The sequence below is a fragment of the Labrus mixtus genome, chromosome 11 (genome assembly GCF_963584025.1).
Source record: "Labrus mixtus chromosome 11, fLabMix1.1, whole genome shotgun sequence".
Taxonomy (NCBI): domain Eukaryota; kingdom Metazoa; phylum Chordata; class Actinopteri; order Labriformes; family Labridae; genus Labrus; species Labrus mixtus.
The window spans coordinates 21,242,596-21,384,274 of NC_083622.1; the positions used below are offsets into that span (position 1 = coordinate 21,242,596).

Below are 141,679 nucleotides of genomic sequence, written 5' to 3' on the forward strand. Positions count from 1 at the left end.
TCTCCAACAAAAGCAGGGTTCAGCATTCCACCCATGTTTGGATAGCAAGTGTCACCATCTTGAAGAGCCAAATCAAAGTAACGAATGCTGCGGGTGATGTTGGCCTTCTTCTTCATAAAACTCTGCTTTCTTTTTACTTTCCAGATGTCCTCGTCACATCGTGTCAGGACGTCCTCCAGCTTGACTTTGTCCTCTTTCTGGCGACCCCAGGAAAGTCTCCTGGGAGTGGTCGTAGTGAAGCCGGTGGATGCAGAGTTACCCATGATGGAAAATGTGCCTGAATTAGGATCTATCTGTTAGAAAAAAGGGGGAAGGTACCAAAAGAAGGACTGTTAGCAATCAGAAAATCACTGAAAAATCAAACTGTAGACAGCATGCAAAAAGTTTTTACCTGATAACTGTAGCAGTCAGAGAGTTTCTTCTGTTTGCTGGTAAGGTCCAACGTTGAATGAGACGTGAGCAGGATTCAAATTTTTAAAGATAGTTCTGGAGGTCTGACCTCATCTGTCATCAAAGGAACACGTACCTGATAATATCTTTGTTAAAGGGATTAAGGATCGCAGGAACAATCCAAGTTAATCACTTCTGTTTTTATCAATCAGTCTGTCAATCAAGCACTGTTCCTGCAATCACAAAGACAGTCATTACCCAAATTTACATTTCAACTTGTTAAAAGTTGTCATAGGTAGTGTAAAGTAGGCTGACTTATTAAGCATCAGTGTTTGATTTTGATGTCTTTGGTTTCAGGTGTCAATAGACACCTGAATAGAGAGGAGCTAACCTCAACATTTTGAGTAGCCACATTCAGCACAAAGACAACACAACCTCATTAATCATTTTCTTATCCATCTGTGTTCTTTTAATCTTATCAGCAATCCCAGCGCTAATACACCATTTTAGTTTGGTGTTCTCCTGATTACTTGAACTTCCCAGTTTGAAGATTGTTTTTGAATAGAATTATTCATTTTGTTAATTGTAAATAGCTATACTGAAATTGAATGTCTTTGCCACCTTTAAAGCTAAATCCTCATCTTTATCTATCCTTATACATTTTGTTTCATGTTACCTTTTTGGCTCCATCAGATGATACTGAGAAGTGATTGCTATTGAAAACTTAGTCATGCACCAACAACTGCTCAGACTTTTACATTTGGTCAGCTCCTTTTACAACCTGAGCCTTCAGCTATTTATTTGTTTTTGAAAACCAAGAGTTTCTTGAACTTTGTATAACCCTTCTCAATAAACTCAGTGTGTTTCCTCTCCTTGTTTCACTCACACTCAGCGAAGTCAAAAGGCACCACCATGTGGTGAACATAACCCACCAGCAATAAGTCTATATGGTCCAAACAAGGTTTCTGAAATATCATGTGTGAGAGGTCAACACAGACATTTTTAAGTGTTTCTGGTATGCTAGTCGATTCTCAAAGAATCCTCAATGATGAAGGTTTTTACTCATTAATCATTCAATGATCAATTAATCCAATCCTGTAGCAGAAAATCACCCACTGAGACTAAATCCATCCATTGAGAATAAAAAAGAAAATCATTTAATACTACATTTCTGAAATCAGTTGTTGTTGTTCTACAAACATAATAATGAACCCTTGCTCAGGTTAAAGGTCACTCAATACTTTTTATGTTGATATCCAAATTCATGTAGTGATGTGTAGATTATCCAAAACAGCAAAAAAAGGAGCACACTCAACAGTAAATAATATTACACACGCACTACCGCAACAAGACTAAAAAAGAGACCGAAAAGTAGGCACACTAACTGTTCTTCAAGTTTCCTTTATCTGGGTAAGAGCAGCGTACAAAACCACAATGGACATGTTTCAGCACTTCATCAGCGTCGCATGCAAGGGAACTTGAAGGATATTTTGTGCGCTGACTTTTCTGTCTCTAGGTATATATAACTGCCTAGCTGTTTCTTTTTGTGACTGTTTCCTTCTTTGTCTCCTTATTTTGTCCTTTAGGGGGTTTAGAGAAGATGAGATGGAAGCGGCGAACTAATATGATGCTTCAATTCTAACAAAAAAAGGTAAATATCAAGTGCCACTATCAGATACATGAAAGTTATTCTGTTTATTCAAGAAGCTGTATCATCTTCTGCTAAACAACAACTCTTGATAGAAATTGATGTTTAAAATGAAGGTAAAGAACCTAGTCATTTTTATTGATTCTTTACATAGACATCATTCTCATTCTATTTATTTTCTTGGTTCATGTATGATTATTATTGTCCAGAACGTATGAAATAATTGACAATAAAGATGACTTTGACTTGATAAATGATGTAAAGTGTTTTCCTTAATGAAAAAAACCCTGGATTTTCAGAAACTTTCACACTTGTTAATGATAGAGTTTTAGTAACATTGACAGATATTGATAGACACAATATGACTCTGTTTTACATGATAAGAAAACCATTTGAAAATACGATAAATGATAAACAACTAGTTTCCTTCAGACACACAATCTCAATATATTCACACAACCAGTCAGTTGATTACAATTATAGAAAATCTGACACATTTCCATCGACTGTCATTTTTGTAGAATTAACAGCACTGTGTTTCTTCAACAATTTATGTGTTGATTTCCAGGATGCTAAAAGTTGAGTTTTATTTTCTAATTTTTCATTTACAACTGAAAGTATCTGAAAGGAATTCTTTCAAATTTGGTTATAAATCTGCTTCTTATTGTCACAGATAGTAAAAAAAACAACAACTATATTTTAAAGAATACTAACACACACGTCTTGAAACTTCTTAAGATCAAACTTAAAAAATGAATCCTCAACACATTTTTTTTTCTGATCCCTTCTTTAAAATGTATTCAAAATCTAGATTGCAAAGCTATTTTATCACATTCTCACATTGGTGAAAAGGTTTTAAATAGTTCTGATTAAATCACACATGAACACAAAACAGAAAGTCGTGGCAATGAAGGCTTTATTGATAAAATGATTAAACCAAACACAATGTCTCTGACATCACAAGTCAGTACATTTGGAGTTAATGTAAAAAACAAACACTTTTGTGTTCTCAATAAAACAAGCAAGCAAACATGAAGGACTATTATTAGTGCAGTAACATACAAGCCCAAAGGGATATCTTTAGGCCTATTCATACACACCTCGTGTATATATAGTTTTGTCCCCCTTGTGGCCAAAGCAATGATGACTACAGTTTTACATTTACTTGAAAAGATGACATTTGGAGTTAATGATTGTTAAACGCAATAGTAAGACAACAGCTGTTGTGCTTAGATAGATAGATAGATAGATACTTTGTTGTTCCCGAGGGAAATTCAAAGCTTATTTCTGAGGTTCCTTTTTCTCACTTCCCATCGTCAGTCCTGACTCTAATTAGACCAAAGGAAGAACAAGGAGGGAGAAAAGGGAAAACTGATGAAAACACAATGAAAGTTTGAACATAAATACATGCCTGATTCTATCAAAAACACCAACAAAAATAACTGTCACGTCTGCATGGGTCACTTGAATATAACAAATTAAAATAAATCTATTTGTAAAATTCAATTCCCTTACAGCTTACAGTAATTACTACTGTTTGTTCTATGAATAAGTAATTCCTCACAGACTTTTTCTAAATATTCCAGACAGTTTAAGACCTTGAATAACAAGTATTTCTATGCTTTCTCATGCTACCAAACTACAAATAATTACAAGTTTCTCTCACCTGCGAGACAGTCTGGAGAGCCGGTTCCACATACTAAATTTGAGTAATAAACACATAAATATCATTATCATAAAACTAAAAGAATCTCAATTAAACATCAGCTTAGCACTACGGATCAATTGTGCATTGAAACACGTTTTCACTCACCTGCCTTCCTGAGATTGCAGCTCTACAATGCGGCTCCTCAAGAAGACAAAAAAAATATTGCGTTACTGATGTTCACCATCAAACTTAAAATAATACAGAATACAACCTAGTTAAACATTAAGAACTGTGTTCCTTACTGGATGTCCTTAATTAACTCACTTGTACTTTTTCACAATGAAAATGATGAACACCGCAAAGATCAGAGCTGTACCAATTGCAGCCACAGTGGGAATGATAACGTAGCTGTAGTTTTCTGTACCTGCAAGAAGACAGAATTTCTTGTGTCACAAATTAGAAAAGTTAAACATCTGGTTTGTATCCCTCAAAAAAGGACACCTTCAAATATATCTTAAGGTCATGGTGTACCACTCTAATTAATGCATCATGACTTTTACAAAAAGTTTGGTTGCAGCAGTAAGAAGAACTAAAAGTTCTTACGTTTTACATAGAGTTTCAGTGTTTCAGATGATGTTCTGCCTCCATTAAAAGTGGATGTGCAGATGACTTCACTGTGATCATCCTTGTCTTCAGGAATGAACGTTAGGATGGACTGCATCTCCCAGTTTCCTGCATGGATTTCTCTGTGGACCTCAATGATCCCGTCTGCAATGCCCTTGTTCCATGTGAGTTTAGGGGCCCGAGAGGGGCAGGTGTGAGGGACTGTACAGGTGAGAACGGAGGGGAGTCCTTGAACGGCAGATTTTAGTTGAGTCAGTTTGGGCTTTGGAGGATCAGCTGTGAATGAAAAAATGCAGATAAAGTTTGAGGCAGATCATTGTGACATAAAAAGTTGCTATTGGTTGGTTAAAATCTTGATAACGTACGGAGCATTTTCAGATCGACACATTCCTCGACAAAAGAGAACTTCTCCGGTGCAACAGTCTCTGTTTTTGTAAGTTCAATCCGGAAACAGAAAGGGCCGCTGTCATGATCTTTGATTTCAATTATTTCTAAGGTGCAGTTGCTCTGACCCAGATGTCCCAACAACTTTGTGCGTCCCTTAAAATTGTCTAAAACTAGCGTGTCATCGTAGTGATAGATGCACCGATCTCTTTGGTCTGAAATATGCCAGATCCCTCTGAGTCTGGAGGTAGGCAGGTTTCCTTCCGGATGGGTGAACGAACAGGGAATCACAACACAGGATGAAACCAGAGCATCGAGGCTTTTCACAACACTGGCCTTCCATTCTCCAGCAAACACAGGGCTGACGAAGGCTGAGAGAGAAATAATGGAAGAAGGAACAAAATCAGTGACCTTCAGGAGGTGTTTTCATTTATACTTGTGTGAGATGTATAATAGGATTTAGATTTAAAAGGGGTGACTTCTTTATGGTACCTGCCAAAAGCAGACCAAACATAATCATCTTTCTGTCTTTGTCCATAGTGCTCTGAGGTTTCCTTGGTGTGATACACTGTGGAGTTTATTGAAAGGAAAAACAAAAGAAGTGGTGAGAAATGACACACAAGACCACTCAAAAAATACAATATTTCACTTAAAAGTTAATCTACATTTACTTGTACTTATATGAAAAACACTTTCTCATACACAATATATTCCGAATCAGGAAGATACATTGTTCATTGTAAAGGCCGACAACTCATTTTTTTGGTCAATTCTAATTAAAAGCAAGACAAATAAACACATTTAAAAAATGAATAAAGTCAGCTTGAAATCAATAAAGGTACAATAAGTAATAAAAACACAGTATTTACCCAAAGTATCCAAAACTCCAAACCACTTCAAAAACAAAATGTTAAAAAACAAATGTATACAAAGTGTAAAAAGTGTAATCAGACTCATACCTGATCCGGCGGCTGATCACAACTGTGGGTCTTTGAGTTTAGTTTGTTAAGAAGTGAACTGTGGGGGCAACAGAAGGCAGTGAAGCAAAAAAAACAAAAAAGGAAACAAAGTCACACTTAGTATTTCTTAGTATTGTGTGAAGGTGACATGTGTTGAGGCAGTGACAGGACATTTAAGCGTGGGTCAGACCGCGCCCTAATGGTGTGAAAAGCATTGGGTGGTCTCTCTCTCTTTCTGCATGAGAATACAGTAATTTCTGTTCACAATAAATGTGTTAAAAGAATGTGTTAAAAGCCTCAAGCCTGTTATCTATCACAACTGCAACATGCAATAAAATGAAATTTGTATTAAAGAGGTTTTTTTTATTATAAAAGGTGAAAAGTAAGGATCAGGGGGATGGGGGGGTAGGGTTACAGTCATTGAAGTATTCTTACACGACAAAAAATATCATTTAAAACATTTCAGGCAGGTTAGCTAAACACTTATCAGTTGATTTGGCATTTTTGTGCCCTACTCCTCTATTGTCTTTTTATATTGATTACTTTTTTACACTGTGTGTGAGGCTATGTGGCTGATAAATCTGCAGCCAACGTTTGCAGTTTTGAATATAACCCTGGTTATCAACTGTCAACATCAACATCCCTGGCTGGAACCAGTAAACTCCATACTTTTTTTCTTTTTGCATTGTTGGTTTAAGGGTTAAGAACAGAGAAGCAGCAAAGCGTTTTTTGATCAGAGAAATGTGAAAGTGAACGTGAATATGAATATGAACATGAACAGACAGGCTCCTGCTGACAGGACAATTTGCCGTTTGCGGCTCTTTTCAGCGCTTTGCACTTCAAGTCTGAACATGCTATCACGATAGCAGAGTCTGAGATGTAACCTTGAGGTAGCTCATACTGAAACTTTTTTCTTTTGACATAACCAACACACAAAACCAAGTAAAAGATTGCATCTTAAGAAATAGGAATAATGAGTAATGTGTGTAGACTGTTTTTTTTCTGGTTATAATAATATAGAGGATGTCTTGCTCTGTAGCTAGGTAGCATGCTTCTGCAAAAGGTCTTCAAAAAGCTGCTAGAGGCAGTTGCTCATTAAGAGGCTGGATCTATCCTCCTAACATGACTAAGCTGCTAAATACACACAGCTAATCTTGCTCAGGAACATAATAACATTTGTTAAAAAAATGGTTCAATAGTTCCAATGCACTATTTCACGGCAAAACATTGGTGCTGTTACCGTATGGCAAACAGACAGTGCCCTATTGATTTTTCTCACCCCTGACCTTTACATGTTCAGTTCACTGCACATTTGAGGTCTCCTCTCTCAAATGTAAGCTGAAAGTCAGCACTCTATCCACCAAAGTCCTAGTTTCATTTAAAATCCAATTTGCTAGAGCAGAACAAATGCAAAAAAATATGCACCAATAGTTTCTGGCGTCACTGTAAAATGAATGATACAATGAACAATGCATTTACATTATCTCATTTTTTCAAGTTATCTTCAAACCACCCTCCTCTTGATGGACCCAGCACATAAAGACGTACTCATGCACGCGAACTGCGAACACACGTAGCCCTTCAAACCCTTAAAATACAGTGTAACAATGTTTCAATATGTCATTAGTTCCTTGCTTCTGTTCTCTCGTGTTTGTGCTGTCTTAAATGTTAACACATCTTGTGACATCCCCGCAAAGTACTGCTCTTGTCAGGTCTCTCACTTGTCCTGTACTGTTCTGCATCACTAAATTAAAAATCTAATTTTGCTTGCACTTTTTTTTGTTTCCAGCAAAAGTCTCAGCTTTAAAATGCATGCAGGCAAACATAGTAAAGATATTCTGTATGTCATACACACAAAGAAGAGAACCACTCCTTACTTCCTTTTCCTTGACACTACTTATACCGCCCCAACACTTCTGTTTTCTCACCCACACAGAGATACTAAAAGATGGTTTCTAATTTCACCTGTTGTTCCTTCTTTCACATCTAGAGCTTATATCAGCGTTTAATTAACTGCTGAATAGCTCACCAAAAGTCATTCTGAAGACGCTGATTTCTTTAAAAAACAACTCTGAACAGACAGACAGACAGACTGACTGACAGACAGACAGACAGACAGCAGCTTCATCAGGTAAGTCTTCATAAGAACTGAATCAAACTTTTACTGTGGTTCAACACCACACCTTGTGTCTTCTATCTTTCTTTGAATAATTCATTTTGAAAGTTAACAGTAAATAATGTTGTTGAGGTTTAAGCAATTCCACACATTGGTGATTTGGTTTGATATTGGCTCCAAAAAGTTTTTTCCTCAAAGTTATCTGATTTACTGTTTGTTTGAATGAGTAATGTATTACTTCAAAGTGCAGTGTCCCTTTGTTGGAAAGAAATAGTATAATGAATTGAAAAGAGTGTGCAGGAAGTTCATCCAGAAAAACTTTTTTTTTTTCATTTTGGTAAAAATGTGTCTGATAATTATGTGTTGTTCCAGATGTGTATATAAGCTCCATGAGGACAGAAACAATGCCAGTATTTGTTGCATCAATTAACAACCTATTGTGTGGCAAGATATGTGGAGTTTAAAATGCAGAATGTTTCTAATTAGCATGAACTATGTGATTTCATTACTTTATTTAATTAAAATATCCCACAGCGTATCACACCACCCAAACCTCAGAGCACTATGGACATAGACAAACAGATGATGTTAATGGGTCTGCTTTCGGCAGGTATAACAATATTTTAGTTTTCCTGCTACATTCCTATTTACAAAAATAACAACAAAAAGATAAGTTGTCTCTTTTGTTAAAACTGATGTTTTTTCTCTCTCTCAGCCTTCGTCAGCCCTGTGTTTGCTGGAGAATGGAAGGCCAGTGTTGTGAAAAGCCTCGATGCTCTGGTTTCATCCTGTGTTGTGATTCCCTGTTCGTTCACCCATCCGGAAGGAAACCTGCCTACCTCCAGACTCAGAGGGATCTGGCATATTTCAGACCAAAGAGATCGACGCATCTATCACGAGGATAACACGCTAGTTTTAGACAAATTTAAGGGACGCACAAAGTTGTTGGGACATCTGGGTCAGAGCAACTGCACCTTAGAAATAATTGAAATCAAAGATCATGACAGCGGCCCTTTCTGTTTCCGGATTGAACTTACAAAAACAGAGACTGTTGCACCGGAGAAGTTCTCTTTTGTCGAGGAATGTGTCGATCTGAAAATGCTCCGTACGTTATCAAGATTTTAACCAACCAATAGCAACTTTTTATGTCACAATGATCTGCCTCAAACTTTATCTGCATTTTTTCATTCACAGCTGATCCTCCAAAGCCCAAACTGACTCAACTAAAATCTGCCGTTCAAGGACTCCCCTCCGTTCTCACCTGTACAGTCCCTCACACCTGCCCCTCTCGGGCCCCTAAACTCACATGGAGCAGGGGCACTGCAGACGGGATCGCTGAGGTCCACAGAGAAATCCATGCAGGAAACTGGGAGATGCAGTCCATCCTAACGTTCATTCCTGAAGACAAGGATGATCACAGTGAAGTCATCTGCACATCCACTTTTAATGGAGGCAAAACATCATCTGAAACACTGACACTCAATGTAAAACGTGAGTTGCTGTTGATTTATACACCTATTTGTCCTTTTTCAAAGATGTTTTATATGATGTTTCCATTACACAAAGAAGTTCCCATAATTCTGTCTGTTCGCAGGAAGAGAAAACTATAACCACATCATCATTCCCACAGTGGTAGGGATTGGTACAGCTGTGATCTTTGCATTCTTTTGTCTTTTCATGGTGAAAAAATACAAGTGAGTATGCAGTACTCTGACAATCACTCCAAAGGATGTTCGCATTAAAAAACACATGTGCACTGAATTATTTCTGTCTGTTTTAGGGCTCGCATTGCAGAACTTCAAAGTCAGGATGGCAAGTAAGAATGTTTGGAAATAACCTTTATTTATTGTGCCACTCTGATAGCTTATCAAGTTATGTAATATCCCTCTTTTGTTCATAATCTTATTTTCTTAATCATTTAGTGTGTGGAACCGGCTGTCCAGGCTGTCACACAGGTGAGATGAAACTTAAAGCCTGTGTTCCTTCTGCTTCTGGTGCATTTTGCACATTGTAAAATTGGCAGATTACTGTTAATTAAGTACGTTTTTATCAGTGATTGTATTTATGTGTTGTTTAATCTGTGAAATCTTCAGGATACGTTCCAATGGCCCAGGACCATCTCGATCCGAACAAAGGCAAGATAATGTTTATTTTGGACTCTTTTTACAAGTGCAGAAGCATCTCTAGTGACTAATTCAGTAAATTCCCTTTACTTAGACAAACACAATGATGCTTGGCCAAGCAATAATTTGCATGTACAGAAGCTTGCCTGTTAGTTTTAAGATAAGGTTGAAGCATTTATTTTTATTCCTATTCAAATTTGCATGGTTTCTGTTCTCCTTTTTTTTGCAGAAGGTCAATTTGGAGCAGATTTTCAAGGTATGAGTTTTGCAAGATTCTCATCAACATTTGGTTTTCACAGTAAAACCTCCTTGTTGATTTCACAGTTACATCTAAATTAAACTTTGAGAATTCATCTTTGTCAAACTGAAACTAACACGCGCCTATTTTACACGTTAATAAAATGTTAGTGCTACTTTTTCTTTTGTGAACAGGAGGAGGCCTCAAGTGGACATGGTGAATCAGATGTAAGGTTTTTTTTTCATTACTGCTACTCCTGTTTTGTTTTTACAATTCTATACATCCAAGCTGTTTTTATCTTATTGTTGTAGAGCACTTTGTAACCTGTTTAAGTCATTTCTATTATCAGAATTATTATAGCGTTTTCAAGTTGAAAAACTTATAACTGTTTATTTTCCTCAACTGTGAAATGACATCAAATTTAAACCACAGGCCAGGTGATGTGAATTCAAAATCCTCCTGCTCCAACCAGAAAGTCTCTAAGCCTCGTTTCCCGTCCCCCAAAAGGTGCTTCTCCTTAACCTTGCTTGTGAATAATATGTTATACATTTAATAAAGTTGTAGAACACTATCTTATTCTTTTCTATCTTCTTCTTGTTGCTAATGGAACTTAGCCAGCGGAAATCGTGCAACGACAAGGTAACAACATCTCCATAATTACTGCCAACACCACACAGGGCCTTCACTCAACATCTGTGATAACACTGATCTTACTCTCTTACAGGGCTTTGATGATGGTGACGATTACATGAACACTGAAGATCTCAACGTCTATGGAAATGTGTGAAATATAGCCTCCTAAGAATGATCAAAAACACACAAACAATCCTCATCATGCTCATAATCACGTTTTTTTAGATGGTTGTTTTATTATGCATGGTCAGCAATGTTGAATGCTGTCACTGATGATTTTATTGTTTTAATTGGAATGTATTGGTCTGTATTTTGTATGATTTCTGTACAATTTCATTTTTACATGCTGTAATGATTCATGATGCCTTTTGCGTCCTGTAAATATGTCACTTCGGTTAGCTAGTGTTTGGTAAGACTTGCTGTCATCGCAGGTCGTGGCACACACTGTGCCATAGTGAGAATCAGTTAGGAAAAATCAAAACCAAAGGCAAAAAATGAAGCCAACAAGTATGAACAAGAATTTAATTGAATAAAGTCCTTTTTGGAAAAAAAGTTGTTTATCCATTTTTTTTATCCACTAAGAGTTAAAAAGATATAAGATATATTCAGATTGAAGATGCTTGCATATTATCTTGTTAAAGATAAGGTTGATGCTATCCACTTAGCATAACTTCCTTTGGGCCAAAGGTAACAAAGCCTTCAAACTGACCCCTCACTAACGAATGCTCCTGTGAGAAGAGCTTTTAGCTGGTTATGAAAAAGATTTGAATCAATATTGATAACTCTTTATGAGCTATAAAGCAAATGAGAACATCAGCAACAAGATTATTTATTTTTGACGATGACATTTAATGTTGATGTCGCTAAGAATACCCTCGAGAAGCTGTTGATGTTGTTAATACTGATAACAAATAAAACAATCTGCAATCTGCAACAATCATTGCTTTTGTGCACTGCCTGTCAGCACCCGTATCTTATCTGACTTTAAGCTGTTTGTTAGTACTAAACTTAGTGTTGTTTCCTCTAGATGAATTGTGGGGTAAGTGATAAACAGCATACTGCAGAATCAGCCTTATTTTTTTCTTTTCTATTTGACTAGATTGTCATGTCTCTCACTTGTCCTGTACTGTCCTGCATCACTAAATAAATACAAAGAAATGCTAACACTTTTTTTCCTGTTTCCACCAAAGTCCTCTTATATTTTAAAACATATGCACGCAGGCAAATGTAGAAAAGATATTCTGTATGTCATGCACATAAATAACAGAACAACTCCTTACTTCCTTTTTCTTAACACTGCTTATACCGTCACAAACACGTCTGTTTTCTCACCCACACAGAGATACAGAGATACACAAGACTCTTGATTGAGTGAAAGATTTCACTGTTAAACGAAACATAACAATTCAATAGTTTCTCACAGGAGCTGTAAGTGAATTAGTATCAAATTACCTAAAGGTAGGGGACTCAAATGTAGAGTCAGAGTTAGATATGTCATGTGACTAAACTCTGTTTAGATTAAATGCATGTAGCTAGCTAATACCATTATATGCCACTAATGCCAGTAACCTTAGCCAACCAAAGAGAAAAAACATTACTATAGTTAAAATATGTGTTTATAATGTTGCGCAAAGGTTTTAGAAATGCTGGACGATATAGATTTTATTAATTTTTTTAAATTAAGTTTCTAGTCTCAATGCTAAGCCAAACTAAGCTAATCGTTCAGACATGAGATCAGTATCAGTAATCTAGTATTTCTTAGCATATATATAATCCTGCTTCAAAATATTCATATGCAATATGGGTGCATTGGATATTTTCAGTTAATGGACAAATGGCTTAAACATACATCTGGGACATATTGTTCCTAGAAAGAGAAATCACATCTTAATTGGGAAAAGCTGAAAAAAAACTAAACTGAGCGAGGCCTGGTAACATAATTTTTCAGCCTCTAGGTGCAAGTACAATTATTTTTGTTCTAAATGTCAAAGTATTTATTTGAATAGGACTATAAACAATTTAGAGTAAAGTTATACAAACTTTCAAATTAAGAGCTTCGTTAATGATATTTGGGTTTCTCTGCAGGCTGTGAAACCGTACAGTTTGGATGGATTCCTCTGGTTGACCAATAACGTCACTGTCCTCAATGAGACGTGCGTTTAAACTTGGAAATAACACAAACAAATAGCCTACTTTGTTGGCATAAAGGGAAATATGTATGCTCTCAATTGTAAGAAGGTTGTTCTATGTGGTGTTAATGACAAGTGACGTGCTACGTACTACGGGTGAGCGTATTACATCATTTCCTGCTCTGTTCTCCGCTGTACTGTGTTGTTCAGTGCTGATCGTTAGAGCTAAAAGCTTAATTGTTAATTTTGCCTAGTTTCTTACGACTGTTGTTTCCAACACACTGTACGTTCAGACAAACTGAAGTAATCGAAAAACACTCTTTCTCTCTAGCGACAAACCTGCTTAACGGTTTTGTTTATTTTAGCTACCTACTCTTAGTCTAGCTTAGCAGCTAGCTTTACAATGGCTTCTTTTTCTGTCTCTCCCTCTCCTGCTCTCTCCTGCTCTACGTGTCAGATGTTAAGTTACTCCTCATCCTCCTTTAGTGATAATGATACATGTAAGAAATGTAGCTTATTTTTAGCTTTGGAGGCGAGGGTGTCTGAGTTAGAGAGACGGCTCCGCACCATTGAGTCAGAGCCATCGTATGCAGCAGTAGTTAGCCAGCCACCTGTAGCCGGTGTGGACCGACATAACTTGGCTTCCCCCCCCGGTAGCTCCCGAGCAGCCGGGAGGCGGTGGCTGGGCTTACTGTCCGAGTCGAAAATTGAAGCACACAGTTCCCCACCAACCACTTCACGTTTCAAACAAATTTTCCCCACTCAGCGACACACCCGCTGAGAATAAAACTCTAATTATTGGAGACGCCATAGTCTGAAACGTGAAGCTAGTGAAGTCAGCGGGCATAGTTAGGTGTATACCCGGGGCCAGAGCGGGCGACATCGCATCTCATTTAAAGTTGCTGACAAAGACTAAAGGTAGATTTGATACAATCGTAATTCATGTCGGCACTAATGACTCCCGACTACGCCAGTCGGAAGTCACTAAGGTTAATGTGGAGTCGGTGTGTACTTTTGCTAAGACGATGTCGGACTCCGTAGTGTTCTCTGGACCCCTCCCAAATCAGAGCAGTGATGACATGCATACAGTCTATGGTATAGCCGCATGTCATCACTCAACCGCTGGCTGTCGAGGTGGTGTCCAGCACATGATGTGGGCTTCATAGATAACTGGCAGTCTTTTTGGGGAAAACCTGGTCTGCTAGCTAGAGACGGCATCCATCCCACTTTGGATGGTGCAGCTCTATTATCTAGAAACATAGCAGAGGTTATTAGTCAAAAACCTTGACAACACAGAGTTCAGACCAGGAGGCAGAGCTGCAGTCTTACACGCTTCTCTGCGCCTCCCTTAGATCTGTCTCCCAGTCACTATAGCTGTAATTCTGAATCGAACTGTAGTTATTGTATAGGTACTGTGTCTGTCCCCCGGCCCAGACCCGTTTTTATAAGTCATCCAAACGTAGAAAAAAAGGCGTAAATCGTCAAAATCTCATTAGAATCAAAACTACAAATGCGATTTTGCAAAAAAAATCCGAAAATTCACTGCAGACTTTTGAACATTAGGTCATTAGCATCCAAATCTCTTTAAGTGAATGATCTGATATCAGATCAGCATATTGATTTACTTTTGTTGGGGTTGTATCAAGTCAACTTTGGTTATATTCTTTAATAATTATTTCTAATTATTAATAATATAAATAAAATATCATCAAACTATGTTTAATCTCGTTTTGGGGCACCACCCTGTACTCAGGGAAATATAACCAAAATGTCACTCAAATCAGTCTCAAATTAGTTATTTAATTACGAATATTATTCATAATTAATAACTATATTTAATAAATTGAAGTGAAATCCGTACACAAAGCCTTCACACCCAGCCTATATCACAATGCAAATACACCAGTAATCACAAACAACTGCTCTCTTAAATTATAACAGAATTTATTTAAACAAAGCAACATCAATCCAAAATCAATGAACTTAATCAAACAAATAACTATTATAAACTAATCTAAGCAAACAAACATTATCAAGCAAGGCTTGTGGATGAGGTGTGAATGTGTGTGTGTGTGTGTGTGTGTGTGTGTGTGTGTGTGTGTGTGTGTGTGTGTGTGTGTGTGTGAGAGAGAGAGAGAGGAGAGGGAAGAAGAAAAGGGGGAGATTGCTTCGTCCCACGTGGTCGCCCTTCCGATGGCACACACCTAACAAAGACCTAATGTGGCCTTAATGTCTAAAAGAGACCGAGTTCGGCCCTACACGATATGTGTCTCTGAGGCGTCTGGATGGCCGCGAGTGTATAGATCTCTGTGTGTGTGTGTGTGTGTGTTAGTCAAAGGGGAAGAAAATAGGATAAAAGAGGAAAGTAGAGGTGGAGAGAAATGCGTGTCTGAAGAGGCCGGATCACAGTCCGAATCCCGCACCACAACTCGGAGTAATTCCCTTCATTCACAGAAACAAACCAATGGCCAAATTCAAGTTAATACGGCTTACACTGGCCTTTCTGATCAGAAGAATAATACCCGGTTATGGCGCTGTTACGCTAAACACATATAGGAGGCAGCGGTATTAGGCACTCTCTAAAGCTAATTCTGCCCAGACCTAATTCAGCCTCACTTGTGAGTCGCTTTGCCTGTGATCGGTGAAGGAAAAAGGAGTCCGGCGATAAAACAGATCTTCTGTCTGTCCTGGTGTAGAGGCGTCTGATGGCGGCGAGGGTCCCTTACGGCAAGAGCGGCTTCGTTGGTTCTCCGTCGAGGGGAAAGATGTCCGTTGATGTCCTTTCGTTGCAGGACGGAATAAGACCGTTATCTTTCTGATAATCTGTTATAGCCTAACGCTCTCCGAGAAACTGAGATGCGTTCACTGGACAATCCGAGCTCGGAATTTGGAACACTGCCGGCCGCGGATTACCTGCGCGCCAAAACTTAAAACAAAGGAAGATTGTTGCAGAAAACAGGAGGTGAGCTTGGGTTCCCGAGCACTTAAGTCAGCGCGTGGAAAAGAGAGTGAACGAGGGGAGTCTCAGAGTTTTATCACCTGGCCGCCTTCCTGTGGGGTCTTCCTCAGGTTCCGGTCCCCCCTTTACGTCACACGTAGGTGTGAAGTACCGCATGGGATTCTGGGATAAAGAGTCCTTTTAGGCCTCTTTGTGATCTCAGTAAATAACTCAAAGGCCCAAGTCCATGGTTTGACTGTCCTAAGCCTGCGTGGCCCAACGCTTTGTTTGACTGAAACCTGGCTGTGTCGAGATGAATATGTTAGTTTAAATGAATCCACTCCTCCCAGTCATTTTAGTACTCATACCTCGAGACACTGGACAAGGTGGTGGAGTAGCAGCTATTTTTTATTTCTGGTCTTCTAGTTAACCCTCAACCAAAGCAGATTTTTTCTTCTTTTGAAAGCCTTGTTCTTAGTCTTTCACATCCAGTCTCAAGAACCTTTCAGCCAGTTCTAGTTGTTGTAGTTTACCACCCTCCTGGCCCATATTCTGAATTTCTATCTGAATTTGCTGAATTTTTTATCAAATTTAGTCCTTAGCAGTGATAGAATAATTGTTGTAGGTGACTACAATATCCATGTGGATGTTGATAATGATAGCCTTAGCACAGCTTTCATGTCATTATTAGACTCTATTGGTTTCAACCAGGGTGTAAACGAACCTACTCATCGTTTTAACCACACCCTGTATCTTGTTTTAGCTTATGGCATTGAAATCCAAAACCTTACAGTTTTCCTAGAAAATCCTCTTCTATCAGACCATTTCCTTCTTACTTTCGACTTTGTCCTACCAGAATTATCTCTGCTTAATAAAAATGTGCTCTCCAGAAGTTTATCTGATAGTGCTGTAGCTGGATTTAAGGAAGCTATTTCAGCTGCTTTTGATTCAGTACCGTGTTTCAACCCAGTTGGAAACTCTTATGATAGCTTTAGTCCCTCTCAGCTAGATGGGTTTGTTGATAGTGCAGTGGATTCGCTGAGAGTTACTCTTGATTCGATTGCTCCCCTAAAACAGAAGGTTATCAAACGGCAGAGACGAGCTCCATGGTTCAACTCAGAAACCCGTACTCTAAAACAATCGTCACGAAATTTTGAAAGAATATGGCGCTCGACCAAAACGGTAGAATCTCGTTTATGCTGGCAGGATAGTCAAAATATATGAAGGCTCTACGTCACGCTCGAGCTGCCTACTACTCCTCTCTAATCGAGGAAAACAAAAGCAATCCTAGATACCTTTTCAGCACTGTAGCCAGGCTGACAGAGAGTCATAGCTCCATTGAGCCTTGTATTCCTTTAGCCCTCAGCAGTAATGATTTCCTTAGCTTTTTCAACAACAAAATTCTAGACATCAGAGACAAAATTGGTAACCTCCTGCCCTTACCTGGTGCAGATACGTCTGATACGGCAGAGACAGTTCCAGGACCTGATATTAGTCTAGACTGTTTTTCTCCAATCGACCTTTCAGAGCTAAATTCAATTATTTCTACATCAAAACCGTCAACCTGTATTTTAGACCCAATCCCAACCAAGCTGTTTAAGGAAGTATTTCCCTTAGTTAGCAACTCTATATTAGATATGATCAATATGTCTTTACTGGCAGGCTATGTACCACAGTCATTTAAAGTAGCGGTGATCAAACCTCTACTCAAAAAACCTACTCTAGATTCAGTAACTCTAGCTAACTATAGGCCTATATCCAACCTTCCCTTTATCTCAAAGATCCTGGAGAAAGTGGTAGCTAATCAGCTGTGTGACTTTCTCCATGACAACAGTTTATTTGAGGAGTTTCAGTCAGGATTTAGGGCCCACCATAGCACTGAGACTGCATTAGTTAAAGTTACAAACGAGCTACTTCTAGCTTCAGACGGGACTTCTCTCTGTGCTCGTCTTGTTAGATCTTAGTGCTGCTTTTGACACCATTGACCACCAGATCCTATCATACAGACTAGAACATTTACTTGGAATTACAGGGACTGCTTTAAGTTGGTTTGAATCCTACTTATCAGACCAATCTCAGTTTGTAGATGTTAATGATAAGTCCTCTATGCACACCAAAGTTAGCCATGGAGTGCCACAAGGTTCAGTGCTTGGACCAATTCTCTTTACATTATATATGCTTCCTCTGGTAAATATTATGAGGAAACACTCCATACAGTTTCATTGTTATGCAGATGATACTCAGCTTTATGTATCAATGAAGCCCGATGGCACCAGTCAGTTATGTAAGCTAGAAACGTGCCTTAAGGACGTTAGGACCTGGATGACCAGACATTTTTTTGCTACTTAACTCAGACAAGACTGAAGTTATTGTGCTAGGCCCTAAAAACCTCAGAGAGACTTTTTCTAGTGATGTGTGTAGCCGTTATCAGCAGACACGTTTACAACTCTCTTCCTGCAGGACTCAGAATGGTGGATTAACATTACTTTCCCCAAGGAACAAAGGAACTGATCAATGATTTAAGTCTCCCTCTCAGACAGGATATTATAAACTTTTACAACACCTTGAATAAACAACCGAGCGGAAAGAGAACACTCTGCTATCTACGAATTGACCCCAAAGACATGAACTGTGACCGAAACCAGTCTCTGCAGTCGTAAAATTGACCATCTGTTGAAGGACTGCTGAAGAGCTGAATTAAACCATCAAATGAACATTTATGTCTTTCTTCATCTAGATATTTGTAATTGTCACATTGAATGTATTATAATCATCTTTTTAAACTCAAAATCTGATCTCCAGAACAGGAATAAGAGTTATATTATGTTTAATAGGAATTTGATGTGGAGCGCTATTGCCATCTAGTGTTAGAATATCCATGAATACGTAACCTTCATAATTATACATTTAGACGTGTTATAAAGCATACTCTTTGATATTAGCTATAGAAGGTGTTATTTAAAGACACCAACTTCTTTTCCTACTTTATTACTATGTCTTATTAAGAATGTTGACTGTATAACATGTTTTTGTTCACCTACAGGCTGGGATTGACTGAGGATGTTCCCAGATGGTGTGATTTTCATCTCAACATGAATCTGATAGAAATGTTTGTCTAAATATATGACGTGAACCTACATCAACGTGGATCTGATAGAAATAATATCGAAATGAATGTATGGTGACGTATATATGTTTAGATTCTTATTCTTAATCTTATTGAGTGAACTCGGTTTAGTTTAAACAATTGTCCTCCGGTCAGAATGGGAGTCACCCGTGGGCGGCACCCCTCTTTGCCTGCAGACCCCCCTCTTCTCATCCAGCTGATAAGAGTTCACACTGAGCTCAGATCTTGGGTTCTTTTTAGTTTTGGTTTCTTGAAGTTTAGAGCTTCAGCTCTTGCTCTCTTCTCTTCGGACTTCAGTCCGAATCACTTCTTTTAAGTTTGTGCCGTAGAGACGAGTCTCTGCCGAACTTTCTTTTTCACTCACAATTTTTGGAACATCAATTCTTTCTGGCTCAAGCAACGTTTTTGAACTTTCTTCTCTAAAGTCTTTGCTCTTCAATTTTGAACGCCAATTCCTTGGTTTGGATTCATCAAGATGGCCATCCGGTTAATCTGAATTGGAAATCGACGTATCAAAAGACTCTTTAATACTTTTCCTGTTGGATCCTCTTGGAGCTTCTGAGACGAAGGCTGAACCGACGTACAATCTCCATCCCAGCTGCACACCCCGACCAAGGTGTCAAGGCATCTAATCTGGCCCGTGGACCTCTCTGGGCCTGAAAAGAACCGCTTGCCAGAGACTGAAACGCGGGACCAGCCGGCGGAGTTCAATTGGACACATCTCACAGTAAGACTGCTGGTGGCAAGGGGTGTTGGAAGATTGAGTCTTGAGTCGTGTTTATTCAGAGCCCTGCTTTAAATCCAAATAGAATCCCAAAATTCCTTCATCAACTTTTTCTTTTTGACCATTTTCTGATTAAGTCATTCAAACAATACCGCGTCTTATCTCGTTACTAAATATATAATGTCACCATACATTATAATTGCATTATCCTGATCATAATAATCCTATTCTTTATCTGTTTCATCTATACATGATTGTTTACCCCTTTTATATTAAATTTTACACATAAAATTCAGGACTTTGTCTGTGTGTTTTCTTGTTTAACATTTCCAGAACTTACTTCTTTCAAGATATGAAACTGACTGATTAATTAATTAACTTATACCATTAAAGTTATTTTCTTCCTTTAACAGGAAGTGGTGCCGCTTCTTAAATCCGAGGTTAAATAAAGATATAACATCTAAATAATTTAATTACGATACATGTGACTGTCCTTAATGACATCAGCCTGGCATCTAGCATCACTGTTAGGAATCTAGGAGTTCTATTTGATCAAGATATGTCCTTTCACATCAGGCAAATTTCAAGAACAGCCTATTTTCACCTTCGTAATATATCCAAGATCAGGAATATCCTGTCGCAAAATGATGCAGAAAAGCTAGTGTTGGGCCACGCAGGCTTAGGACAGTCAAACCATGGACTTGGGCCTTTGAGTTATTTACTGAGATCACAAAGAGGCCTGAAAGGACTTCCCTGCGGTACTTCACACCTACGTGTGACGTAAAGGGGGGACCGGAACCTGAGGGAGACCCCACAGGAAGGCGGCCAGGTGAAAAAACTCTGAGACTCCCCTCGTTCAATCTCTTTCCACGCGCTGACTTAAGTGCTCGGGGACCCAAGCTCACCTCCTGTTTTCTGCAACAATCTTCCTTTGTTTTAAGTTTTGGCGCGCAGGTAATCCGCGGCCGGCAGTTTTCCAAATTCCGAGCTCGGATTGTCCAGTGAACGCATCTCAGTTTCTCGGAGAGCGTCAGACTATAACAGATTATCAGAAAGATAACGGTCTTATTCCGTCCTGCAACGAAAGGACATCAACGGACATCTTTCCCCTCGACGGAGAACCAACGAAGCCGCTCTTGCCGTAAGGGACCCTCGCCGCCATCAGACGCCTCTACACCAGGACAGACAGAAGATCTGTTTTATCACCGGACTCCTTTTTCCTTCACCGATCGCAGGCAAAGCGATTCACAAGTGAGGCTGAATTAGGTCTGGGCAGAATTAGCTTTAGAGAGTGTTTTTAACAATTGTTTGATTGAAGCAGAAACTGTAATTTTTATCTTTGTTGGACCGTCGCGTCCTGAGTTTTACCTGTTTAAAACTCTTGTTGTTGTTTCGTACCGCTGCGTCCTGTATGTGTTTAGCGTAACAGCGTTATAACCGGGTATTATTCTTCTGATCAGAAAGGCCAGTGTAAGCCGTATTAACTTGAATTCGGCCATTGGTTTGTTTCTGTGAATGAAGGGAATTACTCCGAGTTGTGGTGCGGGATTCGGACTGTGATCCGGCCTCTTCAGGCACGCATTTCTCTCCACCTCTACTTTCCTCTTTTATCCTATTTTCTTCCCCTTTGACTAACACACACACACACACACACACACACACACACACACACACACACACACACACAGAGATCTATACACTCGCGGCCATCCAGACGCCTCAGAGACACAGATCGTGTAGGGCCGAACTCGGTCTCTTTTAGACATTAAGGCCACATTAGGTCTTTGTTAGGTGTGTGCCATCGGAAGGGCGACCACGTGGGACGAAGCAATCTCCCCCTTTTCTTCTTCCCCCTCCTCTCTCTCTCTCACACACACACACACACACACACACACACACACACACACACATTCACACCTCATCCACACGCCTTGCTTGATAATGTTTGTTGCTTAGATTAGTTTATGATAGTTATTTGTTTGATTAAGTTCATTGATTTTGGATTGATGTTGCTTTGTTTAAATAAATTCTGTTATAATTTAAGAGAGCAGTTGTTTGTGATTACTGGTGTATTTGCATTGTGATATAAGCTGGGTGCGAAGGCTTTGTGTACGAATTTCACGCCTTCAATTTATTAAATATAGTTATTAATTATTAATAATATTAGTAATTAAATAACTAATTTGAGACTGATTTGAGTGATATTTTGGTTATATTTCCCTGAGTACAGGGTGGTGCCCCAAAACGAGATTAAACATAGTTTAATGATATTTTATTTATATTATTAATAATTAGAAATAATTATTAAAGAATATAACCAAAGTTGACTTGATACAACCCCAACACTAGTTCATGCATTTGTTACCTCCAGATTAGATTATTGTAATTCTCTTTTGTCAGGGTGCTCTGGTGGGTCTCTAAAGACTCTTCAACTAGTCCAGAACGCTGCAGCTCGTGTACTGACTAGAACTAGGAAAAGGGACCACATTACTCCTGTGTTGGCTTCTCTGCACTGGCTCCCTATACAGTCTAGAATAGAATTCAAGATCCTTCTTCTCACTTACAAAGCTCTAAATGGCCAGGCACCATCTTATCTGAAGGAGCTACTAGTGCCGTACTGCCCCTCAAGAACATTACGGTCCCAGAATGCAGGCCTGCTAGTGGTACCTACAGTCTCTAAATGTACTATGGGAGGTAAAGCCTTCAGTTATCGGGCTCCTCTCCTCTGGAATCGTCTTCCAGCCGGGGTCCGGGAGGCAGACACAGTCTGTATTTTTAAGAATAGACTTAAAACTTTCCTTTTTGATGAATCTTATAGTTAGGGCTGGTGCTGGTGTAGACCAGCTCCTAGTTATGCTGCTATAGGCTTAGACTACCGGGGGAACTGGCACCTTGAGCTCCTCTCTCTCTCTCTCTCTCTCTCTCTGTGCATATACAGTACATCATATTACTGCATGTATCTATCTGTAAATCTCAGTCACTAACCACCTACTCTCCTGGGAGCTCTTGAGCTCTCTTAGGCTCCTTGAGATCGTTTGATGACGGCCTGCCAGAACAACCCCCCTCCCCACTGGATTGTTGCTGGACGGCTTGCCTCCCCCCACCCCCTTGCTCCCAATCCCTCTTCCTGCATCTTATCCCATCTCTCCCCCTATCCCCTTAAAAGACAAAAAGTAAGGTATTTTACCTGCTTTTTGTACAGTGTCTCGAGATAACACTTGTTATGAGTTGATGCTATACAAATAAAAATTGATTGATTGATTGATTGATGATACACAACACTGGTGTATTGGATATTTAGTCATTTAACTAAAGTATAAAACACTTTGGGAAAAGCTGGGAAACCAAAGACATGTTTGAATCTGAGCTCGACCCGGGGAAACTATTTTTCTATCTGTAGAAAGAGGTCAATTATTATTGGTCCATTTGCCATATGCTTAATTTGATACGTTCGATTGACTTTATTGTTGATCGTATGTTTTAAAGAATTAGCTTCTTTGTTTTTTACACATGAATCTGTGGTTAAAAATCCTTCATAGAGAGTAGGATCTGTATCCTCTTTGTGGTAGGTGTCTTGAACACTCCGCCCATAATTTAGGGGGAAGGGACTTTAAGATGATGTGCTGTTAAAAACGTGAGGCTTGTTTAAGCTGGTACATCTTTCTATATCATTAAACTCTGGAGGATCAAGATTTTAACCAACCAATAGCAATTTTTTATTTCACAATGATCTGCCTCAAACTTTATCTGCATTTTTTCATTCACAGCTGATCCTCCAAAACCCAAACTGACTCACCTAAAATCTGCCATTCAAGGACTCCCCTCCGTTCTCACCTGTACAGTCCCTCACACCTGCCCCTCTCGGGCCCCTAAACTCACATGGAGCAGGGGCACTGCAGACGGGATCGCTGAGGTCCACAGAGAAATCCATGCAGGAAACTGGGAGATGCAGTCCATCCTAACGTTCATTCCTGAAGACAAGGATGATCACAGTGAAGTCATCTGCACATCCACTTTTAATGGAGGCAGAACATCATCTGAAACACTGAAACTCTATGTAAAACACGAGTTGCTGTTGATTTATACACCTATTTGTCCTTTTTCAAAGATGTTTTATGTGATGTTTCCATTACACAAAGAAGTTCCCATAATTCTGTCAGTTCGCAGGAAGAGATCTTTGCATTCTTTTGTCTTTTCATGGTGAAAAAATACAAGTGAGTATGCAGTACTCTGACAATCACTCCAAAGGATGTTCACATTAAAAAACACATGTGCACTGAATTATTTCTGTCTGTTTTAGGGCTCGCATTGCAGAACTTCAAAGTCAGGATGGCAAGTAAGAATGTTTGGAAATAACCTTTATTTATTGTGCCACTCTGATAGCTTATCAAGTTATGTAATATCCCTCTTTTGTTCATAATCTTATTTTCTTAATCATTTAGCGTGTGGAACCGGCTGTCCAGGCTGTCACACAGGTGAGATGAAACTTAAAGCCTGTGTTCCTTCTGCATCTGGTGCATTTTGCACATTGTAAAATTGGCAGATTACTGTTAATTAAGTACGTTTTTATCAGTGATTGTATTTATGTGTTGTTTAATCTGTGAAATCTTCCAATGGCCCAGGACCATCTCGATCCGAACAAAGGCAAGATAATGTTTATTTTGGACTCTTTTTACAAGTGCAGAAGCATCTCTAGTGACTAATTCAGTAAATTCCCTTTACTTACTTATTTTTATTCCTATTCAAATTTGCATGGTTTCTGTTCTCCTTTTTTTGCAGAAGGTCAATTTGGAGCAGATTTTCGAGGTATGAGTTTTGCAAGATTTTCATCAACATTTGGTTTTCACAGTAAAACCTCCTTGTTGATTTCACAGTTACATCTAAATTAAACTTTGAGAATTCATCTTTGTCAAACTGAAACTAACACGCGCCTATTTTACACGTTAAAATGTTAGTGCTACTTTTTCTTTTGTGAACAGGAGGAGGCCTCAAGTGGACATGGTGAATCAGATGTAAGGTTTTTTTTTCATTACTGCTACTCCTGTTTTGTTTTTACAATTCTATACATCCAAGCTGTTTTTATCTTATTGTTGTAGAGCACTTTGTGACCTGTTTAAGTCATTTCTATTATCAGAATTATTATAGCGTTTTCAAGTTGAAAAACTTATAACTGTTTATTTTCCTCAACTGTGAAATGACATCAAATTTAAACCACAGGCCAGGTGATGTGAATTCAAAATCCTCCTGCTCCAACCAGAAAGTCTCTAAGCCTCGTTTCCTGTCCCCCAAAAGGTGCTTCTCCTTAACCTTGCTTGTGAATAATATGTTATACATTTAATAAAGTTGTAGAACACTATCTTATTCTTTTCTATCTTCTTCTTGTTGCTAATGGAACTCAGCCAGCGGAAATCGTGCAACGACAAGGTAACAACATCTCCATAATTACTGCCAACACCACACAGGGCCTTCACTCAACATCTGTGATAACACTGATCTTACTCTCTTACAGGGCTTTGACGATGGTGACGATTACATGAACACTGAAGATCTCGACGTCTATGGAAATGTGTGAAATATAGCCTCCTAAGAATGATCAAAAACACACAAACAATCCTCATCATGCTCATAATCATGTTTTTTTAGATGGTTGTTTTATTATGCATGGTCAGCAATGTTGAATGCTGTCACTGATGATTTTATTGTTTTAATTGGAATGTATTGGTCTGTATTTTGTATGATTTCTGTACAATTTCATTTTTACATGCTGTAATGATTCATGATGCCTTCTGCGTCCTGTAAATATGTCACTTCGGTTAGCTAGTGTTTGGTAAGACTTGCTGTCATCGCAGGTCGTGGCACACACTGTGCCATAGTGAGAATCAGTTAGGAAAAATCAAAACCAAAGGAAAAAAATGAAGCCAACAAGTATGAACAAGAATTTAATTGAATAAAGTCCTTTTTGGAAAAAAAGTTGTTTATCCATTTTTTTTATCCACTAAGAGTTAAAAAGATATAAGATATATTCAGATTGAAGATGCTTGCATATTATCTTGTTAAAGATAAGGTTGATGCTATCCACTTAGCATAACTTCCTTTGGGCCAAAGGTAACAAAGCCTTCAAACTGACCCCTCACTAACGAATGCTCCTGTGAGAAGAGCTTTTAGCTGGTTATGAAAAAGATTTGAATCAATATTGATAACTCTTTATGAGCTATAAAGCAAATGAGAACATCAGCAACAAGATTATTTATTTTTGACGATGACATTTAATGTTGATGTCGCTAAGAATACCCTCGAGAAGCTGTTGATGTTGTTAATACTGATAACAAATAAAACAATCTGTGCATTGCTTTTGTGCACTGCCTGTCAGCACCCGTATCTTATCTGACTTTAAGCTGTTTGTTAGTACTAAACTTAGTGTTGTTTCCTCTAGATGAATTGTGGGGTAAGTGATAAACAGCATACTGCAGAATCAGCCTTATTTTTTTCTTTTCTATTTGACTAGATTGTCATGTCTCTCACTTGTCCTGTACTGTCCTGCATCACTAAATAAATACAAAGAAATGCTAACACTTTTTTTCCGGTTTCCACCAAAGTCCTCTTATATTTTAAAACATATGCACGCAGGCAAATGTAGAAAAGATATTCTGTATGTCATGCACATAAATAACAGAACAACTCCTTACTTCCTTTTTCTTAACACTGCTTATACCGTCACCAACACGTCTGTTTTCTCACCCACACAGAGATACAGAGATACACAAGACTCTTGATTGAGTGAAAGATTTCACTGTTAAACGAAACATAACAATTCAATAGTTTCTCACAGGAGCTGTAAGTGAATTAGTATCAAATTACCTAAAGGTAGGGGACTCAAATGTAGAGTCAGAGTTAGATATGTCATGTGACTAAACTCTGTTTAGATTAAATGCATGTAGCTAGCTAATACCATTATATGCCACTAATGCCAGTAACCTTAGCCAACCAAAGAGAAAAAACATTACTATAGTTAAAATATGTGTTTATAATGTTGCGCAAAGGTTTTAGAAATGCTGGACGATATAGATTTTATTAATTTTTTTAAATTAAGCTTCTAGTCTCTCTAGGCGCTCAGGAAACAGTTTGAATCCGTCTCCAACGGACATTATTCAGCGCCGCCGTGCGCCAATTGATCATGTAAAGGCCTAATCTAAACCACTTTCTTTCACGAGATTCCGAATTAAGGTCAGTTTATGCTGAACGATATAGATTTTTTTTTTTTTTTTTAATGAAGTTTCTAGTCTCAATGCTAAGCCAAACTAAGCTAATCGTTCAGACATGAGATCAGTATCAGTAATCTAGTGTCAAAGTATTTCTTAGCATATATATAATCCTGCTTCAAAATATTTATATACAATATGGGTGCATTGGATATTTTCAGTTAATGGACAAAAATGAAATGAAGAATTAGCTTGTTTGTTTTTTACAAAATGGTTCAAAATCCTTCATAGAGAGTAGGATCTGTATCCTCTTTGTGGTAGGTGTCTTGAACACTCCACCCATAATTTAGGGGGAAGGGACTTTAAGATGATGTGCTGTTAAAGACGTAAGACTTGTTTAAGCTGGTACATCTTTCACATCATTAAACTCTGGAGGTAAGTTACCCTTACTTTTAAGAAAAGAGCATAAAAGAACTTTCAATTTTTGGTTGCTTCTCAAGTTGGGGTCACTACTGTTATTGTTAGTTTTCATTGTTGCCTAAATACTGAAATAATCAACAAATCTATCAGTTGTGACACTGTAATTTTTGAGTAAAAATAGGAGAACAGACTTTCAGATTTTTGTTAGAAATCAAAGACCATAACAGGAAACCGCTATGCATAGTATATATATATATATATATATATATATATATATATACTGTATATCACTATATATATTTGATCTAAAAAAAAAACATGATTACATTTCATGCGGTCTACTTACAATCTTAGTAACTTAGTTGACACTGTTTAAGAGTGAAATCAGGATTTTGTGAGAACAGAAAAATCCATAACATTATGAAAATGATATTTATTTAGGCGAGATAGGTTTTCTTGTTAATGTTAGACCTTTGTTCTGCTTTCTTCTTCACCGCACTGCCACACCTGCAAACTGACTGGCCTGAATTAAGATCATTTGAATTTTTGTTTCTGCTGTTTCTTATTTCTTGTAGAAATAAAGATACCATGGTTTGATGAAGACAGTTTTAAGGTTTGTTTTTGATGTAATCTTTTTTGTTTGCACTTTAGCAAAATTTCTAAACAATTTGGTGATGTAATCTATATAATATATTTGTTACCTTCAACTCTTCTTTTATTTCTGCCAACTTTAAGCCAGTCATATTAAAAGTATAGGCTTCACTGGTTAGTCTTTGAAAATAAGTACATTATTTTGGATATCTGGAAGAGGATATTTTTGTGTATGTTAAGTATGTCTCGATTTGTATGTGTGTTTCTTTCTCAGTTCCTGAAAACCAGTTCTGGTTGAATAGGCAGAACAAATGTGTGTGTTTTTTTGAAGAGATACTCCACCAGAATGATTACAGCAAAACAACCAGATTGAGGCTAATTTGTGCAAGACCTGGTTTAGATTTTTGTAAAATTAAAGTTGATCTTTTAATTGCTATAGTTTAAAAATCCAAATATTTGATTTCTTAAAAGTCAAAGAGCTTATTTCTCTAGGAGAATCTTTAGGAGAATCAGGAGAATGAGGTAAATGGAGAAAGACTGACAATATCTAGTTTTTGTTGTTGTTGTTGTTGTTGTTGTTGTTGTTGTTGTTTTCTCTCTGGTTGGCTTAGATTACTGATATATTGTGTTATTAGCTGAATACCTGCATTGAGCCGGGTGCAGACTGTACGATTTTGGGCTGTGTAGACGAAGGATCATAAATTGTGGCAATGTCTGGTTGTGGCTCCAAATAAAAACTTTGCTCTGTGAGAGAGGATCAAAGAAGATCAATCTACCGGTCTTGCGACCAAAGATAGCCTGCGACAAAAATCTGACAGAAAATTCAGAGGTGTCAGAAATTTAGGAGGATCATCTCATCCGGTGAACGCCTCTACGATCTATGTCATCTACTAACCAATAGAAATGAAGCATGAAATGACACACAAATCAGTATGACCACACAGCTACCAGAGCTGTAAAAAGCCTATTCTAACAATAACGGGACTTCTCAATCTCTCTTTGTAACACTGGCATCCCAATTTGGCCTCTTTTACCTCTCCATGACCGTGTCCACATTTTTTCTATTCCTACTCTTTTTGTTCTATGCATATGAACGCCACTATGGCCAGAGCTTACTTTCTGCTGACCGTCATGGCAACCTCAGCTCGATCAGGTTGATGCACACAAAGGATGCAATGACGATGCTTGTTTATTTGCCTAACAGCCTATGATTAACTATGTATCTCATTGCACAGTGTACATGCATGTCGTACACAACATTATGTGATAAATGTCACACAGTTGGGTGTTGCAAGAAACTTAAAAGATTACAAAATCGGAACAGTCTGTAGGAGGCTTTTAATAGAGTTAAGTCCCTGCCACATCATACCCTGTCTCTATATTGACTTAAGGTAATTTCATTTAATTTACGAGTGCTGTGGGGTAAGTTTTTGAATTGTGTTTATTTGGCGACCCCTGTGGACATAGCAGTACCTCTTTTCTTTTGGCTGTTTTTTTTTTCCCTTTTCTGCTCTTTAGAGGTCAAATGTTTCACTAATTATTGGCATTATCTTGCCTCTAATGGTCTCATTTGCTTCCGTAGCTCACAAAGAGTAATTAATCTGAATTTCAGTCTGTATCATAACCTTAGACTGTAAGTATTAATAGACAAAGCCCTAAGTCTCATCACCGGGTGACGGTCACCCATTTGTTACTACAGGGGGCTCTGGGGGCTCTGGAGGCTCATCGGCGGCAGCCTCAGTGCTGGAGATCGTGTCTCAACCTAGCTTTCAGTCAATCCAATGACAGGCTGAGAGCTGGAGCTGAGGCGGGTAGCCTCTTGACAAACTGTAACATCCTGTATGCCTGTCAATCAGTCAGCCATGCGTCTTATCTTTCCATAACTTGTATCCTTTATCAAATAAAAACAGATGTGTTATTAAAAATTAACCTCCAGTACAGTGTGTGCCCATGAGGACAATAACTTATCAGACCAATATTGGTTTTTTTTATACCAGACTGTACACATGATCGTTTCTGCTATGAAAATATGGGCATGTTTGAATGGGGTGTGTATGTGATCCAGGACCGGGGCTCTTGGAGCCAGCCTCAAGCTGAGACTCGATCAATCTTTATTTATTTTATTTATGTTCTTTGTATAGCGCCAATTCATAACAGTGTTTTATACTTTACCTAACAAATATCCAATACACCAGTGTTATCTCGAGACAGACGATGACCTGCAGGATTTTTAACTTCCACATTTGCTTAATTTTTCAACACAGATTGCCGCTTGATCACAACCAGCTATAGACTCCTCACAGGGGCTTTAAGGGAATCAAGTAGGATTTTGCTTGAATTTCCTGAAGCATTAAAACAACAGGATAGATATGACATTGAACTTTGTTTATTGAGGAAATACTTATTAGAGATACATCTAATACATATGAATTTAAAAATCCCAAGATGTGCTCTGTTTAGAAAATTTGATGCATCATAAAAAGTTTCTCTCACATTTATTTTAGGTTTGAGGCAAAATTCTTAAGATGTCTCCGCTAAGCCGTTGTCTCCTGAGCTTCTGTGTTCTAGGTATTTAGCACTAATCTTTTTTTTGATAAACACACATACATACAATCCACAATCTGCAATCTTTTTAGTTGTTACAGTTCAAATTATCTTTTTGTTTGCTGGCCCTCTTGCAGGACACTTTTACAACATTTCCAGGGCTTGGCATGTAAAGATGCCGAGTAACATCAGAGGAATTTTGGGTTCCTGCCTCGTCATCCCCTGTAGCTTTGACTACTTTGAGAATCCGCCTCGCAGACCAGACCGTGTGGTTTGGTACCAGTATGTGAACCGGGGATATCCTTTGGTTTGTGACAACTGGTACCAGAATGACGTCATTGACATCTTCAAAAGGAAAACACGTGTATTAACTTCTACATTCGACAAGAAATGCAGTCTTGAAATCTACCCAGTAATGTGGTCTCACCACAGACAGAAGATCTACCCCTGGGTAGATCCGGAGAATGTCGGAAAAAGCACCTATCGGTTTTATGATACAACTGTAACAATTGAAGTAGTGGGTAGGTTCTCACTGTAAGCTTTAAAAGATACATTTTAAAAGGAAGCATGTTCATTTATAATTTTTCACTTTTCTATTGTGCAGACGAGGCAGACAAACCGGAGATCATGATCTTTGGAAGCATGAAGGTTGGACAGTCAGTGACAGTGCAATGCACAGTTTATCACACCTGTCCTACTCGTCCACCCACTCTGAGTCTCAACATCCCTCTGCTGAACCATTATCTTTCTCCTGGCACATTGTCTGACGGCACATCCAAGACCACATTAACAACCACACTGAACATAGAAAGTGACCGTCAGACTGTGGAGTGCTCTGTGCGATACATTAGGGACCTGACTGCTACAGCCTCTAAAACCTTAAATGCACAATGTGTGTGGCAATGAAACCAAAAATAAAACCACCTTTTCTGTTATGTCTTACCTAAGAATTCTAACATTTACTTTCTGTATCCCAGGCTCCTTTTCACCCTTGACCATCCAGTCTACATCAGAGGAATTGAATGAGGGACAGGCTAGCAAAATAACCTGCACAGCCTCATACACATGCAAACATCAAATCCCAACTCTCACATGGAACTACGGAAACATGCCGGCCTCATCTGACACCCACACCCATGGACCTGCTCAGTGGAGGACTGTATCCACGCTGACCTTCACAGCATCATCCAAAGACCATGGAAGATCTCTGACATGTTATGCACGATCCACTGAGGGACAGTGGCAGGAAGCGAGCATCACCTTAAGTGTAAAGAGTGAGGAGAAATGATCATTATTTATTTTTCAACCATGCTGTTGGCCTTCAGAATTAAAGCTGTCACATTGCAGAAGATCAATAATAATAGAAATTTTAACTTTTTGGAAAACCTCTGTCAGTGGTGCAATTATTTTTCTTCTTAGTAGGTTATTACATTTTTAAAAATCAATGATAATCCACCCTGGAGAGGTTGCCAGCCAAATCACAGGGTCTCCAAAATAACATGTCTCATCAAAATAAAAGGTTTTCCCAGTGCTTACTTGTATTTGACAATAACTCCCATTTTGTTCTGTTAATGTTTCATAACTTTTCTTGAATTTTATTTTGTGAAATTCCATATTCTTTATCTCTAACCTAGAAAAAAAAATCAAAATCAAATAATGGAAGTAAAGCTTTGAATGTATTTTGACATTTATGTGGCTATGGTTGATGTAATTTTATATTATATTATATGATGATGGATCACATAACTAAAAGCAGCATGAATGTTTAATCTAGTAGTTAAAAAACACAGAGAATTACACACGGACTTCCCAGTATCCCTTCTAGTTTTATTCCTTTTTACTCCATTTCTGGCCATCAATACTGTTTGATGTATTCACTGCATTCATAGTTCCACAAAAGACTTTGCCTCATTTCAAAGACACAGAAGCCTTTCCTTTAAATGTTTTGTTTTCATTAACAGGAAACATGCACTCTCGTGGTTGGTCCCTCACTACCCCTGAGAGGATCACAGCCATGAGGGGGTCATGTATCATCATTCCTTGCAGATTCACCTACAGTTCCTCTCAGCCTGCTGACCTCCGAGTTATCTGGTATTTGTCACAGAGAAATAGTTACCCACCTGTGTTTGACCAAAGAAAAGATGTTATCAGTAAGTTTAGTGGAAGAACCAGCTTGATTGGATCTGTGAGAGAGAGGAATTGTAGTCTAAAGATCGATAGGCTGGAGATGTCCCACAACCAGGACAGACTTTACCCATGGGTAGACCAGAACCCTATCACCTCCTACCACACCCTGGGGTTCTCGTTTGATGACAAAACCACTGAAATTATTGTTTTAGGTAAGTATTTGGATACATTAATTCTTCCTTTTTGCCATTCAATAAAAAAAAAAAACTCCTATAGTGACAAAGCTTTGTTTGTACAGATCATGCAGAGAAACCGCAGCTAAACATCATCGGTATTCCTCGGGTGGGAGAGCAGAGCAGAGTGTCCTGCAGTGTGCGCCACGCATGTATCTCTGCTCCCCCCAAACTCACTCTGAACAATATACCTGGACAAAACGTGATCGTAGACACGCAAGTTTCAGATGGTGTTTGGGAAAGAAAGGTGGAACGAATTTGGACTGTGAAAGAAGAGGACCAGAGTGTGACGTGTACTGTTAGCTATCGTGGTGGTCAGGAAGCTACGAGTGACATCAAGCTGAATGTCGAATGTGAGAACGATATGAGATTATATGTTTTGAATCATACTGAGAATACTCCTGTACAGATGTAACCCTCTATATTATCTTTTGATTAGGTCCTCACAACAGCATTTCAATGATCAAGCGTCCTGGCAATGAAACAGAGGGTGTGGCACAGAGTGTCATTTGTTCTGTTTCCTACAAGTGTAAGAAAAATACCCCAACCATCATGTGGAACTACAAAGACATGCAGAGCTCCTTACAAACCAACAAAATCTCCAGTGACACTTATAAAACAGTGTCAAATCTAACCTTTATTGGCTCTCTGAAGGATGACAATAACTCTTTGACCTGCACTGCTCATTTTGTTAAGGGGTTAGGGGAGACTTCAGCCTCTGCAAACATTCATATAAAAAGTGAGTTACTACATGTCATACACAATAAACTTGTTCACACTTCTACAAAACTCCTAAAAACTCCTGAAGTTGAGCTGCATGTGTGAACGCAAAAGCTCAATTTTTAACCTGGACTTTAGCTAGAGTTTCTCCCAGCCCCCTTAGAGGAATTAAACTGCAGCACTATGTTCTTCTCCGCTCTTTTGTTGATTTTGCGATTCTTTCAAATTACACATAACACCGATTTAAAAGCAAAAATTCTCATTATAGTGTCGTAGCTGAAGCTGTTGCAGAGTTACAACAGACAGGGTTAGTCTCCTGTGAGGTGAGGTGCATATGTGAACAACAACCAAATCAGGAGTGGCTCATTAGACGGTAAAGGAAAGTTTAGTACGCTTGCTGGCGTACACCACTCCCATAATAAAGCTTTGGCAGTTAGCTTAGCATATTATGAGCCTTATCCCGGTTTTGATTCAGGATATGATGTTGACATGCACACAGGGAAATCTGGTTCTTCACGCACCAGCGCAGAGAGATGCTGTTTGTTTGTTTTTATTCATTTGCACAGGTGTAGCAGGCTGATTCCAGTCTTTGTGCTAAGCTAATCAAACATTATTTGCTAGTGGTTTAGCTTTGCATTTAACAGTCAAATATGAAAGTAGAATCCATCTACTCGTGCAACTATGAAAGCAATTATTAGAATTGTAAATATTTAGCCTAAATGTCAAAGTTAGATGAAGATTTGATTGTTTTGTAGCATCGACACTTACTGGGATTTCATTTACAGAATATGAGCGACCAGTTGAAGAAATGGATCCAGATGAAGATGGCGGTGGGTTTTCTTCTTTTTTTTGTCAAATTCAACTTTGTTATTTCTACAGCCTTCCTGTGAAAACATCATGGTTTCTCTCTTTCCAGCGTCGCATGTTCTGGCTGCTGACGTCCCATTCCGATTCTACGCCCTGACCCGCTCATGTGTGGTGATTCCCTGTAGCTTCCAGTACCAGGGGGATGTTCCCGTCACACGCGGCATCTGGATTAAAAAAACAGGGGGAGTTGTCTTCCATAATGGTCGCAGTCTTGTGTTGGACCATTTCAAGGACCGAACCAGAATATTAGGGGATCTGAGTGAGGGAAACTGCTCTCTGGAGATCGATGACATCAAGCCTTTTGACAACGGGCCCTTCTGTTTCCGAGCAGAGATAGGAAATGTCAAATACAAATTCAACAACAGCTGCGTATTTATTGTGATGAAAGGTCTAGTGTTAATACTTTCTATTCAGCTCATTTATTTGTATCAAATCATTCCGGCCTGTCATCTAAGGTTTTATTCTTTGTTTTACACGCACAGCTTCCCCAGAAAAAACAGTCATGACTCCAGTTCCAGCAGAAGTTGATGCCGGTTCAACGATAACTGTCTCATGTTCAGTGAAGCACACATGTCCGTCACATCCTCCCTTGTTCTCATGGAGTGTCCCTGACATCACAAATAAGGTCACGCACGCAATGACACAGCAGGGTATCTGGGAGACGACCTCTACCATCACTTTCATGGCTGCAGGGAGAGACGGAGTCAAAAGCCTAACATGTACTGCCATCTCCTGGCGGGGCAATCAACAGGCCAGCACAGTGGAGCTGACTGTGAAGGGTAGGAGCCCAAAACCATTTGCATGTGTCAGCTGTTATATCTTACTGAGTTGTGTATTTTCCTTAATTCATTTGCACACATGTCAAATGTTCCAACATCTCCAGGATCAATGATGTACCAGTTGAGAGCCTCTCTCCCAGTAGTGATTCCAGTCTCAGCTCTGGTGTTGATTTTAATCATAATAGCTACAGTGTTTGGAGTCATCATCTGCAGGAGAAGGTATAGGAAAAATCAATGCTATAGAATGTATTTTTCTTGGGTAAGACAATGTCAAAGTTAACATTAATAAGGTTCTAATGAAAATACATTCTAACCAACAGGAAGCACTCTGATGACCAGCTGAGACCGCCACCTCGACCTGAGAGAAGGTGTGACATTATTTTTTATTTCAGATTTCAGTCTGCTTCTACTGAAAAGCAACATAAATCTCTATCTCTGCTTTTACAATTTTCATTGGAGATCACTATGGGGTCGAATATCCAGGTAAGCCTTTTTTTGAATGGCTGAAGAGCCAGATTCTCGTGTTGTCCTGTGAAATAAAATCACTAATCTGCCACGATCTTTGTACAGCTTGTTAACCTTGTTTTACTTAATAATAAACTGCCCAAATGCTCAGGAGACATCATGAAGGCCTCGATAGACCAGCAAGACCAGCGACACGGTTTGTCAGCAATCTGCTTCTTAAGCACAGTGGAAAAATTAATAGACTTACACAGACAGCTGTAGTTAACACTTTATTTTCCATACAGGAGGTCAATTTGGAGCCGATTCTCTCGGTAGGTTCACCAAAAAGTAGCCTTTATATTTATTTGAATGATCAGATTAAGTGCCTCATGTTTGGACTGCTATAATTCCAGGAGAGAAAAGGATGAGCGTGTCGGATGGCAAAACGAGAGGAACCCTAGGTAGATGTTGAACAAAGTTGATGACTTTAGATTTGACCACTCACACGCTTTCTGTTTAAGTTGTCAAAACGTCTGTTTTTTTTGTTTGAATTGATTCTAGGAAGTCATTTTGGAGCCGATTTTCAAGGTACCATATTTGATAACTTTCTGTGGGGGAAAACATATCAGACATTTTTTGAAAATATCAATTGAGTAAAATAACCATTTCCCTTACAGACAACAAAGGGAAACTTCAAACTTCAGTGTCCAATTTGTGTAAGTGTTGATACAGTTTTTTCAATACATTACACACCTCTGATGATAAACACAGCCAAAACCTGATACTGTGTGATCCTGTCCTCCTCTTACAGAAACAACACATCCACTGTTAAATGTGACACTCAAATCTTCAAACAGCGCTTTCCATCCCCAGAGAAGTGAGTTTTACTCTCACAACCACCTGTACTAAAGTGACTTTCTATGTGTTTCATGTAGTTGCACATGAAGTAACTGCTTCTTTTTTTATGTTTCATTTGTGATCTAGTAACAGGAGAGCTTAACTCGCTGTAACGCCTGAAGTTGATCTCTGATGATTAGAGCAAAGCAACATCTTCCCAGGCTGAGAAATGAAGTCAACATGATGATGACGTGAAAAAAACTGCACTTCCTTTGAGGGGCCACTTGAGGCTTGCTCCAAAAAGAGGAAAATGTTGTGAACTGTCTCTCAATGTGAAAACACTTACATGCTGTCAGTGCACAAGGACAGACATGGAATAAGCCTTAATCGTGCTCCATCTAAACACACTCTAACCACATTATGTTTGTGGGTGTTCTCATTTTGACAAAAAACTTATAGATTTGTTTCTGTCTTAATGCAATATGGACAAAGAACCTTCAAAACACACCTTCAACAAATGTCACCCCACAGAAACTCTTTGTAAGAATGGAGACATTTTGTGATCCACTTGTCAGCTGAGGACCCTTGTTCAAAAATCTAAAATAGTTTAATATTCATAAAATAAATGTGCGCCAGGTTTGCTCATTTGTGTTTCAGTGAAGAATGAATCTCCTAAATAGTGTCTCTGCCAAAAGTCAAGTTCACAGTTACTCTACCAGTCTTGTCTGCTCTTGGCACTGATTTCTTTAAGCCCACTCTAGGTCAATGTACTAAACATTACTAAGGTCCATCGCATTGGCAAGTACATACCCTTCTAAAAATCGTATTTCTTTAAAAGGTCCCAAAAACCACCTTATCAGTCAGAACTACTTAGTTAATTGTAGAAGATTCTGTGTTCATGTTAGCAATGTTGTTCATTTTTACTTTTGTTATATGTTCTTTTTGTTATATGTTCCTGATTTAATTCTTGTTTTTATATTAATATTATGTTAATTCTATCTTGTTTTATTTTGTTTCTTTTACCTGTTTTTGTCTACTTTTGTCCATGAATGAATAAGTCCTTTTCATTTGATCTTTAGGGAGGTCCTAATAAGCATGCAGAAATCCCCCTAGACTTTTCAAAATGTAATCTGACCATCCCAACAAAAATGCGAACATTATAATCTCTCTTTATACTTGTTTAATTTTTTGTTTGATACAGTGATATTTGTAACTATTTCTGCTGTAAAGTCTTAATCTAAAACTGTATTTAAATAGGCCTAAGTGAACACAGAATTCATCGCACTGCTGAGGACTAAATAAAAACTAGTGTCTTCTGATTATTTTTGACTCTCAGTTCCTGTTAATAACAGGTGCCGACGCTTTTACTTTTACTTCTGTATTTGCTATTATTGTTGGAAAACCACATTTCAACAGTGGAAACTAAAGTAACTTAAGTGCATTAACAAATCTGGGACTTTGTCCAAAATCACATTTGGTGCCCTAATTCTGATTGAGCATTGTCATACCCTATAGTCCACTGTATCCCACACTGCATTGTGAAAAGTAGTGTGTACAACTTTATCCAAGCATCATATACCATGATGCATTGCAATTCAAATCTTTTTGCCAGCGGAAAGCGACTTTTGACTGCTCCCAGGCAGACTAGAGGAGCGACCAGCGTGAACACACAACACATAAACAACAAATAAAATCATATATACAGTATCGGGGCATTTTTACTGAAATCTTGAAGCTGTTCTAATAAAGATTAAAGGATTAACGGAGTAACGTTAGTTTTTTCTAATGATGATGCAGGCATGAGACCATATTATCTAGGGTCTGTAGGCTAAGAACAAATAAATTAGCTTTGGTGCGAAAATATGTGATTAATTATTCAGTATTTCATTTTTATTTATTTTTCAAAAGGTTTTAAGTAAATACTGTCAGTACAATATTATTTAGAAACTCATGCCGTTATGCCAGCGGTAAGCTGTGCGTTTTAGTTGTGCGACATCAATGACGTCACTGCAGGCAAGTAATTGTTTTTTAATTGTGCTGAATGAGTGCAATATATACAGTAGTCCACACTACATTGAATTCCCTATATAGCGAGTAGGGAGTGAATGAGTGTGTGATTTCGTACACAACCTGAAAGTGGTCTCTTTGCTGCTGATCGACCGATTCAAAGTATATTTTATACTCATTTTTATTAGGACAACTATTTTCAGTATTTCGACAGCTTAAAAACGGAGAATCTCTGGAATCAGCAAATACAGAAGGAGGAACCTGATTTCTTTTTTGTGCACCTTAATCTCTATTCACTGTATACTATTCCATTAATTAATATTAGATATAAGTATTGTAAATGGTTACATTTCAGCAACACATGAACATTTCTTCATTTCAAACCAGACCTTTAATAAATTGAGAACATTCAAAGAAAACACCGAAACACAGAATTTTAGGAAAACGGTTTGTTTATCTTTTTAACAATAACATCTTAATATTTCTGATTAGAAAAAAAACTGTAAATATTATCATATTATTCAGAAAACCAATATCTTTTTTAACAATATCTTTTTGTCATTAAAGAGAAACAACAGAGGGGTGTTTTGTTGACAGATATTCAGTGAAAAACAAAAATGATTATGCCACCACCAAAAAAGAGATAATAAGTCAGTTGTAATGTATTTAAGCACACAATTAAAGATCCAAGCCCTACTTAATGCTTAACTTTGAACTCTCTCACTCCTTAATTGAAAGAATAAAAGAGGCAGAGTTGAGGGGAGAAATGAAAAGTGTTTGGCTGTGTCGTACTGTTTTTTAACACAACATGACAGAAGTGAGCAGTGGCACCAGCACCAGCAGCAGCTGGAGACCGGCTCTTAAGGTGCTGGCGCTGTTGCAGAGGTCGCCCTGACAGCAGCTCACGTCTACTCCCAAGTGTTCTATCATCTTTGGATGACTTGTGCAAATCTGCTTGGAGGCACAGCCCTTACTGAACACCGGTGTATCTCCTATTTCCACTGACAAAATGAAAACAGTGTTAGTGTGCAACCTTTGATTCATCATACCTCCTACAATTACTTCATAACCTGAGCAGAGGAAATATGAGGATCAGAAATGTTTGAATTCAGGACTGTTACCTGACGCTGAGATGCAGTGGTCCTCAGCCCCCTGGCAGTTTACAGTGGAAGTGCACTTGGTTCCAATGCAACCAAAACACTTCCTACCGTTGGGGCCGGATGTGCTGGGAGCTACAAATAAAAACAAACTGGCTGATTAAACTTTGATGCCTTTGAAAGACAGAAAATGCCCTCCCTCTGTTTTCTCTCTCTCTCTCTGTCTGTCTGTCTGTCTCTCTCTCTCTCTCTCTCTCTCTCTCTCTCTCTCTCTCTCTCTCTCTCTCTCTCTCTCTCTCTCTCTCTCTCTCTCTCACACACACACACACAAACACACACCAGTAACATTTTGCTTTGCGCAGCATCTCCACTGTGGCATTTGGGTGTTTCATGCCCTTGGGCTTCTAAATAGCAGTTGGTGGTCGAGGGAAATGTTTTTTTCCTCACTCGTCTGGGAATTTGAGTTTTGTATCTCTGACCATGTCGGCTTCTAAATTAAGGTCACAGATTCTGATATAGTATTGGCATAGCAACCTACAACACTCATATTTACAATATAAGGCAGGCACATGAATTCAAAAAATTTATTTCTTAAATCATTCTTCAGACTTGTTTTTTGACAAAACTTTAACATTTAGAAAAAGAAAAAGCTAACAATGATTCCAGCAGTCATTTGAAAGGAGTATTTTCTACATTCATTTGTTTTTTCACCAGTATTTTAAAGCTCCTGTAGGGAGTTTGTAACTGGTTATGGAGCGGACTGACTTTAATATTGATTGATTTATGAGCTACAAAAGCAAAGAGGCCATGAGCAACAAGAATGGTTATAAGTTTATAGGTATTTGTCGATGCTTGAAACTGCTGTCAGGGGGTAGATGTCAGACGAAGTGACCAACAGCACGCTGCAGAATCAGCCTTTGTATTCTATTTTTTTAAAATACATTTTTCAAGGCAAAGATACTGGATAAAAGAAAACCTTTGACAATTAAAAGAAAGCAGGTTTTTTTCCCCCTTTTGTTTCAAATACTACTCACTCATGTTCTGGACCGGATCAGCAAAGAGATAAGAGGAGAGTGACTAATGTTTAAAACAAAAGGGGAATAAAATAATCTTGCTTTCTTTGCCACGATCAGCATAAACTAAAAGTTCCTCACAGGAGCTTTCAATATGAAAAATAGCTTCAGTGCAAAGAGAAAAAAATAGCAATAGACAAAGGAAGTAATTACCTGGGGCAAACTCAGTGTTGCAGAGCTCAGTGGTGCAACACTTGCTGGTGATTACAGTCCTGCTGCCATCATAGCTGACCGAGCCTTCAATACACTGATCAGCAGAGAAACATGACTTCATGTTGCTTTCAGTCTGTAAAATACCTGTTGAAAAAGGCTTTGTTAATATTGCAGGGATTAAAGCAAAAAATATTTTGACAAAAAAAACCAAAAACTATAAAACAAGTAACAAATAACCAATTTGAATTGGTGTTTTCCATCTAAGGAATAAAACTGACACATTTTTCTTTCTTAAAAACTCATGATCTAGGGTGACAGACATGACCTTGCATCTTTTTAACAAATGTGACCTACAGTCAAGTGTATTGTAAGCCTATATAAATTAACAGTCACAGCAGGTGTAAAATAAGTTAAGGGAGTCTTGGGGGATTCTCCCTAAAAGGAAAAATTTAGCTATTAAAATTAAGCCTCATTTTGCTGTCAGTGCTACATCTGGAGCTAATCCCACTTGAGTAACACACATTTTATTTAATTATTTACATAGGCCTACATATATCTGAATACCTTGTGAATTCCCAGGGCATAAAATGAAGATATTTTGACAAATAATGTGTTCATCCTATTTTGCCTTATAAATCTGAATCTGAGAAGTAACTAGCAAACAAACTAAAATGTTCTATAGATTCAGTGGAGTAAGAAGTATTATTTGTCACAATTAGTATTAATTTAGTCAAAGTGAAAGAAACAGCAAATAGAAAGCATCTTTAAATGTGTAATGTACTGTAGCCTACGTTATAACTTTCACCCACTCAGTCGTGTGTAACAAAGTAAACTAGTGATAGCTTGTTGAGCTAATATGACATGTAAGAATTGTGTTGTCAAACGGTATAGTTTAAAAGTGATTCATGTTGCGTTGCTTTGTAAGGTAGGGGGTAATGTGTATCAACTGTTGTCTTGACTGTGTCCGGTAGCGGAGCACTCCATGACTGCCTGCCCTGTCTGCAGGTAATAAAACTGGACTGATGATACACTTCCTCATACGGAATATCGTTCTCCGGTATTTCACTTTGGTCAGGTAAATAAAGTTGTGCACTAAAGCCAAAAATCCAAGCACGGATTATCAACCGGGCCGATTTGACCAGTGCCTGGGAGCCTCCAACCACAAGGGTACTCCAAAACCTCACCAACCAACCTTTGCCTTTTTTAATTTTTTTATTCTTGTTTTTTCTCTATGGCAGTATGTTATAGCGTGAAAATTCTGTATTATTGGAAATAGAGTGTTAACCTTTCCTGCTTCTGCGTTCCAACCATGGTCAGAGCGCACAGGGTAGACTTATTGGTCTGCTCCAGGGCTGAAGTTGTAACACTCAAGCACTTTTACTGAGGAGCAGCAAAAGCAGACACAGAGAGTCTGGCTTGTTTCTTGAGGAGTCGGGCCTTTTATTGCTACACACATAGCTCAAACTGTACATACACTTCAGATAGGGTACTGACTCCTTTTTCTGCTCTGACACAGCTCCGGCATCAACAACGCCACTCTTGCACACAACGACCAAACACACACACTCGCCTCCATTCCTTGACAAGATTCTTGCTGAGACTGTAACATCGTCTGGCGGGAATGACAGAAAGAGCTGGGTATCGTCAGCATAGCAGTGGTATGAGAAGCCATGAGAGTGGATTATTGAACCAAGTGAGCTTGTGTATATTGAGAAGAGAAGGGGACCAAGCACTGACCCTTGGGGCACCCCTGTGGATAAACTGTGCACTTTGGACACCTCTCCCTTCCACAACACTCTAAAAGATCGCCTGAAGAGGTAGGACATGAACCAGCAGAGGGCAGATCCTGAGATGTCAAGTTCAGAGCATGGTTAGGAGGATTTGTGTCAAAGGCAGCAGACAGGTCTAGCAGTAATAGAACTGAGGACTGACCCGCAGCTCAGGCAGCTCTAGCAGCTCGTAGTGATTCTGTTACTGACAGTACACCTTTAGCAAATAATGAAACTTGGATCCCCCCAGAAAACACTGTCACACTAGCTGCTCTTTCTGTTGACACAATGGTGCCAACGTCAGAGGTGCGAACACTGTGTCAACAGAAAGTGTTTTGGTAAGTACATATATTATTAATTGCTAAAGGCAGAACAATGTGAATCGCTGTTGGTGTGTGTGTGTGTGTGTGTGTGTGTGTGTGTGTGTGTGTGTGTGTGTGTGTGTGTGTGTGTGTGCACGCTCTCTTTGCCTGTGTGATTGATGTAAGAATCTGAATCATAGAACAGAATAGGTGGATGTGGGTATGTGCTTGCATACATGCTGAGCTATACACTGTAAACTAATGCTATGGTTGTCACCCACTAAAGTTTTGATGCAATCATGTGATGTAAATCCTGAGTGATAATATTTACATGTGTATGTGATCATAGGCTTTAGCCTGTTCGTGTAAATCCTGTAAACTACAGGTGTTTCCATCAGATAAAATACAAAAAAATGAACAGCAACTTGGACTATTGGATTGCAAATGTATTGGGGGGGTAGGGGGGATACCTGGTCCTCAGCTGCAGCGAGGACCAGGTATCTCTCATTTCAGGATTGTAACCAAAAGGTTTCTTTTTTTGTTTCTAACTCTATTTTGTTGATTTAAAAAACAAAAAATGCTTTTAGTTCATCTGTTGAATTAGGCTGCATTGAGCCCAACCACTGACAATAATGTCAGGTTAAACTCATTGAAAGCTATTGTAAGAGTGAAAATTGGATATGCAAATAAGTTAGAAACATATGTTTATTATGTTCTTTCTTTATGCAGATACTTTAGTATGTTCTTAAATGATTGCTATAATTTTGGTTACAAGTGTTTACAGTAATGTTAATATCCTGTTATTAGGTAGGCCACCTAAATGTGTTGTGGAATGTACCATGCATCGGAGAAGCTGACTAAAGTTATGAGAAAGACCCAGAACGTGTTTGGACTGATTTATTCCTTCACATACACCCACGTCGCTTACACTATTATATTATATTGTAGAGTTTGTGGCTAGAGGCCTCTCAGGCCTCTGTATTCTTAATCCGTGCAAGTCTGGACATGACGGGCGGTGCACGCTGATGTTCGCTACCACAAGCCTAGCCTACTATACGCCGAGCAGACTTCACGTAGCAGCTAAAAGTTCTGACTGTATATTTGAAATGTCACACAAACGCGAAACTACACTTGTGTTACAGAATAAAAGCCTGACATTAGGCTACTAACCATTATTCTGCTCGACTTTTGTTTTTGTCTGATTGACACTGACTTTATTGCAATTGTGAAATTGACGGAAATCCATCATAACGACGGAGAACTTTAATCCTGTGACATTGTCATAAAAGTAGTTTTATAATAAAAACAATGCAAAAAAAAACATACCTGCGATATACCGCATCCTCAGTGCTCCACACTGTTGTCCCTGAATAGGACATTCTATCACCTCGTCAGTGCAGTGTCCCAGGATCCCAGGCACACACTCATAACACTTCAGAGTGTAGGCTAAAAAACACACAAGTCAGAGACAAAAAAATCTAAGAGAGATGAACACAAAAATATTTACACCCTAACTCTGGAGTAAATTTGTCCAAATTAGAACTGCCCCTAAACGAGGATTATACAGCAAACAGTACAAACTGCAGGGACTAGTAACTATGTAACACAATAACAGCAAAACAAAGATACAACCCCCTTTCCTAGAAGATTAAACTGTTGAAAAAGCAGAAAATAGAACAAAACACTTACCTTCATGCAGAAGCGTAACCCCAAATACCAGTACAAGGAGATTCATTGTGTGATGGTTGGATACAAGTGAGTTGTATTTTCATCAATCTCACCTATAAGTAGCCCTCATGAGGAGGCGTCTTCTTCAGCCTCAGACCACGCCTTCATTTTCTGTCTCCATGTCTGTCTCTTGGTGCCAGCCACAGCTGGTGGCTATTCAGAAAATAGTTCTGTTTCTAGTGAAATTCTTCAGCCTTTTGGTTACATTTTCTTGCTGTGCTTTCTCATTGGTGGATTAATGCCAGAGGTGGGACAAAATCATTGCTTTGCAAGTCACAAGTAAGTCTCAAGTCTTTGGTCTCAAGTCCCAAGTCAAGTCCCAAGTAAAGACAGGCAAGTCTCAAGTCGAGTCAAAAGTCCTAACCTTTGAATTTCGAGTCCTAAACAAGTCATTAGCTCTCTTCACCTAATTAAATGCCATTTTAACAGAGTAATAATTTGTTACAGTTACACAAATCATGATTGCTTATATGATTTTATTTAGCTTACTTCTTAAAATAAAAAATAACAGTACCAGTGTGACTGACTCTGTTTTGTTTATTTTTCTTAATTCTGTTTTTTCCATTTTTATTTGACTGAATTCTGTGTTTAATGGTATGTTCCATTAGATCAGATCACTGATTTGGGTCATTTTATTAGATCATGTCAGGAAATTGAGACATTTTTAAATATAAATTAACTCGCCTTTATTTATTTTTAAAAAGGTGGTATGCCTAGTGCCCAGGCCACCCTTGCTCCCTTTTTTTTTTACAGTGTTTGTGAAGACGTTCCCAGACTACAGCAGGCTGTGAGATAACAGCCTACCAATTTTAATGTGCTGATTGTTGATAAATACAGTATGCAGACACGCTGAGAGAGAACGGGAAAAGTCGATCGTAGATATTAAGGTCCATACAGATCACGGACTGTGTTGCGCTGAAAGTAAATAGGTGCGCGCGATGGCTGGCGTTCTGGTGTGTGCGTGCGCGTGCGCGCGTGTGTGTGTATGTGTCAGCTCGCGCCTGCAACATGTAAACAGAAGAGGAGCAGCAGCGAGAAGCTGCAGGTACACCAAACGCGCGTAAAACTCCTCATATATTTTATAAAAACACTTGGTATAAAAACGTAGGGTTTTTAAATAAATCACACCCACATTGAGGCAAATCCCACGATATTCTGTTCACAGTTAATTATGTTTTCATTGTAAAACTCCGTGATTCCGTCCGTGTTTTGCGCATCGCGGAAATTATATATGGGACCTAAAATAACATTAAAACCTCAAGTATTTTCGAGTCATTAGGCTCAAGCCCAAGTGAAGTCATTGGTGTTGAAGTCCAAGTCAAGATTTCAAGGAACTCTCTTTTAAAGGCCAAAATGCCTTTAATCTGATGGTCTGGTCGGGGATTTCAGACCTGGTATTGGCAATGTGTCCTGAGTGGTCTTATCAAATATTATAGCTTTAAGCAGAGATATTCACACCTGGACAATTTCATGAGTGTTCAATGACTTCTTGATGGGATCTCACTTTCCTGCTCTGCACGCAAATGTACACAGAGCACCTTTCATCTGTAATTTCCTTCCTTAAACAGTAGACGTTCGTTGATGTAGACGTCGGTCCCTTTTAATTTCTTTCCTTGTGTGATGAGTCCATGTTTTTTCTTCCTCTTGGTGAACCGGATTATTACTGCTGGTGCTGCCATTGTTTTTACTGGGCAGTGTATGGCAGGCTTCGATGTCACCGCTGTCAACAGAAACGCCCTTGCTGTCCAAATAGCAAAGCACCTGTTACGACTCACGGTCGTCCTCGGACATACAATTGGAATGGAGTGGTATGGATACTTTCTTTAAGGCAATTCAATTTAAAACAATTAAATACAGTATGTAGGATGGTTTGGACTCAGTCCTTGCCCTGTAAAGAGAGTTTTGCATAAAAGAATGAAATCCACCATGCATAAAAAGAACCACATATAACATAGGTCCATTTATCTTTATGTCTGAGTAAATCAAAATTACTAACTTTATTGATTGTTAAAAGAAACAAACCAATAGCTTACAGAAGACAATATTTTCATCTCAGTGTGCATCAAAATTGCAGTTCCAACATCACATACAGCTGTCGGTAATGGCCTGCAAATGAAAAAATGTTACATTTTGCTTTAAAGACAACTGTCTTTCTTTTTCTCACAACTGATGTAACTGAATCACATCGTTGTTTGTTTAACTCTGCACTTCCTTAGGACAGAGATAGTCAACTTTATGACTTGAATTACAGTACCAGCAGTTCAACGCTGTTCAATCCCACCAGAGTCTGCAGAAGATGTCTTCTCGCAATATATCCGACTCGTCACTGACGGGGTGTCCTGTCCCTCGAGCACGTTGCACACATCGCTCTCCACTTTCAGGGTCACATCCTCTTTATGTGACCAGAGTAAGGGACATGAGAGCTTTCACAGCTGTTTTATGTTTCAGCAGTTCAGCCGAGGTGTTAGCTGAGCAGGCGGCTGTATTCAGAGAGGGCAGATGACTTTTTTACCCCGTCCCAGATACGAGCTGCGTAGTGAAACCTTTAAAAACAGAACAAACAAACACATATGTTGTAATCACCTTTCTAATCAGAGAGCTTGTATTTTATTAGCAAAGGACTTCTCTGGTATTTTGATATAAATGTAGGTCCCTGGCATGTATCAAACATAGGCCACTACAGTATATTTGGTGTGTGGCTTAGCCTCTAAATCATTGTGACACAGAGCACTATCACTATTAAGTTTAAATTAAAACTTTTTCCCATCTACTTTCTTGTACTTTAATCAGAACAATATGTAATAGTTGGTTTATTTGCAAATAATCTTTTTTAATCATAATTTCCATAAAGTCGGCAGAGAAGGGAATGATGTTTACCAGTTCTTCTCAGTGAGGATGGTGTGGGACAGCTGACAGCGGGGCATGGCAAGTATTTGGCTGCGGAGTTTTGAAACCATGGTGGAGAAGGAAGGGTGTCCTCTGTAGCCGGGGAGCAGAGAGAAGAGCGGGTATGTTCCCGACCCTAAACATGATCAAATGTTTAATTCCAGTTTACACAATATAGAAAAGGACAATCTAGTTCTGCCTTATGATTGGACAAATTCTTTATAACCTGCTTTGGTCAGGTTATCGTCCCCATCACTCTCTTGCACAGGAAGGAGGAACATGTTGACCTCAGCTGTCAGATAGTCCTGCCTTAGGCCAGGGAAGATGTTGCTGTCTAGCATGGACAATGTACCTAAAGACAAACCACATGTTACAGGATGACTTTAGCTGTGACGTAACATCTGGAGGAACTATTTCAATAAACAAATCTCTAAAGCAAATTCTATATGCAAACTACTACTTTCAATGATATACTGTGAACCTTTTTTGGCCGTACAACATGAAGAGTTTTTTTTCACCTTTGTATTTGAGATGAGAGTGGGCCATTAATTTGTCCACCACCATATGCATGTTCTTCAGATTTCTTGGGCAGAAGTCATCCCGTCTGGCTTTATTCTGGAGGAACACTGGATAAGGCAGGAAATTAAAGAACAGACACTTCCATATGAATTCATTTAACCTCCTTGGTCTGTCAAACCAAGGAGGACACTGTGTGTCTGCGATTAAAAAGTCACCTATATGAGGATAGTACTCTGCTCCATCATCAGTGCCTGAAGAGCCGGTGCTGTCATGGCCTGCAGATGGAGTGGAAGGTTTCAACATCTCAGCAGTCTGAAGAAACCTATTCACAAACATGACATTAATGTTTCCGTGTGATACAAACATCTTTATTCATGAAGGTAAAGCTTTAAAAAGGCTGGGTAATTTCAATGGTTACAGTGTTATACAATAGCTTCTCCAAGTGTAAGACACAGGATATTGTACATATATTGTAGCCAGTCAGTAGGTAGAACTGCATAATACTGTAAATATACAGTTTAAAAGGTACCCTGGGGAACCTGCTGGTATCATTATGGGAAAATATTTAAGGCGAGTACATAGCCAGTCACTTTCAGTGGGTCTGGCTTCAGCTGCATTTGTTGTCTTACAAGACCAACTGAAAGAACAACTTTATTGAGCTAATGAAAAAACAGAAGACAAATATCCTCTCAAGATACAAGATGAAATACTCAACATTCCTATGGGAGGAGGAGCCATTGAGTGACTGTCAGAGCCTTCCAGGCAGATACCTGCTTTATTTACCCCCCCCCCCCCCCCCCCCCCAAAAAAAAGAAGCTGGACGGAAAGAGAACCGGAGTAGATAAACAAGTACCTACCTGTACAAGTTTAAGTCAGTGAACCAGTCTTGAACCACAATGACCACATGGCAAACGGTAAACAGGAAGGCAGTAATCTGAAGAGACTTTGGAAAGATTAAACAGGAAGTGAAAATGAAGTTACATGGGGGAGTGGGATTGTTGGACTTAAAACATACCAATAATTTTTTGTGAAACCCGGAGTGAATCTTTTGTGATTGTTATTCATTTTCATGCTGATTTATGTCCAGTGTTCACTTTTCTGAGTGGTTTTGTTTTAAGTTATCGGATGCATAGAAGACAGGATTAGCAGAGTAGAGGAGGTAAAGGGGAGAGAAAATGTAACGTAAACTAACAACACATTTACTGAACTTTCCATAACCGTGAGCAGTGTTTCCCCTAGGATGGAGCTGTAGCAGCGGAGGTGAAGATGAACAATTCAAAAAAATCTCTTTACATTTACTGGACTGAATAGTCAACCAACAACCACCCAAAAGTTTTGGCTGTAAAAGCCCAAATTGCGTGGACTCTGGCACATTTTAATTTTCAAACTAATCTTAAATGTTTCATAAGGTAATACGTCTGCCCACTCGATTGTAAACATTTAGCCTACTTAATTATTGTAAAGCAGAATTAGGTTTATTTTCTTTTCACTTAGTAGAGTATGAGAGAAAATAAAGGCTACTACACTTCTTCAGACCCACTCTCTGTAATCCTCTGACCCTAACAGCATTGATGCTGCACTGTTGAATACAGATATCAGTGCTTTTGGGAAAGTTTGTTTCGTCAATTAATTGTTCTCATCATTAACTGCCAATCTTATAAAAAAGAAGAAGAAGAAAAAAAAAGAAGCCCATCCTATGAAGCAAACCATTTTCACATATGCACTCCGGATGCGGGAGACTATCCCTGTCAGATGGGAGGGGGGAGGGGGATTTCCTGAGGTAAGACGTGACGGAAAAAAACAACGCGGAAGTAGCAGCCGCAGCAACAGAGTCCGCTACACGACGTTATAATGAGAATATTTGTCTTTATATCAGTGCTATGTGTCGTCCAATGGAATGACAACATCCAAAAAAGAGAGGAGAACAACATACTGACGAACAGAAAACATAATGCAGCCGTTTAATTACGTGCACGGAGATCGCAGTGGTCGCGTGCAGGCACTTTAGCTGGTCACAGTACCGTAAACGTCATTCTCTTTCTATTGGCTCGAGTTGAAATCTCCGTAGTATATGCTGCCGCGTTCTCACATCAGCTCACTCAGACTTTCTGCGGAAAAAATACTAGGGGTCTGGCTGGGTAGCCTAATCTAGGAGTTTTCCCTATGTGTGAAAAGGGTTTAACATTAAGGCTTTCTGGTGCCATTATACATCTTAGTCATCTTCCTCTTTAGTGGATCAGATCTGGGTGATTGTCATACTTTTTACAGCTTGTCTTTACCCCAAATATTGATGGATTTTGACCTTTTTTTTTAAAATCCACAAACGAGTCCTGCACATCATTTTAGTCTATATCGCTCGTCGCAATTATAAAGCGCTGGGCTATGCGAGCGAGAGAGAGGACGCTAACTATTAATGGGAATTGCTCTGGAGTACGGGAGATTAACGTTAAAAATGCGCACCGCTGCTGCTAGATGCATATAGGGGAAACACTGCGTGAGTATATGCTCCAAACCGACATGAGAACTGTTTCTGCTGTGGACTGTAACGACCTGATGTATTTTATGAGCAAGTTAGTGTTCTTTGGTTAGAGAAGTGTTGGGACGTCAATCAAGCGGCACCACCAGGCAACTCACTACTGCAAATGTTTTGGCTTTGGCTCCAAACTCAACACAAGCGCAATAGGTCTGCACTTGTTGCATGGTATTTTGGCTTCACTTTACATAACGGGGGGGGGGACAGAAACAGAGACGTGCTGTCCATATTACTATACAGTCAATGGTGAATAAAGAAAAAGTTAAATGACCAGTAAGCAGTCATCCTGCAGTGGGCCGAACAGTAAGTAGCTTCAACATCTCTTTTACTTTTTCAACCCCCAAACAACATCCAAGTTCTTATGCAGTATTTGAACCCTGGACATAATGCACATTATTGGATACAGCCACTGACCTGCATCTCTACATATGTGTGAGGGAGGTTGTACTCTGGAGGTAACTTGCGATCGTTGTTGATGAGGTGATCCAGAATAGACGGGCTGAGCATTGGCTACAGAAACAAATCAGAAACAAATCAGAAACAAATCAGAAACAAATCAGGTATTTTTAAGTCAGATCTTGGCATCCTTCTAATCCAAGGAGATATTTCAATTTGCATACTTTCTGCCTTACTTTAAATTCTGAAAGTAAACCAAAAATACTAAAGATAAAAAGAGAGAAGGTTTCACTTAATTTACTGTGTGCCATCCTCACCTGTGTATCTAAGAATATGACTCTCTCTTGTGTGATGAAGAAATCGATGCCTGTGCTCTGGTTTCCTCCTCTTTCTTTGATTTCTGGAGACTGGGCTCTGAATACATAACCTCTGTGAAAACAGAGAAGCATGCTTATTCCAAACAAGGGACACAATAATTACTTCAGTTATTCTTCTATTAACATGTCTCTAACTTTATACCCAAAATATAACCTTTCTTCATTTTCTAAAATAATGATATTCCAATTTACAATGGCTTTATTTGTTCAAAGAAAATGATGTAATAATTGACTAATGGGAAGGGTTAAAGTGGCTGGAAATACAATTTCAGTTAAACTAGTTTTAATTTCATTTAAATTTCAAGATCACATGCCCCATTGTAATCTTCCAGCCAACCCACGCAATCTTGCCAGTGTGACTGGAAATTCTCTCCTTTCCGTTTTCACACTCTTTGTCACTCTTCTGGTGATTTTAGTTTCTTTAAATGTTAAGTTTTGCTCTGCTTTTGCTGGGAACAGGTGTTTTTGAAAACATTTTACCGTAGTAGTTAATGAGAGAAAAACACATGCTCCAATCCTTTCCAAAATTTCAAGTGTACAAACTGAGTGTAGTGAGCCCGCTTGCAGTAGTGACAGAAGTGAAGCTGTCGGCAGCGGCTGCCTAACAACTTTGACACAAGCGCACGAACATGGGCTATAACAAAACCCTTGATCTGCAGCAGTTATAAACAAGATGTTCTCATAAGAATCTCTGACTAAATGCCAGTATCACAGTGAAATTCAGAATTATGTGTAAATGTTCTATAATTTTTAAAGCAGTATTTAAACTGGCCTGAGCAGGCAAGTGGAACATAAAATCAGCTGGCTCACAGTCTTTCAATCTCGCGCTGGGTGACGATGACAAGCCCTGAATAACATTGTTTTATTAATTTTGGGTTTTAATTTTTGTGTGTCAACATTGTACTACAGCACACAACAAACTGAATTCAAACAATATGCTAGAAACTTTTAAATACAATCATTCACAATCTAACTGAAACACTTTGACTCCACAGAGGCAGATGGTCGTACAACATTGCCCCCATGTGTGCTAAAACAGTACCATCACTTAAAAGTGTAGCTTTCAAATAAAAGAACAGATGGGAGAGACACAAGTATTTATGAAGAGAGCATCGCTTGGTCGCAAGTGCTTTTGTTGTTTAATTTTGAAATGGGGAAGCATGTGATGCGTGGGCAAAATGCTTTTATTGCAACTAAGCAAGATGAAAAGAAAGACAAGTATGGTTCACGTACCTGAGCATTTCTTTTTACATACATCTGATCTCTTTGCTGATCCTATCCTGTACATGTATGCATAATGTAGGACTGAGTGGATCATTTAATAAACAGACACACAGGTGACGTGTGCGTATTTTCATTTGAAGGAAGCAACAGACACCTACATTGTTGCAGTTATATGCAAACTTAAATTGATATCACTTTCATATCAGCATGTATCTTATACTTAACGACTATAGTTGCATTTTAAATTCCACCACTCCTTTTGTATGTATTTTCACAGTAATGGGTAAAATATGCTATTAAAAATCATTACCATTTTTTATTTGGTTATGGAAGGCATCTCACGACCCCCCTCTCAGTGTCTCATGACCCCCACTTTAGGAACCACTGTTCTAACCAACCTTACCTTTGATCTTCCTCAGGAGTGTTTGCAGATAACAGTGACATGACTGTGGATTTCCCAGTCCCCTGCAGGCCAATGACTCCAACTACCAACATATCTGTTTGGTCTCGCAGATACTGCAACACATCACAGTAAAATATCAATGTTGTTTACATGTAGATATCGATCAAGATGGAGTTGATACAGTACAGTATTTAACATTGTTATAAGGTCACAATATAAGAGCTCTAAAATTAACTGAATTCAATTTAAATCAACTCACCTCCATGGCACTGTCACACCAGTTCATCTGATCATCCACCAGCTTGATGCTGTGCTTCATTTTTTCTGGTGGGACGAGTTTAGACTGGCCAACCATGGCTGGAAGTCAAATAAGAAGGTTCAAGAGCAACTTTGGTCTTAACAAAACAGCCAAGTAGAGTATTACTCAGCATCGCTGTAAAAGACATGTACAGCAGAAGAAGAAAAAAACATTTTGTCTATCTACAATCTACATCAACTCACGATCCACAGTGCAGCCAGATGCAGACGCCCCCATTCCTCTGTTTTGGATCTGGTACACAGGCTGCGTGGGTCGCTGCCCTTCCTTCTCCATCTTGGAGGGTCCAGGACCAGAGGGCTGAGCCATCGTTTCAGGAGGGGTACCCGGCTTCCCGGCATCATCCCTGGCTTTCATTAGCATGATGGGCTTCTCTATGACCGGAGCTCCACTGACAGGTGTGTTCTGTGATGGTTTGGCCTTTGAAAGGATCCAAAAACAGAACAGGTCAAAAGAAACCAAAGCTGAGATCTGGGAGATCACAAAATGTGAAGGGTACTTTCTAAATCCCCTCCTAATCGCAATTCATTTGTTTGAGCATTGTGAATGTCAACAAATCCAATTGTTCTGTAATTATTCATGCATGTTTCAGGGATGAAACATCAAAAAAGATTTTGATGTTTAGAAGCCTTTTGTTAAAGTGGGAGTGTCGGCAAAAAACAGCCAAGACAAAAAAAACAGTGTGCAAATATTGCAAGAAACACATGAACTACACAAATAGCACCACCAACATGATGCAGCCTGATAACCTGTGCTAAGTAGATGAGTTTAAGACACCAACACATTGTGAATAGTAGTGATAACAGCATATATCATGATGCGTTAAATATGCTTTTCTCCAATGAAGAGATTTACAATAACTGAACAGGTAAGATACCCTTTCCCCAGGGGGTTTGGCAAGAATGATGGGGGTCTTCTGAATGATTGGGCCTGGTGGATCCTCGCTCCCATCCTAAGGACAGAAATAAAAAGTGAGCCATTACTGTAAAAAAAGCAAAGCAGCCCACACTTCATTGACATGAGTATGTTTTCATTACTCTTCGTTCTCTTGGTTGGTATTCTCTATCCCGGCTTGGACCGGACAGATTTTGCCCCGGAGGTCCAGCATCTCGGTCTCCTCGGCGCCTTCTCCTCCGCCGTCCCTGCCCGTACATCCCGGGCTGACTGTGGCCGGACTCGGACATGTCGCTTCTTATTTGATTCACTAAAACAACTGGGCTGATGTCAACAGAGTGCTAGCTAACAATTGAAAGCCAGTCCTCGCACGGGCAGGCTAAGGATAGAGTTACTCTTAATTAATGAGACAAGAAATATTCGCTCGCAAGTTTGTCACCAAAAATCTAATTGAAGTTTAACGTAAAGTTATGACAGCTTAACATTCAACATGAAGAACAAGTCGGTGGATAATGTTGGCTAACGCGTTCCGCTGTTCTGCCTGGTTTATGTTCAGGCGTAACCCGTTTTAGTACGACGGTGTCGGATATCAACGTACTGGACAAATACCGCCCGTCTAAACTGCAAGTGTATTACACATCTAACGCAACTCGTGTGTATTGAAAATGAAGTCGTTAAGAAACATCAGTATGAAAAGATGAGTTCCGCGACGGCATGTTGAAAATTTAAAACCGAGTCATTTTCTAAGCAAGTCAAAGATTTCCACAAAACAAAAATATAATTCTAATATGTTCAAATTTAGCTTATGCTTGAGGCCTGGCAGTTTATGTGTTTCGTTGAAATATATTTAACCATTTGTATGTTGTTAAACGACCGTTGTACACGGACGATGGGTGAGGGACTGTGATGCATTCTGGGAGATGTAGGCGACTCTTTTCCGGTGAAAAACGGATATAGAGCTGCTCGCAGTGTGGACGCCATCATTACCATGATAACATCCTAAAATGTGAAACTTGAAGGATTTTTTCCCCTTTTTTAGTCAGTCGTTTCCACATTCTCGTGACCTTTACGAGTGGGGGTTATTTGTCAGAACAACAAATGTATTAACCTAAACGATATCTATATATTTGTTGACATAACGCACAGTTTCTGACTTGAACCGTCATCTTGTAATGTGAAGGTAGGAAATGATTTTGGTCCTAACTGCAGGCAGCAGATCTCCGGTCATGTATTTGTGGACAGAGGTAAGTTCATCTTCATAATGTTGGTTAAATGATGTGTATTACTTCTGCCACAAGCCTTAAACACTCGGTCTAGTGTTTAGTGATATTCCTTCACTTCAAAAAGTGAATATGTAATTTAAAAATATAGGAACAATGTGTCTTCTCATCTTAATGTAAAGCTACAGTTAGTTTGACTAAAATAAAAACGTGTTAATTCAATTTACTATTTGGCCTGTTTGTCGCTTTAGTCTTTTTACAAGATAAATACTTCCAATTTGTAATATAGCACATAAGAAAAGGGGGACTTGAGTAAGCTACTGGCAGTGGGCTCTCACTTTGCCTTAAAGTTTGAAAAGCATGTGTCATGGCATGTGAATTTGATTGTACCTGTGTTCACTTGTTTACTAGTTTTCAGGTAATCATGAAGGTAATGTTGCAATAGGTGATTTATTATATGGATACACTATGTCCCTTAAGGTCAGAATTTCTATTTTTCGTAATTAGTTGAGCTACTTCACAATCTTTCCACCCATTTCTTACAACTGCAGCAGTAACCCTGGGACAAAAGTACCCCTTGTTGGGCAATTCATCCTGAGGGGGACATGAATGTCTATTGCTGATTTTCAAAGTCAAAATGTATTTATAAATAACATACATTAAGGAGTATGGTTATATCTGTACCTTAAGAATCTTGAAGTAAGCAAAAGTTGCGAACTTTTTCTGCAGCACATGATTGTCATGCTCGGTTTAGAAACTATGTAACAATGCACCAACCTTTTTAAATAACAAGTTTGAAGTTTCAAAAATGGGATCTGCTGTGGGGCTGATAAGGGGTGAGAATCACCACGAGTCCCCACGATACAATGTTAACGCGATATTCGAGACACGATACGATTCTATTGCGATTTTCCACATTTTGCGATATGCTGAGAATTGCTTATTTTGTCAAATAAGAAATAAATCTCAGTCTGTTCATCTCACTTCAGTCTTTTTATTTCTACATAATGTGAGTCAAACCCACAGACTGACCAACACTGTGAAGATATTAAAACTCTGTAAGAGGCTGCATGCACCTCACAATCTGAACTGTTAGTATTTCAGTCTAATTGAACTTGAACATTAATTCTTAACAAGGCAACTTGTTCATAATGAATTGTGCAACCCCTTCAGAAGTTAAAAATTTAAAAAGCATATCTAAAATAACATGTTAAAAATATCGATACTTTGCCGCCATTAGGCGCCACACAAAATATCACGATACTATGTTGTATCGTTTTTTTCCCCCACCTCTAGGGCTGATGCCATATTGTTTTATACAATCTGTGAAGTTGATGTATTTCTAAACATTTGTTAAATTATTCTGTCCTTCTTGTCTTTATTTGCAGACAAAAGAATAAGCTTGATGTCACACTAGAAAAAACACAAGATTGAAGCCACCTGGGTACTTTCCAACGCCTGATGTCACTCTCCACATACCTGAACAATGCACACTCGTCCCCTTCCTCTGCAAAAAGAGCCAGCAGTCTTTCAGTAACGTGTGGGACCTGAACAAGCATGCAGAGGCCGATTGCATGGACTCGAGGCAGTTTCAGAACGCTTACTATTTGATTTCTGCAAACAAGTATCAGAACAGTGACACTGCGAAGCACAGAATTAGCCCTTCATGACTCCCTGTTCGAGATGAGACCTCGACAAAGAATCGAGATGAAGCCTGAGATGTCTGGAAACAGTGTGGAGTATATAGTGGGTGAAGATGATAATGATCTGGACATGAATAATTATTGTGAGAAGGCACGTGTCTCAGGATGGGATGGTAAAAATAAGAAACCCTCTAAGCCTGCCGGCTTGTGTCCAGTTGATCCTGAGTTAGACGGTGGCTCAAGTTCAACTGATGATTCAAGTGACTCCTCTTATAGTCCACAATTCAAACCCCCGCCTGCTATCCATTCTACCAATAAGAACTCAGTCTGTGCAACCTGTGGCAGAGGCCCCTTTCGGTCTCTCAAGCTCCATTTACTGCACTGCAGTGGTGTAAGAGTAAAATATCAGTGTTTCCTATGCAAAGAGCTCTTTATGACGGAGACGCAGCTTAATGAACATTACATGTCTTTGTATTCCTGCCACATTTGTGGTCAAGTTTTCTCTCATGAGAACTTGTACTATCAGCACCCGTGTCCCAAAAAGAGCAAATCCCCTTTGGTCCTCTTTTGTTCTGAGTCGATGCCGCAATGCTGTAACATATGCAAATCTTTTTACGCCTCTGAGAAAACTTTGCTAAGCCACGTTAACAAGGTTCACACGTCAGTGGTGAGCACCAAAGTGTGTATTATTACCAATCCATCTGCGCTGACAGATAAAGCAGGCCAGTCAGCCAGCAGGCCTCCAGAAGCATCCAACCAGGTTGTCAATGGAAAGTTTTGTGACACCCAGGCCTGTGCTTCAAGCTCTTCCTCTCTCTCAACCTCCTCTGTCCCCCCAGGCCGATCTGTTCAGCCTCCTACAGCCCTCCCACCTGACACAACTCCAGCTACTACAGCCTCCGTACGAGACTCTCCACAAATGCCCACTATTTTAGCCATGTTTGAGAATGACAGCCAGGATGTGGCCTTAATGAAACGCATGAACACAGGCTGGCGCTCAAAAACCCCTTACCCTTGCAGGCAGTGTGGCGCCATCTTTCGGCAGCCCTCCCTCGTCATCAGTCATCGCTACCTCCATCGCGGCCGCCGCTCACACCGGTGCCAGTGCGGCAGAGCCTTCAAGCACCGTCTGCACCTCCTGCGGCATTGTGTTCAGCATGCAGAAAACATGAGTTACATCTGTGTCAGCTGCGGGGAGACTTTTACCGGAGCAACAGTTTTAGCTGAGCACATAAAGGGCAAGTCCAGGAAAAAATCCCGCTCTGAACCTACACAGAGACGTAAAGTGAGGAAAAAGTGCAGAATGCCCTTTACATGTGACTGTGGACAGCGCTTTTTTAGGCCTTCTGCTTACATATGGCACCAACTTAAAAACGGGAACAAAACAAAATGTTTGAAGAAGCGCTTGAAATGACAAACACATCTCTGGTTTACTCATGCTTGTAGATACTCCTTTCTCGCTTTGTGCGACACACTTAAGATCAAGGCTTCAAGTAAAATCAGAGTCCCCACACTTGATATGCAGTTGTTTTACTTTTGGAAAGACAAAATCAATCGCACATTTGTTTTAATGGCTTTTAATTATACGCATCTCCAAGATAGTTATTGTCATGTCAAAATGTTTTTTTTTCCTACAACGTGCAAATAATACAGAGCAAACAAGGTCAACACATGTTCCTGTTTTGACAACATACATGAATATTTCATATTTTTCACAAAAAGCTCCAGTTTACCCTCCAGAGAAGAGTGAGTCCAGTTTTCCACACTTTTGATCCCTCACAAAGTGCTTTAATCACAGTGCAGTTTGTTTGTGAGTTTTAAGGTTTTGTTTGTTTGATGTACTCCTTTTTTTTTGGTAGTTCAACTTTAGGAATTTAATTTGAGCTGTCCTTAAAATGATTAACTTAATGTATGTCCACTAGATGGAGCTGTAGAGTTAAGGAAGGACGTGTTTACCAGACATCTTGAACTCAAGTTTGCTCTCAGAACAGGTGTAAACTGTTTGATGATACACTGAAATATACATGCGATTATGTTGACATGCCATACAAACCCAAGGACTCTTATGATGAAATAAAGCTTTCATTGACAAAACTCCAATCAAACTTTGTTTTCTTCTTTTTGCAGAGCATCAAGACACAATTCCATGCATAATTCAACTTACAGGTTAAAGTTAAAGCAGTACAATGAGGAGTTAATGGAAATGATGTAATAATCACAAATCCTGTTTGCAAACATCTGGGTTATCAAGATTTATGAGAGCTTTTTAAAAAGAAAGATAAGACTAGAACTGTAGAATATTATAAAAAGTTTCAAATAAAATAAACATGTAAAAATGTTCATCTTATTCCATAGGAATAAGGCAGTGAAGGAATCCATCAATGAAACCTTTCACTAACATTGAAAATAAGACTAGTGACTTTCCACAGTCCTGGTTTGAGATTTATTCACTTCTTTATCCTCTCTCACAAATATAACAAGATGCATTGTGATTCTCCCACCGAGAAGACGACTGGAGGGCTTATTTTGTCTGTATAGTTTTACAGCTATGAGTCATTGTGCAGTGCAGTGAGCACTGGGCCAGAAGATGAGGTCTTTAGTGGGTATGCCAGTCCTCCAAGTGGTTCAGCATGTTAACAGTCTTGAGCAGCGCCTGGTGGAGAGCATTTGCTTTCTCCCTTTATAGATACTGTAGATTAAAACACCAAAAGACATGTATTTGTCTCTGTAATACATGTATGAAGTCATGTCACCTGCAAAAAAAATCACAAAAAAAACAAAAATGTTTTTTTAGCAGCTCAAGACCACATCCCACTCTGTGTTGTAAGCCTGGTTATTTACCTTATATCGGGGTTGCGGTGACGTAGGACATGAAACAGCAGCTCCGATGTTTGTTGGAAGCAGCGACTCAGCTCGTCCAGCTTCTGCTCCATGGAGAGGATCCGCTGCTCCAGCTCCCGATAAGAGTTATTCCAATTGGCACTGAGGTCGCACATGATCATCTGCATCTGTTGGAATCCGACACACAATACAGATGGTGGATTTCTGTATCACCAAGGGAAAACACTGGAAGGTTCAAACATAAATATGAACCTGTCAGTTGTTACTGGAATAACTGGAGACACTTTTGAAATATGTGCTGCAGACTCATAGGAAAGATTTAGTAAAATCTGTTTCTGACTGACGGACTGTTTTATTGTGGATATGTGACAGTTTCAAGACAACTGATTGGGACAGACTCAGAAAACCACCTCATTATCTCCAACTCAAAAAGTGAATTAGTTCCATTTTTTGGCAGCTCAAGCAACTTGAGTTAACAAACACAACCAATTAAGACGGTTATAAGCCCTCAGACGATGAACACATGAATACACAGGATCATGGTATTGTTTACTTTTGACACGGTACAAAGGGTCTTAACTTGCGTATGGAAAAATACAGACTTATTATTACATAAATCAATCAGGAAAATACATTAAAAATATACAGTATATATACATTAATGCCTCTAAGGTATTATTCCGCCTGGCAATATTTTTTTGGCCTATAGATTCCTTACACAAAAGTATACAGAGATATGTTATGGAGCTTTTTAAAGTAGCTTCAGTGTCTAGTGTCAGAGCATCTTGCACATTCTGAGTGAGTGTTTTTTGGAAGTCATTATTATTATCTTATAGCTATAATAGATATTCCACTGTTGTCTAGCTTTCGATTTACCTTTGGGAGATCGACCATCTCACTGACGTAATCTCTCAATTTTCGTTGTTTGAGGCGTAAATTCCGAAATCTGGAAGTAGATTTAAAAAATATGATCAAAATAAGTCATGTGGAAATTATTCATAACAAACATACATTTTGATTACTTTTTCCCTGACTGTTACACAGAGACACTTTGCGAGACCTTTTCTTTGTTTAAAAAAGACAGTAAGATGTTAAATTGTGTTAAATTCAGGGTTTAAATGCTCCAAGAAGAACACTACAACAGAGGCACATGGAAACCAATGTATAATAAAAATAAATAAGGCTACCACTCTCTAAAATGAAGACGTAAAAAAAAAGGATGGCCCCATGTAATTGTCTTATTCCCAAAGTGTGGAGGTTCCTCCTCATCTTTTCCGCAGTGTGTTTATTTATAGTGGTTGTGCCCGGTGTAAAGCAGGAAGTACAACCCTTCCACCGAGGATAAGTCACACACACACATACACACACACGATCCTGTTGTCAGGATAATGAACCATACAGTCACACTTCTGGACTTCCTGTCTTGTGCAAACTATTTGTTCTTAGAGGAGCAGCTTCGGGCACAATAACAAAGAGGCACAACTCAACAGCAGATAGTGGTATTTTTTAAAGGCTCTTAGAAGAGTTTGTACAATATGCTGTGCACCTCTCACACTATACAGTTGTAGTTAAACAAAAAAAGGAATTTGAAGCTTCTGTGTTTTTAAAGTGGTTATGAAACACTGAAATTAATATAGATGCCTCAATGTCACATAAAATGAATATTTCTATATGGCCTTGTTTTTGTAGCACTTTGAAGAAACTGCCTTCTTTTTAAATTGTAATAGTAAAGGTACTTGATGAGGGAAACATTTGACTGTTAACGAACACAGGAAGACATTTTCTGTTCAAAAACACAACCTACAGTTCAAACAAGACAACTAAAGAGATCAGATACAGTATACCACTACCATGCGCCCTCCACAGGGGGCACCAAAATCAACACAAACCTAAAAATCCTCACAGGAGCGTTAATGACATGTCATATAAACATTGCCTGGATTCTTTGTAAAGGTTTATTTTGGGGCTTTTTATGCCTTCATTTAGAGATAGGGCAATGGATAGAGTCAGAATTTGGGGAGTGAGAGAGGATTACAGCCTCCTTACATGTGGGGCACACACACTAACCACTACGCTACCCCAACATTGCCTGTATTCTGTTCGACAAAAGAGTGGGCCTTTGATCACACATGCCCTGCACATAAAAAAGAGCCAATCTGATTAGTATCTAAATGAGCAGTTCAAAACTGTGACAATGTGGTTAAGCTGATTGACAAAATGAATGACCACCCACACAAACAGACAGAAAGACAGACACACACACACACACACACACACACACACACACACACACACACACACGCACGTGTCCCGCATTTAGGTGTCATTTTGGGTAACAGTAACTTACACCCTGATGGCCTCCAGCAGGCCTCTTTGGTGTCTTCGATGTTCACCACGGTTGCCTTTTGCTAGGTTTGCGCGGTGCAGAAGCCAGCATTCCCTGAGCACATTAGCAGCAGCGTGGCGGATCTGGTGACATTACAAATGGATTGATCAGACCATGGGGATACGGCCTTCAAGATTAGTTTTTAAAAAATTGCATTTTTAACTGACAAAAACACGCAGAATTTATTTTTAAGTCTTCCTACAGAATCTGGTTCACAACAGTCATTTCAAGGAAAGGATGCAAAACCGTTGCTCAACCGAGCCACCTGTTTTATTCAACATAGTATTTCCTGTTCAAACATTTGAGGATTTCAGATAAATGAAACAACAGAGGTCTTGTTAATAGAAAATGGATTTGTAGGAGAATTTGAAGAACAAGCCTTGAAGATAACAACCGAGGCAGCATTTCTCCTCGATCACCTTTGTGCACATTTTTCTCTTTGATCCCATTCATGTCTGTTTGACTTCCTGCACAAATCACTGTAGCAGCCCTGTGATGATGTCACGCTAGCACTGTTGTGAGAGTTATTAATAGAGGCTGTCAGTGTTGGCATCCAGATGTCTTCCCCTGTTCCCATCAGAGTAAATATGGACAGAAGAATTCATGCACACGCACAAAAACACACACCACACCACCAGCAAAGGCATAAAGATGCACCTTGTGACAGGATGCAGCCAAGAGCAGAAAGGAAATTGTTGTATCCTCCAAAGCAGTGCAACTACTGGCGTCACACACGGCTTTACGGTTGGATGAGAAGCTGTATGAAAAGCACAAACTGAAACCAAAGCTGAATGACCTCTATCAATCATTACACTTTAAGGTACAGTATATTCTTCAGAAACTCATTCGGCCCTCTGACATTGTTTCCTTGTAAGTTTGCGATTATCAGACACCTCCTGCTTGAATCCTATCCAAGCCTGCAAACAGAGTTACTCCTCTGTAAGTCACTTCCACAAAAACACACACACCGATTTCCTGCCCCACCGCTGCACCGTCCTGAACTAACACACATTTTCTTTCCTGACAGAGTTCAGATGATTTCCTCTGGTTGACACCTTGAGAATGCTATAAAAAGGTCCCTTCTCTTTTCCCACACTGTCACATCCTCTGGTGTCTCTTATTTAAGGAAAGAAACAAATTATATTAAGACTCAAAAACCAAAACACACATATACAACACGGAAAGTAGAGACGCTTCCATCCTGAGCACTCCATCCGCTTCAGGGTTTCTCTTATTGGAGGTCGGTAACCTCTGAAAGAAGGGCGGGAAGTTGACTGTTTATCAAGTCTTTATCTACGGAAGTTGATTCATAGATAAATATTAGCTAAAAAATACAGAAAAATAAGATCCCCTCATTTTAGTTACACCTATTATAATGGACATTTAAATTAAATGCAGGGTTGGTAAAAAAAAAAATTAAGATTTTGGTTGAAATTGTCTTTAGGTCCTGAAAGAAATTATTCATTCATGAGCTCTGAAAAAGGAAATCTGATCCACTGTAGCAGTTGTAAGCCTGTAAAAACTTTGACCAATGTCTGCCTCGAGGTACCAATTTTAAGAAACCAATCAGGCCTCCCTGTCTCCCTGCTCGTTCTCTACCCCTTGCATGCTCTAGCCCACACTCAAAGCGAAACGTTCAGTGTTTTCTTACTGCTGAATGAGACATGAGACGACGTAGTTTCTACACAATGCAAACGATCAGATGAGGTCCGCTTCTGGAGAAACAGCGCTCGTGTATGTAAGTGAGGGGGCGTGGCTTGTGAGGGAGCACAGAGGGGAGGGGGTGGGTGTAGACGGAGCACTGAGGGAATGCTACTTTCAAATTCATGCTAGTTTTTCGAAAATTACCAACCCTGCCTTTAAAAGCCAGTGATGTCATTTGGATTAGTTGCAACACATCAGATGTTTTTTTGAGTAAAGAGTCATTAATACAACCTAAGCTGAAATATGAATGTGTTAATTCTTACATTATAATACGCCATTTTTCCTTTCATCTTAAGCGCACACTCCCATTTAGTTCAATTATCATAGTCTGCCTAACTGCAAAGTAGTTTCCAGAGCAAACTGAAGTTTTGTTTTGGTAGTTCTTTTTTTTGATATTGTGCAATGCAGCACAGACTTTTCTAATCAGTCTGCACTTACAGCTGAATAACCACACAATGATCCAGTAACTTTGAAAACAATAAACACAGAAATAGTACCCACTGAAATGAAATTACCTATTTCAAACAAGTTTCAAGTTTCTGCAGAGTGATGAATGAAAGGGAAAGTACGCTCAAAAATTGAAGAAAAAAAACATCACAGTACGGTTTAAAGATGAGGTAGCAGCGATGTGAAGTGTGCATGAAAAGTGATGAAAGGGTAAAAACTGGAAAACATTTGTGGTATTGTCTTTGAAGGTAAGTCTTTCATCGGTGCAAAGGATCAGAAAAAGCAAAAGTGCTCACGTATGCACATCTTTAAGTCGTATTTCTGTTAAGAAAATTGATGCAAAAATTCAATCATAACTCGGTGAGTCGGAATGTTTTTCTTAACCACATATTTTAGTGGTTACAAAATGTGAACTATATCATAACAATTTACTTTTAATGACAAACTAAACATATTTTGCTCTTACCCTCTTAGAGATTTGGATGTCCAGCATGAAGAAGTGCACGTGTTTCTCTCCTTTGTTCAACGCCAGCGTCTTGTTCACCACTGCCACCAGCATGGCTGTGCAGGCTACACCCTAAAACCAATACACAGACATATTGAGAGATGTTGGCATGCTACTGATTTATTAATCATCTGCATCTCTTGCCAAACGTTTCTCTGAATCTTGGAGGCATAGAAGTTCAATCCTGACAACTGTAGCAACACAACAAGGCAGAACTGAGGAGAAACTGACTTTTCACTTCTAGAGACTGGATTTAGCCTAAACTTCGTCTCACCCCTCATGGGAAAAGTAAATGTTGACTCTGATACCTCATATGGCTCTGTCTAATAAATCAAAGTTATATTTAAATGACTACGGAGCTCCTTTCCTTTAAAATTAGCTTTGCGCTATTGCTGGACACAAAACCACCAAACGATGGTAAAGATTTGAATAGTACGCAGAGTGAATCACATCCACACATAACACACACGTCATAGGACACAAACAGAAATCCGCGCTGTTTTTATGTCCAACAAGGAAAATGATAGCCAGTCTTTACCTGTGCTCCTGCTTTCAGCTTGCGTTAGAGAGAAAGAGAAAGAAGGAGAGAGAGCAATCAAGCAGCAGAATAAGAAAGCACAGAGCAGAGTTTTTAATGATGTATTTATCTTACACTTTAAAAGCCACTAAATATCTATCATTACACTGTCTGTGAAACCTGGGAGGTGCAAACTCTTTCCATGGATCCATCCACACACAGTGATGGGATGCAAACTTTGTTGTCAACCCCTAAACACAGCTGTGAATCGAGTTAAGGCTGGACGTGCTGAGCGGTCGTGCTACAGGTGTGAGAGCCCCAGAGACCGGCTCCCAGACTAGAGCTGCCCTGGTGGGAGTAGGAATTTTATTTTTTCCAAATCACTGGCACAGGTTGGCACACCCTCCTGATGCACTGGTGCCAAAGGCAATAAACCACCTAAAAATGGATATGGTGGAAAGTTTTCCCTTATAAGGGGGGGGGGGGGGGAGCTTATAAAAACACAGCAGATGGAGAAAGAGAGATGGAAAGAGGTCGTTTTCCACTCTGTAACAGAGGTGTCTGAACCAGGTTGGTACCCTCATCCAGGACCAGGCCAGTGATTCTTACATGCTCGTATTAGAGTTTGACCCCAGAGAGCAAAGTCTATAACCTTTCTATACAATCACTGCCACTCCTCTTTTTAATGTTTATCTTCCACTAATGTAGCTCTTTATGTTTTATCTCAAATATAACTTCCCCATCCCCCAATCTTTCATTTTTTATCTATGACCCTCCCTTCCTTCCCTTTTTAGTCCTAAAAAAGAGAAAACCAAACCTTTATTGCTCTTATTTGCTTATTTGTACTGTACTATAGAACAATAAAGACACATTTTTTCAGCAATTATGAGATATAAAATATGCTAAATTTGATCTTCAAGATATCTCCATGAGGTGTATCAAGAAAGAAAATGTGCAGCAATACAATGTGAACCCTCAGGCTGCACAGCGACAGTCTCCTCCCCTGAGGCTCTTTTCATGTGGCTGCCTGGTACAACCAAGGTGCTGCAGGAGGGAGCCCTGTCCTATTTTTCTTAACAGCTGTGATCTAAATCACACACACAAAGGAATGAAGGCATTCATGTCGGTCAGTACAGAGTGTGCAGCCGGGCAAAGAGGGTTTAAAGTTTTCAGGTTAACTAGTGGAATAGTGCAGAACAGGCTGGAATATAACAGGAGAGACATGAGCTGAACTGAGTCGATATGAAATGAGAAAACAATATAGGAAAATGGGGGAAGAGTTTCTGAAATGAAACAGAAACAGATGGGAATGAAACAAACCAGAGAGGATGTTATGGAACAATATCAAACAAAAAACAATGCAGGAACATGGCAATAAAATGCAACAATAAATCCCTATTTCCATATGGGAGAAATGGAGTGGAGTGAAAATGAAAATAATTGGAGATTATTGAACATTGGAGTAAAAGTAGGAGGAACATGGACCCCCAGAAATAATGCAGGGGGTCTTAACAGAGTCAGGTCCGTGTAGAGAAACATATCAGATCGTTATGTTAAAAACAAATAAAAAAGTAAAACAAAGATTAGATATTTTCCATTCTTTTCTTAATGCGTTTTCCTAACGAGCAACCCAACGTTACCATGACTCCAGTGAAGAGACAAACTCCCTTTCCACAGCTGCTTTTGGGCGCCACATCCCCATAGCCCACTGTGAGGAAGGTGATGGCTATGAGCCACAGTGCTGTGTTCATGTGGCCAGTCACCTCTTCGGTCCCCCTGCAAGAAAAGAAACAGAGCTGAGACTGTGTTGGAACAAAACATGAACAATGCATACCACTGTTATTATGGGCAAAGTCTGGCCATCAATAATATTAGATGTTGATATTTGGTGGAATATAGGTTGCAACAGCAGGTGTCCAAAACTTAATTTCAGGGCAATGTCCAATGTAAACATCAATCTGACGCAGATAACATCTTGAGCTTGACTAAGGGTGGGAATGTATCAATACAGCCCAATATATCAACATCCTGACTTCTGTGATACAATTATCGCTTAGTCGGAGCCAATTAATGATATTTATATTAAAATCATGCTGCTCTATGCACAAAACCCTGCCAATTTGGCATACCACATACTGACTCCTCCTTCTGTGACATGATTGAGAGCAATCTGAACAGAAGTTAATTGGCCAAAGAAGAAGTTGACCGAGGGATAATATTAGACAGCAATGAAAACAGTTAGAGGATGACACACGATAAGAGGCAAAACTGACACCAAATGTAGTGCATTTGACCTATTTAGAAGGATTGTATATTCTTCAGTTAATCAGATATTGTGATGTATCATTATATGATTGTCTTGATATATATCAATCATCACAGAAGTATCATGATATAGTCATTATTATGGGTCACGTTTAGTGCATCGTATCATATCATGAGTTACCCTGCGTTTCCCACCGGTCACGCTGATACATTGTTGGTTTTAGGTTGTGTTGTTAAGTTAGTCATCCAAAACTTAATACAAACCTTGTTGCTGTATTGTAACCAAAACCAAACGTCAGCTAAAAGTCATAATGTTAATCTCAACTCAACTTGGAAAATGTGTTTGTGTTGTTAGATTATTAACACCCAACATCTTTTCAATGTTAGTGGTTGATGTCAACCAAACATTGTGTTGTAACATGAACCTGATTTTAATTTCCAAACAAAGTTGAATCTCTGTCCAACATTAGATGTCCTGTACCAGCTGGGAAAAGTCTACACAACAGTGTTTACATAAACAATAGCTAGGCTATCATTTATAAACCAAACTTCAAAAAATCTGACCATTTTGGTCCGTTTTGGAGTTATTAATACATAACCATGCTATATTTAAACAATGCTATTTTAAACAACACGGTAGTCACATTTCTCCAAAGGGTATTTAAATCCAATATGGTTTCTAGAGAAAACAGAGATAAAATTTTGACAGTTGTTAGGTTTGTTAGTTGTGTTGAATTTTGCGAAACAATTTTTCCATTACAATCATATAACCTATATAATACATTATTGGTTAATAAATTGCTAGGTCTTCCAACATCCAAAATCTCTTTATGGACAAAATAACCAACTTGCTTAACCGCTTATCTCCTTTCTGAATTTTTTTATGCTACTTTCTTTTGACAATCAAATGTTCCACTCATCAATAAATCCTTGCTAATACTGTCTGACACCTAACCCCTGGCAGCAGTTTCAGGCTTTAAATTAACTCTAAAGAAATAACCAATCTTGTCTCTGACGGTGTTGTTTGCTTTTGTAACACATAAAGACTTCTCAATATTGATTCAGGCTGTTTCATAACCAGCTAAGAACTTCTTACAGGAGCTTTAAAGCACAACAGTGACGCATTTATTGATCTATACCTGATTTTAAACTGCTATTCCATACATTGACTGTTTGCTGAGAGACACATTTCACAACTTGGTCATGTTTAAGCTTATGCTTACGCTTAAAGAGTCTTTAGGTTACACTAGCTTTGAAATAAAAGTTATGTGAATTGTACAAAATGATTCTTTCATTTTCCGATCCATTAATGTTTTTTGGTTCCCATTCTTTCTCAAAAATGTTTTGAAATACAGAATTGAATAAATTCTAAACCAATACTCATCCAGTTGTGTATCCGCCATGATTCAGCAGACTCCAGAACTTTATGACTTAGATCAAATAAATTGAACATCCTTTTTCCGGATTTGATAAAGGTGTGGTCGTCTATCAAACAGTGTTATCAGTGATGATGCTCTGCAGTATAGTGCAGGAGTTCTGGGATAAACTTATAAAGCCTGAGGACATGCAGCAGAGACCAAGTTAATGTAAGTGTTCATTAGTCTTCTGGATAATGAACTAATGTTTAAAAAGGCCGGTGTATAACAGTTAAGTGTTGAAAAGTGTGTTGGTCTTATCAGCTTTCAGTCAAAGCCTTTTTTTATTACCTTTGACAAGTAACAACATACAAGCCTGAGACATGTGAAGGAAATACCTCCCATTAGAGTCCAAATGAACAAATGACCTCATGCTGTCTAAACACACTGCAGAGGAGAACGCTGACAGTTTGTTGGCCGGTGTCACGAGGCAATTTGTTAGAGTAACTAAAGAGAAAATCATGATTATAACATCAGTTATTTCAAACCCATTCTGAACAGGAAAGTCAAATTGACCATCAAGATTCATGGAGGAATGTTAAACTACCGAGCGCCTTGTGTTCCTAACACGCATGTGTGTGACGGGGAGTGCAGGGTTGAAGGAAGATAGCAGACGTCCTCGTGTTGACATCTTTGAAAGAAAGTTTTAAAAGCATAAATATAAATATGCTCACATAAACATCACTCATTAGTGTGGGTATAGGTACAGTTCTAAGCATTGGCTGATTGTATAATATGAGAAGAAAGAAAATCACATTTCAGAATTTCAGGACAGAAATATTTCATAAGCCATTTTCATTTTTTGGTTTAAAAGTCTTTGATAACTGAAATCCTGACAGAGACTTCCAGTCAAATAGACGTAAAAACCTCAGATTTTCTTTACTTATAAGATTATCCTTGGAATAAAAATAGCTTAGGAAAGTCCTTTATTCACTTATTAATTAAAGTGATAGCAGTTAATCGTCAGTTTCATGAAGGATTTGGGGGAATTCTAGTTTAAAAACTAACGGGCAGAATAGTTTTGTGGAAAGCCAAAATCTTGCATTCCTATCCGCTTTCCTCTAAGCCTTTTTTTATTTGTATTTGTTGAGTTAGAGGTCTATTTGCTAAGTCTGAACAACTTTCATAGAATTAGCAACACATCTCGCAAAGATTATACCGGACAGGTGAGAGAAGAATACTTAACATTGTATACACACAATTTCACATTATTCCACTGTTCTGATAACAGTTGTAGAGTAAAATAAGTATCAATGCTGCAAGTTTAAAAATTACGTAAAATGAAAGGAATAAGTAGCTACAGGCAGGGGACAGCAAAGTTTAGCTTCGAGCAAAGACTAGAAATAGGGTAAAACCTGACTTTTGGCCTTGGTGAAAGTCGTGCTCTCTAAGTGGGCTTTGAGTTTTTAAATATCATGTTATAATCGTAGTATGCACAGAGGGCACACTGCATATCCATTTTGCTAGTACTATGGCTCGTTCTTGTGACAGTTTCAGAATCAGTCTGTTTGAATTGATGATACGTCATGCAGTTGTCTCTCCTACCTCTCACAGAGAGTAAGCATCCAGGACGCAGTGAGCCAGAAGAAGAGGATGAACACCAGCAGCGTGCGTGCAGGGTATTCATTCAGCAGTACCTTGAGAACAAAGCGGAAGGTGAAGTTGATGTTGTTGAGGGAGCCGATGCTCCTGTAGGAGGCGCTCAGCAGCACTTTGCTGTGCAGCAGGATGGCTCTGTGCACCAGGTACAAGCGCAGGAACATCAGCACTGATAAAAACAGGTCGATGTGCATCATGAGTCCTCCAGGCTGGTTGGAAGCACACAGCAGAGCTGGGGAAGAGAAGGTGACATTACGTCCGATCTCCCGGTATGAGCCGACAGGATGGATGACACAGACCAACATCTCCAGAGAGATCGCAAGAATCCTGTGGCTGGTCATGGCAATACGCCAGTCCACTTGGTTATGATCAATGACAAACAGCTGGAGGACAGAGGACAGAAACAGAGAGTGTGGGAAGAAAAACACATGATAACTGTGCTAATTGAAGAAGACACAAGTACAAATACAGTCAAATCTTTATATGAACTATTTTCTGTTAAAAGGAGAAATCCCCTTTCATTAAGTTATCTATAAAAGATACAAAGAGTGGATAAAGAGCGCTCAAATGTCATTTCTTATTTTGCCATTCTACATGTTGATGACATCATTACAGCTATGGGGCTGTCTATTTTCTTACACCTGTTCATGTGCTAACCCTCTGATAATGTTTTCACAGGATCTAACAAATACTATCACGAGGTATATTGGATTTGGCTGTACAGTAAGTGTGTAGATGTTTTTGATCTCAAGCAAAAACAGAAAAAAAGGTTTAAAAAAATGCAAACATATAGTTCTCTAGAGAACACCATGTTTGCAAGAGCCTTTGATAAGAGAAATGCTTTTGAAGCCTGACATGTAGGAGACCACCATTATCTAAATTAAACAAGACTATATTCTCAGATTTTTCCTTCTCTTATTTGATCCAATGATTTGATGCATTTCAGTCTACCTGGCTAAAAGAAGTAAGTCTCACTTCAAAAAATGAAAGCTGCATCAGTGCTTGTTTTTCGGTCTCCACCCTTAAAATCTTATCTCCCCTTCACACTTGCATGGACCCCACTTGTATCAGACACCCGTGACTTGCAACCAAACTGAAAACATTGTGTGTGAGAGTATAAACCCGGCAGCCCGACTGAAAACAGACAAAGATGGTTTGAGTCCCAAAAAGTACCTCAGCATATTTGTTGTCCATCTGGTGCTCTATTGAATATGCATGATGTGTGTGGGCAAATAAAAGAGTGTTTACTCTGTTTAATTTCATCCAAACCTTTTCATGTATATTAAATTACCAAACAGCGGCAGCGAGCCATGTGGTTTGGAAAAATATAGAAGCTTAAACATTGTTCATGCTTGTGTGGGCTTTTTTCTTTATGTAGACAGCAAATATAACAGAGATTATCAGTGTTAAGGCTACCATCAGTGGACCGAGAGCTTCATCTTAAAAGACTGCCCTCAAGTATCTCCAACAAGGTATCACTTTAAACAAGCTAAATCAAAAACAAACAATATTGTTTTAAAATAGACATGCACTGAATATGGCGAGCCAGACACTTAGAATCAACACAAACACACAAACTCTCACATCACAATAACAACGGCCATATTGTTGGAACAAAGAGAAAAGGCGAACACACTCACCCTGATGTCTTTATAATGGAAAGCTATAATAAGGGCCAGGAGACACCCAGTGGACAGGCTGATGGAGGAGTTGATGATGAGTAATACGATGTATCGGCTGCCCTGGGAAGGAAACAACAGAAAAGGAAGATGAGAGACTTAAAGGAAGACTTTTTACAGATTTGAGATTTGATTTATTTTCATAAATGTTTTCCATTTGTGACATCACAGTGGGATTCTTCTGGTATCTCCACCCCAAGCCTAGAGCAAAACTTTTGTGCAGTTCCACCATTTTTATTCTCACTATAGAGGAGTGATGTCTACCTGGAAAAGGGGGCTCGTTGCATTTAAAGAGACACACACACCAAAACAGAGCGTTCTGAGAGAGCTGGTTTATACAGGGTCACAAACCTCCTCTGGTGCTTGATTCATGTTACATTTTGACCAAAGCACAGCACAGATGTTTCATTTAGAGCACAGGGGACTGTTTGCAAATGTTCCTAAACAGTTTCTAATGCTTATAGAGGTTAAGACAGAGATGGAAAAATATACAAGAATATTAAAATCAAATAGGAATGCTTAACGTACTGAAGAATGAGCACTTCAATTGCCTTTGAAGAAAATGATGGATGAATGGTCATTGGAGGCCAATATATATGTTGTCTGACTTTTTTCAGGAAAAGGGAGTGTTCTTGCAGTGTTTTACAGTTCTCTTTATAACTTTATGTTTTACTTAAATATTACATTGCATTATTTCATATTTGTGTAATGCTATGATTTGTTCATTTAATGACCCGAACTGAAATTAATCATGATAACTCCTCATGACCTAATAAGGCAAACGAGACCATAAGCAAGAAGACTGATTGTTTCTTCAAAATATTTTAATACCTGCTGCCGCGGTGTCAGACAATGTGATTAAAAGTGTGCAGCAGAAGCAGCCTTTTTTTTACATTTTCAACACCAACGTCTCTCGATTTGATAGTTAAGAGAAGGAAGGATGAGACTTTTTTGTCAGAAGACATTGCTACCAAAATCAACACGATGTTCCTCAGGAGCCTCAAAGTTTAAATAAGGAACAAACAACATAAGCAGACACAGAATATAAATGGAAAGGTGATGTAACTAAGGTAATGTCAGGAAAAGAGATATTTTCTTTTAACTGAAGTAGATTGTTATTATTCAGATTTTTTTTTCACTGAATGATGAAGACTACTGTCTGTAGATGTGGAGATTCCTAATTAAGGTTATGTTCTTATGAAATCAAGTTTTTTTTGTTTTCTCATCAAAAAGCATTTTGACGCTTACTGTGCTTGGCATCATTGATTGTGTGTTGTTTAATCTACACTGTGGATTACCTGTGTATAACGTATTCAACAAAAAAGCATGCATTGATGTGAAAGTGAAATTAATCATTTTTTAAAACTCTTCTGTACTTTGGTCTCAACATGTTAAAAAGCATCTACACCCGTCTTTCACAAAACTCAGAGCAACTTATGCAACCCCAGTCCCAGTGGAAGGTTTTAGCGGGAATTGTAATTTAATGTGGTTTACAGTAAAAACAAATAATTGCAAACTTTCAAACTTGGGGAAACTTGAGCGTGTAGGTGGTATGGTGTGACGTCGGTTGGCAAGGTGGGCTGATTTCCACAGTTTCTCACGTAGCATCCGCATCATGCCTGTAGTTCATCCAGGGCTTATTAGCAAATTCCATAACAGAGACTTCAACAACATCACTTGCTGAGTTTCTAAATTTGGTTTTAAAACATTTTTTTGCTGTCGGAAACTGTAATTTCAAGCCCGGTGAACCCAATTTGGGTTAACCTTAACACGGATTGTTACTCACAGTCTTGGATGAAAAACGCCACCGTAACCAGGACGGGCCACCCAGAGCAGAGCAAAAAATAACACAAGAAAAAATGAATACAGAACAAAGAAGGTGGTCTGCTTGTATGTACCGTAATAAATAAATAGTTTCCAAAGAAAATATTCAAGCAACTGACTTCAGTTTTCAAATTTCGGTTGTTGGTCAATGGGATTTCATTAGCCTCCAAACACACATGTGCTAAATATCTTTTGGAACATAATGTGTCCTGTATTAAACTGACAAAGAAATAATAAATAATAGTTACCTTAACAATATTATACATGCAAGAGAGACAGTCATAGGAAGGGAGACAACAATGCTGGTCTTGTTTCCGATGAAGCTAGTTACTTTTGATTGGGAGAAGGAGTTCATGACCAGATAGGAAACAGGTTGGTATTATCACAAATAATTGCTGTCACTCATTTTAATATATCCTGCCCACTAAATGTGGATGCAATGATCAGTGAAACTTATACAATAAAGAAGCATGAAGGCTGCAGCTATGGGCCAGTCTGTCACCGTTTCCTGTAAGCAATGGCAACATCTTCATGTTTCATTTTATCTTACTCTAATGTCTTTTAACAGTCAAATATATCCTCGTATTGACAATCTTTGCAATGAACAATGTTATTCAGTTTCAGCAGCGTGTTGTTAACAACTCAAATAACTCAACAGCAGGAGTTTCAGGTATTAAAAAAATGACTGAAATGATTTAATCAGTATCAGTAGATTGCAGTAATATGGTGAGTGTCAGCAGCTGTAGAGCAGAGGTGGTTGATTGTAACAAGCAGGCGCCAAATCACACTAACAAGCGGGTTTGCGGCCCCGCTCGCCCTAAACGAGTGCAAGAGCCAAAGAGATTACGAGGTGCATTGGTGTTTTCATGAAAAAAAATTAAAATAATCTTTTTCAGTCATCTCATAATTTGTCTTCAGTCTCATTTTGTAAAATAAATCGTGAGAGAATCGTGTCGTGAACCCAGTATCGTGAGTCGTAACATCCCTAGTGCACACTCTAGCCTCTTGTTGAGCTAAACTCAAGACAGATAGACTTTTGGACTGGCCATGCAAACACACTAATTAGACGCTAAATGATGTGGAAAGATAGCCTGAAGTACTTGCAGCAATCTCGCTGTAGGGGAAGAGGTTAAATGTGGAAAAAGGCTCCATAAATAGCCCTGTTTTTCATTCATTTCCATGAAAAGGTATGCTTAGAATATAACTGTAGAACTGCCTGAACTTTGAAAGCCCTGCAGAGATGTCAACCTTTGTTAAGACAGCCTCTGTGTGACTGCTTGGGATGAAGATGGCACAGCTCACATTCATGACTTTGACACCACATTGAGTGTAAAGATGAACGCTGACAGCCATTAGATCAGCCTCTCCAAAATAATATGCTCCAACTGTGGCATGCAACACTTTTCCAGTGCATCAGCATTTCCATGGTACCTTAGCTTGTTCCTGTTGTTGAGAGGACTCAGACAACACCTGTTCTTGGTTGGATTTATAAACTGGAAGAGCAATGTCATATTCATGCCAGCACCATTAATATCACAAACATGTTTCTCCAAGTCCAACTCTCTAAACAAAGGCATTATTTCAATAGGTTCCTCAAAATGCTCGCTGATCTGAGTGAGAAATGTGCAGTTCTTTGACACTATAATCAATCACTGACTTCACAGCATGGAGGTGGTCTGATGTTTTGCGGCACGGATGAGAACTTTTTTCCACATGTGGAGCTGGCGTGTGCTGTGCTAGAGGAGCTCAGGGGGGAGTTAATAATTTGTTGATTGTGAGGCCTGGCATTGTTATCCACTGAGATCTGCATGTTAATGTCATGAGGCTGAGCTACCAAATTGTGTGTCTGGAAATGGAGGAACTAATCAGCGGGTCGGGGAGGTCAAAACCCAGGTGCGGGTTCTGCTGGGGTGCTGCATGATTGTGTCGGGGCTGTCAGCTAATCAAGGAAATTGTTAAGGAGCACTTCTGTTGCAGTTACTGAAAAATGCAGGAATAAATGAGAAAAAATACATTCAAAATGATTTCACATATTTTATTATAGGCCTAAATATATTCATTTGTTTGCAGCTGTTTTAGTAGCCTATTGTCTGGGTGAAAAGTTACTTGGAGCACTTGCTTCAGGATGCTGTCATCATTGGACACACTGGTGTTTATCGTTATGATACTGAAAGCAAGGATATTTTCTATTTTTAAAGCTCCTGTGAGGAACTCCTGATGATTGTGTTCTGTAGCCTACATATATAAGGAGGGGGGGTTTTTTAGCAAAAAAAGAATGTCTTCCCTCTTTTCTTCTAACAGTCTAATGTAAAACTCATTAGGAAACAAACTGTGGGATTTTTTTCGGGGGTTGCTGTTAATCAATTCATCTGACATCTACCCTGTTGAATTTACAGGCATTCAAAATTACCATATAGAAATGCTATCTTGTTGCTGTTTGGTCCCGTTTGTTTTTGTAGCTCATACAGACTCATCAGGATTCATTTCAGTCTGTTTCATAACAAGCTAAAAACTCCTCATAGTAGCTTTAATGTTAAGTTCAAGCCCGTAGTCTTTCATTAAAATGTTATGACAAGCCTGCAAAACAACACGAATCAATGTTGTTAATACAGTAAAAAAAAAATGGCTGCTTTATAAAGCATGCATAGTTGTGCTAAAAGTTGAACTTTGCAGATGCACGTTTAAGACAAGTAAGTTTGAAAGTGACGGAATTTAGTGAAGTTTTCTGTGATTTGTGAGACTGACACTCATGAGAATTACAGAGTTGTAGATAGGCAACACACTGTAAGGCAAGCATGTCAACAAAAACTAGTTTTTCCTCAAACACTAATTTTCTGTCATAATCTGATGTATTCAACCTTCTCGCTATTACTGTAGAGTTAATGTATCAAACGTACCGGATTATAGCGACATATCTCGGCGTTGATGATCATGAGCAGTATCCCCAGCATAGCAGCTCCCAGGGACAATGCGCAGAGCCGCTTCTTCTCCTCAACCAACAACTTTCTGTCCCGTAGTCTGTAGAGGTTGTCTCCCTCCATGAGAGCTGTCCGTTTCCCTGTCAGCGACACGGATACTTCTGCCAGATCGTTACTTTTTCGATTGTTCAAGCCATCGCAGTTCACACAATCCACTTTTAAATCTCCGTGTAGGCTGCGGTTCGTCATCTCCATCTCCAAAGCGCACTTGAGGAGAGCGCAGCCGCCTGTGCCTGTCTCACTCTGGTCCCCCTTCGCTTCCCCGTCCTTCGCCTGTCCGCTCCCCTTGCTGCTTCCCCCCACAGTCGGGGAAGGCACAGTCCGATGGGCGCTCTGAGTTCAAGGCCCTTCTCCTCCCGTGGGTTGCTCATTGAAGTAGCAGGTTCAATTAAACACTTTGCCTCTACTACACCCTCACCTTAACACTCCTACTAACCTGCGTGGCGTGCTGACGCAGCACTGATGTCATTTGCACACTGCAGGGGCTCGGCGCAGTCGGCTGTGTAGGCTACTCTATTTGTATCATGGCTTATTATTTTTGGAGAATGACTCTGTCTGCCACAACGTTTCTTTTGCACTATACAATCTCAGAAAAAAATGTTAAATATAAAAAAGGACTACGACATTTGCAAGAGTAAGAGTAAGAGCTAGTAAGTTGATTTTTTTATGGTCAAGGTCAAACAAGATAAGAAAATGTATGTGATTCAAATAATAGTGCACAAACTATCACCTATGTGTATTCATGTATTGGTAACCTACTGCAACGGTGTTGAGTTCCAAAACAGCACCACAGTGACCTCTCGTGGCTGAACTGTCAACCATCGACTTGTTGCTGCCTATTCAAAACATAAGTCAAGGTCTGCATACATTGTACTGGCCTTCACATTTCAGTCATCTTATTTCAAATGTGAGTAAGGCCTTTTGAGAATATTTATCAATGTAAATATGCACACTCTCTTTATAGCGTGTCCTTGCTGCCTAACTGCTGCAAATGACTCCGTAGTTAGACGTATTCAGTTGAGTTGCCAATACTTCCTTCATTTCCTGCAAACCCTCCACAGGCCTAAAAGGGAGTTAGGTACAGAGTACAAACTCTGTCCCCACGTCCTTCAGAAGGAACAGCGTCATGACCTTGAGCTGATGACGCACAGAGCGTACAGGAGTCCTTCAGCTGCAGCATCCTGAGAGCTCAAAGTGTGACGGTGATTACTGCTCCGTGACATTAAGTGGAGCGTTCTGCCTCTTGAAGGAGTTTGCCACAAACAGACAGCAAATAAGACAAGAGGACACAAGTGATCATTTCAGGCTTGTGTTGATTTAATAATCTGCAAGTTGCATTGACATAAAACAAAAATCAATATCATTCCACAAACAAAAAAATAAAAGCAGATAAAAATCAGAGGGTGAAACATCCATTCACGTTTTCTATAGCTGTAGCGTATTTCTGGTGAAGCAAAATTATTTACAGCCTTAAAAACACAGCTCTAAGGAAGCTGTTTAACGGATTCACTTTACAGCAGAAAGACTTAAGGCTATCCAAAAACATGTTTGTGATCCATGAAGTTGGATACACAGCTGCCACTGTAATGAAAATATATATATACAATTTCATCAAAAGTTCAAATATAAGCTGTGAGGTGATTGCCATCCAGTTGTGGCCATATAAATTACAACAATGACAAAACCGCAAGGTTAGAAAGTGTGCATCAGTCTATGGTGTCTAAGTTGTTATTTACAATATGTTTAGTAAAAAATATATTTCTTAATATACAGATATCATCACTCTAGCTACATTAGATTAAAACCCTGAATATCATTTTACATTGATTAGCTATGATGTTTACACTTTAGGACCCTTAATATGTGAGAAAACATACAAAGATTGCTATAATAAGAGATAAAACCCCTGAATAGACATTTGTTTGGCTTTGAAGATATTTCTAAGAGTTCCTGAGTCAGTCAGTCTTACTGTAAACCAAATTAACAAATAACAAGCAGTGCGGACTTGATGGGTTCTAAAAAAAACAAACTGTGAAACAGGAAAAAAAACAATTATAAGAAGTTGTGCGAGGCATAACCTTCAGCTCTCCTTTTTTTGGCCAACGTTAAACTCTGACACAGCTGAGATCAGACATGGAATGGCTCAGTTGAAGGATCTTTGTATTGCTCAAATCCATCTTCACCTAAAACTTCCTGGATGGTCTAACCCTTCACAGCCCCCCACGGCTGCAGGGCAGCTTGAGGCAGGATGAACTGTGGAGACGGCTGGGGCAGGATGTAGTAGCCAAATACCTGCTGCGGTGGAGGAGGAGGCGGCGCTGGAGGCACGCACACCGAGTTCAGAAACATGGGAGCACCCTTCTTGTACTGAGGCCAGACTGGTGCAGGCTGGTAGAAGTACTGGAGGCTAGCAGGGAGCTGAACAGAGAGAGATTGGAAGGAGCATGAGAGATCAGGAGGGGAAGGTGAAGAGCTTCCAGCATGACTGGTAAAATACTGCATACAAGAGGAATCAATGGTTCTTTCCTTTGTAGAACATGCAATGCTGAAACTTTATCACACTGTTGACACACATCATATAAAGACCTAAATCAATAATCCACACGTCGTTCTTTCAGACTGCCCTACCCTCTCTGTGGACCATGCATCCGTTTCTGACAGAAATCTGTAGAAGCTGGTCACAAATATTACACTTCATTGTTTTCTTCAGGCTCAGTTCTCAAATCAGCTGGTACCTTGTTTTATAGCAACCGTAACTCAAACACAAGTCAATTTGTTGTGCCCCGTTTCTTCTGCAGATTAATTTGATTGAATCTGCAGAAGTATAACAGCAGAAGGATGGTGAATGTGGGAGGGACACGCACGACACTGCATCAGCATGGCTCACTGACATATCATAGCTTTTGGACACACTGACTTTCTACAGCTAGGAGCAATAAGTTACATCAGGATTTTGGCTATTTGAAAAATACACATTAATTTATTTCTTTAAGATCAATGAAGAATATTCCATGCCTCAGCCCTTAAGTGTTAGGTGACAATAATTACCATATTTCTGACGTATTTGACCTTATTTGGTCCATCTCCGTTCCGTTTCCGAACCCTAGGCACCATCACTATGGGGTAGGGGTCGTCTTCTGCCGCCTCATTCTTCTTCACAACCTCGTCCGTCTCTTTTTTTTGCTCTCTCCCTGTCTCGCCTTCTTTTGCCTCCTCCTCTGTGTCACTCGAGGTAGTGGAGCCACAATCTGAAGAGGTAGCAGAATGGTAGTCTGACGTGTCCAGGTTTATAGATGCCACTGAGGAGTCATCATGTTCTCCCTTCACACACGCCGTGTCGTCCTCATCAAATGAGGCTATTTCAAAGGGCCTGCTGTTCTCCCCAGCTCTGTAAAGATAAGCGGATTATTACCAAACAACACAGTTTATTTCTAATTCAATTGCCACAAATAGTCCTGCTTTGCACTTTGTCATTTCACAGAATACTAGACTGAGAAGTTCTTCTTTGTTGTTAAAGCGTGTCTGTCTGTTACATTCCCTGCCTCCGACTCAGCAGACCAGCCGGTGACTCACCTTGCAAACACCTCCAGTGGGTCGATCCACAGTGTGATCTCATGTGGAAGGCCGAGCTCATTGTGTGTGAGCTCACTCTCCTCGCATGCCTTCAGGACCTCTTTATCACAGGGTCCTCCGTTATTTAACCGGATACACCTGTGAGGGTTTAAGCATTAAAGATTGGTTACTCTGCAATCCATGGGTTTACGCCATCAATTTTACAGATTACAGAAATGACTTTTTGATAACTGTACCTGTAGGCTTGGCCTTTGCTGGGGTAGTCAGGATACCAGTGGTCTTCATATTTGTCACACAAGAGTTTCTGAAGCTTCTCAGCAAACAATTCTACCTTGGCTTCATCAAGCTTGCCACGAGCCAATACCAGGCGCTTGAGGAAGTCGACTCCAGCCTTTATCTCTCTTTTCATTATGACTGCAAGAAGAAATGATTAAACAATTAACTTGAGGTCAGCAGCCAGCAAGGTCATTTTGGTTTCTGGGAAATCACAAATATGGCATTCCTTTTTTTTTAAAACAACATATAGAGAAGTAGAGTGATTTAAGATTTGGGTTACAGACTGACTTCCCTTCAGTGAGCTGGCAGGAGGGAGTGGGGTGATAGCAGCACTTCTCTGTGCAGTTGTCCCTGAGCTTTCTATTTTTATAACCTTCAGCGAAGCTGTGTATTGAGAGTGCCAGGCATTTTACAGCTACAGGGCATGGCTCACAGATAACAAAAGGCTAGAGTTTGTATTCAGGCAAACAAGATGCAAACTAGCGCTGGTGTGTTGCTATGTAGCTATTTTCAAATGCAAATCAATGATGTCATCACACAGTTTATCCTCTGATAGCACTTCTGTTTGGGTCAGCCTGACCAGAGAGAAGAGCGTGTTCAGTAAAAACCAAGGTAATACAAACTTTTATCGCTCAGCGTGCCAACATGCTGCTGATGGCCCTGCAAGAGAGAGTCGTGCTTTGAACTTCTAGGCTTGATAGTGATTTGTTATTCTGGATTTAAACACACCACTGTATCTTCATCCTGTGTAATGTGTTTGGTGAGAAAATTGTTGTTTGCCCTGCTAGACATAGCCACAGCATACGCTCTTAGAGAAGTGACGGGGATATGACACACAACTCGCAAATGAAGTAGAAGTAACTTTTGACCGTTAACAAATAGTCTATATTTTCCATGAACTTAACTGTGGGATCCTTATTATAACAGCTTTATGATCAGACAAAAAGGTTTGATATTCTGCAAACGGGGTCCAAATGTATGTGTATTTCTCATGTCATTTCTCAACACTTGGCTTCTTCAACTGAGATAATAAGCATTTTGATCCTACAGTCTCCACCAGCGAGAGGTTGTGAATCTTGTGTCATGCTGACCTGCACAGTGTCACGCTGCCTGACACACAGACGAGAACACAGGTTTTTCTGGTCAGTTTTCCATTTTTCAAATTTCTCCCGCAACTGTTAAGAATGTTAAAGTTGTTTTGTACTTGAACTCCTCCAACTTCAACACGAACAGAGGCAACAGGAATTCAACACAAACAAAGTGTTTTAGCTGACTGACTGAGCTTTCAGTCTATATCGTATTTCTGGGTTTCCAGGACAGTGAATGATAAATGTTCTGTTTCCCTTTTCCTCTTGATCTTCAATGATCAGCTTTTGTAAACAAAATCAAAGTTACGTGCAGCCAGTTTCTTAAAAAAATATAAACCAAGGTTGCAACTCATGTAAATGTATTTGAAGATATTTTTGACCTATTCTTAATTAATAGAGCTGGTCAATAAAATGTTTTTTAAAAGCCATAATTACAAGCTACCAACAACTAACAAATACACCAAAAGAAAGCTATTATAGATGACTTAGGTAAAACATCATGTAAATATATAAGAAGGGGAAATCAGTGATTTGAAGATATTTTTGTGATTTTCTGCATTATAAAATCTGAAGTGGTTTCAGGTCTTGTGTCCAGTTCAATGAAAATTTAACATCCCATGTATTTTCATCTGAGCGAGTATAATGTATACTGATAAAGATAGTGGTTAAGAGTCATGTTTACAACCAGCTTGCATCATAATGAGAAATATTTCTAGATAGTAATGATGTTTGTTTACTCCGATTACTTCACCCGTAAGTGTATCTTTCTTTAATCTAATCAGGGGGTTCAGTGACGGCCTTAGAAAGCTCCCAGCAAATCTGAACACCATGTTTTCCGAACAGTGACCTACTGCCATTATCCCTGACTGCCATAATGTTTGTATTGGATGTGTGCAGACAGACAACAACTTAACCTGTTTGCAGACTATGAATAGTCACAGCTGTCTAACCTAACCTACACATTATGACTGTACCTGTATTTGGGCTCATTGAGGAAAAAAGTAGCAGATCATTTCTTTTGTGTGTCATTTAGCCTATCATTTTGTTGTTGTTATAGGCCTTTTATCATGACTTAGAAAGCTGGAAAATGTGATTGACAGGCAATCACATGTGATGATTTAGGACCCCTTTGAGGTCCTCTGTCTTAGTTTCGTCTATATTCACTGTGGGTGACAACGAAACTTGTTTTCACGCCTGCGTGCAACAAATGAGACACAACAAAGACTTAACCGTGTGTGACCCAAGGAGAGGACACGTGTTGGTGTGTAGCTGCTCATGTATATCCAATCAATACAGAGAGAAGAAGAAAAAAAGACTCACGACCAAAGAATAGCTGACTTTACTCTCCACTTTTCAGTTTCTTTCTGTGTTCTTTGATAAAGGAAACGTCACTCGGCATATTGCACAGGCTACTGGAAATGTCGCTTTCTGGTTTGTGACAGAGCGGAAACCCCCCGGTGGAAATAAGAAGTTAAAAGTGTTCAGTGCAATTTCGATAAAGGAAGATGACTTCTCGAGTTTTTCCAAGTTAATAAAGGTAATTTAGCGCCATTGTGTTACACTGTGTTCAAACCACAATATTTAGGCTATAAAAGGTTGGTATGAACAACTTTTCACATAAGGTCAAACAACCACTTTGACCCACACGTTTAACGAGTGAAACAACAATAAAGCATCCAAATTAAACTTAGACAACAAAGACAATGACACACTTCAAATGTTTACCAACAAACCAGTGATTATTTAAAGCGTTATAAACACAACATCGACATATTAACCAATAAGAGTGCGCTAGAACAAGCTTAATGTAAAACAAAATTCTCATAAAATTCTACAAAATAAGAAAAACGAAATAGTAGGCTACTTACAGTTTTAAAACAGTGTGACTCGGCGATGATTGTGCTCGGCTCGCTGTGTCTTCGTGCTTTCCTGGCTGTGCTGGTGATGTGTGATGTGTTGGAGTTATTATGGTCAGCACATGTTGCTTCCTTGTTCTCCGATCTTTTCTCGGTGCTGCTGCAACAGAGACGTAACATTACCGTCAGCGTGACTCACTTCCTTTACTCAGCGACGTGAGCAAGAGCTGACTGGCTCCCCTCCGGAGCGACAACCCCGCCCGACCCAAATATGGGCAGTCAAGGTAAACAGCTGAGTGGAGGATTTCACTGTAAGTATTATCTCCTCCTCCTCCTACTACCACCACTACTACTACTACTACTACTACTACTACTACAGTAGGTCTGGTGTTGTTCGTTCACACAAAGGCTAATTGTACTATCCCATGATGACATTTGATGTAATCATATAATAACTGTGTTTATGTCCAAGTTTACCTCGCACAGAGGCTATTTTTGTCAAAGTCTTGACAATGTGTGATAGAAAACAGTGAGGTATGGTGACCTAATTGTCTATACGTAGTCTACCAATTGTGGCCATTTTCTAGCAAGGCACGCTTTAAAAACGTATTGGCCTACCTATATGAACATGTGCTGAAACTGATAACTCAATCAATGGTTGCAGATGATATTTGAAATGCCTGGCTGTTAGTTCAAAGCTAATAAGAACATCTTTTTGGTGGCCATGACAGTTTAAATTACAATTCAGGCGACATAAAGCCAATGTAAAACTATCATATTAGTCTACACCCGCACTGAGGCCCTTCATTAAAAGTTTGTATTTAATGTAGCCTACTTTTGGTAGAGAAATGTGCAAGTTGGAGAAATGTACAGTGTTATATGTTAACGATACACAAACTGTCCTCAGAGGAAGATTTGGTCCCTGGAACACTGTTAGAAGATAAAATGCTACCGAGAAGTTGTGGTGGGGGGCCTGTAACAGTGAAACCATAACTCTGGTAGCTTTTAGCTCCAAACAGGGTTTCAGGGACCCATTTTTCCATTGAATAAAGTTTGTGTAGGCTATTTGATTCAGAATATATAGTAGGCTATAGAATTTTTTCACTTCTCCAACTTTCAAATTTCACTACCTAAGCTCCATATAGTGCACCTTTAAGCAAAAACAGTTGTTTGCAGTAGGCCTATCAAAACAGACACGTATCTGTAACATTTTACTGTGAACTAGTAGGCTATAGCCTAAATGTTGATGCATTGGTATGTGAACGTATTTCAATTCTATGATGAATAGTAGCCTATTTCACAATGAAAATGATGATAGTAATGTCTATAAGTGACAGAAATCCCTCTACACTGAATGTGTGTAGGCTGATTATATGGGATTCAATACAATGATAACATGTTTTTAGGATATTGTTTCATGTTATGTATAGAAATAAGCCTTTCAAGAAGAAAATACTGTTAATAAGAAAGTGACTTTTAAGTTAATTGAAACTGTATTCAAGTTGGTTACAACATTTTTGTACATTTACTTCGACACTACCCATCATTAGAATAGAAGTAATGCAGTTTTAAATGTTGGTAATCAATTATATGGACCTTTCATATCATCTTTAATTTATGTTCTGCCCAATGGAATGTTTTTCTCCTGTTTAGTAATTTATTTATTTATTTATTTTAATTCAAGGGCTATTTCACAGACTGGCAACCCAAAAGGTGTGCTGATTTATCTTAAGACAAAAAAAATCATAAAGCAATAAATGATTAGAGATTTATGTGCTATCCTCTTATGAAGTGCCTAAATCATTTATTTAGACAGTAGCTCCATGGTTAACTCCTTAAACGTCTATTCAAATGTTTAGTTGTATTCCCCTTAGTTTGTTAAAGTGAAAGTTAATGTTTTAATACAACAACACGAAAGTCTCCTTTATAAGTCAAAGTCCTTACACTTACTTTCAGATTCACTTAGAGTCAGAGAGGTAAAATGACCATGAAATGTTCATAATGACCAAGACAGTTCATAATGTACATAGGGGAATACCACAACTACTTTTAATGTGTCATGTCCTTTGGCTGCTAGGGCACCTTACAGTTTTGTTTTTCACAGTAAAAATAAACACTATAACTTCAAAGATTTGGTGGTTTAACAATTCCCATAATGTCTCAGAATGTATCTCTGGTATATGCTCCTTTTTTTAGCACAGGCCTAGTGATCATATTTCAATTTATCAGTGCTTAGGTTTTTCAAATAAATACTTCAGTAGTTCTGTATTACACACAGTGCTCCTCTGACCACATAAGTCCAGCCATAACGAACAATAAATGATTGTGTTTAACATGAATGAAGTAATAATACCAGCAAATCTCAGCAACACAACTGCACATGTGTGTTTATTTAAAATCATAATGTGCTGAGTAAAGCTGTAAGTATTTTGTCTTAAATCAAAGGGGAATCTAAGTATAGAGTAAATCCACTCATCCAATTAAAAAACAGAAGCCCTCAGAACTGTACGCCCACTTTAGTACAGTGCTTGAGTTAATATTCTTTATGGCTTTTTAGCAATTAACAAGTATGATGAATTTATGTCGTTCCCCATGACCACTAGAGGGCAGGCTGGGTTCTTTTCTTAGATTTCATCCAGTTCAAAGTGTTGGTTGCATGTTTCTGCAGCACATTGCTCTCTAACAAAGTAGACAAAAAGCACTGCTCTCTCTATCCTTATTACACTACTTTGATTTGTGTTTTTGTCAAATATTTACTACAATTTTATTGAATTGAATTTTTTTTTTTTTTAGGACTTTTGCCAGAACTTCCTGAGCTTCATACGGCTGCTACACAAGAAGAAATAAAACATTTAAGTCAGTTAAAAATGTTAAAGGAACAAGTCGTTATCTTGATCTGTATTCTGTATGCAGTGGTTTCTCTCGGATCTCCTATCCCCCTTGAGTTTGTTCTCTTTATTACTACTTTCAGTACCATGTTTCTTTTTCTCTTAAACACTGATTTATTTAACAGCTACAGTGGTTTGTGTTAGTATCAGTGCAGGTACACTGAGGACACTGTGTCAGATCTGGATTTCCTCTTTTCTTCTGCCTCTAGTAGATCACTCTCCCTGTCCCAGATGCCAAGTCAAGAGTAAATTATTGCTGTGAGTGTGTATGAGAGAGCTAGATAAAGAGAGCTATAGAGAATTGAAGCCCTGAGTGGGATGAGAGAAGAAGACGTGTTCAAGAGTGGGTGTCTTTGGTATTGATTAGCAGTGTTTGACTATTGATGGATATTAAATGGCCTCCTTAGTTTTATTCTCCCTTTCGTTCTTTTTCTTCTGCTGTTGTTGACCTCCTTCCCACTCAGTCTTCTTGTGAAGAACTTCTGTAAGCAATTCCTGTCAGTATCTATCAGACTGTTTGCAATGCACTGACCAGTATTCTGCTGTAAACAATGTAAACCCAAACTTGGATACAAACACACTTTTTAGGTATATAGCTCTCATAAGTGTCATTTTTTTGTAGATAAGTATTGTAAACAAAACCACTTGACCTCAAAATGTGATCATTCTTTTTCAGGAGCAGTTCTCCCTGAACATGTCTGGTGGTATCAATGAAGCCCACACGCATACACCACATGCAGTCTGCTTCGCCTTTAAAAACATATTGATTTCTCTCTTTCGCAGGGAGCTTAATGCCATCGATCGGCCAGGCCCTTTCAAGATCAGCGCTAGTATAAGCATCTCTTCCCCTCACACACATGCCGCCTCTCTCTCCCCCCTCAGGTAATGGCTGTCCTTGGGCTTGGGGAACAGTTTGTCTGCTTGCAAGAGAGAGGAGTGTGTCTCGTGGCATCCTGACTGTCTCCATCCTCTATCCCCCACACAAATGCGGTTAAGTATGGGACTTGTGTTTGACTCTCGGCAAAAGGTATGAACGAATGCAGCACACACCTCCTATGACCTTTATCATCCACCCATCTCCCTCCCTCCCTCCTCTCCCTCTCTCCTCTACAGAGTGGGTCGATACCTATTTGTATTTGCAATGCATTAGAGCAGTGCCCTGTTTTAGATTGAAAAAGTTCGCTTTTCTCAGATTGGCGCCTTGTCGTCAAATCACACTAACAAGACAGAGGCAATTTAAGAACATTTTACATATTTTTAGTAGGTTATATAGGCTATATATATATATATATATATATATATATACATATATATATGTAGGCTATATGTATATATATATATACACATACATAGTATATAAATGCCATGTGGGATATGAGTGAGCCCGGGCGGCCTGCTTGGAGGAATATAAACTCCGTACATGGGGCGTGACCTAACTACTAGGCCATCTGTGCCCCATTTCCTTATATCCAATTGCATTTTAGGATCAGTGTTATCACATTCATCCGTCTCTATCTATCTAACATTTATTCTAATGCTCAATTAGGATGTTGTCAAATTATGGGAGACCGTCGTTCTGAGTTGTCAAAAATGGTCTACATATTATCCTTGAATATTTATTTGGCAGAGGTTTTCAACTTGGGGTCTGAGCTCACCAAGAGTTAGTAGATAAGGTTGAAAACATTTTATTCCACTAGTTTAAAGTTTGAGCATAGATCACTCTTCACCTTGTTGTCAAACCAATGTCAGCTTTAAGGCCAATATCGACAAGAAGTTTCCCTTAAATGGCTGGAAGAGTGCTATTTTATTAATCATATTTACACATTTACTGTAAAAACAGAACGGATGGATAAATGTGTTGAATAAGTAGTACTGTAGGTCTCCGACTGGGCGGACTCCAGATTCTATTTAAAGACTGGTCAAGACCACAACTGACAGGCTATTTTTCCTCATTATTACTGTGATTAGAAGAAAACGCCCCTTTCTAAAAGACCGAATAACTTCAATCCATTCATAATTACATTTTGATTCCCCGGTTACGGCTGCAACCTTTCCGATGTTATGGTCTAAGTGAGTGACATGCCTGCTGCACACAAGATTTTTCATTGATATTTATGGTCTTGGTCTCGTCTCAGTCTCACCCTGCCTTGGTCTCAGTCTTGACTCAGTCGATCCCTAAATGTCTTGGTTTTGTCTTGGTTTCTGAGCATTCTGGTCTCAGGTATGTCTTGGTCTCGGTTAGTGTGGTCTTGACTACAACACTATCTAATATACATCAGTTTCCAGATTTTGGACTTTCTTTAAATTGGGGAAAATATTTCTGGGAATTGAAACTCCTTGAGAAAGGCGAGGTGCAGGAAAACCAAATGCTTTAGCAACCAAGGAATTTTAATCTGCTGGTAGGTCCTATACGCTTCAGACTATGAATGTAATAGTTAAGTGTAAATGTGGGTGTGACTACAGATTGAATAAAGCATTTCATTAGTTGCAAAATTAGTACATGCCCTCAAGTGCACGATAACCGTAGACAAGAAATTAAAAAAAATCCACTATACCATTAAGGATAACGTCGGAATTTGTTATTGTCAGGCCAGATATTGGCACAAAGGTTGGGCGCAGTAAATGCAAGACATATATGATTGAAAAAGATTTGAATGTATTTTTTTATTTCATGTTAATGTAGGATTACATTGTAGCCTTGGTTCTGTGGGTGAAGGGTTTATCTCTCCACCCAGATACATTACATGTACGGGATATAACCCCCTGCTCAGAATCTGTGGATATTACTTTAAGACATTCCGGCTTGCCTGGTCACGCCCCACAGCTCATCTATAAAGCACCTATGCTGGCGCCCAAAATCCATTACACCAATGTGCACTGTTAATGTGCCAAGAAGGGTAAGGCCCTGCAGGCTGCAAGAACCACACCTGATAGGCAGAGGGGCTGCTTTAGTTGGTCCGCAAGGCGCAGGGCCTATCCAAAAACACGGGTCAAAGCATCCACCAGCCCATGAACAGAGAGGCCACTTGGGGCAACCTGCAGCCGCCAGACTGACCAAGGAGGCACCCTTGTCTACCGATGAGGTACACCCTACACAAAGGAGGGGTTGGCCGCTACCAGAGGAGGGGCTGGCCAAATTGAGATAGTAGAACCCAGGAAGTGTGGACTTGACTGTGTGGAAGCTACCCACGAGGCAGCCACACTTTGTGTGCCCCAATTCGTATGGGGCAGAAAAACCCAAGAGCACACACTTTTTGGAACATGCTGGATAGCATCCTCAACCAAGTGAGATGGTTGCAACTTAAGGGTCCAACCAAATGCCCAAGGTTAGAGCAGATGAAGAGCTGATCAGACTCCATGATGGCCATTGTTAACCAGGTGTACTCTGTTAAGGTCTTAACTGGGCACAAAAAAAACTGCCACTGCTCAACCTCTGATCCAACGAGGGGAGGGTCCCACACAGAAGACTTGCTTTCTATTATGCATTTTAGAAACTGTTCTGCATGATGAAGACCACTTGTGCCTTGCTTTTTGTGAGGGAAATTGTTGGCCCATCAAGGCCCGTAAAACAGACAGGAGGGGTACCTGCAACGACGCTGGGCATGTCCCAACATCAGCCTTGTACCTAGAAGTGGAGGCCATGAGGTCCTCAGGAAGGGCGATATCCGACACCCTGGTTGCCCTACCGATGACCATATCAAAACAGCTGGCTAGTGCCCCTTGCATCTGTTGCCCACAGGACAGGTTATCGTCCTTAGAGGAAAAGACAGTTACAACATCAACGGGCTCCACTGTCTCTTTATCATCTATGCCGACCACCGGAGAGGGTGAGGAAATGGGACAAAAATAAGGCTGAAGCACTGCGGGCCTCACAAAAGGGCAACCTGCTTGTGGTGTCAGCCAATCTCGTCATCTCCCCCTACAATAACACAGAAAGAAGGGAATCTGCTTGATTAACTGCAATGGCGCAATAACGGGCTCCTCTAGTATGTGCTAGTATTGAGAAACAATCCATACTTTACTGAGGGCCCTCCCTAGATGATATCAAGAATAGTGCATGTTGATTTTCCAAACACAGCACACCTTTATCACACCTATCCTCCAAAGGTATGGAAACTCCACAAGCTACAAGAAAATATCCCATTGGCTTGCTATACTTATCTTTTGGAGGGGACTGCCAGCGTCCCACCTAACTGGCAACCTCGGGTGTTGAAAAATGAAGCCGATGCAAAATCCTGCAGTTTGTGCAGAAGCGACGAAAGTCACATCCATACCCATTCAAAAAAGCCATTTTTTTTTGGCAGAAATAAACACGTTTACTGGTTAAGAAAATGAATTGGTCTGATACGCTCATGTCTTGATTGGCACACACTGTACAGGGGGTGCATTTCTTGAGAACTCATGCGTTTGATTTTGTGAAGGATAAGCAAGATTCAAAAGTCTGTCACGAAGCTCAAAACCCGCCTCAGCTCCAACACTTGGCCTGTCATGTTATGTAAAAGGGTGGAGAGATAGTCTCGATATATGTGAATCCTGATTACTGATATTGTCCACATGAGGGCACAAGAAACAGGCTGTAATACCGTTTACTTTGGTTCGACTTGAAAGTAACTAAAAATAATAAACAACGTGAAAAGGATACGTCAATACTGGAACCCCTCATAGACATTTTCAACATGCTGATTAAAATAAAATTAAAAAAATCTTAATTAGACAATCACCAACTATTCATTTCTCAATAACTCTTAAAGAAGTCTTCCATCCTTTTAAAGATTTCTGCAGAAAGTCCTGCAGTGTTAGGGTGCTATATGTGCACTTCATTTTGACATTTTCCCCCAAACATTGTTTTCTCTGTAGACAGGACAGCCTTACATCAACCCTTATATCTTTTTGATCTAAGCCAGGACAGGATTTGGTCAGCAAGAAAGTAATTTCTCACTAGATTTAATTTGGAGGGTGACTTTTTAATTGCCTATATTTCAACCCTTTCTTTGGTTCTCAGGGTTACAGTCTAAACAAACACAGTGTAAATTAAATACATTAAAGCTCTAACCATCCTTTAAGTGCATTAGGAATAAACATTACTATACAGAAGGGACTAAAGAATAGTATAAGTAAACAATAAATCAATAATTGTCATATAAACATTACATTAAACAAACATCAGGTACATGAAATAGTCAAATGTGCCCATGAAATAGGCCTGCTGTTGAGTTTCAAAAGAAGCAGACTGAGTTGGGAATTGACGGCACTCTCTTATGTAAAACATATCTAATGTATATAATGTAAACTTAAAGATACATTTATTTTTCATTCTTATAATACATTATGTTGCAATACAATTCAATGTGATACAATAAAATATATTACACTTTACACATAAAGACTCTCCTGCTGATCTCAGTAACCATTGCTTTAAAAAATGTATCAAAGGAAAAATGTATCAAGTCTGTTAAATGATGCTTTCCTGAACATAAAATTCAATTAAAAAAACAGCAATACAGTATGATGTGATACCATATACAGTAACATACCATACCATACATTACCATTCAAAATCATACAAAAACATTTAAAGACTGTCTTGCTGACCTAACAGCCTAAAGCTTTAAAAAGTAAGTTTAGTCCAAATATGATAAATGATGTCGTTCTCTATAAAACACAATATGATACAACAAAATACAGCCCGATGCAATAAAATGTGATAACATTGCATTTCATACAGTATGATGTGATACAATATGATCGATTTGATTCCATTCCATCTGTTAGGATAGACGTTCGGCCCAGACCCGACCGGACAGTAGTGTATGGTACAATACAAGATGGTATGATATGATACTAAACACTTACATTTAAAACCTATCCAGTTAACCTCCTTCATCGCCTTTGTACATGGAGAGCACAGTTTATCAAAGTCAAATCCCTTGAATGTGTAAGCATACCTGGCAAATAAAGCTGATTTACTGTAGCTCACATGGATTCATCAAAACGTGTGTTAGTCTTTTGCCATGATCAATCAAATATTGAATCAGAATCAGAATCAGAAATATTTCATTAATCCCAGGGGGAAATTCGGTTTGTCAAAGAATATTGTTAACCATAACAGCTTTGAGTGCTTACCTGTTGAGTTTACTATGTTTCGTAGGCTACTTAACTTTTTTTCTCTCCCTCTTTTTTCCCCCAAACTCTATTCTAAGTTAAAACATCTAACATCGAAGTGGCCTTCAGGTACTTTGATGTTGGATGTCTTAATGAACTTAAAGTCAACTGTGCAAACTCTGTAAATGCTTGGGGACTACTTGTACGTAGAACAACTTAACATATTCAAAGCTGTGCTGTGAGAGGCGTCGGGTGGTTCAGTTTACCACATGCCCCCGCTGGCCTGCAATCGAATCCTGCCGTAGCTGCTGCCTCCCCTCTGTCTCCCCCTCTGTCTCCCCCTCTGCTGTCTCAACAATTAAATCAGTCAAGGTGAGCGGACTGCCCACTCGCTTTCCTTTTGTATGAAAAATAGAGCAACAGTTAAAAGCACGAGCTCATATAATAGTCCACTTTATGACCCTCGATGCAAAAGGCTTGTCTTATTATGAAACATTTCACCTGCGGTTGCCATGGAGATTTTGTGCAGATATTTGCAGTTCTTCTTAATGGTCTGACCTTAACCTTGCACTTTCTCGGCTGTACGCTTTCATGATGTTTCAGGCACACGGGCATAATTTATATCGCAAATCAATATTTCAGCAGCAGTCTATTCTCTCACCTTCCCGACAAACACATTAAGCATTTCTTTAATAATGATCTAGTCTTCAGTAATGATGTAGAAACTTGTACTCCGAATTCAATATTTAGCCTAACCACCATTATACATCTTATGTACTGCTTGAACTGATTTCCAAGTCTTTAAAAGCCTTGAAGCACCATTTACAAACATCTCCCCTCCCCCATCTGCATTTCTCTCTCTCTGCCCCTTTTTGCCCCTCTGTCCTGCTCTCTCTCTCTCTTTCTCTCTCTCTCTCTCTCTCTCTCCTACAAGCTGTGTCTCTTTCCTGTGTGCTGAGGGGCCAGCAAGGGGAAGTACACAGAGAAGGAAAGCACTCTCTGAGTTCAAGTGCACTGGCTTAAAGACACAGCTGGCTTTAACAAAGGGGAATTTGACAAGGGGAAAACAGTCGTGGAAAAGCAGAATAATGACCTATTGACAAGGCAGATGTGTACACGGAGACAGTATGGGGATCATTTCACAAAAAGAGTGGGGGATTGAAAAAGATTTGAACAGGAAAACTGAGAAAAAATGTCTCCTCCCCTTTGCCTCTCTCCACGTATACTCCTCCTTTTCCCTCCCACCTTCCTTTTTTTCAATCTCTGTCCCTCCCTCTCCTCTCCTTCATTCCTACCCTGCTGCATGCATGCACACTAACACACACACACACACATACGGTGACTGATGCCTCCACTTGCATTCTCCGTGTTCTCAGCTCTTCGTGTAGCGTAAGGTGGAACCGGTTCAGCACAGCTCCAGCACAACACTGAGAGGAAAAAAGTACTTATCCTGTACTGTTACCCCATGCTGCTGATATCCTTTCGTCCATAAGGCATGTTTCCCTTCAAAGTCCTGAGCCTAGGGGGGTGAAGAAAAGAGAAATGGTGTCTGAGGAAGAGTAGAATGAGGCAACAGCGGATAAAGTGTGACGAGGCTGGAGTGAAATAGAGATGCAAGGCTTCAAGTCCAGAGGGGAGGCACTAACTTGAGAGTGAGGAAGAGGGGACACAGAGGAGGAATCAAGTTGGAAACGAGGAAGAAACGCGGGAAAAGGTAAAAAAAAAAAGAGAGAGAGAGGCTGACCTCTGAAACATCAGCTTTATTGCTTTTGAATTATCTTACACTTTACTTAAACTGTTATTAAGGTAGAAAAGAAATGATGTATATACATGATCTTAGTGTTTTACACTTTTGTTGCCTGTGTGTTCTTGTTTTCACTGTTTGGCTCTGCTATGCTCTCTGTTGGTTTGTGTACCTAAAGTCATTTTCCTTCCTCCCACTCCCTCTGGAACATTTTCCCATGTATATCCGTTCTTCTCCTTTCATCTAGCTATGTCTTTTATGTAGCCTACTGTATTTGCTTGACAGGGAATGTAATGTTTGCTGAACGAGCTGAGAGTTAGTCAAAAAAATCGGGCTGCTATTTAGGCCCAGTTGTTGGGTACGAAGGGGAAGGGAGAACGGGGCCGGGTCTCTCACTTTTGTGCCAATTGTAAGTGTGTATCACAGGTTTTTATTTTTTTTTACATTTTTACGATTAATGAATATTCAGTCAGGGAGTGAATGTTGGGGTTTTAGCTTTGGTTGCCACGAAAGTGTTAAAAAGATGACACAAAGTATTTGAAATATTTGACCATCATCCTCCCTGCTCTGGAATTGACACGTCCCACCCTCTTCTTCCCCTCACTATTTGTTAGTGCTTTCAGTATGTGTCCCTTGTACACTGTACATGACCAAACCTCATACGTGTATGTATTCATGCACTTACACATAACCTATACAGCTTTGAATACCTTTCTGCTTTGTTCTTCATCATTGCTGTCCTGTTTGCTCTCAGCCTCGTCTCCATTGTTTAAAATCGACAAGTCACTGTTGTACCTCACATGTGCACTGGAGGACCTGTGATCCATCCTCATACTGTCCATGTTCTCAACAAGCCGCTCCAGATAGCTTCTTCCTGTCTCTGTGCCCTCAACATACAAACAAACCAACAGAGATACCCCAGTTTCCATAATACATCATTCGGAAGGGGATGTTGTTCACTATAGGTTTAACTCCAGGTTTGATACTGGAACCAAAGTCCAAGACAGGCGACCTTGATGATGGTTGGGTGATGGAGTTGAGGGTGTTGGGTCAAGCAGAGGCCTGCTGACAGAGAAGGTTGATTTGAAACTCTTTTTGTTAATTATTTGAGATCAAAGTTTTTGATAACACAAATTTAAATGATAGCAATTGTCAAATACAAAGATGTTGGGTTGCGTTTTGGTCCTCATTTTTTGGCACTAATTTTATCACAATTTGAGAATGGGGTCTTGAAGCTTAAAGATGAAATTGGATGATGAAGTCACCTTGAGCAGTTAAATCCAATACAACGAACTCATTAGACTCAGCTATTTAAGATAGATCCTCTCATCACAATGAAGAGATATGTATCAAACAGTAAATACACAAAATAATGATTATGCAAAATGTACTAAATTTTTACATGCACTGACCTTTTACATGACGAGTTAATCAGCAAATAGTTTTGGTGATAAAAATCGATTATTGTGTCAGAGCGTAGTGGAAACAATGCTCCAGTAACCCAAGTTGAAGTTGCTAAATATCTGAATTTTCTCCAAACACTATTTTAAAAGCCAAAATATTCAAATTACTACCATAGCACATGGGCAAACGTGCAAAATTGGGTAAAGGACCTGTGATTGTTTTTGTCACTTATGCTAAAGATCACTAATAACTAAACAATAGGCCTATATTAACCTTGATTGCTGAATCAATGATGTTATCCTGCTGGGGACATGTGCCATTATTTAGCTTGAACAACAACACATTTGCATCTACAGTGCTCATCAAATTTAGCTGAAGAATCTGTATTTATGTCTCGTGTGGCTCAAATTCCCCTGACAGATGACAGACTTTGTTCTGGTATCAAACCACTTCTTTCATTTTCAACTGATGTTCATTTTTGTGACGTTTAACTCAATATTGAACATGAAGTTTAACATGCAACAATTTGAATGTGTGGTTTATGCACATACAATATTGAGCTTCTTCTTTCATGTTTTATTGAATTTTCCCAAACAAATGAAAATAGAGATTAAGAAACATTGAATGAATGAAGGCCACTTACTGCAGTTGAAGCATGTGAGGCATTCAGCACATCTCAGAAGTGCTGCTTTGTATCTAAAGTGAATACTTTGTAAGAAATATTGGATTACCATGGCTTATTGTAGTGACTAAGAATGTATCTGTTATTTAAATCCTTTTCAACCTGTCACCTGCTGATCTAAACTTTAAAGTGAAGAGAAAGCCATTCATGTTTTTCACTTTGTCAAACCTACTTTGGCCTCAGCTATCAATTATGTAGCCCCGGTGTGAAAACAAAAACGGCAAAAAGGGCCACACACAACAGGCGGCGTCGCCCAGCGCGGGGAGAAATGGCTGTACCATGTGACTGCTTTGGATGTACTGGCGCTCTCTCACGGTCTGAGAGAGAGCGATTCCCATCGGACTCTCTGTTCCAGTTGCATCAGTGTTAGTCTGTCTTCACGAGGACAGGGAGCTGAAACTGGATTGGAGCTGAGAGAGCGCTATCTGGATAATGCTGCACTGCATTACAGGCAAAGTGCTAAGAAGGTTTCGCCCTGTCACACAAAGTTTTGCCTATTTAGAAGCTTTTGTATTGTGCTCCACATGCAGGAACAGGTCTTAAGACTATTCTCTGGGTGAAGGTGTTGCTGAGTGTAAAATAGTTGATTAGTGCAGATGCTTTGTCTCTGCCAAGTGTATAATGTTGAAAGAATGGATTTGATAAGATTGAATGTTGTACTACATTTATATGAAGGTTTCTTTTTCCTTATTACTAACCAAACATAAATCACCTCAATTGCTTTGAAGTAATGGTTTTAAGAAAATACTTAAAATGTGTCACTCACAAAATGTCCATAAGTGTTGTTTTTTTCTTTTCTGGGATGTTTTTTTTTTATCTTAAACCTTTATATGGGTATCATTTTGAAACAGAACATTTTTTTCAAGTGGATGCTGCAACTTCAAAATACTTCTTCCACCACTGATGAAATATTTTTTTCCAACTTGATATTACTCAGTATATAAAACACAGCCCATGGAAAACAGATAAGAGAAGGTAAAGATGCACAGATAAATCCACCAGACAGACAGATTGGCCTTTAGAACATCACACATATATTTGTATCAGCGTTCATTTCAGCCAGTAAATACAGAAACACTGAATAAGACATGTTAGTGATACTTTATATAGTGACCCTGTGTCTAACTTTCTCACCAAATATTTCTGCCAAGTTCAATCAAATTCAAAACTACTCTTCAGCAGATATGTTGGTCACAGTACTTTGACACTGAAGGCATTCAAGTAATACTCGGCAAATAATGTTTCTGATAAAAAACCAACTCCAAGTACAATACTGATGAACCTTAAGTCCCTCTGCACACTCAACTGAGGAGCGGGATTTAGAGGCAGAACAAAAAGCTCCCAAACATTAGCTAAAAAATTTGCCTTTTTAATTATTATATCTTTAGTCTAATGAAACGGTCAAACATGACAGGGCATTTTTCCTACATTTAGTTACAGGATAGCTGTGAACAAATGACCACAGGTTCGCTTTTGGTGAAAACCTGGTGTAGATTTTAACTGTACCAGTATAAAATTTATTTGTGTGGTTTTTTTTGTAGTTTTCCCTCTTCCACTGCAGATTTCCAATCTCTCCCAGTCAGTGAGCTGATATCAATGAATGGTTTCCTCATGCAGGGGCCAGGTGGCTGCCTGGTGCATTCAGATGGAGGTCGAGGTGGTGAGGTGGGGGTTAATATTTGCAGGCTGCAGGAATGTGTTAGGAGTCAGCAGTGAGAATTCCTCAGTTCTGCATTAGTAGGTCTCAGCATTGCTTCTTACCTCGACAAACTATCTCAATTCCATGTTGTCTGTCTCACTCTTGATGCACGTCTTTATCTTCTATGTGTTTCAAGTTTTGATCCTCGCCGTCTGCCTTCTCTCTTTTCCTTAGATATCTCGCAGACAGCTAAAGAGCTGCAGGAGTTGGGGGTTGGGTAGAAAGAGTTTGATAGTGAAACTGTGAGTGAGTGTGATGATTCTCGCACAGTGCTCTGCTCGCCCTGTGTCCTCGTCTGTATGTCGGTCATGTATGATTTATGAAGCAGGTTTCTGAGGAATGGGCTTTGTTGCTGTCTTCAGGCATTATCCATTTATATCCTCTCATGAGTTAGATCAAGTATGGACCAGGACACAGTCACCAGCTGCCCACACAATGACTGTTTTCAGTAACATATCAGAAATCAGGATTAGCATTCTTGTTGAGGTAAAACAAGGGCAAGAATCAGAGATATAGAAGACATCCTTTCGTAGACTAAATAATCAAAATTTGAATTTGATTTTTTCTTAATGTGAAGTCAAAGTTTAACATCGGATTTATTTGACACAGCTAGTCTTATAGGACCAGTTAAATGGAGTCTATGTGCATTAACAGAACATCATTTTTCACATTAGTGTTTCTCAAGTAATCACCTGAAACTTCAGAATATTTGTGTTTTCTTCATAAAAAATATGCCGGCGGAGAGAGTTATGGTGGCAATTTTAAGATAATTGCAATCTCTGACCTCATTGATGTGACTTAGTCCCATTAATATTCTCAGTAAAAATAAATCTGATTATTGGAAGATTCACTCATATGCGTTCTTTCTAGTGTTGAATAAAAAATACCTAAAAACCAATCCTATACATGTCCATTGAACATAACATAAAAGCCAGTATCCAGTGAGCGTAGTTTATCAAACAAACTAGAAACATATGGAAACTGCTAGCCTAGCCATATGTGCCGCAAGGTAAATGTAGTTAAATTTGAAATCATACTCCTTTTTTGCAGATTAAGTGCCAAGTTAGAGTTATCTTGATATTTGGAGACATGAGAGTGTTATTGATCTATGTCACGGTACCTCATAGTGATTCTTTAACCGGTGACATCAAAGACCTGAGACGTGTTCATTTTTAAGATTTAATCTATAACATCAATGATTGAATAAAGTTCAGATTATAATAGATTGAAACCTTGAAAACATCTTTGAGTTTCTGGACTAAGTGTTTTTAAGTGTCATTAGGTCTCCTCTGGCAATATATTGATGTCATTCACAAGTCTCATCAAGCTTTTTTGATACAGTACACACGCTATGCAGAGGTGATGAAGGTGTGCCAGCTCTCTGGTGCCAGACAGAGGAGGAGGAGCAGAAGATGCAGGTAGGGAGTTAAGATGGAGGGGGAAAGAAAGGTGACAGCGTAGAAAAGAGAGAAGAGTGAATCATTAGGAAAAGAACCTTGTGGTTCAAGGCTCACACAGCTCCAGCTTGTAAAAACAAATTGTTCAGTCTAACGGCAGAGAATCAACTGGTTGATGGTCTATAAACATAGAGCACATCAGTGTTTAAGATATCAGAGCATGCAAACTTTTCAGTTCAAGATTCAGAAGACGATGGTGAAAGTAAAGTCCTGTGGTTACCGGCTGTTCTCTGGTCAGTGCAAGTCGTCAGGGTCACATCTGTAAGATGAAAGGAGAGGCTGCGGTTGGTTGCTTCCACAGAGGGATGGAACGGTCAGGAAGTGGCCCCCAGCACAAACACCAGACTCATTGTTCAAGTTCAAGGTAACCCTGAATGGGGGTTTCATTCAGTTAGCTCAGCCGCCCGTCCTCTGACAAGTTGCTGTTTTTAAAAGGGTCGTAATTGGAGGAAAACACTGTCAACTGTTACGCCTGACATTAGTGTAAAATCATTTCGTCGTTTTTGCTTATTGGATTAGATTTTGTAAGGATTGGTTTGTGAATTGCTTGTTTTTTGATTTATTGTAAAAGCTTCAGAGTCTCCTTTGAAATATGTGTGTGTGCGTGCATGCGCGCGCGTGTGTGTGTTTGTGCACATGGCCAATGCTCAGGTGTGTCCATCCCTTGCCCTCGCTGACAATGAACAAGGTCACAGTCGGAGGGTCAGATGTCAGGGCAGCATTTCCCCTCCTACATCACCAGCAGCCTCACTCCCCCTTCCCATTTCTCCCTCCCTCTCTGTTGTGTCTGTTCGGTCGTGAGTTCCTCATTAACTCCTCGCTGGGGATTTCCTGTCTGCCTTCTATGCTCCCCTGTTCCTGTTCCAAAATGGAGCAGGGTATTAGCTCTTTAATGAAACATTGATAATACATTTTTTGGTGTTGAATATGTAGATCAACACACCTGAAAGTTGTACTTACAGGCACTCAGAAATGAGAAAAGAAGTCAGCACGATTAACCCCGCTACTGTGCCAAACCTTTGGGAAGTGTAGGACTGTAATTGATGACTTTGTGCGCCATACAATAAATACACACACACACACACGCACACACACACCCACACAAATAGCACAAACACAAATAGCACAAACACATAATTCAGAGTCTGACTCACCCCCTGTAACAGAAAGTCAATAACAATACAGGAATGATTAATCAGAGGCCCCTCCCTCTCCACTCACCACCTTCCACTCTACCCCCTCCACCCTGCTCACCCCGCTCTCAGCTTAATATTGATCTGAATGCATTTGCTTCCCATTTATCCCCCCCCACCCCCTCCATCACGTAAACGCTGCCACTGCATCGAGCGGTCACAAAGAACCTTTTGCACAAGAGTGTGTCCCATGCACACCAACAACACACACGCACAAGCACTTGCACATGCCCAACATATGCAGCGTGAATTCTAATTCTAATAGGTACGACACTTAACTGCAGTACATGCAGGGATTTGGCTTAATTACTCGGGAGTATAAATAAGGTGTGTGCCTTTCATAGTACAAGTGCATTATGTGTGTGTTTCTGTTTCTATGTTGCACACGCACTAGTCTAAACACAATCCAGCGTTCTTAGAGGTTTAACTGACAGCTCATTCAACCCCCCTCCTTTCATTCTTACCCATTCTGGTTGGTGGCACACAGGTTGCCATGACACCAGACTGTTTTGTCTGCCCTTTGACCTCTTTAAGGGGTGCTGTGGTCAATCAGGCATTACATTTGAGGGGCAAATAGGAGGGAGGACAGGGAGGGGGGATGCATTTCCTCTGTAAAAATGGGGTCCAAAAGGTTTCCCTCATACATCCGCTCTGTACGCAGCAGAAGGTGGGGAGCCTCCAAGAGGCTAGCTGTGAAACAAAGACACATGTGCACATGCAGACATTGCAGTGCTTTGCAGGGGTAAATGAACTAGGCTTGAGCTCCCAGGGGGCGGGGAGTTATTATGCTCATTGTGCAGTCGGCCAGCTAAAGCTGTTTGGCTGCTTCTTTTGAAGTTATATTTATCAACCCAGAGCAGGAGGCTTAGCACTCCAAGCTGGTGCACTGCTTTGTCCATACTGCAGAACGCATGTGTGCATTGAGATCTCTTTCAGATATAAAGGTTTGAACAGCAACTCCAATGATTGTCTAAACAGAAGAAAATAGACATGAATAACATTTTGTGTGTTGCTGGGTGACACCAGTAATATCTTCCCCTGATACCTACAGAAACACGTGAAAACATGCAAGCAGCAAGTGTTTACAGGGCTGAGTTCCATGCTGATCAATCTTCATGAATACGGTAAATATTCTAACATGTAATATGGCAGAACTCAAGTAGCAAAGTCAGTAAGAAAGTTTAGTGCAGCTTTTAAACGAGTCAATTGTGATGCTGGCTATTTTCCTTATATGCTTTTAATTAGTTTTAACAAAATGCCAACATTAAAAAAAAATCATACAGAAAGAGCAGAAATACAAAAGCCCTCCTGTGTGTGAATAACTAATTATTATGTGCACTGTGCATAAGTTGTTTTTCCCAGTTATTTCAAAAGTATCACAAAGCCGCCATGCGTGTTTCACTTTGTAGTTGATGCTGTTGTGCTGAGCAGCTCAGGACTAAGTCAGTAGCTTTCATGGACCCTTCCACTGACACTTCAGCTGTTACAGAGGTTGAACCTGTGACCTCCAGGTTAAACAGTCTTTCTTTTCATGAGGTCTCCCTTTACCCACTGTGTGTGTTTGTATGTGTGCTGCCTCTGCTGTATGTCTAAGAACTACCAGCTGCACTTTAATAAAGGACTAATCCAAAGGGAACAGCATTATTGGGTTTTAAATTTCACTCATCCATATATCTTCAATAATAAACGTACTCTCACAGACACACCTGTAAGTTAATACACATAAAAAGAAAGTTTTGATAGGCACAGACACACGATCACAGGATCAAATGACCTGTTTTATTAAAGTGTTTCAAACTCATTTTAAAAGCTTTACTATATCTAGATGGCCTTCACACAGTAATTAATGTTGCATTTCTATCGTTTGGAAAGTCCTTGTGTGTATATCCTAATTAGACAAATTACATTTAAGCAGATGATAAGATTAAAAGAAAATGTCAACCACTTCAGAGCTGTCAGCAAGTTGAGGAATCTTTGTCATTTTTATGGCTTCGGTTCATAAATTACATCAGAATGAACAACTGAGATTCACATTTTGTTTTTGGCTTCATTTCATACGTGGCTTCATACATGAAAATACTAAAACAAAACCTAAACAGAAAAAAATCAACACTTTCACTTTTTAATTTGATTTATTTGTATACCAGTCAATGGGCTCTCTTGGTTTGTTACATTTTGACAGCCAGAGTAGCTCCGTTTAAGTGTCCTTACTAACTAAATTCATTCATTACTTCTATCTCAAATGACTCAATGAAAAGATTGTAATGAGTAGCCATGGAAAAATACAAACACACACGCTCACACTCACTGACTTATTGAGACCTTTGGGAGAAAGAGAACTATAGGGAGCTTTACTCATTTATCTGAAATGTAATAGTTACCATTGAATTATTTGATACAATGTCATCTAAGCAGGTAATTAAAAATGATCAAATCATGTTTATCTAAAAAAAAATAAAAAAAACAGTTCTATAATGCTTGCACAAAGCTAAGCTGAAATATTACAAAGCCACTCTGCGTGTGTAGAAAAGATAACATCCAAAAATCAGCATGACTTTTCTAAAATTACTTTTTACGCCAAAATACAAAACACATTGGTGATATATTTGAAGATTGGGCTTCTTTTCAATAGGACTGTTTCTGTGTTTCTGTGTTGTTCTACAAAATATTACGTAGATTTTTTTTTCTTAGCAGACATGGCCAACAACATCACAAACACACACATTTGCACACCTCATCTGCTTTAAAAACCCATGATAAAATTTCCATCGTGCATTTGATTGGAAATCAAAAAAGGGAGGCGCTACAAGAGGCCAGACACGACCAATCCCAGCATACGCAGATTGACAGCTGTGCCATAGCAACAGTTTGGCTAGTTGCCAGTCTGTTGGGGTTGCCAGGCAAAAGGTTCCCATGGCAACATTCATTTTGCCATCGTGGTATATGAGGCTGGTGTCGACCAAAGCAGATTAGTGTAGGATAGAGGAGTGCTCTCACCTGGGGAAAAACACATGCATATTTCAGCAGAGCAGTGTTGGTGTAAGACGACAAACATTATAAGGACGTTACCCTCATTCACAGAGTTTGAAGCATTACTCTTGAATAGAAAATGGACAGCTTTGTTGAAAATCCACTGTCTTTACAATCAGCCTTTAGGAGTGTTTTCCATTTGTATGTTTCAGTAGAGCTCCATGGAGATATTGTCTTAAATTGCTGCCACTGAGTCTTCGCATTTCTTGCATGCCTTTAACCCAATATCTTCTTAATTTAGCACATAAAATAAATATTATTAGATTTACCCTGAATCAAAGAACATGTTATTGAAATGTAAGCTGTTTTGAATCTAATGATACCAAGCATTTGATTTAACTCCATTTAGTTTCTGAAAATCATCCATTTCCTAACATACTGTTAAACTAAAGGGGTAGCTCATTTTATCAGTTTTCTTAATAAAACTTTTAGAAATATAGTTATCTGTGAGCACATATCCAAAAACTCTTCTCCACTTATAAGACCAGATTTATTTGAGAAATAATTGATTACAAATATTTTCAAATAGTTTTAAGGAAGGAATTTAGGGCTGCAATTACATGAAGTGTCACTGTATGCAGATGATGATTTAGTATTTAGAGGAACTTTGAAGCTGAATTGAGATGCAGCTTTCATGAATCACTCCAGACGTTCTTTATTGGTGAGTAGACTTGCAAAGCCTAGACACCCAGACAGTCCTGTTAAGGGTGGAGAGAGTTGGAGAGAGACAGAGAGAGAGAGAGAAGGATAGCTGACATTGGCACAATTACACTGCATTTCTGCGTGCTATGACTGCGAAAATAATGCAGACGCCGGGCATAACGTGGAGAGGAGGTTGTGGGTAAGGGAATAAAAGGACAGGCCGGCTTGTGAGGATAGAAAAAGGCAGAAGGGGGAAAGAAGACGGAGGATGGGTAAAAGGGTAAGAGGCGGGAAATAGGGACCCATGAGGGCAGCAGTGGAGAAAAGGTTGAGTGTGGGGAAGGAGGGGCGGGGAAGGAGGGGGGGGGGGGGCGCACTTCAGGACAGGAGAGTGAAAGGGACTGGAAGCAGCAGACAGCAGTGGGTTAGGACACTTAACACAAACAGAAAAGGAAAGGAGGAGGAGAAAAGAGGAAAGAATTTCACCTGGCAACATTTTCTGTTGCTTGATTGGCTGAAGGGTTTTTACTCACTGTGTCTTAAATACAAATGATAAGCTTGGTGTGTGATATTTTACATTTTTCTTTATTTAAATGATTGTTCTCTGAAGTAACTCATTAAGTGACATTTACAAAGTATATTATCCTATTCTTGTAAAGCCTATCTGTTTTCATTTAGATTAATGTAAAATGCCTTTTATTTAGCATTGTGACAGCTTACAGCTTAGGAAGGTTATTTACTCATTCAAAAAGGTTTTAGTATGTGATCTAAGTGTGATACATTTCAGTCTTGCAGTGCAATGGGAAAGGAGCTTCATTTGTCTCCACTGTACAGCAGAAGTCACCCAGATTTAGATGTCAGAGCTGACAGCAGACTTAATGCTGTTGACAGTGTTATGGCAGTTGGTATTAAACTCCCATGAAAACCTGTCAGCTTTTAAGTAGAATCAGACATCTGATTTGGATGAAATACTGCAGGATATGTGAGTGTGTTAAGTGCCAAGCCAAACAAAAAAAGATTAGTAATGTGAAGAAGAGAATAATAAGTGGTGACAGTTACATTTTTTTTTTTACATTAATACAGCAATTAAAAAAATAATAAAGCCAAGAACCAGGTATGGACGGGCCTGTGGCACAGACCGTTCCATGGACCTGAGCCTGCTCTGACTATATACAAGAATGACTGAAGTGAACTTCAGGGTCTTCATTTAAACGTTTTGTGTTTTTTCATCAAATGTGTTACTGGAAAGCAAGCATTCCAATAAGGTTTTATGTAGTTACACTTTAATTTTTTTTGAGAGAAGAAGATATTAGTTGTGATCTTTTCTTTCGATGAATATGAGGATATTAGAGTAGTTGAGGTTGCGTACCTGGAACATCTTTTTTGAGACAATGCAGCCAAGCTTTGATAAGCATTGAGCATGTTTCATTGTTGCTCCTTTACAGAATCTATAGACATTGACTGCATGAAGAACAATTAGACATGAAATAGAATAAGGACAGAGGGAGTTCACACAGTCACCAGTAGAGGGCAACAACTCCTCAGAGATGGAGGGAAATATGAATGAGAGTAAATTCTTTGTAGTACTCACACCTGCATAAGAGGCTCCGATGTGTGGAAATGGATTTTCATACTTCTGTAACAATATTGCCATTTTTGTCAAAGAGACGGGCATTGGTGTCAGATTATGTTCCATTCAAGCTTACAACTTCTCACCGAATGATTAATTGAGCTGCCTCTTTTTTGTCCTCCATGAGGATTTGCATATTTGCAATCAAGAGTCTGTGTGCATGTATTCCTGCTCTAGATAACTTACTGATAGGCTTTGTGCACACCTTAAACTGAAGTATCCCCCCCTGCATCTATCCCACTGGCAGTATTGTCATTGCAGTCAACATTAAAGGCTATAGTTTTCCCTGGAACCAGATATAGCAGTTCACACTGATTTTTACACTGCAGTCATTGTTATAGATTGGCTACCTGTTTTATACTGTAGAACTGTAATGTGCATCACTCAGGTAAAATTGTAAAAATCTTACCTAAATGAAATATGGTGATAATTTATAATCCATCCATACTGAGAATCTTTTTTTTTTCATGCATGCAAGCCAAGGTGATATCAAAGAGCATAAAACCATAATCATTAACACAAAAAACACACAAAGTAAATTAAAAAGGGGGAAAAAATCCTCTTTCAATCTAAGACTAAAGTATTAAGTGAGGATCACTTTATACTTTATATATTGCTCACACAGAGAACAGGATAGTCTTGTTATAATAGCATTGTAGTAGGCTGACTTGTATTCAGAAAGCAGACAGGTGTACATGTAGAGTTCGAACATCTCCGTCCTGCTGGTGAAGACTTTGTTTGGAGAGTGGCTCTACAGTCTGTGCTCTGCAGTATGAGGTAGTTGGTTGTATGGTTTCGCATAATAAACAGCACGGAGATAACTGTACAACCTTCTAGCTTTCACTGCGGAGTCACTTCTCGCTACGACTAATGTGACCTCCAGCAGAGAGGTAAGTATGTAGTTACTCCTCCAGACATTGTTCCAGGGCTTAATGACACAACTCCTCCTTTACAACCACAAGGCTTTTTAGACTCTCTCCCGTTGCGTCGAAAGTCATAACTATCCTACAATCCTTTGTGTCATTTTGTGTGCAATATTTGTAACAACCAGACATGTTTGTAAGGAGGACCACCCGCAGGTTATTGGTTGTTCTTTGGCAATCAGAGGTTTTTACTGCAGCAGAAAAACTTCTAAAAGAGGACGCTGAACCTCTGCGTTTTATTGGAGAACTCAAAAATGGTAAGATAAAAGACTGTAAGTTTGTACAGAACAGGGTTTGGTTTTATCCCAGTTTTATTTAAAATTTTATACTCAGCCTTCCTTTAAATAGAAAATAATTTTTCAAAAATGGTCTCTTAAATCCAAAGAAATGATAAAAATGTTAATGATTGTTGAGAAATGGCTGATAAATCAAGTGATATTTGCAGTATTAACAAAAATCAGTGCTGAATGCAAAAGAAATTCATTAAATCGCCCAAGAATTTAATCATAAATACATTTAGGAAAAAGTTGAAAGACCCACCCCTGTTGTTCCAAAAGTTTATGATTTGTCTCTTTTCAACTAAATTTGACTACGCTCATTATTTTACTTACTCATCCTAATTATTATGTTACACAACACAACATAAACATGTATCTAAAATGAGTCACAAACATTGAATGCAGCCTGGCTTTTGAAATCTGGGATTCCCTGCCTGTCTTTAGCTCTAGCTTTTAAAATGCATGTAGGTCTATGTCGTAATACCTCAAGCATCTTAAACTTACTTTTTAGCACTTTGTGCATCTCCCTGCATCCAGGCCAACACACACTATCACAATCATTTCTCCACTTTCATTACCTCTCAACCTCCTCCCTCCCCTGCACTGTGTGAGACTGCTGGTTGAGACAGCAGCCATCTGCAGTGCGTTGCAGCCGACTCTCCTCCCCTCCTAGTTTGGAGGGAAACAGGGGGCATATATCAGAATTGTGCTGATTCGGCATTGTCAGTAGTAGCGTTCTTTATCATCCAATACACGATGCTGCTCTCCTGCCAGAAGAAACAAGCCAGCGCCTGACAGTTTGCAAGATGCGTGGGGGGGGGGGGGGGATAATGTACAATGAGCTATTTGCCCTCCTCTCTCTCAATCTAACCCAAATACACACAGTAAAGATTGTCCAAACCAAGGATGAGTTTTATTTGGCTCATTTTCCAACCTGACTGATGATGGATGCATGTGGGAGAATTTTTTTTCATTCGCAAAAGTTGACATACACATATGATGCTCTTAAAAACCTATTTTAAGGTAGTTGGACAAGGCCATAGTCTCTCCCAGTACAAAGGATCAAGGGTTACTAGAAGGGCACTAAAAACAACATTTGTCCTGTATAGTCTGTTGTGCCAATTTTTGCCTATGCACATAAACACATACACGTGTGTTGAGTAGGTGTGTACTGCAAAAAAAAAGGAGAAAACCATATCTCCAATCTCCTAAAACAGAGAACAGGAGCATCCCAAACCTGAGACAGACAAGGCAGACACCATCCCAGACTGATGATGTCATCCCTGTGCACTCCCTGTGCTTTGTCTCTCTGTGGCACTGCAGAGCCAGACTCTGGCACACACACACACGTACACACACACACACACACACACACACACACACACACACACACACACACACACACACAAACTTAAACATCAGGACACACACACTTACACTCATGCACACACCTGTCTAGCTGTGACATTCTGCGTTTGTCACTCAGGTATAGGCTCTGCTCAGGCTAGAGAGAGAGCTGCTCTCTCCTGGTTTCTAAGCAAAATTGTGCTCCTGAAAGCCATTGTCTTAGATATCAGTGCTTTATTTTGTCTGCATAGAAGAGACTGACACAGGAGAACAGGGAGAGACTCCAGCACTCTAATCAATTCACAATCTATGTGCTGTAAATGTACAGGAATTTGTCTTGGTGACATTAATGCAGGATCAGATAGAATTTATGTGCAGCGCAAGCACAAATAGCACAGACACACACTCGGTGCAGCACCGATAGTGTAAACACATTCAGCATGTTGTTTCTATGCAAATGAAGGTGGCATGGCATTACAGTATTATGTTGGATATGGAGGAGTGTGTGGAGAGTTCTCTTGTGCTTTGGAGCTGTGAGTAAGACAGTTCAGAGAAAAAAAGGATCAGAGCAAGAAATAAATGCAGCTGTGTGTGCAGAGTGTGTGTCTGGAATACCTGCTGAAAGAGTGAGACAGGCTAGTCTATAGGCAGTGTGGGTATATAATGAATATTCATGAGGTTTTATGAATCTATAGTGTAGTGATTTTAGTCTAACCTACATTTCGAAGAGGTTGGATCCTCGTCTTGCATATTTATAAAACAGAAGCCTCATTGAAGAAGGTGAGGATGAGTTTGTGTCCGAAATATACCATCACATGTCTTTCCCAGTAAAAGCTTTCAAATTCTCACAAAACGACAGATCCATGACCTGTCCTTGTATTTTTTATTCATTTAATACATACATATTTGTAAGCCAGACTTTTAAGTAGCTGTACAATTTTTGGCAGCTATTTTTCTTCTCCCTATTTATTTTCTTACTTCCTCTATAGTCTGACAAATGTGTGATATTTTCCATAGTAAAACACAGTGGGAACACTTTGGGGCCATTAATGACGATCACACATCAAGTGTAGTGTTTATGCTCCATCCCGCTGAACAGGCAGCCAATCAGGAGCTTTAAATTAGATTTACTTTCATTTCTGAATTCCCCTCAGGGTGGTATGATTCTATTACCCAACAAACACAACTTTGCCATCCTCTAATAGAGAACCACAAGTATAACAATCAACCTGCCTTTAGACATATGAAACTGACTTAGCAACCCGACAGACATGAGAACTGAAATAATATTACAAAACATTGAATTTGCAAAAATGTTGCAACTTCTTTGTTTGTACATGCAACACAAAGCGTGGGTGTAGACGCAAGTTGTTTCTAAAGTCATTAGTTGTGTTTGAAGCTGCACTGGTTGAATTTGTTTTCACCGAACAGCAAACTGCACATCGTCCACCTCTGATGTGAAGCCATATAATCTAGACACGGTCTTGTAATTGGCAAAGTGTTCCACGATGGGTTTATTTGGTGTGTTTGATGTCAGTCCAAGTGCAATTTACACATGTATTGGAGCAACAGCAGCTGTAAATCGTGCAATCAGTGTGATGATGGTGTGATTGCTGCATAGAGGAGGCAGTAATGTCAGCCTCTCAGGTTCATGAGACTCCTGGGCTTCATATTTTCTCTCTATTCTCATCCTATTAGAGATTCTGACCCTCCCCCTCCATCCCCACTCTCTCTGCTAGCCCCTCTGCCCCTCCTCCCCCCCTCTGTCTCCCCCTCTCACACACATACAGTGTGCCTCTCTTTTCTAGACACACACACATACACACATATAGATACGTATATATATACAAACACACACACACACACACACACACACACACACACACACACACACACGGGTGAACTCGCTGCACTCGTACTCACTCTCTTTCCATCCCTCACATGTTCACACACATACTCGCTCACAAACTGGAGTATGTGTGTGTGTGTGTGTGTGGAGGGGGTTACTGAGCTGGTAGAGATGTGAGGCTGGAAAAAGGCGTACGAGGAAATAGAGGGAGATGGAAGGATGACGAGTTGAGAGAGTAAAAGAGGGAGAGAGAAAGCAAGTTAAAATGAAAGCAAAGAGAGATGACTAGAGTCTGTGAATGCAGCACGGACGGTGAATGAATGTGTGTTTTTGTGTCTGTATGTTGGATTGCATGTGCACCCAGAGGTTTGGTGTGTAAGCAAGCTCTTTCTCTCTCCTTCTTTATTTTTCTCTTGTTTTCAGCTTTTTGCAATTGCAGCCTGGCGGAGACAAAAGCTGAGGAGCTACATGGAAGCAATTGTTAAGGCAGGCAGGTAGGTAGGTAGGTAGGTACAAAGCAGAATAATGGAATCAATACTATTGTCTGTAACCTACCTGCCGCTGGGCTCGCTGTCTGGCCCCAGCACAGACTATCAGAGAGAGAGAGAGAGAGAGGAACCACGGACTGACTTTGACTGGGGGAGAAAAGAAAAGAGGCTGGCTGGAAGGTGATTGTCTTTTTTCCTTTATTTACATTTTTCACTCACATGGTTGATTGTTGAGTAAGGATAGTATTTTTATTCTGTATGCAGAGCTGACGTGTTTTCATCTGAAAGTTTTTCATTCAGCTTTGGTTGTGTGTGCATGCATGTGTGCACTCGTCTGTATTTGCTGGATAAATGTGTCATTCTGTGTGTTTGCACTATGAAAAGTCTTATTTAGTGTCTGCGCTTAATGTCTGAGTTGTAATTCCTTCTTTCCTTCCTGACCTTCCTCATTTGTGAATCTGAGGAGGGAAAGCATGTCTTAAATTTACTCTACTGTATTCAATTATTATTTTTTTTTTTACACCAGGCTGGTAGATTAGCAGAAATTAGCAGATGTCGAGGAATTTAGATGCAATGATAGGCAGTGTTAGACAATATGTATTCACACCTGCTGCAGTTATCATCAATCTGTTCAACACAGACCTTTCCATTTCTGTTCTTCTATATAATTTGGCACAGCAAATGTTATGTTTAATTAATATCAACATAAATGACACTATTGTAAGACAAACCAAGAGTAGCCTCCGCAGACAAATCCATAATTCATCTCTAGTTAAAATGAAGACAAATGTCTGCTGTTCCCTCTGGTCCGATCCAGCTGCCATGTCTGTCACATTCATCCTTAATGGAGACAATCTAAAATCACACCTTTGACTTCCAAAAAAATCTTGAGGCCTGCAGATCATGAAACCTGCAGGTAACACATGACATGCATTATTGCAATTTGATGCAGGACGTGACTCAGGCACTTTTTCATCGTTGTGCACATTCACGTTTAGGTGTTTACGAGATGAAAACTTGCATCTCCTTACAGACAGAGTCATAAAAAGACGAAATTTCTCTTTCCACAATATATAAACGTAATCAGCCTTTTCTAGTTAGCATGTGTCATTCTGTCTGTCTACCAGTGGGTGGCGTTGGCTAATGACATCGCAATAGCAAAATGTAAAGGACATTTGACATTAACCACTGTATGGAAGAAAAACCCAGTTTGATATTGTTTTATTACCGATAACCATGACAATGTCATTCTGTCAGTGATTCTTTGCTTCACTTACAGGTCAATGAATGTCTCAAACGCCCTCCTTGGGCTGCTGCTTTTCTTTCTTCTCATCATAATCGTCAAGTTTTATTTTTCCTGGTAAGTTAACAGACAGATTAGGGTTTTTTTGCATGACAGCACTGATAAAAAGTACTATATTATTTATGAAATACTCAATTTGGATCGTACATCCCTGCATATTCATCTAGACTCTAACTCCAAACAGAATAAAATGAACAGGAAGCACAGTGAGGATAAACTACTCTGATAACTATCCCTCTCTCACGCAAAAGATTGCCATGTTTCTGAGTGAAGAGTAAGGGTTAGGAAGAGTACAACGAAGTTTAATAAATGTCCTTTTCTTTGACATGTAAGTTATGTTCTCCATTTTAATTCTGCGTCTAATGTTGCTTACAGACTCATGAAGCTGAAAGCCCTTTCAGTTCGCTGAGCTCTGAAAAGCTATTAGACTCTGTCATTTCAGTCAGTGGTCAATAAATCATGTTCAAGATGCCCATGACATTTAACAACAGTTCAAAATTAATCGTTTCCACTAAATAAATACCGTCTGCTCCATAATGTGCTCCACTGCTGCATTACTGACATTAATTCGAGCCTTGCTGTGAAAAACACTACTTTGCTTTTTATTCCTGCACTGTAAGAAATTGAACGTGTTTGAAATGTGGACAAATATGTAACGCTTATGTGTTGATTCTGTTTTAATTTAAATGAACAGTTTTGCTACTCTGCAGCAGACAAGGGGACCAGTCGGTGCCGCAGAATCCAAATGTCAGATGAGGTCATGTCTTTGTCTGGGTGCAGCCACTCTGCAGTTCTGCTTTTTAACAAATGTAATCTCTGTATTTATTTTTTCTGTATCAACCTGGGCTGAAACATCTTTTTAATAGTGTTTTTTTATCTTGATGAAATTGTAAAAATACCCTCCCTGTGACTTTTTTATTTCCCAGTATGCCCCTCTGTCCCTGAGACCCTTAACCTGTGAGGTCAAAGCAGGTCACAGGTGAGGTCCTCGGGAACAGGGCTGCATTCAGTTTCAACGTCTAAAAAAACAATACTTTTTTTGGCAATAATATGGGGATGAAGTTCTTAAGTTTAAGTCTCTCCCTCATCGCTCAAAACCCTCTTGAGGTTTTCTTTTGGCTCCAATGTATCTCAGTGTGTTTTTCTTCAGTACGTTGACTGGTTATATGGTTACCTGTCGTGTCAAGATAAAGACTTGTCGGACTGGACAAGAAGGAGACCCCCTCTCCTGCAGCAACAGACACTTTTAGGGGGCTAACCCTATCGGCTGGCTTTGTGTCTTTAAAACCCTCACTGGGGGGCAAACAGGAAGACAGCCCAGGGTTCTGACCCCGTCAATAACATCAGCAGGAAAGGTTTCTGTACCTTGTGGTTCAACGGTTGCATACTTTTTTATTTTACCTCTGTGTGTTAATAATGTATGAAAATTATATAATATCTTAATAATATGGCATTAGATTGATGTCTGACTTTATAATATGATGTATTACTTTGACTCAAAGTTCTAAAGGGATCATTTTCAATCTCTTTCTTATCTAATTTTGACCTCATGTAAACTGTATCTTTAGCCAGACAGAGCCAAAAAAAAAGGTACCAGCTCTTGAATATAAAGCTAATTCATTGCATTTTGTAAAGAGTTCTGCCTTTTCTTTATCTGCGTGTAAGGAGAGTGTGATCGTTCCCTTTACAAAAGGTGTCTTTTTTTCCTTACAAATCTAATAAAGACATAAATGATCAAGTTCTAATGCTTATAAATCTGAGACGAGTTTTATGGAAGTCCCTTGCTACAGCATATGCAGTACACAAAGCAGGCTTAATTAAATGCACTTCAACACAAATACACACAAACACACAAACACACACAAGCACACGCATGCATATTTGGGAATTTCCATGTCCGACCACCCGACTAGCTATCTGACTTTGGCAGTCCTGGAGCAGACTCTTGCCTAATATTGATTGGCTTGTCTGTGTGGAGACAGATGAATGCATTAGTACCCAGCTCACCCTGCCACTGAAAATATATTAAGTTCATGTATTAGGCACCCTGTCTGGTTGCCATGGAGATGCACTGGGAGTGAGGGACAAGGGAGGGTGGGGGGGGGGGGGGTGTGAAGGAAGAGGAGGAGGATGGGAGACGAGTTAGGGATACAGGATGTGATGAGGCAGTCAACTTGATTTGTAGTCCTGCTCTTTCTCTGCCTCTTGTGTCACTTGTGTCCTCTCTTCTTTCATCTCTTATATTTGCTTTGATTTGTTTTGTTTCCTTTTCTTTTTATCTTTCACTGTTACTTTTTGGATTTTTTTTTTAAAACTCCTCAAGCAAGCGAAAACACTTTCTCTTCCTCTTAATCGATTTTGTTGTCCCTTTTGTTCCCTTTTTTTTCACTTTCATTTACTCTCGTCATCGCCGCTCCTCAGCTATATTTGATTATTAATTTGTATATTTCTCTTGGGGAACCTTTTCCCAACACGCTTACCACTACATCTCCCTCTGTACACAATCATTTAACTCCCTCTTCGTCTGCCCCTCCCCACCACCACCACCACCGCCACCCACCCTCCACCATCGCCGTTGCCACCTCCCTCCTTGGCTCTCTCCATCTCTGTGCTCTGCAGTAAAACTGGTGCATTGAGGCAGCAGGAAATGGGGACTAGAAACAATAGAAAGGAGGGAAGTATGGAGGGGAGTCTGTGATGCTCTCTTTTTTAAACCAAGCATATCGACAAAACCAGCAGGATACTTAAAAATATTTTAAAATCTAAATCTAAACTATGAATTCCATGCTGGATATCCACATATCCTTTATTTTTAAAAGCTGCCTTTGGAATATAAAACTATGGAATTTCCACATTTGTTGTCCCTAAGAGACCAGGGTTTGAATAAAAATAATACATATTGAAACCTTTGTTTGACTTTTTACTGCTCATGCTTAAAAATGTGCACGACTGTTTTGTGGCTGATGAGTGTAAGCTTGTTGCTTAGCCCGTCTCTGAGCTGCTTTCAGTGCTTCGTTGATCTAGCAGACAGTGCTCGTCTGTGTTCAGGTCCCATTTTAACTCGGCACAATGTTAGAAATGTAGACGCCTGCTTCAGGAAGCTGGACCGTATCTTCAACAACAACGAGAGGGTAATTGAGGCTGGAAGAGTAGGTGTGAAAAATGATCTTTGTTTTCTTTTTTCAAAATCATGTTAAGGCCTAGGCAAAGCAGATACACATGTAATTTAGTTAAAAGAACAACAATCAGCAGAGCAATGGAGGGAAGAAGATGCTTTTTAGCGTGTCATGTTTTCTTTTACAGGTAAGGGCTATGACAAACAGCTGAAAGAACTCTTGGACTTAGAGATCCTGTCCATAGTGGAGGAGTTTGACGAAAAGGAGAATAAAGGTACCTGAACACTTACTCTCACAGACACATTAGAGCACAAGTGAATGAGTCTTTTTACTGCTTCAGAATTGTAAAGAAAGGTCAGAAGTTAGAAATGAGAAATTTTAAAATGATGCCCTGAAGCACATAATTCAGCAGCAGGATGTGTTGAGCCAAATATTTCTGTCTACCTCCTCCTTCTCCTCCCATCCGTCAGACACAGTGTACGAGCAAAGGTTGCAGACAGCAGCAGACAATTTCATCGCCGCTGCCTCCAAACTGCCCAGAGGTGAGACGTGGTCTCGTCTCTTTTCCCCTCATCTTTTCATCTACACTGAGGCCTATATCACATCATTATGGATCCCTCTGATCTCTCCACTCTCTCTTTAATAAGCTTATTACAGCCTGTCAAACACTGTGGAAAATAAAGGAAGCTGTCAGGTTAAACTGACTCATACTTGTGGATGTTAGCACTAAATTATGGATGAAAATAAAATTATGTGATCAAAGTTAACTATCTAACCTTGTTTTCAGTCTCTGGGTGTTTCCCCCCATGTGGTGAGTGGCTTTTTTATTAAATGTTTTTTTGTCTCTTCAGTATCAGAATTTCTGTTAATTATATCAGAAAAGTTATTTATGACTTCCATGCATCAGGTTTCCAGAGTGCAGGCGCAGTATATAACTGTGTTACCTGCAAGTATGACTCCTGTGAATTCCCTCTGGACTGTCCAGGTGAGTATTAAACATCAGTCACACATATTGGATTACTGATGCTGTTACATCACAATCTTCAAATATGAAAAAAAAAAAAAAAAGTGTGCTAATCCAGACTGGACACATCCTTACATAACTATATTTTCACCTTCATAAGCATCCACTCTGGATCCTTGAAATGCTCCGCTTTTGATCCTTGAAATGCTCTTAGCAGAGAGTCAGGATTTGAAAAAAAAAGAAAAAGAGACAAGGTTTTATTTCCACACATTATATCTTCTGCACAGAGCCCCCAAGGTACTCTTTAAGTCCTTGGCTTCTTTATGCAAGGTGACAGTTGACTCCCACACACGATGGTATTTGTATCAACCCTGTACAGCGCAGCCGCTGTTTAGCATATCATCACTTTTACTCCACTCCTCAGAGAATGGGCTTAAGTATTATCATTAAGAAGGGCTCAAACTGCAAGAGCTCCCCCCCCAGCCACCCACCCACCCCCTTGTGTGTATGCTATATGTGTGTATGCACCTGGTTGGCTGTACTGCATGTTGTTTTTTCTCAGTTAAAGATATTCAAGTAATGGAGAACAGCAGAAGCCAGGTGCGATGTGATGTGCCATTTCGCCTACCAAATGATATTGAGGTGATCTGGAGGTTTGCAGAGGAGGTACGCTGGGGATATGGTGAACAATTGAGGGTCACTGAAACACCTCTTAAAGAATTAGAAGAGTAATATCACTCTCATTTCTGCCATTCAAATATGAAGATGCAGCGAGGACAGCGATCTCACACTATTCAATCTACAGTATGGTCGTATATCAGTCACAGAATATTAATGTCATCACCCCCAGCTCACAAGGAACTTTCCTGAATACATATTACTGCATTTTCAAATCGTCCCACCCTGTCTTCACCCTGAAAGTTTTCATCAGGGCTGGCATTGAAAAAAAAAAAAGGAGAAAATTCTGCTGTTTGTGTTCGCATATGCAGCTCACCCAGAAACATTTAGGAAGTTCTCAGGAGTTTTGTGCATGTGGTAAAGCCCCAAGTAAGAGATTGAATTATTAAAATGAACAGGTTGAGATTTTTTGTTCAAAAACACTACTTACTGTACACATATACAAGACAAGATCCGCAAAGATGTAAGGTTTACAGCGTTGTCCACAAGGGGGCAACAAAATCACACTAACTTAAAAATTCTTCTTGAGCTTAAAATGACTTTTTGATGTTCTGAGTTTTTGATGGCTTTGACTTGTTCACCTGACCGGTACATAAAAAGACAAAGGGAGGGCCCCGCATGCATCAATCATTTTAGAACCAACCAATACAACATGACACGACACAGCTCAACACAACACAATGTTGATGGCTTGCTTATAGTAAAAAGTTAAAACAGAACCTCTGGCTGATAATGAAGTTGTGGTTTAATGGGCAGGTTTATGTCTTGTTATATTCCAGTACATATACGCAGACTTTCTATTTTATGCATTTTTTTGTATAAGTTCAAGCATATGGGGTGTTTGTTAGGGAACTTTTGAGGCACTTCAAAGCCATGTTAGCTGTTCTAAGGCATTTTGCTAAGCTAAGCTAAATAGCTAAGATAGGCCTACTACTTAACCCAAATTGTTGAACTTTTCTTTTTGCACTACTTTTTCTTTTAAAACAAATTATCTCCATGGATGTTGCCATACATGATTGCTGATTACAGTATTTGAAGGATTATACATTTTTTTGGACAGCTGAAAACCCAGCAGGTGGATCAGTTTAAAGAAGTGACCGCAGGGATGGACAAGCTCTACTCAATCCGTTCAACCAGCCTGCACCATCAGGGCACATACCAGTGTGAGATCTACTCCGGAGCACGCTCCATTGTCAGACTATACTACTACCTCACAGGTAACCTGACTCAAAACACTCAAAGAAACATTTTGGCACCTGATATGAATATACTAAAAAGGGATTTAGATGTATGAATGAATGTTGAAATATTGAATGGGATAAAAAGTTAGAATCATATTGAGTTTTTAAAATAAAACTTTAAATACCAAATTGAGTAATAATCAGAGAAATATTGACAGTTTATGAAACAAAATGAGCTAAAGACTTTGCTTTACAAGTTGATATCATGGAGGCTTGCATTCAAATAATTCTGTATGTATAATGTAGAAAGATGTCAGTGAGAAGATGTGTATTTATGTAAAGAAATATGGGCATGCATATTCATGTATCTTTGACTACCTATGTATGTATACATTTAATTCCTATATTTAATGCACATCCTGACTGACTAGTTTTTCTTACCTTTTACTTTTTTGTTCTTTTTGATTTTATTTGTTATTTCTATCTTATTAGACTTTGCCTGCATACTGTTCATGATGATTTCTAAACTCAATAAAGTCGAGTCACAATTAGTCAGTGTGAGTTCTAACTTTCCCTGTATCCGTCTCTTCCTGTCTTCTTCTTTGTCAGTGACCCCCCAGGTTGTGGTCGGCCACACAGAGCTACAAGAAATATTTGACATGTCTCTGCTCCCAGGAGGACGTTTAGTCCCTGCGCCCGATGGATCTCTCCACCCCCCCCTACTCCTCCCCTCACCCCTGCTTCTCACCACATGCTTAACATGTGTGCTTCTGCTGCTCTTCCTTTCCCTGGGGTAAACTTATATGATCAACACAATATGAGACATTTAAATCCAAGAACAACTTTGTATTGAATTCAAGGTACTTCTAGTCACATAGGCCCTATTGCTTGGTATTTCACTCCCACTTGTTCTTTTGCTCTTGCAGGGCTCTTTATTTATCATCAAGAATAACCAATGACGCTGAACAAGAAATTGGAGATGAAGATTTAGGCTTCTTTAGTGAAAGCACAGAGCAATAAAGGCATGTCATCAATCCTCTGGTTTTCAAAAGGCTCTGATGTCATGGCTGAAAGAGAGCCTGTTTTCAACACTTTTCACCACTAGATGGCAGGATGTACATCAGTATCTGTTGATCCCTCTCTACACTGAGCTGCAACATTTACTTGGACACTACCGAAGAAATGTTTTTTTTACTCTACTCCAACATTCCTCTAAATGTGATTCTTTGCATTGTCAAATTTCAGAAGATATGTTTTTTAATATTCATGCATTTTAAATTATTTTAAACTAGAAAATAAATTAATCCAAAGGAATATAGCCCTTTAAAAAGTAAGATAATGAATAAAAATTTTGAAATGTTGACTATTTTGTCAAACACTTACCACTTCAACTGGCGTGAAATTTCGAGTAATGTTCCTTAACTTGTAAAAGATTATTTTAATGTTGCTACTTTCACTTAAGAAAATAAAGAATTTTACTTTTGGTTTCAACAGCCTATCACACGGTAACATAGTACATTATTTATTTTTATCAACTCAAGATAAATTTGCTTTTGTTTGGCAAAGTTTGTTTGGTGAAGCTACGGAAAAATATATACAGGCAAAACTGAAAAAAGTTAGGTATAATCATAATGGTCTTGGTTGCACTTTCAATGGCTGAAAAAGTCCAAGATGTAAAGTCGCAGGTGTTTGACTCAGGGACATCCATAGAGGCGCTGATAGAGCTGTAAAATGGAAATGTATTTGTAAAGAAAGTTTTTTTTTTTTTTTCTTGTTTTGAGCTGCTGTCTTTTCGCTCGCGGGCTGTTAGGACACTCCAATAGGAAACAATAGAATTAGAATATTTACAGTCTATGAATTAGGCTGATTTTGACGCTGTTAGGACACGGTGTTGGTCTGCCTAAACAGACAGGCCTTCAGGTGACCACAAGGTGGCAGCAACGTAATTTTGCATGAGAAATACAGAATGATCAAAAAAATTGAACTTTGTTATACATTAACAATGTGTCAGATGATATATGGTTGCTAAAACAAAACAAAACATTAAGTGAATACAATCTGAATAATGTGGTGGGATGGGGAAGTACTTCTTTTGCAACAGATATTTACACAAAGTGTGACACTCTAGTCATATTTGCCAACATATCATTTTTTTTAAAGATTCTAGGAGCTTTCAAGGCCGAACGCCTCGCCCAAACTTCTCTGATGTCAAAGTCTGCCTTTGTGGTCTGTTGATGAGTGAATGGCTGAACTCTTCAAGCATTACATAGCATATATATCTTAATATATGAGGTCAGAGCTGGCTCTTTGACGTGAACTTATCAAGAGTTAGTATAAAGGATGTCACTAAAAACGTATTAGATAAGTAAAAATAAATAGGGGATTAGTTAAATAACTACTAAAATGTTAAATACTGTTTTTTATCCATCACCTGAAAAATTAAACATTCAAGGATTCTGATTCTGGACTTTTAACTTGGTTGTAAATCCCTTTGGCATTGTACTGAGATCTAATAGATAAGAGTGAACAATGACATTATGTGCATGCAGAGAAAGCTGAGTTTGATTTTTTATTCAACTTGATATGACAGCGTTTTTGAAAAAGCTACATATTTCCACTTTTTACATAAATGGAAATTGTTTAATTCGGCACTAGTTATGCAAACGCAGATATGGTTGCTTGTTATAAAGAATTCAACTCACCCTTTGATTTACAAGTGTCACTGACTCTGGAAGATATAGTTTGTAATGGACTCTAAATATAACACTTGTACTTCCCTTTATCTGCCCACAATGTACTGATAAGATGAACTGATAAAAACAAAGCAGAGAAATCAAATTTTCCATCAGGTCACAATTATCGAATGATTTGTGTGCAGGATTTACAAATTATCGATAAATTACAGAGGCTGCATCAAATTAAATCCATACTGTTCAACTTTTAATAGTTATAATATTGATTACAACAGGAAACATATCTGAAACATATCTGACTTGCTATGCCTACTGTACAGCTGGACTTTACATTTATTTTCCTTACACTAGTATAATAATATAATAAAATATATAGAATGTACAGTATATATGTATATATATATATGGATGCTAAGTAATAATAATAATAATAATAATAATAATAATACAATAATACAATGATAATAATGAAGCAGAATGAAAGTAATGCAAATGCTGAAACAGTTCTTTATGCCTTACATTAACGCCCACTGGACTTTGAATTTATTGTCCTTGCATGCACTCTGTGAGTAGGTTACATACACTGTAAGATTTTTTTCTCATAGTCCACTACACAGCTCCTACATTGCACCTTTTGTACATTTTGTTTTTATTTTTATTTTTTTATATTTTATATCTTACATTTAATTATATTTTATATATTGTAATATCTTCTTATACTGTACTATTTAAGTTGTTGCTAGTTCTGTGTTATTTCCTTGTTAATTGTTTAGCACCAATACACCAAGTCAAATTCCTTGTATGTGTAAATGTACTTGGAAATAAAACCTGATTCTGATTCTGATTCTGATGATTGGTTTCTTCTCCTATCAGTGTTGTTGCACAACATTGCTGTACCTTTGAAGCTGCAGAGTAAAATTTGGTTTCATGTGTCCATTAGAGTGAGATCATGTCCAACAGTCAGTAGGTCCTGAAGGGGCAACAGAACAGCATGTTTCAAGCCTGAACACTTCAATACACACGTTATTTGTAGCAGAATGCTCTGCTACAAATTGTTTTTAACTTTCTCTCAATAGTTACATAGTTGCTGAGAACCTCCTGTTTTGTTCTGATAGCTGCAGCCACTGTAACCGTGGTGAGTGGTTCCAGGTACAAGAACGAGATAGCAGACAAATTAGGCACAATTTGCTCAATTGGGCATCACTTGAATCAATGCCTGCTGTCTGCATCTTGCTGAGAAGCATAGCGCCCATTCATAAAGAAAGAATCACCACCACTTCTCTTGTTTTTATTGCTCTCACCTCTTCCATTGCTTTTACCTTTTTTTTTATTACTGTTTAGCTACTGTGAGTGAGTGCTCTTGACTAAATCTGCCCTGTACGAGTATGAGTTTCTGCATCAACAAAAAAATCTCACCATGCTTCATTATAACTGTAAAACAAGTCAATCAACATGAGTTCTTTCCATGAAGACTGTAATAATTTTGTTGCTTCTTTGATTAAGTTTGAAAACTTCCTGTACAGATTAAAGCTTTATTCCTTAAGTTATTGTTTGTTAACTGTGGCCCTTTAAGTATTGATAGTTTTAAATATATACTGTCAATGTTGCACCTCTCTTCTTCTCTCCAATAAAAACATGTTTAAAACAAAATCAATCAATCAATCAACTTTTATTTGTATAGCGTCAACTCATAACAAGTGTTATCTCGAGACACTTTACAAGAAGCAGGTAAAATACCTTACTCATTGTCTGTTAACATTACAAAAGAGCAGGTAAAAAGACCTTACTTATTGCTATGTTACAAAGATCCGGCCTATCCATCATGAGCACTTTAGCAAAGCAGCAAAAGTTACAGTGGTAAGAAAAAACTGCCTTATTAAAAGGCAGAAATCTTCGGCCGGATCCCCGGCTCATGACGAAACAGTCTTCACAGGCCTAGACTGTGCCGGGCTTGGAAAGGGATAGGGGGAGAGATGGGATAAGATGCAGGAAGAGGGATAGAGAGCAAGGGGGTGGGGGGAGGTAGACCGTCCATCAGCAATCCGGTGGGGAGGGGGTAGTGGTGGGGTGGGGGTTGTTCTGGCAAGCCGTCAACCGACGATCTTGAGGAGCCTAGGAGAGCTCAAGAGCTCCCAGGAAAGTAGGTGGTTAGTGACTGAGATTTATAGATAGATACATGCAGTAATATGATGTACTGTATATGCAGAGAGAGAGAGAGAGAGAGAGAGAGGAGCTCAGGGTGCCAGTTCCCCCGGTAGTCTAAGCCTATAGCAGCATAACTAAGAGCTGGTCTACACCAGCACCAGCCCTAACTATAAGATTTATCAAAAAGGAAAGTTTTAAGTCTAATCTTAAAAATGCAGACTGGGTCTGGCTCCCGGACCCCGGCTGGAAGGCGGTTCCAGAGGAGAGGAGCCCGATAACTGAAGGCTTTACCCCCCATAGTACACTTGGAGACTGTAGGTACCACCAGCAGGCCTGCACTCCGGGACCGCAACGCTCTCGAGGGACAGTACGGCACTAGTAGCTCCTTCAGGTAAGATGGTGCCTGGCCATTTAGAGCTTTTTAGGTGAGAAGAAGGATCTTGAATTCTATTCTAGACTGTATAGGGAGCCAGTGCAGAGAAGCCAGGACAGGAGTGATGTGGTCCCATTTCCTGGTTCTGGTCAGTACACGAGCTGCAGCATTCTGGACCCGTTGAAGAGTCTTTAGAGATTTGCCAGAGCACCCTGACAAAAGAGAGTTACAATAATCCAGTCTGGAGGTAACAAATGCATGAACTAGTTTCTCTGCATCACTTTGCAACAGGATATTCCGAAGGTGAAAGTAGGCTGTTCTTGAAACTTGACTGATGTGAGAGCTAAAAGACATATCTTGATCAAAAAGAACTCCTAGATTCCTAACAGTGGTGCTAGATGCCAGGCTGATGTCATTAAGGACAGTCACATCACTAGAAAAAGTCTCTCTGAGGTTCTTAGGGCCTAGCACAATAACTTCAGTCTTGTCTGAGTTAAGTAGCAAAAAATTTCTGGTCATCCAGGTCCTAACGTCCTTAAGGCATGTTTCTAGCTGACATAACTGACTGGTACCATCGGGCTTCATTGATACATAAAGCTGAGTATCATCTGCATAACAATGAAACTGTATGGAGTGTTTCCTCATAATATTTCCCAGAGGAAGCATATATAATGTAAAAAGAATTGGTCCAAGCACTGAACCTTGTGGGACTCCATGGCAAACTTTAGTGTGCATAGAGGACTCATCATTAACATGTACAAACTGAGATCGGTCTGATAAGTAGGATTCAAACCAACTTAAAGCAGTCCCTGTAATTCCAAGCAAATGCTCCAGTCTGTACAACAGGATCCCATGGTCAATGGTGTCAAAAGCAGCACTAAGATCTAACAAGACGAGCACAGACAGAAGTCCCCTGTCTGAGGCTAGAAGTAGATCGTTTGTAACTCTAACTAGTGCAGTCTCAGTGCTATGGTGGACTCTAAATCCTGACTGGAACTCTTCAAATAAACTGTTGTCATGGAGAAAGTCACACAGCTGATTAGCTACCACCTTCTCCAGGATCTTCGAGATAAAAGGAAGGTTGGATATAGGCCTGTAGTTAGCCAGAGTTCCTGAGTCCAGAGTAGGCTTTTTAAGTAGAGGTTTGATTACCGCTACTTTAAATGTCTGTGGTACATAGCCTGCCAGTAAAGACATATTGATCATATTTAATATAGAGTTGCTAACTAAGGGAAATACTTCCTTAAACAGCTTGGTTGGGATTGGGTCTAAAATACAGGTTGATGGTTTCGACGCAGAAAAAATGGAATATAACTCTGAGAGGTCGATTGGAGAAAAACAGTCGAGACTAATATCTGGTCCTGGAACTGTCTCTGCCGTATCAGACGTATCTGCACCAGGTAAGGGCAGGAGGTTACCAATTTTGTCTCTGATGTCTAGAACTTTGTTGTTGAAAAAGCTAAGGAAATCATTACTGCTGAGGGCTAGAGGAATACAAGGCTCAATGGAGCCATGACTCTCTGTCAGCCTGGCTACAGTGCTGAAAAGGTATCTAGGATTGCCTTTGTTTTCCTTGATTAGAGAGGAGTAGTAGGCAGCTCGGGCGTGACGTAGAGCCTTCATATATCTTCTATGACTATCCTGCCAGAAAAAACGAGATTCTACCGTTTTGGTCGAATGCCATATTCTTTCAAAATTCCATGATGATTGTTTCAGAGTACGGGTTTCTGAGTTGAACCATGGAGCCACTCTCCGCCGCTTAACAACCTTCTGTTTCAGGGGAGCAATCGAATCCAGAGTAACTCTCAGCGAATCCACTGCACTATCAACAAACTGATCTAGCTGAGAGGGACTAAAGCTATCGTAAGAGTTTCCAACTGGCTTGAAACACGGTACTGAATCAAAAACAGCTGAAATAGCTTCCTTAAATCTAGCCACAGCACTATCAGATAAACTTCTAGAGAGCACACCTCTTCCAGGCAGAGGTAATTCTGGTAGGACAAAATCAAATGTAATAAAAAAAAATGGTCTGATAGCAGAGGATTTTCTAGGAAAAAAATACAAAAAACAAAAAAATAATTACTTAAGTTAAAATAATAGTTAAAGAACTCACAACAAAGCGATTTCAACACAAAATTCAAGACAAGAAATACAACACAGTAGATGTTTTGTCTAATCAGAAGATTAGCCTTTTACACCGTGTGTTTTTTTATTTACACTAGAATAAGATACATCCAAACATTACTAACATGTAAAAAAAAACCTTCCATTTCAGATGACCATTTTAAAAACCTGAGGTTTTCTGCTCACATGAACGATGTCTTACTGTTGGAGAAACACAATGTGAGGACTGACTGAGATCTGCGAGACTTATAAAGCACATGCTGAGTATCTAAATATAGTCAGACGTGACTCAACACTATATGTGTCATTAAACGGGCAGATTGCTTGTACTTTTTCCAATGAACTGCTCAGTTGCTCAGACAACCATTATGACAAAACTTAAAACAGGAAATGTAAACTCTGAGGATGAAAAATCTTGTCTGAATTATTTTTACTTGACTTCTCACTTACTTGAGCCCCTTTTGCTCTGTACTGTACAATGTTTCTTGAAATGCAGAAGGTGTTTTTTCTCTCTCCAACTCAGCCTGTCTATCTGAATGGGTAATAGGCAACAAAGAGGAGTGCCCTTCAGGTTAAAAGCGTCATATATACGTCAAATTTCCTCAAGAAGATTGTTGTTGACAGAGTCATAAACCTTGACTTTCTTCAGAATAGCATGTGGATATAAGGCGTAAATCTTTACACCTTTCATTGCTGTTTACTGTACACCTCTTTTAAAGAAAGCAATCATGGTCTATTTATTTCTTAGTTCAGATCCAATTTATCATGACTTGAAAAACACTTTCAGCACTGTGAGCTGACATGTGGAAAATGCCATATGCCATAAGATATCGGTTGAAGTTGACCTTTGGCAAATATGAGTGACAACTTTAACAACACCTTGCATATCACTGCCACGACTGCATCTCTGATAGAACTGATCTGATTGTGACTGCATCATTTCTCTCCTTCATCTATAAAATATGTCAGACTCTTACACCAATTTGGCAAAACTTTAGGGGAATTATCCTTATTGTTGTTGTTGTTTTTTTTGTGTGTTCCAGCACGAGAAAATGTCTGTGGGAGCCCAGCAGGAGGGCTGCAGCTTCAGCTCAGACACATGTGACATTCTGTGACACTGATTGCTCCACACAGAGACTTCAAAAAGTTTGGGAAAAATTGTGGCCTCTGATTGGTGTCCCCTGGTATGTAACTTCAAACTATGTGTTTTAACGCAACTTCCAGTAAATGATGGCAGCCCCACCAGTATGAGTGTGCATGTTTCAGCCGAGGTCGTCACTTGAAAGCTGTCTCTGCAGACTGGGGGAACACCCTTCATTTAATCTGTACAAACACGCTGTGCCAGAAATAACTAAATGATCTAACTGAGGTCTTTATTCTTATTCTGAATCTTGGCTTATCTTCTCATCTCTTACCCATTGAAATAAAAAAAAGTTATATGACAAAAATACAGTGAAAAATACCATAATGGTCAAGATGACCACAAGGGGAAATATGTCAAAACCGGCTAGTAGGAAGTTGTTTTATTGAGTTGATGTGTGGAAAAGACACACATCATGATGATATATTATACGCAGGGGGGCCTGATTTCCTCATATCTGCTGCAGTGAAAAACTCTTGTTCTTTCTCTACACATCATCTTGTAATAATCATGACGCATGAAGTCCTAATCGTAACCATTGTTCTGGTTTTTACATGATCTGGAGGAGCAGTTGAAGTATTTGTCAAAGTTTACCCAATACTTTGTAAATTACAGCTTTCTACACGAACACATGGTCTGCTTGACATGAATGTGACACAACACTTTGTGGTCCACACGTCTTCTTCCCGTTTGTAACAATTTGAACGTGAGACCCAGCATGTGTGCCAGCTGAGGTTGTTACTCGTTCTGATGTCAGTGAAGGAGGCCCAGACAGGGTGGAGGAGGACAAGTTAATTGAAAACAGACACGCGGGGAAGTGATGTTCGTCTGCGTCAGACTTCTAAAGTTATTTGTTTCCTTTCTCTCCTTTCCCTGACTCACTAAATCTTTGTTGAATTTCTGTAGTAAATCATCTCCGAGGTCTGAGATCCACGTTGGCTGTGGATCCATGACGGAGATGTAATTAGGCGATCAAAGACGCTGTGTCCATGTGGCGTCTGATTAGTAAGCCCAGTGTCTACTGTAGACTCTTTCAGGTTCCTGGGATCCACAATCTCCCAGGACCTGAAGTGGACCTCCCACATAGACACTATAAGATATCCGGTTGGTTGTCTGCACCTCCATCACTGTCTGGTTTGGATCTGCAACCAAACTGGACAGACACAGACTGCAACGGACAATCAGGACTGCAGAAAAAATCATTGGTGTCGACCTGCCCCCCATCCAGGACTTATACCGGTCCAGGGAAACGGGCAGGTAGCATCACTGCAGACTCCTCACACCCTGGACACGAACTCTTCGTTACAGATCACTGTACACCAAAAGAACCCGTCATAAGAATAGTTTCTTCCCCCAGGCTGTCACTCTGATGAACGCTAAACAGTCACAGCGTGTCAGTTCCGTCACTATGAAATAAGCCTGGAACTTGTCACTGTGAATGTAAATATAGGTATATTATTTAATTTAAATAATCAATCTATGCACGCCTTGAATGTAAATACTGTAAAACTCTGTCACTCATGTCAATTAACCCATCTGCCACATAATTACATGTTTACTTCAGCATCTTTTGCATTACTAACCACTGCTCTATTATCTCATTAATTATATTAGTCTTTGCTTATTTTGTGTTATTTTGTATTTATTGTTGATATTTAATCTTGTACTTTTGTAGAGAGCACAGTTCACAAGTAAAATTCCTTGTGTGTGTAAGCAGATCTGGCCAATAAAGCTGATTCTGATTCTAATGTTGATAATGGTCTGAGGAAATACAGTCACTTCGACTCATTTGGGAAAATGTTCATGTCTGCGAAACTACAGTTGTGTTAACAGCCATCAGAAGCCCTGACTCACAATAGCAGATCGTCACGCTGATAGCGTCTGCTCAATCACAAGTGTTTCTTGATGATGCCAGAGTTCTTGTGGTGATCAAGTCAATGTCTGCTGTTATACAACATCATTGGAAGACAAATGAGCTATGCTTGGCAATGTGGCTATCCTCAGCTGCAATCAACAAAAAAACAAATCAAAGCCACAACTGATGTCTCCATTAACGATGATGTGGGAGCATGTTCTGCACGGTTGGATGAAATATTTAGGTTTTACCTAAGTTAAAGCACCAGTACTACAATGTAAAAAGTACTCCATAACATAATAGTTAGGTTTTCCAAATGTTACCCATACCAGGGAGTCCTAACCAGGGTTTTAAAGTTGAGTTAAATGGGGTGATCAATGGTCCTTACGTCTAAGACCTCTTTTCAACCATTGTTTAATCAGCTAAAATGTCATCAACATGTGACAAATCAAAAATCTGTTTGAACGTTTGTTCATATTAGGGTACAAAGAGTGACTATATGATTTTTTGCAACGAGTCATTTTGCAGCAGCAGGAGAATAGTGGTCTACAAAAAGACTTATTTCAACTCATTTAATCTTACATGCATTGTTTTTTTTTTGTATTACCCTTTATAGACTGTGTGTTGTTAACAAGAAGGCTCCAGGATTTAACGTGAACAGTTAACACTTCTGAAAAAGCGAAAGTTGTGCCCTAACATGCAGGCACACCAGAGTTTGGCAGTGATACAACAATTAAGATGGCATATTTACAGCTTCACAGCTTTGAAGACAGATTTAGAACATTCCCTGGCCTTACTGAAATCTGCAGATTGAGGTAAAGATTTTACAAACACACACAATGCTTCACATTGACATTATACTTTGTAAATTATACTGTTTTGCTCACTAATACATTAACTAATAAGTTTTGGCTAGCTAGGCTTCTCTTTCTAGCATGCTATAGCTTGTAGCGGTTGCATGTTAGGGTGTAGTGTGCAGAGGCGTGGCCTAACATTAAACTGACATGCTGCCTAAATACTTTCATTGCACCTGTCTGTGTTATGTAGTTCATATTGCATTTGGCTTCATCAGATGTCACTGATGCCCTTAAATTTCTGTCTGACTGTTGAAGCGCCCTTTGTCATTATCAATCACCACATTTTAAAAACCATCAAATTCACCTGCATTGACTAATTCAATACCTGTTATGTTTAACAGTTGTTCTCATATCTCGACTGCAGATCTGTGGACATTAAAGCAATTCTAAACGTATTGATGATGTCTGATGTTTTTTGTTTTTTATACTTTTTTAACTTCACTTACTTTGTCATTTTAAACATTTACATGTTTTTATTTCTTCATTTTTATTTTGCACAATGAGCTGCATTTATAAAGTTTATACATTTTATCATTAAAATTGTTCATTTCATGTTCATTCTGGTTAAACAAATCACAATTTACATTCAATGGCCACTTAAAAGACAAAAGCGAAGAGGATAAATCTCCTTTTTCAAACTGTGTAATGTTGTGTCAGAGATTATATTCAAGCCTATTTCAGGTAACTATTCATTCATGAAAAATAATTGTTAACATTCTATTTCCTCCTTATCCACACCTAACACCAGAATGTAAAGATCTTTTATACAAAGAAATACAAAGATGAAAGACAAATGTCCACTTGACATTTCAAAAAGTTATTTGGGTCAAGCGCTTCTTTGAGTAGGAACATTAATTTATGAAGTTGTTTTTGTACTAAACACAAAGATGTGTCTGTTTATTTAGTTATGCATCCTACTTGTAGTTTTCAATGGGATTGTGGCAACGTGAAGTCACTCCCTCTGCACCTTTAGTGCACTCTTAAAAGTTCCACCCAACAAGTTACATAAAGATCACAGGTTCTCGCAATGTCATATCTTACTCATAAAGGTATGAAGCTGCTGCTCCACCCAGCTCATATAGTTCTGATACTACAGGTTAATTAATATAGGTAACCCAAAAATCCTATTTCCATATGTTTTTTTTCTAAACTGTGATCAATTAACGTTAAACTGTAAATAATGAAGTCTTGACTTCTCCTGTCTCTCTCTAAAGATTTCACAATTCAAACACAGTATTACCCTGAAGAATGACCCTTTAATTTTAAAGCAACCGACATTTGCCAGATAAAATGGGAGTTCAGGGAATAGATATAATAATAATAATAATAATAATAATAATAATAATAATAATAATAATAATAATAATAATAATCTTTATTTATAGAGCACTTTTCAAAAACAAGTTACAAAGTGCTTTACAAGGACAGCCAATGAAAAAACAGGCAACTCATAGAATAATAAACAAGGCAAGATTAAGAAATACAAATCACTTTAAAAGAACTGTAAAATACATACAATTCTTTTAAAGGAATTCTAAAAAGTAAGATTCAAGTAACTATTTAAAATCAACTAAAATCAGGAAAGGCTCGCCGGTAAAAGTGTGTCTTAGAAGGGACTTAAAAGAGATGACTGATTCGTCTGACCTGATCTCCTCGGGCAGGTCGTTCCATAGTCTTGGAGCCCTCACGAAAAATGCTCTATCCCCTTTAGTTTTTAATTTTGCATTTGGAACTACCAGGAGCTTTAAAAGTAATCAGTAAAATCTTAAAATCAATTCTAAAAAACACAGGGAGCCAGTGTAGATATGCTAAAACAGGAGTGATGTTGGTCATGCTTTCTGGTTCTGGTTAAAAGCCTGGCAGCTGAGTTCTGTACCAACTGTAGTCGATTGATAGATTCTTGGTTCAGGCAAGTAAAAAGGCTGTTACAATAGTCAAGACGTGATGAGATAAATAGATATAGATATAGATATAATATGATATGATATGATATGATGTATTACATATATAGTAACATAAAAAAGATTATTTCTCCTTTGTGGAAACCATTTCCAAAACTGAACTTTTTGTGTGCCAAGAAAAATGTCCCACGTTTCTCCTTGTTTTTTTATTGATTTATTCAGCTTGGACACAGATTGAATTTTTGTCCTTGCTGCCAACGAGTTTGTGTAAGGCAAGGCGAGTTCCAGCACAAAAGGGAGTAAAGATTTACCATCTTGTCCAAAGGGGCCCATATCAACACAAACTGAATGCTCCCTATAGCTTTAATCTTAAATTATTCACCACTCCAGCTATAAACTGGAGGGATTTTATTTCAACCCACAACTAAGACTTTACTTTGTCCTTAACATGTAATGTACCAAATTTGAGTGAATCTTCCATGGCATATTATTATTGTCGTCGAGCAGAAATTAACATTGTGTTTGACAACAAAACTGCATTGATATCATGGCAATAGCACTAATGTTGTTTAGATTGACCTGAAATGTAGAGTACTGACAGTAATTTAGCGTTCACAAGGGACATATACAACCACATTTACCCAACCAAACAGCTTATTCTATGAGGTTGGATCCTCGCACCACACCCTATAGGAACAACTGTGCAATCTGAACAGTTGACCCATAGTTGTAAAAGCTTGTATAACAACCAGCAAAAGCTTTCACTCTTCGAGATATCTGGGCTCCTGTTGCCATTCAGGGATTGCACTTAATGTTTACAGTCAATGGGATTGCTTTACGGATTATCTCCACAATCACACAGTGACAGAATCCTCCCTTTCTTTGGAAACACAGATAATTAGTTATCGAGTTGTGCATGGAAACCCTTTTTGTCTTTTGTCTGATTTACCAGTCTGAATGAACTTTGCACCTGTGACACAAGATTTTATAGGGTTATCCCAACATGGCAGTTTCACGTTTTACTCATCAGTCACAGCATTGTAAAGATTGTGAATGTATTTCACAATAAAATACATAGCCGGTGCCACACTCACACCCCGGACATGGACTGTTTGAAACCCTCCGTCAGGACCAAAACCTCTCGCCCCAAGAGCAGTTTCTTCCCCTCTGCTGCCAGCCTCATGAACAATGTCATTAACATGTTTTAAAACTCTGTAATCTGTAATCTATATATTCAAAAGGATGCTTAGATAGAGCAGCAGTGTTGAGTTTGTAAAAACCAGATCAGAATCAGAATCCGGTTTTACAGTACATTTACACATTCAGGAATTTCACTTGGTGTAATGGTGCTAAACAATTAACAAGTAAATAACGCAGAACTAGCAACACTTAAATAATACAGTATAAGAATTACAATACATAAAATAGAATTTAATAATGTAAAATATAAAAAATAAAAAACATAAAAATGTACAAAAAGTGTAATGTAGGAGCTGTGTAGTGGACTATGAGAAAAAAATCTTACAGTGTATGTAACCTACTCACAGAGTGCATGCAAGGAAAATAAATTCAAAGTCCAGGTGGCGTTAATGTAAGGCATTTTATTATATTATTATACTAGTCTGTATTATATAACACTTCATTATATTACACTATATTGTTCATATTGCACTATATTATATTATATTATACTACATTATATTATATAACTACACTCTGCATCTTGCTGCTATTTATCATACAGAGTCACTTTAATCACTTGTCACTTTATCTTGTCATTTTCTGTAAATACTGTCTCAATTCTCAATTCCCCCCTGCTAACTTCATCATTCATTTTGTACTTGTATATACCCCTTGTTTTTTTATTTTTATTTTTATTTTTATTTTATTTTATTTTATTTTTATTTATTTATTTTATTTATTCTGTTTAATGTGTATTTTGTATTTTCGAGCTTTCTTGTCTGTGCTGCTGTAACGCCCGAATTTCCCCTCTGGGGATCAATAAAGTATTATCCTATCCTATCCTATCCTATCCTATTCTGACTGTGGGGCTGATAAGAGTCTGGGTTATGTGGGGGGAGGGGGGAGGGCAGTTCATTTCTTTGACATACTGCTATCTTGTGTTTTTAGGTTGTAACCGTTGTAACAGGTGTTATGTAAGTTTTTCATTTTGATAAGCTACATTTTTGTATGACGAGATGCATTCTTTCTCTTTGGCACTAATTAACCAGTGCAATGCAATGTCTGTTGTATTTGAAAAATAATGCAATTTTGATCCAAGGAAAACTGTTCACATTAGAAAAATATTTTATTTGTTTTTTCATTTATATACAAGTTCCCAAAGCCATCTTTTTTTTCACATTTTCAGAAGAATATATATATAAACAGGCATGTTTCTGTCCATTGTCCTCTGTGATATGAAGTCAAGCAAAGTGCATCCTACACAGTACACCGATACAGAGAGAAGGTTTACAGCAATTAGATAAAAAGACATTTTAAGAAGCATCTGTAACCGATGTTTCAGGCTGCAATATGACAACTTGGTCGTCAGCCGCAGCATCATTATGATTGTTCAGATTTCTGTACATACTTCCCAATGTGCAGCAGTATACTAAAACTGCATTTTTTTGTGTATTCAAGTAGGTCTGCAGAGCTGCAAAAAGTGCCATCCAGGATCCAGTGCAATAACAACAGTGGTGTAGTAATGGTCACTAAACTGATACAGTAAGGCACATGAAGTGAAGTTCATAATTACCATAAACCTAACAAAAGATCCACCCCCTTCACCCTATAATACAAAGTAATAAATGTTATCTAAAATGCATCACTCAGGTCGTTAGGTATTATTAATAAATGTATGATTGAAGGTCAGTTCTTCCAGAAAGTCTGTTAATATAAACCTGAGAAGTGCCTGGGCCTAATGCCCTCAGTACTTTTTAATTCCAATAAGCAACAACATCTCCATATGAAGCATTTATCATCAACACTCATCCTCCCATGATCACTGATTTTTTCGTCATGTTTTCAAAAGTGCTCAGTTCCTTTTCCTTTCTTTTCTTCCTTTATATGTTTAGCAGCTACATGAAAATCTCCTCCGAAAGTAAATATAAAATTTGAAAAAATAAATAAATGAACTGAATAAAATAAGATAAGTGCTTGAATTTAAATAAAGTATCTTCCTTCCACACCTACACATTCAGTGTATAACTTTTGGTACGTATTCTTATTATCCTACGAAACCACAACCAGTAAAGGCCCATCATAATCATCCAGTAAACCACGTAGGCCACGCAGCCAAAGACCAGAAACTCAATCTCTGCTTTCTTGGCTGGAGTTGACCAGTCCATTTGACTCTCCTCGTAGATGGTGTAACCCATCCCCCCTAACAAAATGGCGGTCCACACTGACAGAGGGAGGAGGGGAACATAGTTCCCTACAATCTTACGCCTGCCCGATGTCCCCCAGCTGCTTTTGTTCATGGTGAGAATGGCGAAATACTTAGCAGGCAGCAGACTGGTCATGTACAGAACTGAGTACAGGGACATGAACACCATCACAAAGTCCCTGCGCAGGATGCAGGCGTAGGCCGCTTTCACCAGCCCGATCAGCTGGATGCAGCACAGGATCCACAGGATGTCCCACAGTGTGCCGGTCCAGAACAGCTGGATGATGGTAGCAGTGACAAAGAAGGGGAAAATACCTGAAACAATTGACTCATAGGTCATCCAGAGGTGGTGCTTGTGCCACCACATCGCGTTGAAGAGCCACTCGCGGAAGTAAGATTTAGTCCAACGGGTCTGCTGGTTGAGCCAGCGCAGAAACTGAGCAGGTGTCTCTGTGTAGCATTTAGAGCGGGCTGTGTATCTTAGAAAAGAAAAAAAAAAAGAAATGAGACTCATTGCACTCATTTATCATGACAGCAAAGATAACACCCTCAAGATAGCTGTGTTTGATGTCATTCTGTCGAGCAACGTTGATAAGCAGAATTGTAAATTAACGAATCTGATGCCATAACTTATAGGCCTAAATTAGCTGACAACAGCAGTAAGAGTGTACTTTTAGTCAAAACTTGAAAAATTACAGCAGTGTTTGTCTACCAATATGGTATATCATTTTTTTCATCACACTGGTAACAGAGGGGTGTACTGTATCAGCCAGTGCTCATGTCTATGCATCAGAATCCCTAAAGGGAAGGTACAATTAGAATCTGAACATCTCTACTAATAAGCTTCTTACTTTGTGGCGTAGCCCATGCTCAGCATGCGGTTGGTAAGATGTCTGTCATCCCCAAACGTGCAGTGAGTCCCCAAAAACATCTGATTGTACCAGGACTCCAGAAACTGCTGGAGGAGGTCGTTCCTGTACAGACCTGTAACAAAACATAGACACAAGAAAAACACAAGTTACAGTGAGTTAGAACCATGACAACCACTGCAATCATTACGCTGATGCACATCACCCAAAAAAGAATTGTTTGTTGTTCTTACCAAGAGGTCCACTGATGCAGGACACACAGTCAAAGAAGGACTGGCAGGATCGCTCGATGTTGAAAGCCATCCAGTACCTGAGGCTGCTCATGAAGCTGATGAAAGAGTCTTTCTGGTTGAGGATCATCACATCTCCCCCCACAGCACCGTACTTATGGTTGCTTTCCAACACTTTGCACAGCTCTATGGTGGCCATAGGGTCCAGCTTAGTGTCTGAGTCACACACCTGGTGAAGAATGGAGAGACTTATGTAAGAGAGTGTGATTTCCTTTGAGCAGAGTTAGCTTAACTGAAAATTCCCCAAGATTGTAAAGTGTAAAAGAAACCAACATACCTGTATGTAGTCCACTGAGTCCCCAAGTGCTTTGAAGGCTGTGTACATCACTTCCCGTTTTCCGCCCCACTTCTGCATGATGCACACACACCTTGTGGTTTTGATCAGCCGCTCTACCGCTTGCCTCTGAGGGTCATCTACCATAATATAATCAGCCTCCTCCCCAGGACCAGTTTCTACATCCTGCTGGCCCTGGGCGGGGTCCCATGTATGGTAGTTGTTCTTCCACACGAAAAAGCCCGGGTCTTGGTCAGCAAACACTTCTCTGAACATGTCCATCATGTAGCTGTCATCTTCTGAGTTGCCGTCTATCACCATGATGATGCGCAGCATCTCCGGCGGGTACTTGAGGGCCCTGACAGAATTAAGGCACTCTCTCAGATAGACGGGGTCCTCCTGGAAAGCCGAAATAGTGAAGCCAATGGTTTTAGTGTAGGTGCAGTCCTCCGTGCGAGCTTTCATCCGCCGGTGCTCAATGAAGGCGAAAAAGCTCTGGACCAGCACGTGGAGAGTAAGGAGCAGTCCATAGAAGCCAAAGGAGATGATTCCGTACGGGGAGGTCGCTAGTTGGAAACCTGCCACATAGGCCCAAATCATCACGCCCAAGACCACCAGAGCGAAAAGGAAGGTGAGGACGGCGCGGAGTATTGAACCCAGCTTCTTTAAATGCGGTTTCAGCTCCATTGTGTTTCTTGATCCCTAGGGGACACAAAGACAGCACATGTTAGAAAATGTAACATGCGTAAACTCAGTGTGGATTGAAGAACACATCTGTAATAAATTGAATTGTTTGTTTTATGTGGACTTCAACAAGACACATTTACTACACCCGGAAATACAAACAGCTTTAAAGTGAGTCAATTGTTTTTAAAATATTGTGTTACAAGAGTGTTAATCCAATAATGTACATCACTAACATCTGTGTCCTGTTGTTTTAGAACACATGTCAAATACAGGAGTTACAATTATATGTTTTTTTAATTCTTAATAGGCCTTTTTGTTTTTTAATATATTTGATCATATTCAATATTACAAATTATCCTTTATAATATGATCATCAGCTTTTAAAAAATATGTTTATTGCGAAGTTTTAAAGTTACTTTTCTTTGCTAGGATACAACAATAGACTGTAAATATTCAGCGTTACAACAAAGAAATCACCTTATTCTCAGGGATAACTGTAGCTGACCAAAAAAAGTTGCAACTAAAGCAGAAATTCACACCTTAAAACCTACTCTATCCAAACACAATGTTAAATAACGCACAAGTTTAAAAACAATCATATGACTTCAAAATCTGACTTCATTGAAATACCCTACTATTTGTAATAAATTATGTAAACTAACTTGCCATGGCCCTAAAGAAATTGCTTGGATTTAAATACCACCCTCAATTTGCTATAAATGTATGCTTTATCACTCCTCATCATTTAACAAATAATTTATCAGCAACTCAGCAATTAAGATTTAAAAAACTAAAAGGATAAAATAGTTAAATGTAATCCTACCTGATGTTTCAGTCCCCTTGATTCAAATTTGCGCTACATCCACTTGCTGTTCCTCTACTCTGGCGACTTGGAGTGAAGTTAGTTGACTTTATAAGCTTCCAGGTGGGAGACCACGTGCGCGCTTTTTTATGTGTTGGGAATTGCGCGCGCCCGCTGACTCAGCCCCTGAGTCAGGAGGCGGTGGTCCTGCCGGCGGAGGGCGGTGGTCCTGCCGGCGGAGGGCGTCAGTGTGAGCGGTGAGCACTTGGCTGCTTTGTTTTTTTTTTATAGACAGTATATATTTTACCATGGAGATGATAGTAGCTGTAGTGTAGACAGTTGTTATAGCCTACTGTTATGGACCTGTTCCTAGGGAGGGTTTGTGGGCGCTGCCATCTTGTGGTGGCAGCAGGTACTGCGGTGGCATCCAAGAGTCCGCTTCCTCCAGTCTACTGCGACAGCTCTCATTGTTAGACAGCTGATGATGATGGAACATTCATGAGGAGATTTTAATAAAATCAGTTTACTAGTTTTAGTGTGAAATAGGCCTACATGTCTTTAGATATTCATTTTGCATGTTTGTCATTTTGCTAAAGCAGCTGGACTGCAATGACATTTTACTAAAGAGGAACGTTAGCCTACTAGATTTCATTTCATTAATCACCTGGCGAGGGACTACTAAACACCACCTACAAGAGGTGTGGACTCGAGTCACATGTCGTGGACTGGACTCCAGTCACAGATTTGATGACTTTAGACTCGACTTGAGAAAATTACGAAGGACTTACTCGAAAAAACTCAGACAGTGTCAAAACATACAATGAAATAAACTCTGTACAAACTGATGATGAAAATTACAAAAAGGAAGAACATTGTACAGTAAAGGTTAACAACAAAACCCTTTAACTAAAAGTGGACACTGGTGCTAAATGTAACGTAATTTCCCTCGACACATTCAAAGAGAAGAGGCACACGTAGAAAATGTACGGTTAAGTAAGTTAAACTTGTGGCTTACGGAGGAGATACGATCAAACCGATTGGTGCAGTGACTTTACACTGTAGGGTGAAGGAGCAACCATATGACCTGCAATTTCAAGTTGTGGCAGAGAATCCATTTAAGGCCGGATAGCCTAAGGATTAAATTGGTCACCTTCAGCAAAGAGGTATTCTGCCAAAACACTGTCCCAGACCAGACCCCGCCACAGAAAATGCTCAAAGAATATGCAGAGAGATGAATTTGGTGACTTACCTGTGACTTACTCAGTGACAATAAATCCATAACATAACACCAGCTGTCAACCCTCCACGTCGCATCCCGGTGGCAATGCCAAAAAAAGTGGAAAAAGAGCTCCAGAGAATGCAAGCTCTGAGAGTGATTGAACCTGTGGATGAGCCCTCAGAATGGGTCTCCATCATGGTTGCCACATATAGAAAAGAGACTGATGATGTTCGCATCCTGCATAGGTCCAAGAGACTTAAACAAGCCATTAATGCGCCCTCACCATCCCATGTGCACAGTAGAAGTGGTTTCTACACAAATGTCAGGTGCCACTGTCTTCTTCGTGCTAAAAGCTCCTTTTGGCAAATCAAACTGGATGACGCCTCATCTCTCATCTCCCAGATCCTGGGGTTTTAAGCATGTGGCAAGCAGTCCCGAATACCCACAGTCCAACGGACTCAGTGAAAGAGCTGTGAGGAGTGTGAAAAAACTGTTAGAGACAACAAAAAGAGATGGAACAGACTTCTATCTGAACATGTAAACATACAGAACATGCCCCGAGACAAGATCATCCTCACAAAGACTGTTGTCTAGACAAACTTTAACAACAATCTGCAAACAGCTGTTAATACCAGCAGCTAAAGCCACAGCCAGCGTTAAAGCCCAGCTCTCAAAGAAGCACAAATCACAAAAACAAAGCTATCTATGACAAGTCCAGCAAGCACCAACTTCTTCTTCTTCCATGTATTCGACAAGGTCTGGTAGAGTTTCTAAGCCGAACAAAAATTACCTTAACTAGAAATAATACAAAGGATATATGAACCTGGATATGTGAAAAGGCGTCCGCTTTTTAAAAAGGTGTCATCCTTTTTCCTTTTTCCATACGATTGTATGTAAAAAAGGCGCTGGCGCTGAAAAAAAGAAGTCAAGTGTGAACACGGCCTAAGTTATTATTTCACTTAATATTCATTTAAAATGCTTTGTTTACATTACTGATGGCTAATGACCAAAGCTAAAAAAGGGGGGTTGTACACAGTTGTACTGCTATACTGTTGTGACCCTAGAGTGTTGCCATACTCAGTGTAAGTATCGCAAGACTTGTAACACAAACGGGACTGGGTACCTGTTGTCATGGTCCCAGTATGTTTGTCTAGCACGCTAACATTCATGTGAATAAAAGATACGTCTGGAACTCATAATGACTCAGAGTCAATTAAACTACAGTTGCCTACACTTTCCATTGTTTTAAGCCATTTGTTAAATTATTCGTCTCCACCCAAGCTGCATTACCATTAAATGTGCACTCAACATATGTTCTTTAAACTGGAAGCATTTAAACCTTAGGTTTTTTCACTTATTATAATCCTACATCTTGATGGACTTTTCTCAACCTTTCTCAGAATTAACATCAACCTGGACTCATATCACAATCAACTTCCAAATTTAGCCAGTTAGTGCAAAAGCATTTGAAAGTTACTGTCAGTTTCATTCAAAACATAATTAATATAATTATTATATCAGAAACTGTGGTACATTGAACTTAATGTAGCTGCTCAATCAGATCAACCATTAGAGAGAAGAGACTTTCACTGCAAAAAACTGCAATAAACCTTTAGGCGAGGTTCAATGCTGCCCTCTGCTGGCTTCTGTGTGTCACTACAAGATAAAAAGATTTGAGAAAAAGTAAAGTAGTAGGAAGAAGGGGACAAAAGAGGTCTTAGTTTTAACAGGAGAAGAGTCAAAGCTGGTGTCAGAGAGTCAGAGGAAGTCCGTCCTTTGCACTATTTATTTCTGACTCCAGAGGATTAAAGCTGCCGCTTGTGATTCAATGTGTTGCTGCTGCCACTGTCCTGTCCTAACCATGATTACATCCCTGGAGAGTATCTTAGGGAAATTTGTTGACCGCTCATGAAGGTCCCCACCCTAAGCCGCAAAAGCTGGCCGCGCAGTCAACATGCTTTATGTCGGACTGGAATAGAAGCCACCAGCAGCTGATGTCATGTACGGAGGCAGTGCCAGTCCATGTGTTTTGAGACAGGGATCTGGTTTGACTTAAAGAACATGTTATTATATGTTGGCTCTCTCTGAGAGATCTGTGTTGTATTGATTTGCTACCCAATACTGTGCTGTAGATACAGTAGATGTGAGGCCTGGTATTTTGCATCCTGAACTCTAAGTATGTATGTTGATGATATCTGTGTCCATTTGTCATGTTAAACTCAAAATGTATCAGATAATTAAAAACACATTTCTAAAAAAAAGTATGTTTTTTATGTTCTCTTCTTGCTCTATATTTTTGATGTGTTTTTTTAAGATTATAGTGTCAAAGTGATGTTTTTTCTTCTGATATGTCCCTGCTAATCACTGAAATCACAGGGAAAAGCCGTGGCCAAATCAAGACCACGTTCTGTAAAAGACGTTCCAGAAGGAGGAGGAACCTTTAACCAATGTGCCATAACTTCTGAGTCGCTCATAAACATGGTTTGTGGATTTCTGTTTGATTCAAAACATGGACATCTGTGTTGCCAGAA

The 141,679-nt window shown here is 39.3% G+C and overlaps 10 protein-coding genes and 3 long non-coding RNA genes across 19 annotated transcripts; 7 read left to right on the forward strand and 6 right to left on the reverse strand.

Annotated features, from left to right (window-relative positions):
* Positions 1-2,937: 2,937 nt before the first annotated feature.
* On the reverse strand, positions 2,938-5,785 carry LOC132984141 (myelin-associated glycoprotein-like). Its single transcript, XM_061050828.1, has 8 exons — positions 5,654-5,785; positions 5,187-5,262; positions 4,676-5,065; positions 4,290-4,586; positions 4,011-4,110; positions 3,852-3,887; positions 3,705-3,737; positions 2,938-3,366 (listed from the first exon to the last, which is right to left on the reverse strand). The coding sequence occupies exons 2-8, from the start codon at positions 5,230-5,232 to the stop codon at positions 3,342-3,344; spliced, it is 927 nt and encodes a 308-aa protein (XP_060906811.1). The 5' UTR covers positions 5,233-5,262; positions 5,654-5,785; the 3' UTR covers positions 2,938-3,341.
* A 2,474-nt stretch (positions 5,786-8,259) lies between these two features.
* LOC132984142 (myelin-associated glycoprotein-like) lies at positions 8,260-22,709 on the forward strand. Of its 3 annotated transcripts, XM_061050829.1 has the most exons (12): positions 8,260-8,379; positions 8,485-8,874; positions 8,964-9,260; positions 9,364-9,463; positions 9,550-9,585; positions 9,692-9,724; positions 9,863-9,904; positions 10,122-10,148; positions 10,328-10,347; positions 10,550-10,637; positions 10,745-10,769; positions 10,855-11,315. In XM_061050829.1, exons 1-12 carry the CDS (start codon positions 8,334-8,336, stop codon positions 10,915-10,917), a joined length of 1,167 nt encoding a protein of 388 aa, XP_060906812.1. In that variant the 5' UTR covers positions 8,260-8,333; the 3' UTR covers positions 10,918-11,315. The 3 variants fall into 3 exon arrangements, 1 of the variants encoding a protein (XP_060906812.1); XR_009674901.1 differs by having other exon boundaries at positions 9,863-10,148; positions 10,325-10,357; positions 10,563-10,637; XR_009674902.1 differs by lacking the exons at positions 10,328-10,347; positions 10,550-10,637; positions 10,745-10,769; positions 10,855-11,315 and adding an exon at positions 22,082-22,709 and having other exon boundaries at positions 9,863-10,148.
* Positions 22,710-23,853: 1,144 nt separating this feature from the next.
* On the forward strand, positions 23,854-24,157 carry LOC132984143 (uncharacterized). Its single transcript, XR_009674903.1, has 3 exons — positions 23,854-23,895; positions 23,982-24,017; positions 24,124-24,157. It is a non-coding gene; the product is annotated as an uncharacterized LOC132984143 (long non-coding RNA).
* Positions 24,158-24,407: 250 nt separating this feature from the next.
* Positions 24,408-26,251, forward strand: LOC132984144 (uncharacterized). Its single transcript, XR_009674904.1, has 5 exons — positions 24,408-24,487; positions 24,661-24,693; positions 24,899-24,973; positions 25,081-25,105; positions 25,191-26,251. It is a non-coding gene; the product is annotated as an uncharacterized LOC132984144 (long non-coding RNA).
* Positions 26,252-27,695: 1,444 nt separating this feature from the next.
* On the forward strand, positions 27,696-37,764 carry LOC132984145 (uncharacterized). 2 transcript variants are annotated; one of them, XM_061050831.1, is made up of 20 exons: positions 27,696-27,913; positions 30,156-30,202; positions 30,394-30,459; positions 30,573-30,956; positions 31,040-31,327; positions 31,413-31,709; positions 32,397-32,774; positions 32,861-33,148; positions 33,235-33,534; positions 34,301-34,345; positions 34,432-34,770; positions 34,865-35,161; positions 35,266-35,380; positions 35,482-35,529; positions 35,781-35,822; positions 36,019-36,066; positions 36,167-36,193; positions 36,283-36,321; positions 36,417-36,482; positions 36,590-37,764. In XM_061050831.1, exons 3-20 carry the CDS (start codon positions 30,417-30,419, stop codon positions 36,603-36,605), a joined length of 3,060 nt encoding a protein of 1,019 aa, XP_060906814.1. In that variant the 5' UTR covers positions 27,696-27,913; positions 30,156-30,202; positions 30,394-30,416; the 3' UTR covers positions 36,606-37,764. The 2 variants fall into 2 exon arrangements, with proteins under 2 accessions (XP_060906814.1, XP_060906815.1); XM_061050832.1 differs by lacking the exons at positions 36,167-36,193; positions 36,283-36,321; positions 36,417-36,482; positions 36,590-37,764 and having other exon boundaries at positions 35,781-35,826; positions 35,942-36,046.
* Positions 37,765-38,883: 1,119 nt separating this feature from the next.
* LOC132984146 (phospholipase A2 inhibitor gamma subunit B-like) lies at positions 38,884-44,622 on the reverse strand. The gene is made up of 5 exons (XM_061050833.1): positions 44,533-44,622; positions 44,170-44,289; positions 40,773-40,916; positions 39,571-39,681; positions 38,884-39,450 (listed from the first exon to the last, which is right to left on the reverse strand). Exons 1-5 carry the CDS (start codon positions 44,576-44,578, stop codon positions 39,248-39,250), a joined length of 624 nt encoding a protein of 207 aa, XP_060906816.1. The 5' UTR covers positions 44,579-44,622; the 3' UTR covers positions 38,884-39,247.
* A 470-nt stretch (positions 44,623-45,092) lies between these two features.
* On the forward strand, positions 45,093-45,856 carry LOC132984147 (uncharacterized). Its single transcript, XR_009674905.1, has 2 exons — positions 45,093-45,337; positions 45,617-45,856. It is a non-coding gene; the product is annotated as an uncharacterized LOC132984147 (long non-coding RNA).
* Positions 45,857-46,531: 675 nt separating this feature from the next.
* Positions 46,532-54,675, reverse strand: smg9 (SMG9 nonsense mediated mRNA decay factor). The gene is made up of 13 exons (XM_061050835.1): positions 54,263-54,675; positions 54,103-54,177; positions 53,411-53,645; positions 53,169-53,266; positions 52,910-53,022; positions 51,223-51,334; positions 50,924-51,019; positions 48,834-48,919; positions 48,192-48,298; positions 47,976-48,083; positions 47,684-47,809; positions 47,449-47,593; positions 46,532-47,114 (listed from the first exon to the last, which is right to left on the reverse strand). The coding sequence occupies exons 1-13, from the start codon at positions 54,407-54,409 to the stop codon at positions 47,036-47,038; spliced, it is 1,527 nt and encodes a 508-aa protein (XP_060906818.1). The 5' UTR covers positions 54,410-54,675; the 3' UTR covers positions 46,532-47,035.
* Positions 54,676-55,057: 382 nt separating this feature from the next.
* Positions 55,058-59,074, forward strand: si:dkey-79d12.4 (myeloid zinc finger 1). Its single transcript, XM_061050861.1, has 2 exons — positions 55,058-55,363; positions 56,728-59,074. Exon 2 carries the CDS (start codon positions 57,023-57,025, stop codon positions 58,394-58,396), a length of 1,374 nt encoding a protein of 457 aa, XP_060906844.1. The 5' UTR covers positions 55,058-55,363; positions 56,728-57,022; the 3' UTR covers positions 58,397-59,074.
* On the reverse strand, positions 58,544-77,593 carry kcnn4 (potassium intermediate/small conductance calcium-activated channel, subfamily N, member 4). Of its 4 annotated transcripts, none has more exons than XM_061050860.1 (10): positions 77,062-77,593; positions 72,302-72,403; positions 70,608-70,699; positions 67,023-67,158; positions 65,404-65,421; positions 64,827-64,937; positions 62,171-62,292; positions 60,700-60,769; positions 59,824-59,990; positions 58,544-59,671 (listed from the first exon to the last, which is right to left on the reverse strand). In XM_061050860.1, the coding sequence occupies exons 1-10, from the start codon at positions 77,335-77,337 to the stop codon at positions 59,608-59,610; spliced, it is 1,158 nt and encodes a 385-aa protein (XP_060906843.1). In that variant the 5' UTR covers positions 77,338-77,593; the 3' UTR covers positions 58,544-59,607. The 4 variants fall into 4 exon arrangements, with proteins under 4 accessions (XP_060906843.1, XP_060906839.1, XP_060906842.1 ...); XM_061050856.1 differs by having other exon boundaries at positions 70,608-71,044; positions 77,062-77,592; XM_061050859.1 differs by having other exon boundaries at positions 58,544-59,735; positions 70,608-71,044; positions 77,062-77,591.
* An 845-nt stretch (positions 77,594-78,438) lies between these two features.
* si:dkey-79d12.5 (maternal B9.15 protein) lies at positions 78,439-84,106 on the reverse strand. Its single transcript, XM_061050836.1, has 5 exons — positions 83,948-84,106; positions 80,952-81,129; positions 80,716-80,853; positions 80,191-80,530; positions 78,439-79,560 (listed from the first exon to the last, which is right to left on the reverse strand). The coding sequence occupies exons 2-5, from the start codon at positions 81,122-81,124 to the stop codon at positions 79,345-79,347; spliced, it is 867 nt and encodes a 288-aa protein (XP_060906819.1). The 5' UTR covers positions 81,125-81,129; positions 83,948-84,106; the 3' UTR covers positions 78,439-79,344.
* Positions 84,107-90,084: 5,978 nt separating this feature from the next.
* Positions 90,085-120,958, forward strand: spaca6 (sperm acrosome associated 6). The gene is made up of 11 exons (XM_061049428.1): positions 90,085-90,108; positions 90,383-90,650; positions 94,583-94,639; positions 115,898-115,984; positions 116,181-116,252; positions 116,498-116,521; positions 116,618-116,695; positions 117,237-117,340; positions 118,413-118,569; positions 119,143-119,326; positions 119,460-120,958. Exons 1-11 carry the CDS (start codon positions 90,085-90,087, stop codon positions 119,551-119,553), a joined length of 1,149 nt encoding a protein of 382 aa, XP_060905411.1. The 3' UTR covers positions 119,554-120,958.
* Positions 120,959-133,906: 12,948 nt separating this feature from the next.
* Positions 133,907-138,062, reverse strand: has1 (hyaluronan synthase 1). Its single transcript, XM_061050837.1, has 5 exons — positions 137,951-138,062; positions 136,444-137,142; positions 136,110-136,335; positions 135,859-135,991; positions 133,907-135,486 (listed from the first exon to the last, which is right to left on the reverse strand). Exons 2-5 carry the CDS (start codon positions 137,125-137,127, stop codon positions 134,811-134,813), a joined length of 1,719 nt encoding a protein of 572 aa, XP_060906820.1. The 5' UTR covers positions 137,128-137,142; positions 137,951-138,062; the 3' UTR covers positions 133,907-134,810.
* Positions 138,063-141,679: the final 3,617 nt, after the last annotated feature.

Coding starts and splice junctions, on each gene's coding strand:
- LOC132984141 (XM_061050828.1), bottom strand. CDS start 5,232: ATGGACAAAGACAGAAAGATGATTATGTTTGGTCTGCTTTTGGCAG. Junction 4,111..4,289: donor ACTGAAACTCTATGTAAAAC/GTAAGAACTTTT, acceptor GTCTTCTTGCAG/GTACAGAAAACTACAGCTAC. Junction 3,367..3,704: donor CTCTCCAGACTGTCTCGCAG/GTGAGAGAAACT, acceptor TGGTCTAATTAG/AGTCAGGACTGACGATGGGA.
- LOC132984142 (XM_061050829.1), top strand. CDS start 8,334: ATGGACATAGACAAACAGATGATGTTAATGGGTCTGCTTTCGGCAG. Junction 8,380..8,484: donor AATGGGTCTGCTTTCGGCAG/GTATAACAATAT, acceptor TCTCTCTCTCAG/CCTTCGTCAGCCCTGTGTTT. Junction 9,261..9,363: donor ACTGACACTCAATGTAAAAC/GTGAGTTGCTGT, acceptor GTCTGTTCGCAG/GAAGAGAAAACTATAACCAC.
- LOC132984145 (XM_061050831.1), top strand. CDS start 30,417: ATGTCTCCGCTAAGCCGTTGTCTCCTGAGCTTCTGTGTTCTAG. Junction 30,957..31,039: donor TGTAACAATTGAAGTAGTGG/GTAGGTTCTCAC, acceptor TCTATTGTGCAG/ACGAGGCAGACAAACCGGAG. Junction 35,823..36,018: donor CCAGCAAGACCAGCGACACG/GTTTGTCAGCAA, acceptor CTATAATTCCAG/GAGAGAAAAGGATGAGCGTG.
- LOC132984146 (XM_061050833.1), bottom strand. CDS start 44,578: ATGAATCTCCTTGTACTGGTATTTGGGGTTACGCTTCTGCATGAAG. Junction 44,290..44,532: donor GGTTACGCTTCTGCATGAAG/GTAAGTGTTTTG, acceptor TGTGTTTTTTAG/CCTACACTCTGAAGTGTTAT. Junction 39,451..39,570: donor CCACTGCATCTCAGCGTCAG/GTAACAGTCCTG, acceptor TCATTTTGTCAG/TGGAAATAGGAGATACACCG.
- smg9 (XM_061050835.1), bottom strand. CDS start 54,409: ATGTCCGAGTCCGGCCACAGTCAGCCCGGGATGTACGGGCAGGGACGG. Junction 51,335..52,909: donor ACTCCTGAGGAAGATCAAAG/GTAAGGTTGGTT, acceptor CTGTTTTCACAG/AGGTTATGTATTCAGAGCCC. Junction 47,594..47,683: donor CGATAACCTGACCAAAGCAG/GTTATAAAGAAT, acceptor GATCATGTTTAG/GGTCGGGAACATACCCGCTC.
- si:dkey-79d12.4 (XM_061050861.1), top strand. CDS start 57,023: ATGAGACCTCGACAAAGAATCGAGATGAAGCCTGAGATGTCTGGAAAC.
- kcnn4 (XM_061050856.1), bottom strand. CDS start 77,337: ATGGAGATGACGAACCGCAGCCTACACGGAGATTTAAAAGTGGATTGT. Junction 72,404..77,061: donor AGATATGTCGCTATAATCCG/GTACGTTTGATA, acceptor TTTCCTTCCCAG/GGCAGCCGATACATCGTATT. Junction 71,045..72,301: donor TCCATTATAAAGACATCAGG/GTGAGTGTGTTC, acceptor TCTGTCCTCCAG/CTGTTTGTCATTGATCATAA.
- si:dkey-79d12.5 (XM_061050836.1), bottom strand. CDS start 81,124: ATGAAAAGAGAGATAAAGGCTGGAGTCGACTTCCTCAAGCGCCTGGTA. Junction 80,854..80,951: donor AGCAAAGGCCAAGCCTACAG/GTACAGTTATCA, acceptor AAACCCTCACAG/GTGTATCCGGTTAAATAACG. Junction 80,531..80,715: donor CCACTGGAGGTGTTTGCAAG/GTGAGTCACCGG, acceptor TTATCTTTACAG/AGCTGGGGAGAACAGCAGGC.
- spaca6 (XM_061049428.1), top strand. CDS start 90,085: ATGCTGGATAGCATCCTCAACCAA. Junction 90,651..94,582: donor TATGCCGACCACCGGAGAGG/GTGAGGAAATGG, acceptor CTTGAGAGTGAG/GAAGAGGGGACACAGAGGAG. Junction 118,570..119,142: donor ACTATACTACTACCTCACAG/GTAACCTGACTC, acceptor CTTCTTTGTCAG/TGACCCCCCAGGTTGTGGTC.
- has1 (XM_061050837.1), bottom strand. CDS start 137,127: ATGGAGCTGAAACCGCATTTAAAGAAGCTGGGTTCAATACTCCGCGCC. Junction 136,336..136,443: donor ACTCAGTGGACTACATACAG/GTATGTTGGTTT, acceptor ATTCTTCACCAG/GTGTGTGACTCAGACACTAA. Junction 135,487..135,858: donor AGCATGGGCTACGCCACAAA/GTAAGAAGCTTA, acceptor TTCTTTTCTAAG/ATACACAGCCCGCTCTAAAT.